Source organism: Eubalaena glacialis, chromosome 13 (genome assembly GCF_028564815.1).
Source record: "Eubalaena glacialis isolate mEubGla1 chromosome 13, mEubGla1.1.hap2.+ XY, whole genome shotgun sequence".
Taxonomy (NCBI): domain Eukaryota; kingdom Metazoa; phylum Chordata; class Mammalia; order Artiodactyla; family Balaenidae; genus Eubalaena; species Eubalaena glacialis.
In genome coordinates, this window is record NC_083728.1 from 4,365,505 (window position 1) to 4,509,683 (window position 144,179).

The 144,179-nt window shown below is 44.7% G+C and overlaps 1 protein-coding gene across 1 annotated transcript; it reads right to left on the reverse strand.

Moving 5' to 3' along the window:
- Nucleotides 1-29,295: 29,295 nt before the first annotated feature.
- On the reverse strand, nt 29,296-110,398 carry ZNF831 (zinc finger protein 831). Its single transcript, XM_061209661.1, has 6 exons — nt 106,805-110,398; nt 105,439-105,578; nt 79,653-79,804; nt 53,186-53,200; nt 30,881-31,035; nt 29,296-30,141 (listed from the first exon to the last, which is right to left on the reverse strand). Exons 1-6 carry the CDS (start codon nt 110,396-110,398, stop codon nt 29,296-29,298), a joined length of 4,902 nt encoding a protein of 1,633 aa, XP_061065644.1.
- Between the last annotated feature and the right edge of the window lie 33,781 nt (nt 110,399-144,179).

Sequence of the window (144,179 nt, forward strand, 5' to 3'; positions counted from 1 at the left end):
AGGAGTCAAGACGTGCTCTGGTACCCGGGGTTTATGTTAAAGAGAAGCCAACCCAGCCCCTCCTCTGGAGGAGAAGGCGGGAATCCCCTGGGCTTGGGGACCTGTGTGCCTGTCTCCATCCAGAACTGACTTGCCAAGGGCACCATCTTGGGAGCAGAGGCTGGGAACATGCAAGGTGGCATCAATAGGACCCCATGGCAATGCCACCAGACCTTATGAGGGTTGCTCCAGGCACCAGCTGCCCCTCAATTTCCCAGGTCCAGTTGCTCAGAAGCAAAGCAGATGTGCAAAGACCAGCAAGGGTGGAATCAAGCCTCTTAAAAGGACACTTGTCATTGGACTCAGGGCCCACCCTAATCCAGAATGATCTCATCTCTTAATTATATCTGCAAAGACCCTTCTTCCAAATTAGATCACCCTCACAGTTTCCCTGGGGACATGTCTTTTGGGGAGCATTACCAGTCAACCCACTACATTCTGGCCTCTGGCTCCCCAAAGTCATGTCCATCTGACGTGCAAAACATATTCACCCCAACCCCAATTCCCCACAAATCTCAACCCATTACAGCATCAACTCTAGTCCCAAATCTCATCTAAATATCAACAACTCAAAAGTCCAGCATCTCATCATCTAAATCAGCATGGATGAGACATGGGTTACGATCCAGCCCAGGGTAAAATTATTTTCCACCTGCTTACTTGTGCACTAGGAAACAAGTTATCTGCTTCCAGAATACAATGGTGGGACAGGTATAGGACAGACACTGCCATTCCGAAAAGGAGGAACTGCGGGAAATAAAGGGGTCACTGGTCCCAAGCAAGTTAGAAATCCAGCAGGGCAACTTCCATTAGGTTTCCAGGCCTGAGAATAATTCTCTGTGGTTCTTGGCTCCACCCTCTGTGGCTCTTGGCCCTCTAGCAGCAGGTAAGGAATAGACTTTTGATTTCAAGGACTGAAGCACGGAGCCCAGTTAGGAGGCTTGTACAGACCAAACAGGAGATGATGATGGCTTAATCTGAGATCATGGTGGTGGCAGTAAAGAATCATGGTCAAATCAGATTCAGAAAATATTCTGGAGGCAGAGCCAACTGGATTTTGTGATATTGAATTTGGGAAGCAAGCGAAGAGTGATGGAAAGGACTCAAAATGCCCTCGAGGATTTTGGCCTGAAACTTAGGAAGAGAGAATGGATGCAGACGTGTTTTGGAATGCGTGGAATTCCGAGTGAAGAGAATTTTTCATACCGTTTCAGGAACTGAAACTAAGAGGTGGGCAGCCCCTATACCCCAAGATTAGAGGGTCACACCCCAAAGTCCTTTCCCTTAGCACTCAACTAGTTTCTTTCTTTTATTCCAACCCTCATCTCTACTTCAAACTCAAAGCACATTTCCTATAGAAGAGTTTTTGTGGGTGAGAAAGAGAAAAGAGTTATCTTGGAGGCCGACTCTGTAACCCAGAGTACTAGGAGGGCCTCCCTCCAGCCCTGGGACCTCCTACCCACCCCTCTGTCACTTAAGAACAGCCAGGAGATGCTAGGATCTACAATATTTTAATTCTTGCTTTCATTTTCCCCCCAAGTATTCCTTATTAGAATTGATCTTGGGGGCTTCCTATAGCTGAAACTTAATAAAAGAAACTAAAAACAATGCTTGCCACTTGCTGGGCACCTGCTGGGTGCTGCATATTGACACACAATATGTATAATACACAGCAGCAAGGAAGGTCATTTTATCCCTGTTTTACAGGTGAGGAAACTGAGGAGCAGAAAGGCTCAGAGACTCAACTACAGTCTGAAGATTTGAATTTGGGAGTTGTCAGCAGATGGATTGCATGTAAAGCTTTCAGGATAAGCTCACCTTGGAAATAAATGTGGATCAAGAAGACATCTGGAGATTGAGACCTGGGGAGATCCAAAGTTTAGAGCTGGAAGATCCAGAAAAGAGGACAGAGAAGAGAATCTAGCTGTGATTCAACCCAACTGGGCCACTTCTCCCCACTGATAAGGGCGGGAGGGTACAGATCCAGACATCCGTGGTCACTCCCATATTCCCCATACCATTTACCCACCAGCTCATCTGTTTACTCACCAAAACTTCTTGAGACGCGAGCAATGGGCAGGGTATTGCCGAGATGCTCACTGGCTGGAGGTGAAGGCTTGTGGTACAAAATCATTAGAATTCTGCATAAGTTACCTATGAAATGCCTGCGGGTGGGGGTCAAGTTTCAAGTTGGGATCAATGTAGACCCACCCACCAGGTCACTTAGGTCAATATGTGCACCTGACTACATTGATCCAGACAATCTCCCAAATAAAAAAGAAAGCCACCAGGCAACTCAAAGAAACAAAATAATGAGAAAATCTGTTTAACTGGTGTTAAGCATTTTATAATCTAGTGGAACTACTATATAGGAACCAGGATCACACAGATGCTGTTAGAACATGGCAAATTCAAATAATGCATAAATACAGTAAAAGTTATGAATGCAAGCACAGAAGAAAACCCTTGCATATATATGCAAATGATTTTCAACAAGGGTGGCAAGGTCATTCAATGAGGAAGAGACAGTCTTTTCAACATATGGTACCAGGAAAATTGGAAATCCACATAGAAAAAAATAAAGTTGGGGGGGCTTCCCTGGTGGCGCAGTGGTTGAGAATCTGCCTGCCGATGCAGGGGACACGGGTTCGAGCCCTGTCTGGGAAGATCCCACATGCCGCGGAGCAACTAGGCCCGTGAGCCACAATTACTGAGCCTGCACGTCTGGAGCCTGTGCTCTGCAACAAGAGAGGCCGCGACAGTGAGAGGCTCGCGCACCGCGATGAAGAGTGGCCCCCACTTGCCACAACTAGAGAAAGCCCTCGCACAGAAACGAAGACCCAACACAGCCATAAATAAATAAATAAATAAATAAATAAATAAACCCAAAGTTTAAAAAAATAAATAAATAAATAAAGTTGGACCCTTACCTAACACCATATACAAAAATTAACTCAAAACTGTTCAAGGACCTAAACCTAAGAGCTAAAACTATAAAACGCTTAGAAGAAAGCTAGGGGAAAAAATTCATTACTTTGGATTTGGCAGTGATTTCTTGGATATGACGCCAAAGGCACAAGGAACAAAAAGAAGAAACATACTGTTCTCCACAGTGGCTGCACCAATTTCCATTCCCACCAGCAGTGCACGAGGGCTCCCTTTTCTCCACACCCTCACCAGCGCTTGTTGTTTCCTGTTGTTTTGGATAATTGCCATTCTGACGGGTGTGAGGTGCTTTCTCACTGTGGTTTTGACTTGCATTTCAAAGCCAAAAATTAGAACTACCATATGATCCAGCAATTCTACTTCTGGGTATTTATTCAAAGAAAACAAAAACACTAATTTAAAAAGGTACACGCAGCCCTGTGTTCATTGCAGCATTATTTACAATAGCCAAGATATGGAAGCAACCTAAGTGTCTATCCATAGATGAATGGATAAAAAGATGTGGTATATATATATACACAATGGAATATTATTCAGACATAAAAAATGAAACCTTACCATTGGTGACAACATCGATGGGTCTGGATGGGATTATGCTAAATGGAATAAGTCAGAGAACAAACAAATACAGTATGATTTCACTTACATGTGAAATCAAAAAAACAAAACAAAGGAACAAACAAAACAAAACAGAAGAAGACTCATAATACAGAGGAGGAACTGGTGGTTGCCAGAGGGGAGGGGGAGGAGGGATGGACAAAAAAGGTGAAGGGGATTAAGAGGTACAAACTCCCAGCTATAAAATAAATGAGCCATGGGGATGTAATGGACACATAAGGAATATAGTCAATAATATTGTAACAACTTGGTATGGTGATAGATGGTCTCACTGCAGTGATCATTTCATAATGTATAAAAATATTGAATCACCATGTTGTGTACCTGAAACTAATATAATATTGTATGTTAATTATAACTCAATAAAAAACCCAAATAATTTGGATTTCATCAAAATTAAAAACATTCGTGCATCAAAGGACACTATCAACAGAGTAAAAAGGCAACACGCAGAGTGGGAGAAAATATTTGCAAAGCACATATCTGATAAGGAATTAATACGTAAAATATGTAGAGAATACTAAAACTCAACCACAAAGAAACAGATTCAAAAGTGGCAAAGGACTTGAATAGACATTTCTCCAAAAAAAAAAAAGTACAAACGATTAATAAGCACATGAAAAGAAGCTCAGCATCACTCATCATTAGAGAAATGCAAATCAAAACCACAATGAGATATCAATTCACACCCAATAAGATGGCTACTATTAAAAACAGAAACTAAGAACTGAGAGCAGGGACACAAACAGATATTTGTACACCCATGTTTATAGCAGTGTTTATAGCAGTTTAGTCACAATAGCCAAAAAGTGGAAGCAACCCAAATGCCCACTGATGGTGGAATGGATAAATAAGATGCGGTACATACTGTCTACAGTGGCATATTATTCAGCCTGAAAAAAGAGGGAAACTCTGACACGTGCTACAACAGGGATGAATCTTGAAAACATTTTGCTAAGTGAAATAAGCCAGTCACGAAAGGAAAATAGTGCCAGATTCTATTTATATGAAGAACGGAGAGGAGTCATATTCCTAGAGACAGAAAGTAGAGTGGTGGGTGCCTGGGGCTGGGGACGCTGAAGGGAGTGGGGAGGAAAGGGGAGTTAGTATTTAATGGGCGCAGAGTTTCAGTTTTGCAAGATGAAAAAAGTTCCAATGGTGTATGACCCAGCAATCCCACTCCTGGGCATGTATCCCGAGAAAACTCTAATTTGAAAAGTTACCTGCACCCCTATGTCTGTAGCGGCACTATTTACAGTAGCCAAGACGTGGAAGTAACCTAAACGTTCATTGACAGAGGAATGGTTAAGAAGGTGTGGTATATACACACAATGAAATATTAGCCATAAAAAAGAATGAAATAATGCCTTTTGCAGCAACATGGATTATCATAGAGATGATCATACTAAGTGAAGTAAATCAGACAAAGACAAATATTACATGCTATCACTTATATGTGAAATCTAAAAAATGATACAAATGAACTTATTTACAAAACAGAAACAGACTCACAGACATAGAAAACAAACTTATGTTTACCGAAGGGCAAAGCGGGAGGGGGGGGGGGGAGGGATACATTAGGAGCTTGGTATTAACTGATACATGCTACTATATATAAAATAAATAAATAACAAGGGCCTACTGTATAGCACAGGGACCTATCTTCACTATCTTGTAATAACCTGTAATGGAAAATAATCTGAAAAAGAATCTGAAAAGAATCTAAAACGGAATCACTTTGTTATACACTAGAAACTAACACAACATTGTAAACCAATTATACTTTGATTAAAAAAAAATGGTCCAATGGTGGTGGTGATGGCTGAACGACAATGTGAATTTTACTTAATGCCACAGAACTGTACACTAAAATATAATTAAAATGGTAAATCTTATGTTATCTATATTTTACACCATTAAAAAATAAATTAAAAAGGGGGGGAATCCTCTCCCCGCCGCCCCAAAAGTTACTGATGACAACAGTGGCCAAGTAAGTTGTTTTTTTTCAGAGCCCTGCAGTCCAAGGACAGAGGGTGACTCTTTGAAAGAGTAATTAGGGCAAATCATTTCTCTCTCCTCCCAGCTCCTCTGCAAAGCATAACTGGTCTGCAGTGACCTGCTCTGCATCTTTCTCCCACCGTCTCTTGAAAGGGGAGGTGAAGCCCCCGGGCAGGGGACCCTGAAATACGATCCTTGTCTTATGGCCGCTGTAATGCTGCCCTGCGACCGGCACCAAGCGAGGCACTTGGAATGGGGTGGGTCCACACTGCTGGACGGATGTCTGGGCTTCTCTGTAGTTTTTCCAAAGGCAGTTTTAGGAAGCGGGGAGGCGGGGGTTTGAAAGATAATGCAAGTTTCAAGTGAAAGAGATGTTCCGAATCTCTCATTTTAAAAAAGTGTCAGGAGAAAGGCCAGGGAAGAAAGGTTACATGGAAATGAAGGAGGGGGGCGCAAATGCCAGGGGGGCTTTGATTTTTTATTTAAATCCAGTGCTGATCGCTAGCTTCTGCTTTCCATGAATGATAAGCAGAGACTGTCCAGATGCGGCTGCGGCCTGGGGCGATCAAACCACACCATGTTGCTATAGAATATGTTTCTCTGGGTGGAACGTTCCAACAGGGGCTGATTTCCTGGGAGGAATGATCTCTTTACCCCCAGGTGAGAAAATACTGGTCTTGCATACCCTGCCCTTCGAAGCCAGAAAAGCATCTCGGCTAATGTGTGACTGATTCCCTTGGTAGGTGTCACCTTCTTTGCTTTGGGGTCACTTGAATTATAATTTTTGAACTTGCCTGGCCTTTGGACAGACACAAGCTCTCTTTGAGCAGTTTTTCTCTCTGGAGGGAAATTTTAATTTTAAATACCAATAGCTATACAAATGAAAGCTTCCGTGCCAGCTTGGGCTTTGTTTGGAAGAGAAACGTTATTTTATGACATCTTGGAAAATATTTCAAATGAATGGATTCCTTTGATGTTCAGACATATTAAAGAGTAAATCACTCCACGAAGTTGCCAGGGACAGGAAACAAGATTACTTCCTATGTGCATGGCTTTTTTGTTTGCCTTAAATACTTATTCTGTAACAGTCCTTTAGATTTCCTTGAAAAATCAGTTTTTAAATGTATGTTGACATGGGTTCATCCAGGCAGGACCTCTGGATCATCCATCGATTTGATCAAATCCGTGTAAAAATCTGACATATTGGTCCATGGGTCTTGCTGGAGTTTTTTGTTTGTTTTTGTTTTCCTGCATTGGCTACTTAAAGTACTTTTAATTCACCCTTTTCATGTGTCATTGAGGAATATACGATTGTTTCCTTGGATTGCCGGACGTATTCTCTTGAACACAGTTCTGCCTCCTTCTGCAAAGTTTGTGTGTTTGGGATGGGAAAGAGGTGGGGAAAGTCTCTGGAAAGTTGTGTCAGGGGAATTGAAAAAAAAAAAAAATTCCGGGCAAAGCAGGGGTAATGAAATTAAAGGCTAACGTGCAAAAGAGTGCAGTCAGCTCTAAGACTCTCAGATTTGGTTTTTGCCATGGGTGCATTTCCCCACAGAGTCAGAAATACCGGCACATTTTCTGGGAAACAGAGAAGCATTGCGGGGAAAGATTGGGCGAGGGGTAGTGATGCTTTTGACTTCTGAGTAGGTTGTGTAGCCGTGGTGCCTTTGTTCTGTCTCACAGTAGATTATGAATAAGATTTCATGGTTAGAAGTAGCCTTAGACAGCTGGGGAAGCAAGGCAGGGGCCTCAGGAGAAAATCCTTACATCAACCAAAACGGAGGCCAGATGTTGTCTAAATAAGCTTTGAGAAATAAAAATTTGGCAAAAAGCAGAGCCCAATTCTGTGGTGTAATGAATGTTCAAAGCTGTCCAGATTCAACAGAGGAGATGGCTGTGTGCAAAGGGGAATCTTCCCGACGTCAAAAGCCAGTGAAAAAACTGAGGGGCTGCAGGGCCAGCCTACAAGGTCCCATCCCCGAAGGCTAAAACGCATGGAAGCTTCACCTGGCAAGGCCGGTTCTGGGACTTTTCACACCTGCAAACTGAAGCAAAGGGAAGCCTGCATTCTAGTGACGGAATCCAATTAATTACACGATCCGTTCTAAACCTTCAGCTGCAGAATTGTGGCAGAAAGCACATTTGTCATCTCAAGAGGACTTCGCTGTTCTAAATAAATAAGTGCAATTAGGATGATAAGCAAACTTCTACTTATTTGAAACCCCTTTATTATTAAGAGAGAGAAAGATAGAGACAGGGTGCAAATGCGAGCAGTGTTCGGTAAGAAATTAAATGACTCCAAAACAGACCAGGGGGTGAAGGGTGACTGGCAGCCTCTGATGAATGAAATCCATTTCTCTCCCAGAAGCTTCTGGAATATAAATGGCTTGGATCAGCATTGGCATCTGAAGATGGCAAACCTCTTCTAAACCAGAAGGAACACAAGAAATAAGATCTTGACCCTTCTTTCATTTCAATTCACCTTCTCTCATTTTATGTTAGTTTCTTTTTTGGTGTTCTCATCCAATCCATGTGGTACTTTTTATAGAAGATGTCCAATACATTCTTCAACATGGGGTATTGCAGGTTTGTTTACATCAGTGGGTCTCAACTGGGGGTGATATGCCTGCCCCCCAGGGGACACTGGGCAGTGTCTGAAGACAGTTTTGATTGTCACTGCTTGGGGGAGCGATGTTGGTTACTGGCATCTGGTGGAGGGAGGCCAGGGGTGCTGCGAAACCTCCTGCAGTGCACAGAACAGCCCCTACAAGGAAGCATCTGGCCCCAAGTGTCTATGTGCCAAGGCTGGGAACCCTGGTTGACAGGAGTGTGCATTTTAAAGCCTTCAGTCATTCAGACAGGAATGCTTACTAAGCATCCCTTTGCAGACCGGGCTCCGTGTTTAGAAACCAGGGAGGACTCTTTAGATGACAAAACCCAAAACCCAACTCAAATCAGCCCAGGCAGAAGAGGGAACCCAGTGACTCTAGTAACTAAAATCTACGGCTGGAACATTTGGGTTGAGAACCCCTGGTACCCTCACACCAGCTCTGCTCACACGGACTAACATCTGCAAACAAAAATTCAGGTATGAAAAAAAAATCCAAGTATGCGTTCATTTTATGTGCTCTGTCCTACTGAGACCATCTGCCTGACCGGGCAGAACTTCTGTTTCTTGTCAATGGAGGATGGGAGAAAGAAAAAGAAAAAAAGGCTGGAGCCCTTTGATTTTCTATTGTCTTCTAACTCTAGGACTGGATGCTATTCCTCTGGGGTTCGAAACTTTCCCTGGAAAATCATGGTGAAAATAAGTGCAGTTCATACACGGCATAAATTTAAAACTCCTAGAGCTCAAGCACGTACATTGTGCAATGTAACTCCACTTGGAAATGTTCCCTGCAGCCTTGCCCATCAGTGCTCTGGTGTAAGGGAATCTGTTGAGCTTTGGAGCATTTATAAGTCCTAAGTCCATTTATAAGCCCATGGTGCTAAGCTAGCATCTTCCCCTTGCCCTCAAAAATAAAAAATAATTAGTTTCCCCTAGTATCCATTTTTCACCCATGATCCTATATGTGCTGTGAGCTCTTTACTGATTAGGAAAATGTGATTTAAATGTTCCGATAATTGCAAAAAGCAGAAGCACATCCCTTTCGTACCCATCACTGCTGCTTCTCCAGTCAAAAAAATTAAAGCTCACTTGAGTTCAATTGGACATTCATTGTAATTAAAGAATCCCCCAAAAGCAGTGCTGGGAACGTCTTAGATGCTCCTGTTAAAACCATAGTTTGCTGAATTGAAACAAGTTCCCAAACTTTATCCTCCAAGATTTTCAACAAGAACAAGACAATGGCTTTTGAGTGTTAGGGAGCTATACTAACCATGTTGTGTCTTGGTTGAAAACTTGTTATTTAAAAATTGCCTATCTTATAAGAGATGGAGATTTCCCCTCATTCTGGCCACTCAGAGGCAGCAAAACCTCCACAGCAGCATTTTTTATATTTGATGGTATCACCAGGCTGGTGAGAAAAAGGGACTGGAAAGACAGATGAGACCATCTCACTCAGCCTTTTATTTATGTATTTATTATTTTTATTTATTTATTATTATTTTTTGACCACATCAAACGGCTTGTGGGATCTTAGTTCTCCAACCAGGGATTAAACCTGGGCCCATGGCAGTGAAAGCCCATGTCTTAACCACTGGACCACCAGGGAATTCCCAAACTTTTATTTAGAAATCTTACATTTGTACTGCACTTTTTCTTTTCAAGTACTTTTTACATGTTTTGTACCTTTTGAGTCTCATCATATTCTAAAACTGAGCTTTTTGAGGACTGGGATTTTTTTTGTCTCTGTATCTACATGTACCCAAAGGCTAATCAACTTAAACTAGAGAGAAAGGCCACTCCACAATGACTGCCCCCATTTTTGCATACAAGGAAATCAACAATGGCCATTTTGGAGGGGTGCTTCCAAGGTAGTGTGAGAAATCAATGCAAGAGACGCTGCGGGTGTTCCTCTCGGCCACTGGGTTCCACTGAGAGCTATTTCAAAAGAATCCCCTCCTTTCTAGTGGCTCGCTGTCTCCACTGCAGGCTGAGCTGTGGCTCTGTAAACCTCTGTTCCTTTGTCTGCTGGGCTGTTCATCTCTGGCCAGAAATTGCTGTGTTGGTTCATGTTCCTGTTTCCCACACATCCCAGTTGCCAGCAGCTACAGCCCTGACTCTGAAGCAGCCGAAAAAAAGCATCATGAACAAAGCATTATGGATTGGAAGTGGAGGTGGTTGTCTACACCTGGGACTGGAGGGTCCTAGAGGGTAGGAATGGGGGCTGATTCGTGTTTGTCTGAAATAGACACACAAACTGACAAAGCGAAAATCCTCAACAATCACTTGCTCAATTGTTAATCCATTTGTCTAATCATCGCGGACCTGCTAGGGGCCAGGAGCTCTTCCAAGTGTCTTATAAGCATGATATCACTGAATCCTCAAAATGACCCTCCATGATCAAGCTGGAGGATGGCATGAACTCCTGACATGACGTGATGAGAAGGGCACTTCACCTTTGTGGTCCCCTCCCCAAATGGAGGGACATGCCACAAAACACCTGACCAGTCTTCCTCCAAACCGTCAAGGTCATCACAGCCCAGAGGAGCCTAAGGAGATGTGATAACCAAATGCAATGTGGTGTCCTGGATGGGGTCTTAGACCTGCAAAGCGACATTAGGAGAAAACTAATGAAATTTGAATAAACTGCGGAGTTTAGTTCATAGTAATATACCCATGTCGGCACTGTCATTGTCATGTACCACAGAAATGCAAGATGTGAAAAATAAGGGACACTGGGTAAAGGTTTATGGGGACTCTGTACTGCCTTTGCAATTTTTCTGTAAATCTGAAACTATTTTAAAATTTTAAAAATTTGTTTAAATTTGAAAACTTGCTAAAAAATAGAACCCTTTAAGGTAGGCATTATTAATTGGCCCCAATGTGATGGTGAGGGGACCATCCAGGGGAGTCAAAACTCATTGTCTCCTAACCTGCTTATCATTCTAGCAATTTCTCTGACCCTGCTCTAAGGCTCCTGTTTACACCACGGTAAGCCTCCCAGGGCTCCTGAGAATTAAATGTGAGCACAGATCTCCAAGGGATCATTTCTCTGCTTGGAAGCTTGAGTCACCCAAGTCGCTCTAAGGGGCAGGCAGTGAGTGAGCCGACAAGGTCTGGGAGCTCGGGGCTCCCCCAATGATGGAATCAGTCGAGCCCTCCCAGGGACAACATGGCCAGGTTGATTTAGAGGGATGTTCAGAGACCTTCCCAGAACCCCTGGAAGTCTTGGATGTCTGAGGAGCTTGGAAAATGGTTCCAATTCCGTGGGGCTTGGGTGGCAGGAAATCATCCAGAGTAACCTCTCACACCATCGAGACACCAAACTTTCTGCCTCTCTGCAAGGTTCAAGACCCACAGCTGCTTCCAATCAGGGGAAGCAAACTTTCCTTCCGGAGCATCTCACTCTACCCGTTCCCACTGCTGGCTCTTCAAAGCACAGTTTCCTTGCCCCGCTGCAAGGAAGAAAACCCACACTCTTTCACCACCTGGGACCCGGGTTCCTTCCTCCTTCTCTCTTCACCACTTTATTGCTTTTCTGAGTCCTCAGCAGCCTCCAGCCTTATCCACTGGCATTTCTTAGAAGGTCCCCTTGCTTTTGCTGTTTGCCTCATCCCAGTGAATTTCCCTCAATGACATTCAGGTCTATAACCTTCCAATGCTGCAAAAATATGCCATGGACCGCACTGGACCCGGTGGATTCTGTTTTCCCAGCAACCAGGCTCCCATTCTCCCGTGACAGCTTGGGCAGTGCTGCATCCTAGCCGGCCAGCTCCCTACCCCTAGGTTCAGATGGGAGAGGCCCCCCCCTCCCTCGTCCAGGCCTGGTTTAGTCGCAGTGAATGAAGGGCTCAGGGAAGGGGGATACGAACCAAGCAGATTTGCCTGGGATTTTGTCACCAGCAAATGTGAATCCCGAGTGCTCTTCGACGCCAAGGAAAGTCCCCTGTGGTATGCCCCAGGGGGCTTCCATTGGCCAATGAATGATATGACCATGCTACTCATGACACCACCATCCTCTGAGAAAGCCAACCTCAACAGCTGTGTGACACCTATTCCTGTGTATTCCACTATTTTCCTCTAGGCTCTGCTACAACACATTATTGCTTCTTGCTTATTTTTATAAAAATGTGGGCATCTGATAAATACTCTTAGACTCAACTCGGTGGCCCTTCCCTATGACACTTACCAATCGACTCATTCTTTTGAACTCTGCAGCATATGCATTGAACAGATGTACTATGGTTTACTGAACTTTTTACTTGTGGGTGGGCATTTATGCTGATTCTCCTAAAAAATGTCTTGGGGCACCTGTCAACGTGTTTTTGTAGGATAAAGGTATAGAAGTAGACATGTTATTTGAAAGTGAAAATGGGCAATGACCACACCATGGCTGGACCTCAAGGGCTCCGCCATCACCCACCTTGACCCTGGCTCTCTGTGGCCACCACTCGATGGTGCCTTGAGGCTTGTTCTGTGAAAACTGAGGAGAGGGCTCATGGGGAGTGAGAACCTTCTGTGTGTGTGTCGGGCTCTGAGCGTTTAGAACTTTATGTGCTTTTAACCCTGTGAAGCAGGAACAATTACTACCCCCACTTTACAGATGAGAAAACTGAAGCTCAGGGAAAGTCAGTAATTTGCCCCAAATCATAGAACTGATGCATGAACAAAATAGGAATTTAGCTCCAATCTTGCCTGACTCCGGAGCCTGTGCTCGGCACCTCCCCTCCCCCTCCCGGTGGCTGCTGGTGGGTGGATAGATGGATGTATGGGTGGGTGATGGATGGATTACTTCCACAATAATTGATTAGAAATCAGAGCAATTGGTGTGGGATTAGATGCGAAGTTCTCTTCATCTGGTTTGAATTATTACGAAATCAAGATTATGCTGCTATTTTTCAGGCTACATCCTGGAGGACAGTGATTATTTTCTTTTATTCATTTATTTTCTTTTTCTATCAGCTTTAGCTGCTAAATCCTCCTCAGAATAACCTTCTGGATCTTCCCAAAATTGCACAGGAAGAGGAGGCTTTGCTGTGTTCTAAGCCTTCGGCTTCACAGGGTAGGTCAGATGGCCTCACGGGCAGACGGGCACTTCCAAGGTCTTTGTCTTTGGGGCTATTTTGTCCACAGACTTCTGGCTTCTCAGGGAAAACACGTTTCTAGATGTGGAGAAAAGGGAAGCTTCGTGCACTGTGGGGGAATGTAAATTGGTGCAGCCACTATGGAGAACAATATGGAGGTTTCTCAAAAAAATAAAAATAGAGCTACCATGTGACCCAGCGATCCCACTCCTGGGTAGATATCCAAGAAAAACAAAAACACTAATTCAAAAAGATCCATGCACCCCAATGTTCATAGCAGCATTATTTATGATTGCCAAGATATAGAAGCAACCTGAGTGTCCATCAACATACGAATGGATAAAGGAGATGCGGTGTATACACACACACACACACACACACACACACACACACTGGAATATTACTCAGGGGACTCCCCACAAAGAGACTGGGTGTCCCCGTGCTGGGCACCCACTGCCCCCTCACTGCTTTGACAGAGCTGGGGAAGGGAGAGAGGAGAGGAACACGTCTCTGAGGCCAGTCTTGCCAGCCAGACGAAAGGCACTTGGGAAACATTAAGCTCCAAGCCAGCAGCAGCCAGAAGTAAAACTGCAGAGATGAAGGAAAGGACCATAGTGGGCACAACGTGTGTGATATTATCAGGGATTTCTCAACCCTGATTGTTGGTAGGGTGACCAACCACCCCCGTTTGCCCAAGACTCAGGGGAATCCTGGGATGTTGGGTTTTCAGCCCTAAAACTGGGAAAGTCCCAGGCAAACTGGGACAAGTTGGTCACGGTGGCAAACATCTCTATCCTGTTAGGGATAAAAAAACAGACAGAGCTCATGAAGGCTCAGACTGGACCACTCCCCAAAGCTGGGCCCGTGGCCCTTGATTCTCAAAGGCACATTCTGAAAAAGTTTGATGGAGTTTGGAAATGCAATAAAAAATGCTAAATATTAATGACCTTTCCCCCCAGGCGCTTCTGATTAAATCTAGAGTGTTTATCCCTGATGTGGGGCTTGATGGTGATGAAGTCAAATCCCCTTGCTGTCCTGCAGTTCTACCCAGGGCAAAACTCTATTCCATGCAGCTATCAAAGCTAAACCCACAGAGTATATGGCAGGGCCTTGGAAATTGTAAAGCATTATGCAAATGTAAGTAAGATATTATTATCATCCTGGTTTGTGAAGGTCCCTTGTGGTACTGGTGACTTTTTATATGACAGAGATCTATGCTTTTTCTGTGCTGAATTAATAATTCACTTATGCTAATAAAACAAAGAAATCCAGTTGCCAGTGTCTCAAATACAATCTCATTTCCTCCCATGAATTCTAATGTGGCTGGTTTTTTTCCTCTTCTTTTTTTCTTTGGAACTGGCAAATGAGAACAGGTGAGTTGCAAAGTCTTGGCATATTTTGAGCCAAAAATGGTCCACGGATTTTTTTTAAGTGTGAGACATATTCCTCTGCTTTTGCTTGGCCTCAGAGTGTACCACCCACCCTCCCTCCAAGCTGCAAGTCGTTTGAATCAACTACCCACATTTTTGGTCAAAGCATGAGAGACCTGTGCTGATGGGACATTTTCACTGCTCTCCCTTAAATGTGTGTGTCTTGTTTGTTCTCCACAAATGTATATGGTGGGTTGGCCCCATCACAGCCTAAGCCAAGGGGGGCAGAGCTGCTCTGATGGCCGGGGGGTTTCTAAAGCTTTTAGGGTGTTCAGACAGACAGACTCTCCTCTGTGAGTGACCTCTAGTCCCTGGAGATGTTCTAGAATGCGAATTCAGTGATTAAGGAATGTTCAGATTCTTAAGGACTGTTTTCCAAAGCCTTGAATCTCGATTCTAATGGGCTGTCTTAGTCCCTCTCTCCCTCCATCCATTTCTCTGAGCACCAAGATGAACTGGCCCTTGGAGGATGGGGTGGGATCATTTCTATAACAGAAGGATGTCACACTACTTCCTGGCTGTCCCACCTGCTCTCATTTACCAAGAGCTTCCTGGGTCTGAGCTATTCTGGGTTCTCTGAATGAGAAAGGGTAGGGAGGAACACAGACCCTAGGGGCAGACAGCTGGGTTTAAATGCCAGCTCTGCTGCTCTTAACTGTGTGGCCTCAGGCAAGTTTCTTAACCTTTTGGTGCCTCAATTTCCTCATCTGTAAAATGGGAATGAAAATAGTACTTACCTGGAGGGTTATAGTGAAGATCAAAGGACTGGCCACAGTGGTGCTGTGGTGAGACCTGGGGTCCCTTTCAAGGGGTTTGACACCATTTTCACAGAAATACTCAGGTGTTATTGGCCTTTTATATTCAGATTCTCTTAGGAGCACATGGTGGAATTTTCCAGAGACCACATGGAGTGTGGTACTGCAACAGACATTGAAAGAGATGTGCAAAAATGGCCAACAATGCCCCTCTTTTCACTAAATGCTTGGTTTGGAAAATGTTGCTGTTTTCTATATAAAGATATGTAATGGGTTTATTATTACTACTTTAAAATGAATTAATACATAATTTTAAATGTTTTTCATGTTGATTCATAGAATGATAAATATTGATCACCATTTTGTAATAGAGATTTTGTTATCATTTTGTAATCATTTCAGGTTCCCAGTCATTTTTAGGGTGTCGTCAAGTTCTGAGACCAGAGCTGCTGGCTAAGAGATGAAAGGTCCTCATTTAATGCAAGAAACCCAAGAGCTGGTTCTCTCTGTCCCTATTTTATGGAAGGAAAAACTGAGGCACAGAGGAGACTCAAACCAGACAGAATCAGAGCAGAGGCAGACTCAAGCCCAGGTTTGTCTGGGTCCAAAGCATTGAACACATGCTCCTATAAGCCTTTGTTTTATCTAGTGACTCGTGAACAGTGACTCTGAAGATTTTAGGCACTCTGGCTTGTTGACGGCTTGTTGAATGAACGAATAACTGAATGAGCATTCCTGCTCACACTATATAATTGAACACATCTTACTCTGAGCCTTCCTGTGAGCAGAAACAGGTCTGTCTTGGTCTCGGAATCTCGGATATCCAGCACCAGCTGGACCCACAGTGGCTACTCATATGCAAATCGGCCATCCTTGGTGATTTTGAGGGGTCTCTTCTCCATGAAAGCAAAAGACTTTCTTTGTTCAAGGAAACCATCCTCCTTTCTTATAATCAACCCTATCACAAAAATGTTGTCTTTTGTTTGAATACCGGAGGAAAACTCTGGAAGCTTAACCGAAGAGGATCTTTCAAACTTGGATGGTAAAGAATGCATATTAATTCGGAAAAGCCTTCCCCAGCTGACCTTCATCTTATCTCGACATTTCGTGAACCCCTGAAAGATCATTTAAATACAGACGCAATCTGCCTTTTGTCTCTCTGACTTTCAGGGTAGAAAATGGCTGAATGCACTAATGGCTGAGGTAGTTCGTATTCAAGGCAGATCTGAAGTCTATTCAGGCCAGGGCTATGGCAAAGGGCTTTGTAGGAAGGAAGAGCGTGTGTGCTTCCACAGAGAGCTGACCAGGTGGGGCCCTTACGGACTGGGGCTTTTCACCCTCACCGTGCCCACCCCCGATGCTCTGTAATTCCACCATTTTATGGGGTGGTGTAGTTCTGCTCAAGTGCGTCCAGAGATGGGTTGCGACTCCCCAGCCACACGAATTCTTCCCTCTGGTACACCAGGTGTCATTTGAAATTCATACGTATGTAACTGGAAGCTACATTTCCTCCCGGTGTGCAAGAGACCACCAAGCAGTGGCCACAGGGCTGATTAATAATATAGCTGCTCCTAGGTTTAGGGTAGAAATCAATTAGATCTCCACCTTTAAGTTCCCTGCTGCTCCAAAGCGTATTATTTCATTCAATCTGTCAGTAGTTTCCAACAATCTGCTTATAAAATCAAAGTACAATCCTTAGGATTTTTTTCCTCCATCCCTCCTCCTATAAGCTCTTTCTCCCTCAGATGAAATTGTGATGAAATCTGCACAATGAGGTTCTGAGCTCTCAGCGTACGGCGGCGCCCTTGCACGGTCCCACACCTGCGGGCCTTTCCGGGCAGAGAACCATTACTTCTCCAGCTCTGTTAATGTTTTGTGGCAAACGTGTCCCCCAGGAGGGGACTGCAGCTTTGCTTCCTTTGCCACTTGTGAAAATTGAGTTGTCACAGCGCGGGGAGTCGATGATCATTTCTAATCCGCCCCCTGGTGGGAAGCATTTAGCTTTGGGTCAGTTGCACGGGCCAAGGCAGGTACCAGGACAGCGGGGGCAACAAGTCCATCTTTGTCACCCAGGCGCTTCCTGTAGCTGTGAAGCCACCGGTGGTTTAAAATGTTAAATGTTCTTCCTTCTCAACAGTTTCCTTAATTAAAGACCAATATGCACCTTCTGTTCCCAGGCTCCCAGCCCTGAAGGGTTATCTTCTGACACTTTGAAGACAGCACATTTTGAAGTGCTTTTTCCCGATGCCTTCCTGGTCGGATGTGGACCATTTTTATAAGCATCAAATAAAAGACGACTCATCTACAATGACCCAGGAATTGTTTTTTTAATTGGCTGATCTCTACGGGGTGAGAGCTCAGTTACTGACTGAAAAGGTTAAGCTTTTCAAACTTTAAATCTATGTGAAATAAGAACGGAGATAGCCGAACAAAATAAAGCAGCCCCGGCGGGTGCGGTGCTCTGAGTGAATCCTGGGTAAGACCACACATTAGTAGAGGCTGCTCTTCCTCAAGCCAAAAATAGGCTTGTTTTTCAAATGCTTCCCCACCATTCTCTCTCGATGAAGAGGGAATGAGAGGGAGAGAGAAGAAGGAAGACTCCAAATGTGAGTCTAAGACTCTGGAATTTTATCAGATCCCAATTCATCTCAATTCTGTTCCTCCGTAGTCAGAAGAGAAATGTCTTACTTCGTGAGTCTCATAAGACACAACCCCGGACAGCAGACATTTGGACTCTGCTGGTTGTTACAGTGACTTATTTTCCTTCATCTTTTCATCCAGGTGACTGTGAAAACTGCAAGGCAATTCAAGCCATCTACTTCTTCATTAGAGGGTTTATGGATGGCAGTTCTCAAATCTTGTGGTCAACTGACCCTTTAAGTATTTCGTTTTAAAGCTTAGATTATTCCGTTGAGATGAGTTGCTGTGAAAATTACCATGGTCAGGGTGAGCCAGATGCTGAGACAAAACCCTAAACGGCTCCATGTGGAATTCTGTGCAGCTCTGTGCAGCTCCCTCTTGAGGCCGTTTGGAAGATGCTATTTGCATCTTAGGTACCTCCCATTCTCAGGAACAGCATCAACTTTGCCGACAGGAGTGTGCGTTTACATTTTAAGCCGATTTCCAGCTTTCTAGTCCCAGAGGAATCTCCTTCCTAGATCCCCAAGCATGGTGTGGATTTTTTGGTCATAGCCTTTAGGATAAAAGCATACTCCTTAACTCCGCCCATAAAATCCCCCAGGTCTGGCCCTTGCCCCCTGCAGTCTCACTGTCTGCTCCCATCCCACATGTCAGGGCCACACCACCGTCATTTCGGTTCCTGCCACTCAAAGCTCCCTCCACCTGAAACATCAATTTTCCTCTCATCCTAAGTCAGCATTCAGGCTCAAGGTACCCCGAGTCTGTCAGTTCCCCCAATTCTTTTCTCTTTTCTCACCTGGTATGGTCCCTTTTTATCATTTGACAAATTTTAAGTAAATAACGTGTAATATTTTGTTTAATGACAGCTGCTCTACCAGGCTATGCCTGACAGATGGCAGGTGTTGAATAAATATTTGTTGGATGCATGGAAGGAAGGAAGGAAGGAAGGGAGGGAGGGAGGGAGGATGGATGTGCCCGCAGTGGAACCTCACTGTAGTGGATACTGTGAAGTGCCACCAGAACCTCTTTAGCAAAGGATTGTTGCCCCAGGTGCCGGAAGTGCCGTCAGCAGGCACTGTTGGTCCCTCTGGCGACTGCCTCAGCTGCAGAGATCTGCCTCCCCAAGGTCATACCCCTTCTCCAGAGCATCCCATGGGTTGGCCAAGGCTGTCATGGTCTGTATTAGAGTTCAGCTTCTCCCTCTGCCCAACCTGCTTCTCTATTCTCCTTTGCACAGCTGTGGACCTCAAGGGCATCCCCTGATAGACCCCGGCACTGAACACTGTTTCAGAGTCTGCTTCCAGGAGAAGCCAACCTGAGACTCGTAAATCTCTCCTTGCAAATGGATGTCCCCTAAGCCTAGATGGACCAAGCCCTAAAACTCAGGTTCCCATGGGGGGCGAGGGGACAAAGTGAGATTCCCAGCCGCATCTCTAAAGTTGAACCATAACGGTTTTGGAAAAACCTTAGAAGAATGGCCTTTCTCAAACTGTCGGAATCCAGCAATGAGGCATCTAGAAGTTCTTGACTGAAAGTAATTTTAAAAGTAGAAAAAGTCACAGAAAGTGTAGCCTGGTGCCTGGCAACATACTAATACCCAATAAATGTTTGTTGAAACAATGAAAGCTTCTTTTTTTTCCTCTTGTTCTCTGTTTCTCCCCTAAGAATTTAAAACCAGAAAAAGATAATAAGACTAACACATTCAGTCCCATGTAGTTATTTTCTCCAAATCACTTGTTTTTAGCACAAAAGGGATAACTACTTATGATGTATTTTTCCATTATTTTCTTTGTGCAGGAGGTTTTTAAATTAATTTATTCTCTCTCTGCATCAGGTTGTCTTATAATTGAAGATGAGAAGTGTTTGTCTTCCAAAGGCTTTTTGGTGATGTCTTTTTTGCTGTTAACATCTTCTTTGTCTACGCTTGTGATCCCTGCCAAATTTATTGTACTCAAGTACATAAATTAGGGGACCACATAGGCACCACTCACATCTATTTATGTCCAGATGTCTTAGGAGAGAAGTTTTCTTTTTGCAAAACCAACAGAATCACACCTAGATTAACTAGAACATTTGGGGAATGGGTTAGTCTAGATAATTTAATTTTCTGGATGATTTCCAGTTAACCAGAACTCCATTGATATTTCCCAACCCTGATGCAGAAAACCTTTATAAAACGTATTGTTCTACTTGACACTCTTAGCAAGGACCGCGGACATAATGGAAGATTTCAGAGGCAGGATCTGGTCATGTCATGGCAAGCATGTTGGACTTTGGGACTTTGGTATCAGTCACAGCCTTGCCTCTGACTCAAGCCAGGACCAAATCCTCTGGTTGTCAGTTTCCTCTACAAAGAAGAAGGTTCAAAGCAACCTTTCAGATTTGGTGCACCCCAACCAAATCTGAAAACTCCCCGGTTCCCAGCAGCAGTATTCATGTTCTTTCATTCCATTTGGCTGTAGAGGTCAATGGAGTAGTATGGGACTTTGGGTTGCATTTACCCTCACAGTAAAAGCTGATCTTTTGATCTGTCTTTACTGAATGTCTAGTTGATATTCACACATCTGTTCACATTGACTTAACTTCCCATGTCCTGGTTCTTTCTCCTCAAGGTGGAGTGAAGAGTGAAAAAAAAAATTAAGTTAATTGAACCATAACCCATAGATGGTCTACTGTGTGTAGACTCAAGACACAAGTCCTAACGCAACTTGGAAAGTTCCAGATGTGAGGCTACGGAAAGCATACTGGACTGGGATACGGAGCCCGGACTCTGCTGCTGGTCCTGCCAAGGCAAGTCTTTCTCCCCGTTCTAATTTTGTCATCAGTCTGAGGACAGGGCTGTTCTAGGGTCGCTAATAGACTGTGACCTCACCTTCTTAGACCAGAGTTCCTAAACCTCAGCACTATTGGCAGTGAGACTGGATACTTCTTGATGGGGACCGTCCTGTGCCTCGTAGGATGTTGAGCAGCACCCCTGGCCTCCACCTCAGATGCCAGTGGCACCCCTCACCCAAGCTGTGAAATCAAAACTTCCTTTGGTCAACACTTCTCCAAAGAAGACATACAGATGGCCAACAGGCACATGAAAATATGCTCCACATTGCTAATTATTAGAGAAATGCAAATCAAAACTACAATGAAGTACCACCTCACACTGGTCAGAATGGCCATCATTGAAAAGTCTACAAATAATGCTGGAGAGGGTGTGGAGAAAAGGGAAACGTCCTACACTGTTGGTGGGAATGTATAATAAATTGGTGCTGCCACTATGGAAAACAGTTTGGAGGTTCCTTAAAAAACTAAAAATAGAGCTACCATATGATCCAGCAATCCCACTCCTAGGCATACAACTGGACAAATCTATAATTTGAAAAGATACATGCATCCCAATGTTCATAGCAGCACTAGTCACAATAGCCAAGATATGGAAAACACCTAAATGTCCATTGACAGAATGGATAAAGAAGATGTGGTATACATATACACAATGGAATATTACTCAGCCATAAAAAAGAATGAAACAATGCCATTTGCAGCAACATTGAATGGACCTAGACATTATCACACTAAGTGAAGTAAGTCAGAAAAAGAAAGACAAATACCATATGATATCACTTATATGTGGAATCTAAAATATGACACAAATGAACTTATCTAAGAAACAGAAACAGACTCACAGGCATAGAGAACAGACTTGTGGTAGGTGGGGAAGGAATGGATTGGGAGTTTGGGATTAGCAGACGCAAACTATTTTATATAGGATAGGTAAACAGCAAGGTCCTACTGTATTGCACAGGGGACTATATTCAATATCCCATAATAAACCGTAATGGAAAAGAGTATGAAAAAGAATGTATATGTGTATAACTGAATTATTTTGCTGTACAACAGAAATTAACATAACATTGTAAATCAACTACAGCTCAATAAAATCAATTTTTAAAAATAAAACATTAAAAATTTTTTTTAAAAATGGCTTTGGTCATTGTCTTATGTCTTCAGGGAGGTAAAATTGCTCCCTTTTGAGAACCTCTGACTTTAAGGATGCTTTCTTAACCTTTCCTGAGAAAAAGAATCCAGACTTGAGCACATCAAGTCATCAAATATTTGATGGTTTCTCTCGAGAAAATTAGCTGCAAAATAGTGCCCACCTGGGTTTCTTTGCTACCGTGGGATCCAACAGGCATTCATTCTCTAAGTGCTAAGGTATGTGGAATTCAGCACATTAGCACAGGTAGCCCCAAATTACCATGCTTACTGATGCTAACTGAAGCTTTCAGGAGAGTAAGAGCAATTATAAGTACAAGACTAGTGACACGTCATCCTGCAACATTCTCTGCTTCATGTGTGAAGAATTGAGGTGGTGGCATGAAACAGAAAAGGAGATAGATCTTAATGTGTAGGATGGTTTCTCTTCTACTGAGGACAACAAAAGAAAAATGTTTATTTGCATTAAACATTTTGAATTAGGGTAAGATAAACTTTCTAACATTGCCTTTGCTTTCTTAGCCATTGGCAACGTCTGGTAACACGTTGCTTACATATTTGTTTGCCTGGTTGGTTCATGAATTGGCATTCTCTCCCCCAAATAAAAGCTCCACAGATCCTATATGCCTTTTCCACTCCTATATTCTCCTGTGCCTGCTATGTACTTAAGCACTCAATAAACATTGGTCGAATGAACGGGACGGAATAGGTAATGCAAAAGTGTCGCTTAATTCTGAAGTTGGTGGACAGGCACTTCTCTCGATGCCTTTGTTCATCTCTGATAAGGAGGCAGGTCTCCATCAGAAAAGGGGTGGGCCAAATTACTCATCTTAGAATCTTTCTTTCCTCTCCCTGCCTGGTGAGCTATTTCCATTCATTTACTTAGCAAGTGTGCATTAATACCTGCTCTGACCCAGGCACTATTCCGAGATGAAGACACCATGGGCCCTGCCTCCAAGGAAGTCTCTTTGGGGCCGTTTATGTGGCCATTTCCTACCTCATTGGGCCCACTCCACCCAATTCTTTATTTTAACAAGAAGAGGACTTTCGGAGTAGGGTGTGGCTTACGTGAGTGTGTGTCTGTGTGTGTGCGTGTGTGCGGATGCACGTGTGCCCGCATGCGCACAGGGTGGGGTTCTTTAGACCAAATACAAGCCTAGATTTCTGGCCTCTCATTTACAATGGAGTCAAGGGGCTCTGTCTGAATTTCTGCTGAATTCTGCCGAATTCTACTCTGTTTCACACAACATACACATAGAAGACAAACTAGATTGCCACTGAGGCCAGAGACAGGGCTGGGTCCCGTGCCCAGATGCTGCACATACAAAACCACCAATTCCCTATAGGAATCCATCCATGCCTGCATTTATCCAGAAAACAATTCCCCTACTTCTGGGTAGAAATCGCCTGGATGCTCAGTTGTAAAGGGTGTTGAGTTTGCCCCCGGCAGAAGCTGAGGGAGGCTGAAAGCAGACGTCTGTCACAGCTGGAGACAAACGTCCTAGATGTCACCAAGCAATTCCTTCTGCGTTTGCAGCCCAGAGATCAACAGGCTGTCCCCAAGCAGGAGACTGGAGAATTGTTCTCCGTGGCTGTTAGTACAGCCAAATCCATTTGCTTCCAATTCAAGGGTATGGAAGCGGGTGTTTCATCAGAACTGCTGGGAGTACTGGTGGTTCAGCATGAATCCCTAACTACGCTTTCCTGTATATCATTCTGTACTCATTAACCCACCAACCAACCAATAAAATACCAAAAAAGAAAATATATATATTGACATTATATGATTGTTCCTTTGAGACTAAAAGAAGTGAGAATCCTTTGACTTGGAATGCTAATTAATCAGCTGTAAAGTTTGACTGAAGACACTTATCTGATAAACCTACAATGCAACTTGCTGTCACCAGTTCTGTTGGACTGGAGAGAGAGCTGAGCTTAACAAAAACTGGAGTAACTCAAGAACTAACAACACATGTACCTTTTAGATTAGCTCCATGCTTCCCCCGAGTGTGGGGTGTGTGCCGGGTAGTACAAAGATGATATTTAACTGGTACATGGATGACCAATCTTAATACTTTTATTTTAATGCATATCAGAAGATACACACAACTACCAAATTAAGGCTGAGATTTCACAGATATTATTACTTAGGAAAAGAATAGCTTCTTTAAGACAGAGATGATTTAAATAAAAGTATTAAGTAAATAATGTACCCACATGTGGACACATATGACAAAAAGCAGTAAGATGGTTCTCAAATGATGGAAATTTGGAAATAATGGATTAATTTATCACTATTAGAGTTTGAAAAGTTAGCAAAAAAGCTATGAAGATCCATCATTTGGTATATCTGTTCTTCCCATGTTTCCATTCCCACTTTTTCTCCCAATGCATTGTGTCTTCATTGACTTCACGTGGCTTCAGGAGGTATAGACATAGAAGAATATTGTGTTGGTATGTAAAATAAGTCTACTTATTCTTGCCAAGAGTACATGATTTATCTTCATAAGGAGGCACTGTTTTGAATTACAGATGTTTTTTTCTCTGTTAATGAATAATATTAATTATCTAAGCAACATCAATTCTAAGGGGAAAACTTTGGGATTATTGCACTGTGGATAGTGCCCTCATGTGGCTTCAAATTTTAGCTACATTTAGGAATTTAAAAACACATTTCTAAGTTATGAACCATAAAATATGGCAGACAATGACAGAAGAGACACATGGGAAAAGAAAACAGCACAAGAAAATGTGATAATTTGCCATTACCTAATTCTTTCGTTGAGTGGAATGGGATACCAATATGGCAGCCAGGACGCTTGGTCAACTATTTAGGAATAATCAGACATCCAATTTATATAGGATATTTTTTGTGGTAGTTTTGGTTAAAATGTGAACAAATCACACAAGGCATTTTCATTTTCAGTTTTATTTTTATCAAAACAAAATAATTTAACCATATAAAGAAGGAAATACATTTAAACAAACAACCAAGAAGCCAATAGCTTCTTGATTCTGAACAATCAATAGAGTAGTAAGTTCTGAAGAGTTGACTGCATATATAAGGTATTGAGTCATCCTCTAGGGCTCCAACTGACTGAGGCTGACTATTTTCCCTGGCTTCTCTTCTTCCAGTGGTGAAGTAATATTCTCAATGTTCTATACTTCAGATTGAATTATATGTATTCCCACATGAGAGCAAAGCATGGGTGCAAAGGATTGTACTAGGTACAAATCTAGCACTGGATTTTTTGGGTCCTGACACCTATGTTTAATGAGTATCTGAAAGAGAAGGGCAAAAAATTGTGCTTATATATTGAGAAATGTAGTGTTTCAAAAGCCAAAGAGTCTCCCTCACAAGAATTGTGGGAATCACAACTGAAGTGAGAAGAAATACACAAGCCCTGTTTGCTGTGGTTGTAGAAATATGATCACCATAGGGCCAGGCAGACCATTTTCTCCTCACCATATTGAATTATGTCTGGGGATTTGAGCAGTGGTACATCCCGATAATGATGAGTTTCCATAACTATAAAAATCTGCTGCACCAGGCAAATTTTGCGCAAAATGCAAATTTCCATGCTTGGGGAAAAATGAATAATGTGATCATTCTAAGTAATGAATGTAAAAGCAAGGAAATACGTTTTGGCATGAGGCTGCAAATCGTTCACCTGTCATGCTAAGAACTGTGGCCACGATGCGTTTTTACTCTTCCCATCTGAGCTTTAGAGGAGGGATTTTAGGAAAGGGAAGTTTAACTTGCCCTCAGGTACCCATCATGCTATTGACAGGGTTTTGATTCGAATCCAGAAGCACCAATCCCCTGTCTTGTTTTATCTCTTGACAAATGAACCATAGGTTCTTCTGGATTGTGAAGTAAAGGGTATTAGCTTCGTCCAGAATCTCAAAGGTCATATGCAACAGGAGGCATGAGTTGTCTCCATCACGCTTTACAACAAGGAGGATTCAGGTTGTCCATCAAAAAGCACATGACGTTAAGAGCCACTTAACAGTATAGGTTGCCAAGGGGGAACCTGAAAGCTCTTTTCTCTATGCATCTTCAACAAGTGAGATCCCGCCATGTGTAGGTACAGCTGGAGAGAGAAACTTGGCAGTGCCTTGAGCATCATGGTTAGTGGCATTTTATACCTTGCTCTGAGAGAAAAGGAAAGAATTCAAAGTGCCCTTTATCTTAGTCGGTGCCAGCATCCCAGGAGTTATTCTCTGTGGGAGAAGCTGAGACACCATTGGTTAAGACCCTTACCTGAAGGTACAATGAAATTAGCAGTACTGGGGAGAAAGGGGAATCCCTGATCTTTCAACTCTAGTTTGCCCTGTTCTAAAATAAATTTGTTTTCCCTTAACGATTACACAGAACACACTTGTAGAGTCACTGCAGCAATGATCAATCCATATTACTGAAGTTTTATTTTCAATAACCCAAACTGGGTTCTAGGTCACTGATATCAGGTCTAGGTTCTGATATTATCTTTAAAATGTACCCCTATAGTTGCAGTCCACTTTAAGAAAAACCCTAGGAAAGTTAAGATTTATAAAATCAGAGATTGTTTGTTGCTTTATAAAAGAGTTTTTCATTAAAAAAAAATATTTACCTCCGGATGATTTTCAATAGCCAAGTCCCCTCGGGTCATTCAAAATACATTAAAAAAATTTTTTAAACCCACTGAAATATAGCTTTTCACAAATTCACGTTGATATAAAGTAAGGTACACTTGTAAAACATTGCCACCAACTAGCTAAATGACCAGCTGAGACAGGAAATTTTGGTAACCTGTTCACTCTTGTATGAGAGACACAGGGAGTTAGAGATGGACTCAATGTTCCGCCATGTTTGATGGAGGTTGGGATGTGGCAGCCAGCATCCGTGGCTCGTAGAAGGAACAAGCTTCCACCTGACCTGACTATCCTGAGGTCAGTGCTACTGGGAGCAGTGACTTACTGACCTCAGTCCAGTGGTCCAGCCAACAGCTCAGCAGCCGTTCAGGAGAGAAGCATCCGGATGACCAGTACCTCCCAACACAAAGTAACCAATCCAGCCCACAGACATGTTGTCTTCCACTCACACAGTAGTGTTCTGTTTTGCTTCTAATTTTTGCATTATGAGCCACCATTTAGAAATGGGTTGATTGCACCCCCAAATCTAGAGCTCTGGACAAAAAAAAAAAAATTAGAAGGAGCTTCCCTGAACTCACATTCTTCAAAAAAATAATTGGCTTTAGTTCCCCACAGCCCCCTCCCAAACTCCTTGAGTGCAGGACCCTTCCCCATGGGCACCACCTCCGAGCCACTCTCACGAGGATCGGGGCCTGAAGTCACATTCAACACATCTTGTCTTACTCTCTTCTTCCCAGTCGGAGAAACAGGTGCCGAGAGGGCGTGAGTCTTCACCAGGATTCCCCAGCCAGCTCAGGACAAGGTCACTTTCTCTCCCTCCAGGATTCAGACCATTTTCCTAGACCTCTCTCTCATTATAGTGGCACGGACAATCCGACGGGTAGATAATTACATCTACTTTTGTTTGGTTTAGAAAGTACACGAAGTGAATGCTTAGCATCCTTTTACCTCCCTTCTTACGTTTTTCTTGGCTGGGCTTGAAATCACTTGGCTATGTATGAGTGCATCTGAAATGACCACAGACATATGCTAAGTCACCCGGGGCAGCTGGTCCCACCTTGAAGTTTCTAGAGTTACCCTAAAATTGGAAAATTCACTTGAAGATACATGAAATCGGACCATCCTTCGTCACAGGCAAGGACGTATTAAAGCATCTTCGTTCGTGTGAGATGTTCTGCATTGCTGCCCCGCCTCTGAACTACAAGATGTCATATGAACATCCTTACATCAAAGTGAAGCCAAAAGAGCTCGGCTATAAATTTCAAATTGTACAAAACCATACCAAAAGCAAGTATAAAATTTTATTGGAATGCAGCAGTGTAAATCTCTTGAAGTTTTTCCTCTCCCATTTAAGGAGGAGGAGAAGAGTGCAGTAAATCGGAGGCTTTGCTCACTGCGTTGTCTGACGCAGATCACCTATTTTCTTCTGCACAGGGGCGCACGGGCTTGGAACACTGGCGAATTTTCTCTGTGCTGTTCTGACTTGCACAATACAGAGGCTGATTTAATTTGACAGCAAAGTAACACCAAGCCCCCAAAATAAAATTACTGAGATGTAAAACAGCGTCAAAACTCCAATTAGTTTTGTATCCTTGAAGCTTCTGGAGGAAATCTAAAAGGCTCCCATCACGATAAGCAGGCATCAATTTAAGCTGTAGAGATTACTAAAATGTAACCCTCTAATTGAAATTGCTCAGAGCACAATATGACAGAAAGAATCAGAGGAAAATAAGTGAATTTTTCCCCCTCAAAAATGACTCATTACAGAGACTGTTCTATTAACTTTTAACACAACGTTCCTTTTGCAAGAGCTGGAAAAACCAAGGGTTTCAGAGGTCTCCACAGAAAAGGCACCGGGCACAAGAGCTGTACATGCCTGTGTCACTGAATCATACATAAGCATTGACCATTTGTGCAACACTGAAAGATACTTAGTATTTCACCAGATCATGGGCATTTTGAAGTATATTTACAACTTCCATTAAGGAGGCAAATTATTGGGACCAAACTTCAGTTTTTGAATGAATCTGGATTTTGTCTCCAGAATAAACAGAAGTATCTCGATGCCCAATTCACACCCCATCTCTTTTGCAAGCTACCCCAGTTTTCCCAAGTATGCTCACTCCCTTTGAAGCCAACCCCCAGCTCACTAACGGAGGAAACCTGTCCCCTTGACTCTGGGGGGTTCACATTTGTTCGGAAGCAAGTCGATCGTGGCTCTCTGGGTCAATGCCATTTTCCCAGATGAGGCAGCGAAGGACCAACGCAGAGGATACAGCTGGGAGTCAAGCCACAGTCATTGTGTAGGTCAAGACTTCTTAGACCTTGCTTCACTGCCACCTTTGTCCAGCCTGGTGCCTTGTGAGCTGGGCCTCTTGGGAAGGGTGAGGCTGAGTTTGGGTTTCAGAGTTGGTTGGGGAGATCTTAGAAAGACCCCCAAATGGTTTTCCTCTCTGTAGGGGCTTCATGAATAGAGTTCAGTTCTCCTGCCCGCTTGATGGCATTTACCGTGAAGCATCATCCGTCTTTGACCGTGGACACATCTTTCTCTGGAAGTTTCAGATTTCTATCACCAACCGATCTTCATCATCGCTGCTGGTGTCGCTGAACTCCACACGAGTTTGCTTTCTCATTCCTTCCAAACTCCTCTTCCTGAGGGTTTTCGAAGGGGCTGCAGGGATCTCTGTGGGTTGCCCTGGGCTAGACGGAACCACACCATCCTTTAGAGCGATGAATCCAGATCCTTGACATCTCCCACTGTCATTTCCTACAGGAGGGCAGGGGACCAGCACTTCCCCACACCCGTATTGCCCCCCGGAAGGGAAAAATGTCTTGTGTTTCCCTTCCTCTTGGTGTGAACTAGCTGAACCTGGTCCTGAAGCTGGTATTTCAAGATGAGTTTTTCCAGTGGACCCCAGTGGAACTGAACCTGAAAGTCTCTGCCCAGATGAAGGTTTCCCTGGCAAGAGTGATGGGGACACACCCTCTGCTATCGTTTTTCTGTCGGGGGAGCTTTGCGTCAGAGTCTCCCTTGCACCCTGGCTGGGGTCTTGCGGTTCCACACTGTGAATTCCCAGGGTTGTGTGACCTGCTCTCTCCCCCAGAGAAGGACAAAAGGCAGCCGCAGAGGTAGCAAGGTCATGGCAGAGAGAGGTTCCTTTGGACTCAAAGGAAGAAGGGTCTTGAGCATCTGAGAAAATGCGTGGTGTGGGGTCTGTTGAGACTTGGTCCTGGGGGGGCGGCAGGTGAGTCTCAAGCAATCCCACATCCAGACCTTTGCCACGGGCTGGAAGTCTGTCATGAGCCACTGCCACCAAGGAGTCGGATGGCAGAGATAATCCTGACCTCACAGCTGTACTCTGAGGACGACCATCCCCATGCTCACCGGCAGATGGAGAAATCTCCTGCAGCAACGTGCAAAGGAAGATAAATGGAGGGAAAAAAGGTTAATTGGTACCAAAAAACTTGTGGTCAGAAACGTGGTCCTCAACGGGAACAAGGTCTGGAGGTCTTAATGATTCTTTACAGAGCCTGAACTTCGATACGATGTTCTCATCAGTTTTCATTAATAACTAATTGATGCATTAACTCCAGTAAAGTTCCGTGTTGACACACAATAAGCTACTGAGACAGCTCTGTATTTGTATCTGGCCTTGTGAAAACCCAGCCACTCAATTATCCAACCAGTTCTGAGCATCCGATTTTAAATCATCGCTGCTCCTGCAGCGGGTGTGCTACTTTATGGTACCGTGCATTTGAGTTTTTCCAGATTAGCGGTTTTCCAAGGTGTGGTCTGGACTAGCATTTTCATGTTTCTCAACCCAAGGCCCCCCCAGTCTGCCTGGCGTTGATGCCGCATTGCAGTGACCTCTGCAGGGTGATAGGCATCTCTATTCGGGTATGAAATAATAAGGGACTTGGGATTTTTTAATCAACTGTGAGATCATCCCAACAGTTCACAGCCCAAGTCACCGGCTGACTCAGCGCAAAGTTTGGAGGCGTCTGTCTGCCTCACGGGGTTTCTGTGCCAGGAAACCTCTAGGTGGCCCAAGCGAGTTTTGCCACACTGGACACTAACAAGAGAAAAGAGGCATAAATCTAGAAAAGAGATAGGTAGAGACCGCTCAGAAGCACAATTCCCACCTTCGAGGCTGATCTGTCTGTCTCCCTGACAGTTCTTGAACTTGGGTGAGGACAGGAGCTTCCCGAGCTGTGTCTGCTGCCCTCCTTCTCCTCCTCCTCCTTCTCTCCGTTCCCAACACAAAGAGATGACTCTGAGGCAGCGCAAGGTGGTTCCCCTGACAGATTTAGACCTAAAAAGGGGGGAGGCACATGGATATACACCTGCAATTATAAAGTCAGCCAACAGTCATTTCCTAGGAGTTGATCTGTGTCTTCACGACCAGCTCCGACCTCATAACCTCATCTCACACGGTGTATCTGGGAAATGGATTTACCGTGAAACAGTTCACATGGTCAAATAAAACGTCTCCACTTCTGATAAGGAAAGAAATGGCAAAACCAATTCCCAAGGCAGAAAAATCCCTTGATTACAGATATTTTAAAAGATATTTCATGTGGATCTTTTTTTCATCAAAGTCATCTTCCTGGCCACATTGGTTAATTTTGGGTCGGTTTGAAATCTCTGGCCATTCAACTGAGGGTCGAGAGTAGAAATTTTCCTATCACGTAGGATGCCTTAGTCTCCATCAGAGCGCCGACAGCAGGAGGGAGGTTGGTTTTTGTGTTGCTGTTGTCCTGTGGTGGTGTTTGTGATGTGTGGGGGGAGAGGGGTGACAAAGACATGGCCATGACAACAACCCCAAAACAGCGTCTCCCTTTCAGGGGAACAGCTGCCCTTCCCTCGTCCTTCATCCTTACTCTCTCCTCCATTTTGTCATATTGGCCTGGGATACAAGTCAGAAGGACCACAGAGTTTCAGCAAGTAGATCCCATCATGAGAGGAGATGAGAAAAACATTCTAGAAGAGCTGTGTCACCAGAGAAAAGCATTCAACCCACTTTTACATCTGCTTTTAGTTTGATTAACGCTACACACGCACAGTGTTTTTAAAAGTCAAGTATTTCCGTGTATTAAGAGAAACAGCCACACCTGCCCACCCACTCATCTTTTCCCACTTTGTGTTCCTTTTGTATTTGTCTCCTTCTCTCCTAAGAACAAGCGTGTAGCACCCCTTCTGGATTCCCTGTTTCCGGTTTGGAGGCTAGCCTATGACGTCATGAGGGGAGAGGAGGGTTTAGGACGAGCTCCCCCATCCACAACCCTTATCACCCGTACACGTGGGCACACCCCCTCCCCCCTCCTCTCTACAGTCGTATGACTATGATGTCATAATTTTGTTTAGCATATCCAGTGTTTACATCACCACGTTCAGGAACACGGTCTTCACCACCAAGCCACGTAGTGTGCTGTGATGACATTGCCTTTCTTGCCAGCACTGTTTTCCCTGGAGTTAATCATTATTTTGTCTTTTTCTTTTGCTGACTTTTTTGTATGGACTTATTCCTAAAATCATCCTCCCACCTCCTTCCCAGTGGTCTTTTATTTCATTTATTAGGTTCCATCTCATTTCCTTGGAAATCTCTCTCTCACAACTTTCTGACCTGCTCCCATGGACCACTGCTCCCTTGGCCCGATGGGGGCTGAGCCCGTGTGTCACCCCCATCCTGGCAATTTTCTTCACCTCCTCGGTTCCTGGACACCCACGCTTCTTTTTCCTGGGTTTACTCTCTTTGCATTCTTTCTTAATGCAAAACTTCCAGCAGCTTCATGAGAAAGGGTGAAATAAAATTGTTTAGACTTTAATTGGCTACTTGCCTGGGTATAGCTGTCTGAATTAAAATTCATTTTCCTTCAGAATTGAAGATGTGGTTCCACTGAGCTCTAGCTTTTGAGAAGTCTGGAGCCAACATGATTTATGGTTCCCGATACTTTGGAGGAAACCTTTTTGTTTCTCTCTCTCTGGAAACTCCTAAACTCTTTTTATGCCAGTGTTACTATGGTCCTGGGTCTATTTCCATTCATTGTCTGGACACTCAGTGGGCCCTTTCAACCTGAACCACATCTTTCCATTTTAGAAAAATATGTTATTTCTTTGATATATTTTTTTCCTTATGTTTTGTCTTTTCTCTTTTTCTAGAACTGCTCTTCCTAGGTTATTGGACACCTTGATCTAATCCTCTATTTTTCTTATCTTTTCTCTCCTATTTTCTAATTCTTTGTCTTTTTCATTTGGGGGAATTCCTTCAACTTTTTATTTCAACTCAGAGGTGTCTGTGTCTGCTATCATGTCTTTAATTTCCAAGAGCCTACTCATTATTATTATTAATTATTATTATTCCTTCTTTATAGCATCCTGTTACTATTTCATGGCTCCAACATCTTCCCTTCTGTCTCAGGCAAGATTAATAATGATCTGTTGTCATTGTTATTGCTGAAGTTTGCCTCTTCCTATATTGTCTCTCTTTCTTCCAAGTTCCTTTATTTCTGTATGTTTTTCTCTCTCTCTTTCCTACTAAAGGCTTCCCTGAGATACCCGGCAATCTTAACTACCTGCTCATGTTTAGGAAATAGGCACTGAAAAACTGGTTAGAAACACTTTACAAACATAAAATGTCAATCGTGGACCTCCCTGCAGGTTTATCTGGTTGCCCTGTTGATGTGGGAAGACCTGAAGTAATCCCCGTTAGGTCTTCCACACAGGCCGGTCGGCTTCTGCCCAAGGAGTTCTCCGATCTCCTGCCTGGAAAGTGTAAGGCAGGTGCCAGCATCCTGCAGTCAGAATTGGGATTGAGGGGGGGGGCCTCAATGTGCAGTGCCAACCTTTGGTTAAACCCTCTGTTTTCAGTACAGCCCCCTTGCTCCCCAGCATTTTGTAGAGTCTCCAGAGACTAAGCCCAGAGTATTATTTGGGGGTGAGAGCGAGGGACGTGACCAGGCTCTGAGAAGCAGGGGTGGGGTGCAGATCTGGGGGGGGGTTTGAATGCTGCTGATTCTTTCAACCAACGCTCTTGTTTTCAGCCCCACCTGGTGCCATGGATTTCTGAATGTCTAGGGCTTGACCACTGTTAAACAAGGATTAAGTTCACTTGGGTCTGCTAATCAGTGACCACTTAGCCTCTGCATTCCAGCCTCTACAACTGTGGCGCCATTTCTTCTCCGGTCATCTTGTCCCCTTGGGCCTGGGCATTCCAAACACATTCCTTCACTAATGTCTGGGAGGAAAGTGAAGGAAGTGTATGTGCTCTGTCCTCCACCATGAACCCAAAAGAACAGACCTACTTCTTATACCCCCAAGGGTAGGTCACTAGATGATCGAGCACGCTAATCTTGGGCAAATCAACTTTAAAAATCCATCAACGCGACAATTTGGGAAAGGAAGCAATGATTTTTACTTTAATACAAACAACCTTCACTTGAGCACCACGTTACTGAGATCACCTAAAGGTGCAGCACCGGGGTCTTTGGTGTTTCATTCATCCGCTCAACAGACATGTCCTGGGCTCCTTCAAGGAACCGGGTACCATGTTCAACCCTGAGGAATCGGAGGACAAGACCAAGGTGCCCTGGCCCTCAGGAGCCTCTGTTCCGACGGGGAAGAGAAACAGAGACAAGTAAGATAATTGAGGTTGTGATGGGGGTCACGAAGGAAATAAACAGGATGGGGGTACCCCAGAGAGGAATGATACACAGGAGGCTATGACAAAGATGCAATAAACAGGAGAAGGTAGAGTAATAATGAAAGTGATGATAAACAGGGAATATTATAGAGAGCAACAGTCCCTGAAGGGCAGATCACAGAGAGTAACTGGCTTGCTAGTTGAGGAAGGCATCTCTGAGAAGGTGACACCTGAAATGAGACCTTCAGGATAAGAAAGAACCAGCCCTCTAAGGCCATTCCAGACAAAGGAGGAACAGAGGCAGGGGCCCTGCGGTGGGATGGAGCTGGGAGGATTAAGGAATCAGTGGAAGGCCGTGGTGGAAAGATGGTGGGGAGCAGGGGGCAAAATGAAGCTGAGGGAGCCACCAAGGGCTCAGATCTTGTAGGGTGCAGGCAGCCCTGGGAAGGGGTCTAGATTTTATTCTTCATTCATTGTGAAGAAACCAGTGTTTCCAGCAAGAGGTCTACATCTCCTAAAGAGGCACTTGGCTACTATATGGAGACTGAAGAAGGAGAGAGGGGAATAGGATGGGAAAACCAGTTACAAAGTTCCCAAAGTAGTCTAGGGGGCCAGGTGGAGATGACTTGGCTAGGGCAGTGGAAATAGAAATGGAGAAAATGGATGGATTTGAGATCCATTTGCATTCTCACCTATGAAAAATCACCCAAAGACCACAATGATGAAAAACGTTTCTAGAGCCCCAGAGTTTACCAAGCCCAAGCGCCTCGCTCTAAGTGGATTAAGCTGTGCTCCCACAGTGACAAAACCACCAGGCAATTCATTCAATTCAATGAAGAAGTAAAACCAATTAGTACAGAGAAAATAATCAGATTGGCCAAGCATCTTCTCAGCAGGTCGTTTGGGTTTTTAAGCTTAACAAAAAGGCCATGCGCGCCTTTGACCAATAACTTCTGACTCATCCGAGAAAGCAAGGGAAGAAAATACATTGATTTAATTTGCTTGTGACCTAACAGTCTACAGAGAAAAGTGCGTTATCTTTAATCATTGTGAAAAATGCCCAAATAATGTCACAGAAGTGTGTTAAACGAATTGCGATTCTTGAAGAAGGAAAGCATCCTTGCTATTAGATGAATGGCCCTTTTCAAAAAGTCAGTAGGGCTCCAGTCAAGTGTTAAAGCACAGAACGGCATCCTCTTTACGTTTCGGCATCACTCTGTGAATCACCTTGTACATCTTCAGAAATTATAGATTCCACCGTCCTATCGCAACCTTTGCGAATTCGACCGCTCTTACGCAATTACCAGAATCTTACTACAGAAACCACCTCTCATCACAGGTCTGTGTGCTGTTCTGCCCCCACCCCGATTAAAGGCTGCGTTTTTAATAATTTCCCTCAGAAATATTTGCCAAACCACGTGGAGAGAGGAAGAGACTGCTTAGTATTGCAGCAAATTTAAATTTAGCCATCTTGAAAAGGCGATAGGAAACTGTAAAATAATTAGAAGGAAAATGGAGTGAAGAAACAACACGATGAAACTTACAGCTTAACTGGTGACATCTTTAATGTCAAGCCTCCTGCAGGCTGTCTCATTGCGAGGTCTTGTTAAAATGTTAATAGACATATTACTCAAATATCATTAACTGAAAATGTAAGTAATTTGATGCCTTTTCATCAGTTGCCCCAATATACCCCAAACCTCCATGAATTTGGAGTCCAAAGATGCTGAATTATAAGGAAGGGGTAAAAATGAGTCTATCACGTTGGCCTCATTAAGTAAGCTATAAGCATCAACATGATCCCAGGGGTAATCTCCCAGACTACTAATTTATCTGAGATGAAATTGTTTACAAGCATCCCTGCCATCGAAGGATGCAAAATGTGCTAGCAATTAAAATTTGCAATTACTTAAGGAAAGCGGGGCAGGACTCTAAGAGGAATCACTATGTGGGCAGTTATTTGCTCATATTCCAAATACTAGTTGAGCCCCTTTGAGTCCATATTTTTTGAGCCCATTTATGAGCCCATATGATTAAGCCTAAATATTTATTGAGCACTGACCACAGTCAACGCTCTGTGCCAGGAACTGTGCTGAACACAGGCAATTTATTCAGTGACGGAGGCAGATACCCTCATGGAAATGACAGTCTAATGGGGGGAGAAATTCAGCCAGCAAATAATTACACCCAAAAAAAAAAAAATCACTTACAAATAACAAATGCTGGAGGGGGTGTGGAGAAAAGGGAACCCTCCTACACTGTTAGTGGGAATGTAAATTGGTGCAGCCACTATGGAGAACAATATGGAGGTTCCTCAGAAAACTAAAAATAGAGCTACCATGTGACCCAGCAATCCCACTCCTGGGCATATATCCAGACAAAACTCTAATTCAGAAAGATACGTGCACCCCTATGTTCACAGCAGCACTATTCACAATAGCCAAGGCATGGAAACAACCTAAATGTCCATCAACAGACGAATGGATAAAAATGATGTGGTACACATGCACAATGGAATACTACTCAGCCATAAAAAAGAATGAAATAATGCCTTTTGCAGCAATATGGATGGACCTAGAGACTATCATACTAAGTGAAGTAAGTCAGACAAAGACAAACATCATATATCACTTATATGTGGAATCTAAAATATGACAAATGAACTTGTCTACAAAACAGAAACAGACTCACAGACATAGAGGACAGACTTGTGGTTGCCAAAGGGAAGGGAGGGTTGGAGGAGGGATGAACTGGGAGTTTGGGGTTAGCAGATGCAAACTATTATATATAGGATGGATAAACAACAAGGTCCTACTGTATCACATGGGGAACTATATTCAATATCCTGTAATAAACCATAATGGAAAAGAATATGAAAAAAATAAAAGTCCAATCGGAAAAAAAATCACCAAGCATATGTAGCAAATGCTAGGAAGGAAAAAGCAGAGGGTGCAATGAGATGGTACAATGGGGCCCTGACCCCACCTGTACCCATGGAAATGAGTAAAACCATGCATACTGTAAAACCGTTCCCACATGCCACCTGTTTGGGGCTGGTTTTCTCTCTACTGAGTCTGAATCATTCATTTGAGTAATTATTCAACCAATATTTTTTAAGGCTCTGTGGCACACCAGATATCGGACTAAAATTTTTTGCAAGTAAATTCATTTGTTTCTGCAATCCTATTGCAATTTTTGTTTATAAGGCCTCTGAAGAAGAAAAAAAATACGGCTGAAAATGATGGAGGGAAGAAGCTTTATTCTTCTCAGGCAGGGGCTGGGGACATTCATTCCAATCAGAAAACATTTAGAAGTGGGCGGACTGTAGGAGGTGGGGAGCAGCCACCCACTTGAGTCCCACGGGCAGAGAGGGACTTGAGAGAGAGCCTGGAAAATATATTTATCGAGTACAGCCTCGGGTGTTTCTGTGCTACCCTAATGCAGTCTTCGGAAAGTTCGCCTCTAAGTAATCACAAATGAATCTTTTATTTCAGAAACCACTTTCCTTCGTGGTTCTCATCTCTTTTCTATTCCTTTGATGAAAGGCAATCAGGACAAGAACTCTTCCCGCACAGAAATTCTTCACCTAAACTATGTTTAGTGCAAAGTGGTGTTTAAAATCTTGCTTTAAGTTAAAAGTTGTATCCCGTCCAGACAGCAAGAGAGTGACTTTAAAACACAGAGTGAAAATAGGATGACGAAATCACGTCAGGAAAAGACATGATCAAAGAAATGCCATTTGAAACGTTAAATGCCAAGACAGAACGCAGCAGCCCATCTAGTCTATGTATCGTTGTTTTAAAAGTTTCCTATGGCTAAATGAAAATTGTCTATGAGGGTCCCTTCCTGGGTACCTAATTGATACACTCACAAAAGCTTCTCATCTTGCCCCGAGATTTACACCTTGGAAGGAAGGAGAAATTACTCTGTTTCAGCAATTCCGGAGCTCTGTGACTTAACTAATAGCTTTAGGGAAAGAATTAATACTTCTCTATTAATTCTAATGAGAAAAGATGTAGGAAAGTCATTTGCTCCTGTCAGAGAAGGAGAGAGAAGGCAAAGGGGGAGAAAAGCCCCAGAGAGACCCCCTCCCCAGCCTTCCTGATTCTTCCTGATGCTCAGGAACATTTTGAGGAGAACTCTTGTGAGAACAGAAGGGGAGAAGGGTAATCACCCGAGGCCCTAAATCACAAAAAGAAACCACTGCAGAAAACCCGAGGGAACAAAGGCAATGTCTCCCTTTCTTCCAGGGACTTATTCAAGCCTCTTCATCCAGTATTTAGAAATTGTACCTTTTACGTGTGTGTAATTAGGTAAAGCTTTTACTTGAGAAACCACCTGGAATCACGGCCGTGTCTACACTTCTGTTCCGGAGATGAAAGGAAAGTGTTTTGATCACTTTCTCCACTCAGATATTTTCTCCCAATTCGGTGAATGGGGCTGGTTTGAAATATTTCCGTGACTTTAAAGCTTGGTTGTGTACAGAATTCAACAATATTCCTTCAGAAAGCGAGACAGAGGCCTACAGGATAGAGAGAAATAATGAAAGTGGCTCAGGAACACTCTTGGAAAAGTTGATCTCAACATCTACCGAAGAAAATGGGATTTGTGGGTCTGTTTGAGCCAGTGGTTTTCAGCCGGAGGTGATGTCCGGGGACTTTCCTGGACGTGCGGTACACAGGATGGACCCAGCTGTGAAGGTCAATAAGGCCACGGCTGGGAAACCCTGGTTGAAACCAAGAATCACAAACTCAAAAGCTACAGGGCCAGACCAATAACAGAAACAAGGGCTTCCGCCTGGGATGAGGGCTGTGGATGGAGAGGGAGGACAGGTCCAGCCTCCAAGGGCAAGGCTGCCCCTCAGCTCCCACCCACCAAGACCACCGAGGACCAAGCATCCAGTTTGCCAGAACTATCCATTTTCCAAGAGAAACCAGAAATCTGAGTTCCATGATTCCAGTTTAAACACTGATAATGAATTAATTTTCAAACAACAGCGCCGTGCTAACCAACGTATCCGTGGCCTGAGTGCTGCCAAGAGAGGCCAGCGTGAGACCCTTCGTCCGTGAAGAGGTTCAAGGGCGCCCACGATGAAGGCAAGGCTTTAGTCTCCGCGCAGCCTCTGCTCTTTTGCAGAAGCAGAGTTTCTTTTCAAAAATACTGTTAAAAAGATATTTATGGGAGAGTAACCCTGTTTTTGAAAAGTAATTTAGTAGTATCTTATAAAATGAAATTTATAATTATATAACGCGCATTGATCCAGCAACTGCTCTTTGCGAAATGGGGCAAGAATATTTACTGCAGCAATAGCTGTGGTAGGAAAACCAATAGAACCAACAGGAACATCCATCAATACAGGAAGAGTTGAATAAATAAATTATGGTACAGCTATACTGTGGGATTTTGTGCCATTATTAAAATGATCTATCTATCAATCTGTAATATATGCCTAGAGTTATATACAAGATATATTAAGAAGAAAAGAGTTGTAGATGACTATGTATGGTATGATCTATCTGTGTAAACAACAAAATAAAGTGTCCATCATGTACGTGATGGCACACCAGCCCAACTCTGGCAACCTCGGGGGGCCATGAGGCTGGGGATTGTCAAGCTTTCCTTGCATATGTCAATGTTGCTTTTTTTGTTGCAACAAGTATGGGATTGCTTTATTCGTTTGAAGGAAAAATCAGAGGCAAATAATGACATTGGCTCTAAAATTCAGACCGAAAGTCATGAAGAAAAGCCCCAGAGTGTGCAAGGCAAGTCATTTCAATCAGAACACACATCTGACAGAGGGAGATGGACCCTCACACCCTCATAACAAGAGTTCAGTTTCTCAGGCAGAGAAAAGGTTGAGAGACTCAAAAGGAAAAGAAAAATATATTTTCCCATCTCTAACCAAATCTGAAGTATTTCTGTTCTAGCCTCATTTTTTGTGTGAAATTTTGCCTCTTCCGAGTAATCATTTTCCAATCTCTTTTTTCCAGAAACCACTTTTCTCTACAATTTAAATTTCTCTTATCTTTCTCTGATGAAAGGCAATCAGTTTGAGAACACTTCACTTACCGTTTTCTCCAAAAAAATATATTTAGTGGGAAAGTATGCTTAAAATCTTTTGATAAGTTGAAACTTGAATCATCCTCAGACAATAAGAGAATGCCTTAAAATAAAGAGAGGACACATTGTGGGGAAGAGAGAAAATGAAATGAAGAACAAAAAAAAAAAAAAAAAAGAAAGAAAGAAAGAAAAAAGAAAAACCCAGCTAATATTATTTGAATTATTTAGTGCCAAAATTGAATCAAGAGAACCTACTTTAAGGGATCATTACTTTCAAACTTTCTTAACTCTAAATGAAAATTGTAACAGAAAAAAAGTTCAGGCTTTGGAATATAATTGATGTGTTTAGGCAATTGCCTCATCATTTCTTAAGATTTACACCCTGAGAAGGAGGTGTTATCCCTGTTTCAGCAATTCTGTAAGCAATATTACTTAACTAATGGCTTTAGGAAAAGAATATCTCCCCATTAAATCTGACAGGAAAAATAATGGTACGGAGCCATTAGCTCTAGTCAGAGGCGGAGAGGGAGCTGGTGGGTGAGGGAACCCTGGAGTTCAGGCTGCCATTTTGTTTCTCTGAGGAAAACGTCTGGCGGTGATGTGTGACAAAGAGAGCAGGGCACAAGTGACATGCAGTAAACCTCCCCAGCCCCACCTCTCCCAGTTCACTCAACTAACAGAAGTTGAAAGGGTGAAAAAAAAAAAAAAACACAACAATTCACAGCTACTTAATTTCAGAGAATTACATCACCATCCTCCCATAATATTGAACTATTCTACCTTTTCAACAGGATTAGGTAAACCTTTTATCTCAGGAAGTACCTGTCAGAGAAGTTCTCTTTACCTTTCTATTTTTTCAATGAAAGACAGCTGCTTTGATAACGTCTGCCTCAGAGGAATTTTTCCTAAACTATGTTAATGAAAAAAAAATCCAGTTGAAATATTTCAGTCCCTTAAAAGCTTAGGTATGGACAGAAAATTCAGAAGAAGAGATTCCGGTGAGAAAGAAAGTAAATGAGACCAGGAGAAAGCATAGAAGTGTCTCCTTCACCCTGGAATTAAATATGGGTTTATTGTTAATGATTTAAGAAGCTCAATTTTGCCTCGCTGAGGTAGTACACACGTAGCTGAAGAGAAGAAAATTAGGACATAATTATATAAGGATTGGTATTGTGGTAAATGCCACAAAGGAGATGGGTTATGAATCATACCACAAGGACATCTAATCTGGCTTGAGAGGAAATGACCAGCCTGAGGAATCATGAAAATGTCACCTCACAAAACCGTCCAAGGATTGCACTGAATCTGCAGATTGCCTTGGGTAGTATAGTCATTTTAACAATATTACTTCTTCCGATCCAAGAACACAGTGTATCTTTCCATCTGTTTGTGTTGTCTTCAATTTCTTTCTTCAGTGTCTCATAGTGTTCGGAGTACAGGTCTTTTTGCCTCCTTAGGTAGGTTTATTCCTAGGTATTTTATTCTTTCTGATGAGATGGTAAATGGGATTGTTTCCTTAATTTCTCTTTCTGATCTTTTGTTGTTAGTGTCTAGAACTGCAGCAGGTTTCTCTGAATTACTTTTGTATCCTGCAACTTTACCGAATCCATTGATGAGCTCTAGTAGTTTTCTGGTAGCATCTTCAGGATTTTCTACGTATAGTATCCGGTCATCTGCAAACAGTGACAGTTTTACTTCTTTTCCAATTTGGATTCCTTTTATTTTTTTTCTCCTCTGATTGCTGTGGCTAGGACTTCCAAAACTATGTTGTATACAAGTAGCAAGAGTGGACATCCTCGTCTTGTTCCTGATCTTAGAGGAAATGTTTTTAGCTTTTCACCATTGAGTATGTTGTTAGCTGTGGGTTTGTCATGTGTGACACCTTTATTTTGTTGAGGTGGGTTCCCTCTATGCCCACTTTCTGGAGAGGAATAGTATGAAACCTCAACTGGGTTCTTCAGAGAGAACATAGTTGAAGGACCCACCAGAGGGACAGAAAAACACATTTATCGAAATCTCACTACGTGCCAGAGTATTTCTTTCTCCTAATGCAATTTTCTAAGTAATCATATGTTTTATTTCAGAAACTACTCTTAGTGGTACTTACTTCTCTTCTTTGATGAAAGGCAATCAGTTTAAGATTTCTCTCTCAGAGATTTTTTTTTTCCCCTGAAAGATGTTGAGTGGAAAGCCATGTTTAAAATCAATCCTGAAGTTAAAAGTTTGTTCCCAGACCATAAGCATGTACCTAAAATTTAGAGAGCCACTCTGGGTATGAGGTGAAGGGGAAAAAATACAATTACTGAAAATACCATTTGGAATCTATAATGCCCAGATCGAAATCAAGAGTATCTACCCTTTGAATTATGGTTTTCAATGTTTCTCATTACTAAATGAGTCTGTAAAAGATGGTCCATTTCTCGAAATATGATTGAGATATTTGAGAGAGCTCATTTGTCCTCGAGATTTGCATCCTTAAAAAGAAGAAATTGATCCATTTCAATGGTAATAGCTGGGAAGAAAGAGCTTCCCTTTTCTCCTTCACTAATCCTGATAAGGGGGAAAAATGGACTAATTTCCAACTAGAAACAAAGACAAGAAAGAAAATATTGGCGTTGGCCTCCTCCATTTTGGTTTTCCAATCGCCTTAGGGAAGAAAACATTCTAAGTTCAGTCTCTGTGAAAAGATAAATGTTCGGGGAGAATCTAGCTCTTCCCTCAAACCTAAACTGCAGTAAAACTGAATTAGACAAGAAAACCAGGAAACAGAATGAGAGAACACTTTTCTGGTTTTGTAACATGTTTAGGTACTCCATCTCACATGGTACTTGGGCATTTCTTTTCTTTCTTCAGAGCACCTGCCATTATAGTTCTACCTTTTCTGAGGAAAGGCAAGTGTTTGGAAAGCTGAAAACTTTCTCCCACTCAGATATTTCTCCTAAACAACATTAGTGAAGGAGTCAGGGTAAAATATTTCAATAATGTGAAATCCTGTATGCGCACAGAATTCGACAGCATTTCTTAAATACTACTGAGGGGCAAAGGGGACTGGGAGAAAGGGAAAAGAATAAAAGCAGCTCAAAAGGCTCTTTGAAAACTTTTCAGACCAAAATTTACTCAGGAATGTATGCTTTCAGCCTGATTTTCTAAGTGGGGTTTTTCTTAATCATGAAAGAAACTCTACTGGGTGGACTCTGCCATAACTGAAGGACTTTCAACTTGGCTTCAGCTTTCCTCAAGATTTCCACCCAAAAGAAAGAGTACTTCTGCGACTGCAATTCCGTAGCAATGCGACTCAATGAGTGTGTTTTGAGCAAAAGCCTCTATGTGGTTTCTATGGATGCTGGCAGAAAATAAAGGGGGACAGTCATGAGTTCTTTCAGCCGAAGTAGGAAATAAAATACCAAGGGTTGACTCTGCCCTGAGATGAAGAGGCTTGACTCGGAAGTGCATGTGACAAAGGGGAAAAGAGTAATAGCAGGAAGAGATGGACCCAATTCTTTCAGAATCCTATGAAGTCACTCTTTTGTCCTCCCACCAGCTTTAGAATTTCTACCTTTTATGATGGGAAACTTGAATTCAGGACTTTTTTTTTTTTAACTTCAGAAACTCTCCTAGACTCAGGGTCACACCCTTTATCTCCCCCTACGTTTAATCAGTCTGCTTAAAACACACTGGAAATGTAAAAGCTCAGTTACACAACCAAAAGCTTTCCTGGAAATTACAGGTAGGACTCCCAACGCAACATTAAGGAAAAAGAGAGGCTAAAAAAGAAAGAATACCGTCCCAGAAATAAATGTTAACCCTACCAAACTCATTAAGAAATTTGATTTCTAGATTTTTTTTTTTTTTTTTTAAGAACAGCGATTGACATATTAGGACCGTTGAGAAAGTCAACGCTTTGAGGCATTTAAGAAATCTTTACATCTTTCCTTGAAGATTTCTACCCCATCACCCATAAAGGGAATCTGTTTTGCAAGTCAAAAGCACTTTAGGAAGGAAGACCCAGATCTGACAGAAAAAGTATAAATAATGCCACGCATCCAGAAAATTCCACCTGGGGAAGGAGTAGGGAATGGAGTGGAAGATGAGACTTGAGGTAGATATACAATTCTGCACAAATGATATGCAGAGGCGAAGGAGGTTGTGGGAAAAACAGAATTTAAAATATGCAAATTTTGGGACTTCCCTGGTGGTCCAGTGGTTAAGAATCTGCCTTCCAATGCAGGGGACGCTGGTTCAATCCCTGGTCTGGGAACTAAGATCCCACATGCCACGCGGGGGCTACTGAGCCCGCATGCCACAACTGGAGAGAAGCCCGCCTGCCACAACTAAGACCCGACGCAGCCAAAACTAAATAAATACTAAAAAAAAAGGAAAAAATTAAAAATATATATATATATGCAAATCTTGCTCCAGGGAGAGAAGACAGTCTTTACAAACTCCTGCTTTTGAGCAGTTTCTGGAATCCTCGCTGGGGGTGGTCCTGGGCAGGGTCGGGCTGGGGGCACCACTGCACCTGACCACACAGCTGGCCCCTGGTAATTTTCTTGAATCAAAGACAGCTGGGTTGATAAGACGACCCCGCCCCCCAACCGCTCCGAAATTTTCTCCTCATAGAAGTCCCAGGGTCTGTTTAAAATGCCTGGAGAGATCAGCTCTGTGCTTTGTGACCACCTAGAGGGGTGGGATAGGGAGGGCGGGAGGGAGGGAGATGCAAGAGGGAAGAGATATGGGAACATATGTATATGTATAACTGATTCACTTTGTTATCAAGCAGAAACTAACACACCATTGTAAAGCAATTATACTCCAATAAAGATGTTAAAAAATAAATAAATAAAAAATTAAAAAATTAAAAAAAAATAAAAGAATAAAATAAAATGCCTGGAGAAAGAAAGGATGACTCAATCACGTATGTAAAACTAAGGTCCAATAAAAGGAGGTTAAAGAAGGGAAAAAAAAAAAACAATCTGGAAACGTCAGCAGTTGTCATTGAAAATTTATTCAGGAAATCTTCTTGGCTTCTGTTTAAAAATATGTTATTACTAAATTCAAATCAGAAAAAGAATACACGGCTTAAATTATCATGGAGTAAACTAACATAATGGTTTTGAAATAAAGTAGTTTACACCGTTTCTGTGAAAGCTGAGAGAAAAATAATGAGAAAATAGTATGAACATCTATCAAAGAATGAGGGCTAGAAGCACCGAAGAGGGGGTTCTGGTAGGCTTTCTCAGTCAGACCTCTCATGAAAATCTAAAAAGAAGAAAAGTCAGTGTGGGGAGAGCATTAGAAAGATGGGAAATGGGCTTGAACCCCAGAGGATGCTGGTACCCAGAGAGACAGGATGACGGCAGCCTGCCAGGGAGGAAAGTCATAAAGATGCTCACAGAAGCTTTCTGCTCCTTCAAGGAGTTTTCAACTTCTCTATGCAAAAGCAACCTTCAACACTTCCATCTTGAGAAATAATTAGTCTATTTTATCTCAAATATTTCTCTCGGACAGAGGAAAACAAGCCTGCCCATTTCCCTTGCAGAATACCCTCCAATCCTGTATATTTGCCGTGAGTGTCTGCCAAGCATACTTCATTATTATGAAAGTTCTCTCAGGGAAAGAAATCCCTACTGAGCCTCTAATAAATACAAGGGGGGAGGGCGAGAGGAGATGAAATAGCAAGAGGGAGATGATAAAATTTAAAATAGGTTTTAGTGTAGAAATGTACCCTGCCTAGAAGGTCACCCCTGATTACAGCTTCTGAGTGTGTTTTCTGAGCCAGAATGGGGCAGCTTTGATGCTGTCTCCCGCACATATTTCAAAGAGAAGAGAAAATTAACCCCTTTCTTTCCAGGGTTTGGCTTGGCAAAGAAAGAAAGTGAAGGTGGCCTTTCATCACTGGTGGAGTGACAGGACTTGGAGGGTGCACGCCTCCCTCACCGACCTCGCTTGGGGTCTGGGTGTCTGGCTGAGCGGCCTCAGGCCACAGAAGGAAATGCCTTATCCAAGGGAAGCAACCCAGAAAGCAAAGACGGGCAGAGGGAGACACAAAGGGAAGTGGAGAGAGAGAGAGAGATCAAAATAGACTGATTACAGGCAAAATTGGGGGGTCCGGGTGCCCAGGTGACTGGACCACCCTCCCACCCCTCTTAAGAGGCAACCGGTTAAGAGCTGGAACAACTGACAGCCCAGGAGTCAACCCAGCTGCAAGAAGAGCCCCACGCCACGCAGACGGGGAAGAGATGGCAGAGCACCCCCAGATTGACCGGATAATGCAGACGTGAAATCAGACACGAAAGAACATCCAGGTCCATTTTCAAGCACATGGAGTCTCCCCAGGATGGGCTGGGCCGGAAAGGGTGGTCTGAGGGCCTTAGGGAAAGGCGGCCGGATGAAACGTGGATGCCCAGTTAAATTTGAATGTCAGGTCAACAATGAATCATTTTTAGCATAATGTGTCTTATTGCCATGTTTGGGGGCATACTTAGGCTAACATATATATGCGTATATATTATATACACATATATGCGCGTGTGTGTATATATATGTACATATTTACTGTTCGCGTGAAATTCGGCTTTAACTGGGTGCCTGCATTTGCACCAGCTAACTCTGTCCCCCGGCATGAGGTGTGGGGAAGGGGAGCTGGCTGGGGGCTGGCTGGGCTCAGAATCGTCTGCCAGGGCAGCCACTGCCTCCAAGCAGGCTCCAGGCATTGCACGCCGCCATCAACCCAGGGACGGATTGACTCAGGACGAGCCATTATTATCAATAAAGTCGCCTCTGTGAGGAGGCGCCTCGCAAAGGTTTTGAGTGGGGACTTGGCCCCAACAGCCCTTGGTGACGAAATGACTTATGTGGGTTCCAAAAACCCTGGGGAGACGAGCCCACCAGCAAAAGACAAAGCAAGCCCACCAGCAAAAGACAAAAGACAAGCCCACCAGCAAAAGACAAAAGACGAGCCCACCAGCAAAAGACAAAGAGAGGAGCGGCATTCTGTGGCCCTTCTACTGTGGTTAAGAAATGTTTAACACCACCACGAAGCAACAACCTTCAGAAATTACCAGTCTCTACAATCTCAGAGCTGTTTCTCCCATCCCCATGGATCCAAGGACCCCAGGCTATCTACGATCGTCCCCTAACCCAGCCCCACCAGGAGAGGCCACCAAGGAGAACTTACTGTTACGAAGGGTTTTTCTGGGTGAGGAAGCTTGGCGAGTCTCTGATAAACACAAGAGGGGAAGGACGGGGCGGCGGAAATGGCACGGTGGAGATAATCACATTCAACAGAGGCGCCACGTGGAAACGCTTTCTGGAGGTCGGAGCCCAACGGCCGCATTCCAATAACTGCAGGTCTGGACACATTTTCTAGAGGAGAGTTTCGTTAGGCTCATAACTTCTCCCGCTACAGTTGTTTTTGTTTTGTTTTGGTTTGGTTTGGGGTTGCACCGCACGGCTTGTGGGATCTTAGTTCCCCGACCAGGGATCGAACCCGGGCCCCCGGCAGTGGAAACACGGAGTCCTAACCACTGGACCGCCAGGGAAGTCCCCTCCCACTAGAATGTTTAAGCGGGGGCAGGGGAGAGAAAAAGAGTAAAACTCCTTTGCTTCCCCATTTAAGCTAGGAGGGGAAAAGAGTGCAGACTTTGGCTTTTATAGTGAAACTTGTCAATGGTGTGTACTTCACAGAAGGGCAAGGGTTGACTTTGTCATTCACCTGAGGGCAAAGGGCTCGTAAGAAAATGGTACCCATCCGAAGGAGAGGACTCAGCCCACAAGACAGGGTTCCCTCAAGGGACAAACCAAGCCACCCAGGAAGACACTGTGTGTTCATCTCCGCCTCTTCACCTGGCAGAGGGGAGAGAAGAAAACAAGTGGACGAATGGCAGGTCTGGTCCAAGTGGCCAGTCAGCCAGCGGGGCAAACACACACACTTCCTTTTGTGTCCGATGGAAGCAGGAAAGATCCAGGCACGTCATGACAGTACCTTGAGTTTGGAGGGCTCTCAGACAGGCCCAGATGGAGGAATGAATTTAAAAGGACTTCAGACGGACCCAGGAGGCCACAACACATAGACAGAAGGGAAAGCATTGACGGACGGTCAGGCTGTGAAAAATCAGAATCCCACATACTTCCTGTCAGTTCAAGACATTTTTAACCTCACTATGCAAAATCAGCCTTCGAAAAGTCTATTTTAAAAAAAATTTTTAGTCTGTTTAGCTCAGAAACATTTCTCCCCCGTAGATGAGGACTCAAGGCGATCCACTTTTTCCCACTGAAATCGCCCTCCCCTGCTACCTTGCCCTCGCTGGCAGAGAATCGGATGCGTGCTCCATTATCACGAAGGTCCTCCGAGGGGAAGGAGGCTATGCCCACCTGCTCATAAATTCAGGGAGAGGAGATGGGAATCAATGAAAGAGTACAGGGTAAATAATAAAATTCGAAATAGGTTTCAGTGTGGAAATGTACCCGATGGTTCTTTCTTTTTTTTTATATAGGTAACATCTCTCCTCTGATGATAGGTTCTGGGTCTATTTTCTCAGCGAGGATTTTCATGCACTTCCTATCAAATATTTTCAAGGAAAATAAAAGTAATTTACTTTTCCAATAATGTTTTGGTTCGGGTAGAGACGACGGTGAACTTGGTCACCAGTAGCGGCTCTGGGTTATCTTTGTTCTAGAAATAATAATTACCTCCTGCATCACAGGAGACGAGATTGGGCGAGTGGGGAGAGTCTTCAGGGCAGAGTTTGCAACCGAAGGAAGCCAGTGGTAGAACAGGGACGCAGAGGCAGTCCTGGACACTGCCAGTGGAGAGAAGCAGAATTCCTGTGGGTAAAATGTCTAATGGTGGGAGGAGGTGTGGGATCACTTGACAATGGAGAACCTGAGAGACCTCAGCCAGGTGATCAAGGTCAACATCAGCAATGATAAGCCATGGTGATGGTTTATCCTTGATAGGATGTTATGAGAAGGCCACTGCACCTCTGGAGTCTTTCTCCCCAGACCCATCCCCCTAGTCTAACCTCGAGAAGACCATTAGACAAACCCCAGTGGAGGGACATTCTCCACAACAACTGAGCAGGACTCCTCCCAAACGTCAAGGGCATCAAAAACAAGAAAAGTTGGAGACGCTGTCAGAGACAAGAGGCACCTAAAAACCTCCTGGAAGTCCACACTTTCTCCCTTACTCTTTAGATCTTGGGCACATGATGCATCTCTTCTTCTGAGATGTATCATGAGAGCATTTTTCCTTCACTGATGGGTCTTGAAGTAAACATATATATATATATATATATATATATATTTTTTTTTTTCAGTTCTCCCATTTCAAACCACTTTCTCTGATACTACCCAGGGTATTGGGCTGTCAGGACAAACTACCTAATTTGCAGGGCCGAGTGAACATGAAAATGTGGGGTCTTTATTCAAAATGATTAAGAATTTCAACTCATACAATGACCAAGATATGGAAGCATCAATAGGTGAATGGATAAAGGGCCCATCAATAGACAAAAGGATAAAGATGTGGTATATACATGCAATGGAATATTACTCAGCCATAAAAAAGAATGAAATCTTGCCATTTGCAACAATATGGATGGACCTAGAGGGTGTTGTGCTTAGTGAAATAAGTCAGACAGATAAAGACAAATACTGTATGATTTCACTTATATGTGGAATCTAAAAGCCAAAACAAACAAACAAACATAACCAAACAGAAACAGAGTCATAGGTACAGAGAACAGATAGGGGTGAGGAGAGGAAGAAATAGGTGAGGGAGATTAAGAGGTTCAAACTTCCAGCTACAAAATAAATGAGTCACTGTAGGAAATGTACAGTGTAGAGAATACAGTCAATAATTATGTGATACCTTTGTATGGTGACAGATGGTAACTAAACTTATCATGGAGAACATTTTGAAATGTATAGAAATATCGAATCGCTATGTTATATAACAGGAACTAACATAGTGTTGTAGGTCAATTATACTTCAAAAATAAACTCATAGAAAAAGAGGTTAGATTTGCGGTTACCAGAGGCGGGGGCAGGGGAGGGGGAATTGGATGAAGGCGGTCAAAAGGTACAGACTTCCAGTTGTAAGATAAAAAAGTGCTAGGGATGTAACATACAACAGGATAAATATAATGAGCACTGCTCTATGTTATATATGGAAGCTGTTAAGAGAGTGAACCCTAAGACCTCCCATCACAAGAGAAAAAATTTTTTTAATTTCTTAAATTTTGTATCTGTATGAGAGGGGGGATGTTCGCTAAACTTATCATGATAATCATTTCATGGTGTATGTAGGTCAGATCATGATGCTGTATATCTTAGACTGATACAGTGCTGTGTGTCAATTGTATCTCAATACAACTGGAAGGAAAGAAAGAATTTCAAGTCATCCCAGCCGACCAAGCTTGGGGCCTTCTGAGTTTGGCCCTGTGTGCTGCACGGGGCACAGGCACACCAGGATTTCTGTCAGAAGGTGTTTATTTCTTCTGATGAAACCAATCTTAACATCAGCCATGACAAGAAGCAACAGAACAATTCTTCAAGGACAGAACAAGCTGAAGAATGGAGCGAGGCGAGGCTGTGTCTGAAGATGAGGAGCACACCTCTGTGCTCTGTTACTCCCCAAAGGACCCCGAGACCCCCAGACCCCTGGCTGACCTTTCTTCTCCGGGAGGAACCCAAAGCCCATGGTGGCAAAAGCTGCTTGCGGCCAGAGGCAGGGAAAGCAGTGAGAATGAGAGGCTCATCTGGGTTTTTTTCTCTTTCATTCTTTTTCAGAGGATGGGGAGGGGGCGGAGATTGTCGGACACAGACACAGACACAGACACACGGATTCACACACACACACACACACACACACACACGGATTAACTCATCAACGCTGGACACATGGTAAAGGTAGTTGTCGGTTTTGAGCCTCAGGACAATTAGAAAGGCCTGGAGAGAATCCTTCAAGGTCTCTCCCCAGTTCCTGCCATGTGTTTGGGATAAAGCAGACGTGGGCTTTAGGTCTGATAAAGAAAACTTTCATCTGACCACAGCCCCCGTGTTTATGGAGGTTGAGGAACTTTGGATGGGGAAGAGGCACGGGTACTCTTCTTCCTCTGAAGTTATCGCTTTGAAACCCTTGGCTTTGGTAGAATTTAAGTTCTTGGTTATTTCCTGATGAGACTGGGGTCTCCTCTTTGTTTGCTTTGGAGTTTTGTGTTTCGGCCGTCCTATGGTCTAGGGTGGAAACAGGCGCAACTGAGTTTCCCTTGATTCTGGTGAGACCACCTGTGCCCTTGCTATGCAAGTTTTCCCCCCACCGCACCCAGAGGGGCTCAAAGGTAGATGTTAGGGGGAGACCATTGGCCAAAACGGCGGCCTTGCGAGGCACAAAGCCAGTCGTTTCGGGGGGGCGATGGTTACTGAGCCGGCCAGGAGTTGTAAAGAAATGCTCACCTCCATGCACAGATCACTCCCTTCTGTGCCTCGGTGTCCTCATCTGTGCAATGGGAGGAAACTAGCGCTTCCTGCCAGGGTGCTTGAAAGAGTTATATGGGTTTATACCACGAGCACCACTCTCAGGACCTGGGATAAATGCTCCTGTGGTAACGGCGGGGCTGCTATTCCTGCTGGCATGGCCTGTGTCATCATCGCTGTGTGTTGTTGTCTTAGTCATTAATTTGTGGTTTGTGGCCCGTCTCCTTCCACCTGGAACGTCAGCCCCATGAGTGAGGGGACATGGCCTGTCTTTATGGTCCCCGTTTTTCCAGCACCTAAAGGTCTATGAGTGAACAGCACATATTAGGTGCTCGATAAATACCTGTGAAATGAGCTTAGGGAGTGAAACTAAATCGGTCTGACTCCAAAATTTGGGCCAGATGCTGCTTTTCCTCTTGATTTCTCAAAATGGCAAATATGCCCCCTGAACAGAGATTTGTTTCCCCTTTGATGTGACGGTAGGTGCACAACCTCCAGGGGAGGTTCGTCAAGGGTTAATAAGTGTCCAGCATCTCAGCAACTCGGGTAGGGGCCCCAGGGCAGAGGCGGACCCCAGGGAGCATTCCCAGTTGGTCAGGCTTTACAGAAAAGCTCCTTTTCTGATGAATTCGCAGCAGTTCTTCCTTCCCACCCCCACGAGTGAAATCAATAATGATTTGACTCTGCTCCACTATTCCCACTGATTATAATCATATTTAAAAACCCTGATCATTTTTTTAAACTCCATTTAATGTCAATTTGCATTCATCAAGGATTTTTTTTTTTTTTCTTTAAAGGGGTAGTTCTCTTCAAAGGCTCAGTTTGAATTTTGAAGGTAACAGGCTCTATGTCTGAAGGTAATCTGAAGAAGAAGATTAAAGGTGACCACAATTTTCGGCCCTGTTTTCCCCGTGAAGGGAAGCAGAGCCTCAAAATTTACAAGCCAGCTCACGTTTCCGTGCTCCGTTCAGCTTCCATCCTCTCCGTTTCACTGAAATTAATTTTCTTTTAGGGGATGTATAGGTATAACCATGAGTTCTCCCTGGCTGATCAGTCAGGGGTACTGGGAAGAAACAGTAGCATATGTACGAATAATGGGACCCCCCTCAGGCAGCTATGACAGTCTCACACCTTGTTCTGTGTAAATAATAGCAAGGTGTTTTTACTACTGTTATTACCGTAGCTCACCATATAATTTGAGATTCCTTCAGTGGGCGATGGAGGAAAAGCAGCAAGGACTGAACGGAAGTGACAAGATGAAACCAGCCACCATCGGGTGCAGGACCTGGAATGGTGGGGACAAAGGAGGCAACCTGGTTCCTTGTTTGACAATTGGGGGGGGCGGGGGGAGCATGCCAAAGGGGTTAAAAGCAGAAGCACGTGAAAGAACTTAAGGAAGAAATGCACATCCCCGAGCTTGTCGACGTGAACAAGGGTGTTTAGTAACAAGATTCTTGAAGTGGTATCACTTGCTTTCTGCAGATAAACAAAAACATGTTTTTCTCTAACTAGAATTTCAAAGTTCTGTCTGTAATTTTTTTTTAACTCGTGATGGGGAGTAGGAAAAGGAATAAGATGTTACTACTGCCCAGAGAGACTCATGATCAAGGCACAGAGGGGAAATCTTAGCATGTACATAGTACCTGGAAAACGGCATTACTGGCATGAATATTAACTGAATTTAAAGTTTGGACTTTCACCCCGTCTATATCTCTAGCCCTCGTGGCAGAGCACGGGAGTTGCCTCCCTATTCTCTAATTCTTTTTCTTAGTAATGAGAACCCACTTTCTGGATGGGGTGTGTTGCCACTCTGCTAAAAACTACATTTCCCAGTTTTTCTTGCAGCCAAGTATGACCAGGTAACTAGGTTTGGGCCAAAGAGATGTGAGAGGGTGTGATATACACAATTTCCAAGGCATGCCCTTAAAGGGAGGGCTGGTCCCCTCTCATTCCTCTTTTCTCCTTTCTATTAGCTGGAGTGCAGATGTGATGGCAGGAGCTGAAGCAGCCACCCTAGACCAAAAAGCAGGAAACTTATGGTGAGGAGAGCAGAGCAACAAGACAGGAGGAAACTGGGTTCCTACCACACCATCGAACCACCATCCTAAATTGTTCTACTTACACCCAATTGTTATTTGTGAGAGAAATAAAATTTTACAAGTATCTTTTAAAATTCACTGTTATTTTCAGTCTTCACTAGAGAAGCCAAAGCTTTATCATACTAAATACCACACTGATGAGAAATATTTTGCAGTAAGAGTCTAAGAAACTTTAGACTATTACCTAAACTTTGCTTATCCCCATACAACCTTGATGAATTTGGCTTGTCTGCTGAAGCCTTCACCATTTTGTCATATCTACAAATTATCTGGACCAGGGATCAGCAAACTACAGCCTGAAGACCAAACCTGGCCCTCCACCTATTTTTATAAATAAAGTTTTATTGGAACACAGCCATGCCCATTCATTTACATATTGTCAGTGGCGGTTTTCTTCCTACAACGTCAGAGTTGAGTCATCGCAATAGAGACTGTATGGTTGGCAAAGTAAAAAATTTACTATCTGGCCTTTTACAGAGAGACTATTAATTACATAAAAATGTTTAACTCCCTTTTTTCACTTAAATAAGATTTTTTTTTTAATTAATTAATTAATTTTTAGCTGCATTGGGTCTTCCTTGCTGCGTGCGGGCTTTCTCTAGTTTGCGGTGAGCGGGGGCTACTCTTCGTTGCAGTGTGCAGGCTTCTCATTGCAGTGGCTTCTCTTGTGGAGCACGGGCTCTAGGTGCACGGGTTTCAGTAGTTGTGGTGCATGGGCTCAGTAGTTGTAGCTCGCGAGCTCTAGAGCACAGGCTCAGTAGTTGTGGCACACGGGCTTAGTTGCTCAACATTATTTTTTAAGTAAACTTTCTAAGACTGCTTCAGATGGAAATGCTAGTATCATTTGCTGAGGCTGACATTGGGAGTCACCTACCCCCTATGACTCTCCCCTTCTTTCTCATCAATAGAACCCCAAAGATGTTTAGTGCTCCTCTAGAACACTCTTTCCCGGACTCCCTACAGCCAGGCGTGGCCTTGTGACCCAGTGCTAGACAATGAGATGTAAGTAGGGATTGTTGGAAACCCTCCAGACAGCTTTTTTTTTTTTTTTTTGCATATTCTTAACCGTTAAGTTGTTCCTTCTATATTTACCTGCCTTTGGGGAAATTAAATTATATTATATTATCATGTAGTAGATACAGATGGTATTTAGCAATCTTTTTTTTTTCAGTTATACCTATGTATATTCTTTTTCAGTTTCTTTTCTGTTACAGGTTATTATAAGATATTGAGTGTAGTTCCCTGTGCTATACAGTAGGTCCTTGTTGTTTATCTGTTCTATATATAGTAGTGTGTATCTGTTAATCCCAACCTCCTGATTAATCTCTCCCACCCACCCACCCCCCCACAATCCCCTTTGGTAACCGTAAGTTTATTTTCTATGTCTGTGAATCTGTTTCTGTTTTGTAAATAAGTTCATTTGTATCGTTTTTTTAGAGTCCACATATAAGTGATATCATATGGTATTTGTCTTTCTCAGTCTGACCTACTTCACTTAATATGATAATCTTTAGGTCCATCCATGTCGCTGCAAATGGCACTATTTTGTTCTTTTTTATGGCTGAGTAATATTCCATTGCATGTATGTACCACATCTTCTTTATCCATTCATCTGTTGATGGACACTTAGGTTGCTTCCATGTCTCGGCTATTGTAAATAGTGCTGCTATGAACACTGGGGTGCAGGTATCTTTTCAAATTAGAGTTTTCTTGGGATATATGCCCAGGAGTGGGATTTCAGGATCACATGGCAACTCCAGACAGCTTTTTAAAGGCACACCCCCTTTGGATCTTAGGCCTTTTCCCTGCCTGAAATGCAATCGTGACGCCTGGAGGGGCTGCAGTGATGATCCTGTGCACAGGATGAAGGCACAGGGTGGGGAGGGCAGGGCAGGAAAATGGAGGGACCCTTCACTGCTGGGCTCCCTGCCCAGCTGCACTAGCCCAGAGCACGTATCCCTAGCCTACCCATTACGTGAAAAGATGAACCACCTTTTTTTAAGGGCTGGTAAATGTGTTCTAAATTGCAACCACATGCACTAAATAGAAGGCAGGGTTGACTGATTACAAGAACAAAAAAACAAACAAAAACAGCTTCCATTCTTCACCACTCCCTGTATCCACACCCTTTGCAATGTGATTTTTAATGTCCCCCATCAGGAGGTGGAGTCAATTTCCCCCCCTTGAATCTGGGCTGGTCTGTGACTCTCCTTGGCCAGTAGAATGCATCAGGGTGATGTCATGCCAATTCCATACCTAGGTCTCAAGAGGTCTGTGAGAATCTGCCCTCTCTCTGAAACCCTGGGAGGTTGGAAGACATATGCTTCATGCAACCCCACTCTCCCTGCTGACAGTCAACCAACGTCCAGGATGTGAGTGGAAGACCATCCTAGACCAGCCAGTCTCAGCCGTTTCCCCACTGACCCCACAGACGCATGACCAAACCCAGCAAGACTGCCAAACCTGAATGCCCTGCTAACCCAAAGACTCACGGGCAAGAATAAAGATTCATGAACCACTGAGTTTGGGGGTGTTTTGTTACATGGCAGTAGCTAACTTATATCACAGGTCAACCTATGTTTGACATAAGTTAGCTAGTGCTATACAGTAAATATATGTATCATTACCTTTGATACAAGATATATGTATATATTTATCATGACTAATATGTATATTTTGGGATGATTAAAATTCTTTCAGAATATTTGTTTATAAACCATAGACGTAAATGTACTTCATTTGGGGCTTCCACTGATAATTAGTGAGATTGGGAATGAGAAGCATAGCATTTCATAACCTGGGTCTGGAGGCAGATTGCCTAGATTTTCCGCACTTGCTTCTCGTGTAACCTCCTCATTTCCTGGCTTTAAAATGAGTATAGGGGAATTCCCTGGCGGTCCAGTGGTTAAGACTCCACGCTTCCACTGCAGGGGGGGGGCACGGGTTTGATCCCTGGCCAGGGAACTAAGATCCTGCATGCCGCACGGCACGGCCAAAAAAAAAAAAAAAAAGAGAGAGTATAATTTTAGCACTTGTATTTCCGTCAAGAAGTTCACAGGGGATGATGAAAGGGCTCAGAAGAGTGACTCGCCCATGGTGTCCACCCATCGATATTTGCTAAGATTATTCCTCTTGTGAATCTTATTAGATAATACAAGACATTGCAAACAAATTATAATACGGCAATGAACAGAACTGAAGTTTGAGAATAAAGATGTTTATAATAAAGGAATTTGAAATGAATGACGTTTTAAAATAATGCATGGGCTTCAAAACCAAACTTACCAAAGGGGAAACGTTGGGTGTGCGGGGGCTAAGTCAGGAGTTTGGGATTAACGTACACACAGTACTGTACATAAACTAGGTAACCAACAAGGACCTACTGTAGAGCACAGAGAGCTCTACTCAGTACTCTGTAATAACTTATAGGGAAACGAATCCGAAAAAGAATGGATATATGTATGCGTATAACTGAATCACTTAGCTGTACACTTGAAACTAACATGACATTGTAAATCAACTATACTCTAGTATAAAATAAAATTTAAATTAAAAAAATAAATGCGTAATGCTAAAGCAGAAAACAATAAAATAAAATAATGCATGGGGAAACATAGCTACTCCCAAATATCCCCATATGATTGGATCATCATTTAGATATTAGGTCTTTTTCTACCTCTGTTTGTACTAAGACAGCAAAGAAAGCATCCCTTCTCCATGTCCTCCCAAATTTCACTTTGCTTTCAAGATGTCACATCTGAGTCAAGCAAGACCAGCTGGTCCCATTTCAGTTCCTTTGATGATCACTCAGAGGATATGATATGCCCAAGTGTAAGAGAGGTCCCCCCCCTCAATTTATCCCTCAGAAAAGGAGTTGCTTTATTAATCAAATCCCTACAAAGTCTCCGATTTTTCAGGGAGCTCTCTCCGTGACGTCATTGTAAATGACAAAATACTATTTAGGAAGACACATTAGCCTGAAACAATGCCAGTCAGTGCTGGTTTGGGTCTACATAGATACCGTCTGAAAAAATTGGTTTCAAAAAGTGATGGGAGGGGGGACCTTGCATATATATTTAGTCATTTTTCCTGGGTGCTTGGGACACAATTATAAGCTTTGGGTGTTATCGTAAACAAGTCCCTTGTAGGCTGCTTTAAAAAGCGAAACAGGATGTGTTTATTTGGTGGAAATTGGGAACAGGCACCTAGCTGAGAAATGAAAGCGGCCGTCCTTATATTATGTAAATGGGTGCTCATGGCCGTGGATAAATTTCTACGATGGCCTTGCACTCGGATTCTAAAAGTACTAAATCTCAAAGAGCTGGGATGAAAGTGAAGATGCTGTGCTCGGAAATCTCTATTAGGTGACTCAAACCAGGGGCTCTAGCGATGACAAAAGCCATCTCAAAGATGCATGCTACAAGTGCAGCTAGAATGGCTTCGTGAAATGTGAGTAGAAAACACGATGTCGCTACACCGATATTTTATGTAATGTGTGATTTAAAGGGCTATGTGCAACCAGTTGAATACATTAAATACTGTAAGTAGAAGTTTGCCTACTTCATCTCCGTCTTGATGTTGTATTTCAGGTTGGTCCAGAAACTCCTTCGGATCTTTGTGTTGAGAAAACAGGGGACAGCCTTATACTGGGGAGTAAGTGGTGAATAGCTGTGATTCTCGATTCATAAATAACAGGTATCTCGGGCTCTTGTGTAACTGTCTTATTGAGGGGGCCCACCTGAGAGAAACTTGAGATGAGTGAGAGAAGCCAGACAAGTTAGATAACAAGGATTTTTGGAGATGCCCACAGGGAGCTCTGGAGTGTGAATTGTATCACAAAACTCATCCCACCCAGAGGCCAAAGGGCTGAGTGGTCCTATCCCTCCATCAATCAGTCAGGGGCTGTGGACCAACCCCAGGGTCTGTGTGTATGTTGGGGGCAAAGTAATTCCCATCAGCCAAGGGCCAATCCTTTGGAGAAGGGTACAGATAAGAGAGGGCAGCAGTGAGGACATGGAGATGGGTGGGCGCCTGGCCTGAAAAGGGATCTGGGCAGGGCACCAGTGGTACTGACGACAACTGTCACCTTGTAGCGCACGGCACGCAGAGTGCAGCTGCCCTGCTGTTTGTTCTCCTCTACCTAGGACGCAAGAGGGGGTTGTTCTCTGATTTCAGCAGCCTTTCCTCCACCTTCTGGGAACATCTCTTCTCAATATGAGGTGGCTGGTTTATAATCAATCACCACCCCTCCCATCTCCAGGAGTGGGCATATTCCACTCATCTGGACAAACAGAAGGTTCAGGGCTAGGCATGCGACCCAAACCTCGCTAAGTCAGAGTCAATGCTGGACTTCAATTAGAACACTCCCTACCGCAATTGCTAAGTGGGTAGGATGTACGCTGGGGCCTCTGGGGACCACCACGTGCCTGGGAATGAAAGCCACCCAGAAGAAGGCTAACTCAGATAGGAAGAGGGATAAACCTCTAACCCTAACTCTGGTGATACTGTTTGAGTCCCTGGGCTTTTTGTTTCATGAGGAATCATGTGCTTAAATCTTTCTGAGTTGGATTTCGGTCCCATGCTGCCAAGAATTATAACCCATGACAAACTGTTCTCCTGACTCTTAACAGACGTTGCTTACTTTCCTTCTGTCCCAGAGAAGGAGGTGGGTGTGTGCCATGGATACCCGAGGATCCCCAGCCCCTTCCTAACCACGTTGAATGTGGGATTAAGGATTTACCTAATGTCACCTAGTGACAGACTTAAAATTTGAGCCCTGATTGTCTGCTCCCAGCCCCTGGAAAACCATCCAGTGTGGGCACACACCATGAGTCCGGTGAAAGGAGCCAGTCTCTTCTATTAAGAGTCCCTTCCAAAGGACAGTGATTAATCTAGTTTCCCATTCTTCTAAGCAAAATAATAGAGAAATCATCTTCTCCCTTATCTAACTACACAGATGACGGCTTCGTGACTCCTCAAATTTATTGAGTGGCAAAACTGGAAGCAAAGAAATATGTCCTCTGTCCTCAGAAGCACTGAAAGCCTCAAGCTGTCAGAACCAATGCAGGTCTTACTAAACGAGCTGCAGATAATCCAAGGAGAGATGAGGGAAGGTAAACAAAAGCAAACACAATCAAAAAGAACCTCTTCCTCTTCAAGGAAACTTCCAGACTAAACCAGGCTAAGTGGATTTTCTTAGCTTTGATGCAGCATGACTTAAAAGTCACTAAAAATGTTCCCCATTTCTTAATTTAAAAAACAATATGTATGCATTGAATCGATAATGAAATGTTACTTAAATTAATCCAAATTAATTGGAATTAAACACAACAGAACATAGAATTTAAAAGGTAAAGCAGATAGAGATTAACAAGTGAAAAATGAAGAGCCTTCCCCCTCCACTTAGCAACATGCAGTATTTTGCTCTGCAGAATGAAAAGGGAAAGAAGAAAAAAAACGAAACCAAAAAAAACCCGTACAGACCCAGGAAGCAGTTTTAAAAGGAAAATAATTGCTTTCATACTAAAACATACAAAACCAATTTCTTTTGAACCACTAATGTGTGGATTTTTAAAAATCAATAACATATTCTATTTACTCCATCTGAACAAAGATAAATGGGAATTCGTGCCTCTGGCTCTCGGTACTCTCTAATGCTTTTTGGAATCACTGTGCCATGTAATTTCTGTTGTTGTTTTCTCTATGACACTTGGAGAAGCTTTAAACTCTCAACATTTTTGGAGACAATGGGAGCTCAGTGAAATGGGCTTGATTTGCCCTTCAAGGAACAATGTCACAGCACAGTAGATGTTCAGTAAGTGGCCTCTGAGTGCACGGAGGGCCGAGTGAAGGAAGCCACCTCGCCCAGGGCTGGGCCATGTGCAAAAGAGCAGCCAGAGCGATCAAAGCAGTAAGAGTAGATGGGCAGTGAGTCACGTGCTCAGGCATCAGGGCAGAAGGACATGCCAATCAGGAGGGGACACGGCAGAGGCGAGGCCCCCCCCATGCTCTCCTCTCCTGGTGCAGGAACTCATGAGAAGCCAGCCTGGCAGAGGATGTCACCAAATCAAAGACAGAAGCCAAGATGTGCCTTGAAACACCAAGGTTGAAAGGCACCTGGGCTGGTGAAAAGCACACAGTTGCCAGGAGGGGCAAGCGGGGTCTCCAGGGACAAGGAGGGGAAGTCTCCCCTCCCCACTCCTCCGTGGTTGCCCACATGCCAGCACATTTCCATCATGGCTTCCTGGTGGGCATGGACTCAAAGTGGGTCCCCTCCCACGTTCTCAGGGGAGGGATGGGGGAGAGGAAAAGGGGTCATTTCCCCAAAATCCATTCACCCCAAAAGAACTGTGACCCCACTGGCTTCAGCATTTGGCTCAAGTGTCCCGGATGTGCAGGTGGTAGGTGACAGGGAGGGGTGGCAGCCAGCTCCCTCCTCCCTCCTCCCTCCCCTCCCATGCCTCCCGGCAGCCTGCCAAGTAAAGGTCTCAAAGTACCTGACTCTACTGGGGCTCAGACCACTGTGTTTGTATGTGTTTGTTTTTTAATGTGAATTCATTCCCATCATGTACAAATTGGGAGATTTAACTTAATGGAAAAGGCTGGGTCTCTGGCTCCTCTCTAGAGATAGATTAATAATCAGGAGCTGGCATGCTCACTGTAAAATATGATGCTAAGCCCTATTTTAAATGATATATATAAGTGATATGTCAACAGCCCAACAAAACGGATACTGTTATTTATCGTCTCCACGGCACAGATGGGGAAACTGAGGTGCCGGGCAGCTGAGACGCCTCGGGAGGACGCAGGACCGCAGCTCCCCTCCGAGCCCGCCCTCTTGATGCTGACCCACTGGTGCCCCTGCTAGGCAGGCTGCCGCAGGCTCTCTCCTTTCCCGCATCCCTAGTTTAGAACATTTGCTTTTTAATATTTTTAACGTGTGCGTCTTAAAAACATGGCCAGTTCTGAAGGAGAACCGGTGTGTTTCCAAGTTGGGGAGGAAAGAAACATCTCACATACTCGGCACGGAAAGATCGAAAAGTCCTGTTTGGTGTGCAAAGAGCCGGGAGCCTGCGTTTGCAGCAGAATCCTGGATCCTGCATCACATCCCTTGGGACAGGGAGCCCCGAAAAGGTCCGGCAGCCCACACTCCCGCCCCGTTGAGTCCTTTATTTTACCCCCATCTTATCATCCTTCTCTTTTCTTCCTCTCTCCCTCCCTCCTTTCTCGGCTAGGGCTTCTGCCTCTTCTCTTAGTTTTTTATTCTTGCACATCTGGGTGGCATTTACATGAGAGCAATGAAACGACCGAAAAAAAGCCAGGGTCGCCTGTGTGCTGAGACAGTGGCAAGAGTCACTTCTTCAGCGGGGGTCCAACCTCTTTCAAACAGCACTGGGGCTCTTGGATCAAAACTGTCCTCTCGCATCCTTGGGCTGTAGTCACCTGAATTCCAAAGAACAGAAAATAAATTCGTGCCAAGGGGTCCCCTGGTATTCAGAGCAGGTCTCCCCGAGAGCACAGCTTCCCCTGCACTTGAATCGAGGTCCGGTCCAGGCCGGACGCACAACTGGGCGAGATCAGGCCCCCCCCCCCCCGCAGAGAGGGACCCCAAAGCTGGGGTTTCAGCCGGGCTCGCGGGCGGGAGGGAGCCGCGCTGCCTGCTCCTCGCAGGCCGGCGCTAGGGGGCGCCCTTGAAGCTTGGAAGACGATTTCCCATCAAATAAAAAGTCGTGCTTTTTTTTTTTTTTTTTTTTTTTCCTGGGTAATAAATTCCCAGGGCTTCTTTTTTAACCCCCACCAGAGGTTAGAATAGTTTCATTAAAAAAGTTTTGGTAAATTCATGGGCAACTTTTGAGGTTATATGAGGTTGTTGTCAAAAAAAAAAAAAAAGAGAAAGAAAGAGAAAAACAGCCTCTCTGCTCATGCAAGACTCAGCATCACGGGGTGTGAGGGCGCACAGGAGGGGGTCTTCGGGCTTCTGTGTTTTTCCAGAAGGGTCCACTCAGAGATTGGGGTTCTCTAGGGTCCCTGATGCCAATCAGTGGGGGGGCAGGGCCCCCCCCCCGGGAGCTGAGCCCGAGCTCATCCTGCACCGGCTCCGATGCCGCAGAGCTGCCCGCGGCCCCGCTGCCCATCAAAGGCTGCCTTTGCCGCCTTCTCGATTTTTCCATCGCTCCCACCCGCAGTCCCGGGTGAGTGCTGGTCACGGCTTTTGCACTCATTTCTTCCTGGCAGGTAGTCAGGAACAAAGCCAAAAAGTTCCAGCACCTGAGTAGGGGTTAAAAAGAATAAGAACTTTATCGGATTGATAAGAAAAGAGACAAGAGGGGGCAGAAGAGAAACAGCGCGGTTAAGGGAGGGGGCGTCGCACATTAACTATGATTCAGAGACTCAAATGCACTGAGTTCATTTTTCAATCTGCCTTTAGCGAAGGGAAAGAATCAGGAAATTATAGAAAATTGAGAAACAAACAACTCCGAGAGTGCTTTGCACCCGGGGGTGCTTAATGAACACTTAATAATTTCAAACGCGAGTACTTAGAAAAATGGCTTTATGTCCATTCCCGGCATGCCAGGTGCCTCGTAGCAAAAAGGGAGAGCTGAAAATGACTGAAAATGATCACTAATGTCTGTGTGGAGGGGGGCACGAAAATTACTTTTTCTGGTCTCTGGAAGTTAGAGAAGTAAACAAGCCAAAATTTAAAGAGTTTTAGCAAAGGAAAAACCTTGGAATGGAACTTTCATTCTTTTCCTTCATGTCTGAACTTGGGCAAGACTTCTAATTAGGATGGAGAATGGCCACGACATGCCCCTCCTGACCCCATGGGGCCATATTGAAAACTAGATGAAGAAAAACATTTGGAGGAAACTCTCCAAATGCTCAAGCAGGAAGCAATGCTTGTTGGACCAGATTCCTCAGTGCTCCCTGCCAGCATCCAACGCTGGGGTGAAGGCCACCGTGAATGCATTTATTCAGAGGAAGACAGCGTCCCTAAGAAGAGCTCGTCGTTGCCAGGGAGGTGTGAGATGGGATGGGGCGGGAGCAGAGGATTATTCAAATCCCTCTGTCTCCTCTACCTTTGGGGCCAGTCTCACCCCGGCAGGGAGAGCACCATCTGTATCCAAGTGCATAAATTCATGTGCCCCCAAGTATCGGCTCAATACCACATAGCTCCCTATCTGAAATTCACTGTTCCTTGATTCATCGCTTTGACTTGCAGATGTCTTTCCCAGACCTGGGTGGAAATACAGCCCATGGTCCCCCACTGTCAGCCAGGATAACCAGCACACCTACAAAGTCCTTTATAGGTGACACAGCATCTTTCCAACTCACCATCTCATTCATGTAGCTTGGGTGTCTCAACAGTCCTCTGGACAGATGAGTGGGATATTTCTAGACTGCCCTCATAGGCTTCTCAAGGGCCAGGTTAGTGAGTCAGCATAGGTGAATGTCTCTGACACCTGTGGACTCAGAAATGGCCCCATTTTACAGATGAGGATCTGAGGGAAAGAGAAGGGATGACCTTGGCCGAGGAAGTGGTAAGAGGAGAAGTCAGGACTCAAATGAATTCTTCTGACTCCAAAAACAAAGTTTCTTCCCCTGCACTACTCTTGGCCTAAGGGAGGCTGAGAGAGAGGGAGAGGGAAGAAGTATTTGGCTTTTCAAGGTCTACTGTAGGAGGAAGCTGGGTGAGATGAAGTATCTGGCCTGAGAAGGTCCCTGTCAAAATACAAACAATAAAAACAGAACTGTGTTCTCAAATTCTAGCTAGAGGTTGAAACCCAACCTTTGTCTGTTCAAAGGGAGATTAGTAAAGACTTTTAGTTAGGCAGGTGTTAAAGACATATTAGCATCAAAACAAGACTTCCTTTGTGATGTAAGCAAGAGGCTTAACAGGGAATTGAGAACGACCTTCTCCGCGTAGTTGCGTAGTTGGTCTATATAACAGTATTTCCCCTCTAGGCTCACTATTGGTGACACCATTCTGCCTCACCTTGCCACTAATCCCTTAGTTAGAATTAACCCTAAAGGCCACCTGTCTCCAAAACCAAAGCAGCCTTGCCCCTCCTGAAGATCAGGTCACAAGTGGAGGTGGAAAGACCCAACAAGGTGAGCCCGGAACCCTTCCTGATTTTGTCCCCCATCTGTAGGTCTGTTGAAATCATCACTTCTCATCTTGCCTCATCCTCTGATTCCATTTGTCTACCAGCCTTCGACATAGAAAATTCTAGAACAAGACTCCTTTTGTGGGTTCTGCTGAGAAGGGGCTCTCCCAACTCAAAGGTGAGGACAGTTTCCAGAAAGTCCTTCCAAAGCAGAGCAGTCTCCATTTCAGGTTTGGGATTGAAGGTATGTGCCTCTTTTGTTTTTAAAATTTTTTAACATAATACACATTTATCTTTCCAATATCCAGATTTCAACCTCTTTAAATGACTCTACGGCCCTGGCCTCCCACCTCCCCAGTGGAACCGGCCATGAGTGCACTGGCCACTTTTGCCCTCCCACCTTCTGGTGGCGCAGAAATCAGAATTCAGATCGTGTCGCCCCGTTTCTTTAGGAATCTGTTAGCGATTGCCAAGGGAAACACTTAGCATTTTAGGTAAATAAGTAAATAGTAGTTAAGTGCTGTGCACCTCCACTTCCAGCAGTTTAGTGTGGATGGCAAAAATCCTTTATGATCCAAGGAGGAGAAAAGGAATGATAAAGAGTGACAGGCTGCGGGTCTCCGTAGGGGGCCGCACTCCTCCTGCAGTGGGTGCCCCGATGGAGGGGCCTTGGGGATGGGCGTCGGAAGCACGGCCCCCTCCTGTTTTGTTCCTGTTTATGCTAGCCCACTCTCCCTTCCCCGCTCCAGCCGGTCTTGTCAGGATCCCTCATTTGGAAGCTTAATCATATCAGCAAGCTTACCGCATTGCATGTGTAATGACTTGTTTACCAGTCTGTGCCGGCTCCCTCTGCCAGACTGGGCTCTCCCTAAGGACAGGTTAGTGTCGTGTTCTTGTCTGCCTCTCTTCCTGCTCCCACACACCGCCTGGCACAGAGAGGGCCCCGCTAATTGCATAGGAACTCTCATCTATTTCACAAAGGTGTCTCGGTCCACCAACTGGTCCCCAAGCTTCTTGAGGAGAGGACTCATGGCATCTTGTGCTTCTCCCCTCTCAAGGGGCATGACTGCTCACACACAGATGCTGAATTCCATTAAACCATGAGTAAGAGGCGGTTTGGACATCTGGGCCCCGACTCTTTTGGGAAACTGTCTCTCCTCTACTCTTAAGGGCTGTAGCGGAGGTGGCCCCAACCCGTCCCTCCATACAAGGACAGGGGCATGACCCAGACCTGGCCACTCAAATCCCCAGTGACTGGTTCAGGAGAGACACCTACCCCCAACCAGGCCATCCGGACTCAGTTTGGGGACTTGGGTTACGGAAAGGAGTCAAGCATGTTCGGGCAGGGCAGGTACTAGAGGAGCCAGTGATGCTGACCTAGAAGAGCAGCCAAGAGATGCAGAGAAACTGAGGCCGGTGACATCATTGGTACCTCTGGATCCAGCCATGCCTGAAGCCCCCTTCTCTGTTCCATGAGATGATGAATGTTTCTGTCTAGGTCAATTTAAATTGAGTCTCTTTTCCCCACACCCCAAAGAGTCCTTTCTGATACAGGCATGCAGAGTTGAAATTTCCACCTCTGGTATAGCAACTTTTCAGAGCAAGATAAGCAAGGTGTCTGTTTGGGGATAATCACAGCTTGCGAAGAGAAACATTGCTATCATATTGGCAGCCACGGCTCCACAAGCCTTCTCATTTTATTCCGGGAGCCTGGACTGTGGCCCCAAATCCCACACTAAACCAGAAGGGGCTGAGAACTTCATTGCTCTGGCTTCTGTTTATAATGAGGAATGAAGACAACGCTCAGCCTTTGACTAAAGTCTCACATATTACTGTTTGCTCTGTCGAGCTCCCGGGCGGCCTGAGCTTTCTGGGAGGTAGCTGAGTAACACTCAGGGCTGGGCAGCCTGCAAATCAATTAATCTCTTCTGCAAATTGCTCACCGGGTCTAATGAATTGGCTCGGCACAGAGGAAGTCCTGTGTGGCCTTGTGTCCTTTGCAGTGACGGACCTCTCTCGGAGCAGACCAAGACTTCGTGCCTCGGCCGAGGAACAAATCTATTAATATTTGGAGAGAACATCAAATTGTACCCAGTGGACTTAAAGTTTGGTCAAGAGAAACTCACTTCTCTGTGATTTAAAAACAAAATAGTCTACTCATCCCTCCATGTTTTTTTCCACTGGATAATGCCAGCCTTCCTCATGGTCTGTCTGGGCAATGGACCCCCCAGTGGGATGCAAGGCACGGGTGGAAAGGCCCTCCTGGCCATGGGCATTCGAGGTAGCATCTTTTACCCACCTTGCAGATTTTTTTAAGTTTGATAAGATCAATGAAAGAAGTACTCTGACATGCTATTTATGGGAATGTGAAATAGAAAGCAACTTGGAAATATCTATTAAAAATGTGCAATGTAACAAAACTACAATGTGATATCACCTCACACCGGTCACAATGGCCATCATCAAAAAGTCTACAAGTAATAAATGCTGGAGAGCGTGTGGAGAAAAGGGAACCCTCCTACACTGTTGGTGGGAATGTAAATTGGTGTAGTCACTATGGAAAACACTATGTAGGTTCCTCATAAAACTAGAAATAGAGAGCTGCCATATGATCCTGCAATCCCATTCCTGGGCATATATCTGGAGAAAACTCTAATTTGAAGAGATACATGCACCCCAATGTTCACTGCAGCACTATTTACAATAGCCAAGACATGGAAGCAACCTAAATGTCCTTTGACAGATGAATGGATAAAGAAGATGTGGTGTATATTACAATGGAATATTACTCAGCCCTAAAAAAAGAATGAAATAATGCCATTGGCAGCAACATGGATGGACCTAGAGATTATCATATTAAGTGAAGTAAGATTAAGACAAATATCATATGACATCATTTATATGTGGAATCTAAAAAAAATGATACAGATGAACTTATTTACAAAACAGAAACAGACTCACAGACATAGAAAACAAACTTATGGTTACCAGAGGGGAAAGAGGGTGGGGGAGGGATAAATTAGGAGTTTGGGATTAACATATACATACTACTATATATAAAATAGATCATCAACAAGGACCTACTGTATAGCACAGGGAACTCTACTCGATACTCTGTAATAACCTATATGGGAAAAGAATCTGAAAAAGAATAGATGTATGTACATGTATAACTGAATCACTTTGCTGTACACCAGAAACTAACACAACATTGTAAATCAACTATACTCCGATATAAAATAAAATTTTTTTAAATGTGCAATATAAGAAAGACCCAGTGATTCTTCCTCTTGGGTCTTCCCTAGAGAAACCCCCTGATTGGGTCAGGGAGTCATGGACAGTGGTCCAAAGAGCACGATGCCATAGTGAAGTACTGGCAATGATGAACTGTCCATTATTGGGAGAATGACTACCTAAAATTACAGTAGCCCCACCCCGAGAGACTCTGTCCCTACCTACACTGTTGAGATAGGTCTGTATGTACTAACAGTGTGGGAAGACCACAAAATGTTGTTGAGTTAACCAAAAGCAAGTTGCACAATGAGATGGGCAGTGTGGTACCACTCATGTTAAACACAGACATACACACACATACGCACACGTGCACGGAAATAACGATCTGGCAGATGCCCTCTTAATTCCAAACTGTAGTTTTATCTGAGAGGGGCGTTGGGAATGGGGGTGGTGGTCAAAGTGAACATGAGCCTTATTACCATATTTTAATGTGTTAAAAGAAGCATGATTCATGATTACACGCATAACTAAAAACTAATAATTAACTTTTCTATTCCTCTAGGTGGAGCATCCCTTTTTTCCAAGTTCTTTTTCAATGCAAACCTGCCCAACCTGTTTCAGGAACTTTCTCATCAGTCTCCTAGGTATCCACTCTACCTACCCCAAGCTTCTCTCCACCCTGCACCTACATTGGATGGTCTTCCCTCTGCCCTCCTCTCCTGCATCCAAATCCATCAATGGCTCCCCACTGTTCTCAGGAGAAGGATGAGCCCACACCAAGGTCTCAGATGTGCCTGGTCCCTCCCGCCTCCTCTCTCTGCACCCTGGGCATTTCCCACCATCCCTCCTTCAGCCACAGAAGGCTCTGGGTCAGCATCTCAGACTCTTACAAATGCAGAGTTTGAACCTGCCTAGGAGACCTCTGACACCCCTAAGCTCTCACCCCCATGAGGCAGAAAAGGTTCGGTCTTCAAGCAGGGTCTTTGCAGAATGTTGGTCCATGGCCTCTACAGCCAACTCTGTTGAATGTAGAGTTTAAATTGATACAGGTGAAGGCCTTACAAGAGTTGAGGAAATCCCAGATAAGACAGTAGAAGCCAGGGGGATCTAACTGACAGAGAAAAGCGGATATGACAGCACAAGAAAGTCCCAGGGAGGGGCTCAGACCCCCAGTGGGCGGAGAGTCACAAGCTTAGTGTTAAATAAAATGGAATCACCCAGTGAGAAAGCTATTCTCCCTACATCCCTCTGATTAGGGAAAGAAGAACGTCTCAGCTGGGTGCTAATATATCTCTAACACCTCCCTAACGCTTCCAAATCTCTTTTTAAGCAAAGGGAGTGTACCTAGGGCTCTTGGTCTTCTGCCCACAATAGTCTAGCTAGAATTTATTTACCAAGAAAATATTGTTCATAGCATTTTCTTTCTGTAAAGTTCTCTTAATGGCATGTGATATTGGCTTTCCATTTTTGGTGTCAATAAACAGTTTCTTTTGAAAATAAATGTATTTATGGTTTTTGTCAGTGAGCTTAAATGGATCACATAAGCGACTAATTGCACAGGTGACATGCAGATGTGACATTTCTGACTGTAGGAAACACCATGGACCCCCAGATTCATCATCTGGGTGGCCCTGGGCAAGCCATTGGATGCCTCTCTGAGTCTCAGTTTCTCCCTCTGCAAAATGAGAATGAGTCACTCATCGCAAGTCTGTTGGGGGGATTAGATGTGGGTGCAGCTCCTAAGCTGAAAGTGCCCTCTGAGTTTAGTTATTGGGAGATTTTCTAAAATCTCACTTTTAAATGTAGCCCCGAATCACACGGTGTTTACTGCCAGAAGCCACGCCAGCTGCAGGAAATTGCAAACCCAGAAACTCGGTGGAGTTCTTATCGTTCAATAAAGCATCTCCCTCAATCAATATGACTTCAGATGTGTCATCTGGGCACAGGGCCACGCTGGGCTCCTCTTCAGTGTTCCAATTTTAGTCCGTGTACCGGCAGAAGCAGCACGGCTTCCAATGTGCCCGGCAAAAGCCCGAATAATTAACCTCAACTACATCAGCGTTCTCCATTCAGTTCCACAAAATGCGTTTCTAAGGAAATATATGAGTGCTCTTTATATCACGGAATGTTTTAATGTATCCCAGCATCGGAGTAAATAGAACAGGTCTCAGTTAATGGAGCAGGTCCTTTTAACACAAAGGATTTCAATAATAAAAAAAATAAAAGTTGATATGTCATCGGCTGGAGAGAAAGAAATGTGCACATAAACACAGAAACAGGGCAAACCTAATTATGAGATTCTTTTTTTGCAGCCCAGGGTCAATAACTGTGATATTAGGAAAGGGGTAATAGGGCTGGCTGCTGATGGGTTTTAAGCTCCCAGAGATTAGAATGTCCCACTTGAAATGCAAACAGAGTTGAATGATGTTGCGCTATCCCCACCGTGCCCCACGTTCTGAAAAGAAAAGTATTCCATTTCAGAGCGGTGACCCCATCAGGAGAGATGCATCAGGAATTGTATAACCACAACAAAAGAGAATCAGTAGTGGCTTTCGCTCAGGTGGTGTCACCCACTTTGTATGGACGTGTGGGTTTTTCAATTGCTTTTCCTAATGGAAAAATAACACTCAAATGCGAGAACACCAATGCGCACGCGCGCACACAACACGCACTTGCAAAGCTGCCCTTCCTAAGTCCCTAAGACCCTAACTTGGTAAGTAAACAGCGGAGAGATCGTTTTCATAACAAGCTTAGTGGTGAACTTCCCCTTAAGCTACAAAAGATGGTCTTTCTCTGACCGTCAATTACACGACGTAATTGCCGAGTGGAGAACGGCCCCCCAATTCTTAAACTGGCACCAGGAAGACAGGTGCTCAGGTAAGATGAGAAACCGCCCCAGCAGGGTCCCATCACACATTTAACTTAAACCCTGACTTCTGAAACTCACTACCTCCTACACAGATCCAACATCTCAGTTAATCCCCCGGCAACAAGCCAGTCCAGTAAGACGTCATCACAGTTTCAGACACTTCATGCTGAAACCAAATGGCATACACCACACGGCCAAGCGGGGACCTCTGAGAATTCCTCACCAGAAATTGCTGTTTGTTGTCAAAGCAGCCCGGATGGACGGACTGCCTTTTTTCTTTCCTTCCTTTCCCTCAATGGTCCTCAAACATGTTACGCCTGAGAATTTCTGCTCAGAGTGGTAGACACCGTTCATACTCTAATGATGGATTTGTAGAATTTTCAAAGATAATTTTGACTACTGCTGGCTTTGGAAACACATCCCCCACACAAGATTTGGTCCCCCTGTGGTATAAGAGAGGACCCCAGGTTAAAAGACATCAGAGCGAACACCTGCCAGCTCAAAGCCCCCATCTTTGTCTCGCCAGAGCTCTCACCTGTAAAGCGGAGGTGGCATTAGATGATCCTTACGGGTGAAGATGGCAATTCCACAAATTTGAATCTAGCAAGGGGGTAGGGGGAGCTGGAACTTTTTTTAGATAAGGAAGTTTCTTTTATGAGGAAAAGAACGATGAAGTTTGCTTTTATGCTGCTTAGCCCACCGCCATCCAAACTCGACACCCACTGGATTCTTCCATTGTTGACACAGCCCCAAAACACCATCAGGAACAAAACCTCCAGACTGCATGCCCCTTCCTTCATTCTTAAAGATTTGGGGGCTGGTTTTGAATGTCCTTTCAACTGAAGGTGAGCTTAAAGGAAGCTTAAAATAAGGAGACTCACTTCTGCTGTTCAGTTGGTCATTCAACAAACACTACGGATCTGCTAGTCACCTTGCGCAAAGGAGAAGATGACTTATCAGCTGGGCAAACAGGGTCCTTATTAGCTGAGATCATTGCCACGGAGGAAAGACCACGAAAAATGAATTCATTCACAATGGGGACCAAAATTTTACAGTAAACAGTGGAAAATTAAGGACTTGGAGAATTTATCTTGAAAAACCATGAAACCTAATGTTGTGAAAATAAGCAGATGAACCCACAAAAATGAAAGTAAAACAAACTTCCAGTTTGTGGGTTATAATGACAAGCTATGAGCTAATTGTTAACATCAACAAAGGTTAATCGAATGTTGATGGGGGCAGAGTACATTTTTACACCAAACTATAGGGTAGAACAATGGGCTATTCTTCACTTTTACATTTACTTTCAGAGCAAGGTCATCCAGAAAGACTTTTTCCCATCCAAAAAATATTCTAGACTTTCCTCAATTTCTCTAAGGGCTTCTCTTAAGTCTTTGATGTTCCCGTCACTCTCTGGAATTAGCCTCACCAGTTTTCTCTTATTCATTTGTTACCTGATTCTGCCAATGGGAATGAATCAACCCAATGGTCACTCCCATCAATCTCATTAAATTCGATGTCTTGAGCATGATTTGGGGTTTCACTTGGCAATCAGTTTACATGACATTGTGAAAGTCAATCTGAAGGGCAGGGATGGAAAGTAATGGTAAGGAGAGATGGAGAGAGACAAAGAGAAGTGTTTGAATGGGGTCTAAATGTATCAGCAGTCAGTTTAGTAGGGACTGTTCTCATCCTGTGACAGTCACTGCCTCCCCAGCCGACCTCCGACTGGGAGGTGAATCCCGTGAAGAATGTCTGGATTATGAGGACTGTCCTCAAGGGGAGGTTTGCTCTCCTGGGGATATTCAACCACTCGATATCTAAGAACCATTTTTTACCAATCCCTTCAGTGAGGCAGCTCAAGTGTCTGAGATTAAATCCACCTAACTCCACACCTCAGCCCTGATCTGGAAGTGACCCTGGGTGAGGAAGGATGTTCTTTGAAATAGGAACAACCCTGCAGTTCTTAGTCACATTCAGCCTGGGACGTCTGGTAAGTCAACGATGCTTGATGTCTCCAAAGAAACTTCCAGATCCCTCTACACCTTTGCTGGGAACTTGGATGGGATGGACCACTGAATTTAGGTTTTAAAAAAGTTCACTCAACATCACTAATCATTAGAGAAATACAGATCAAAACTACAATGAGATATCACCTCACACTAGTCAGAATGGCCATCAGCAAAAAGTCTACAATTAATAAATGCTGGAGAGGGTGTGGAGAAAAGGGAACCCTCCTACACTGTTGGTGGGAATGTAAACTGGTACAGCCACTACGGAGAACAGTATGGAGGTTCCTTAAAAAACTAAAAATAGAGCTACCATTTGATCCTGCAATCCTACTCCTGGGCATACATCCGGAGAAAACCATGGTTCGAAAGGATACATACACCCCAGTGTTCACTGCTGCACTATTTACAATAGCCGAGACATGGAAGCAACCTAAATATCCATTGACAGATGAATGGATAAAGAAGATGTGGTGTATATATACAATGGAATACTATTTTTTTACTCAGCCATAAAAAAAATAATGAAATAATGTCATTTGCAGCAACATGAGACCTAGACATTATCATACTAAGTGAAGTAAGTCAAAAAGAGAAAGACAAATACCATATGATATCACTTATATGTGGAATCTAAAATATGACACAAATGAACTTATCTACAAAACAGAAACAGACTCACACACATAGAGAACAGACTTGTGGTTGCCAAGGGGGAGAGTGGGTAGAGGAGGGATGGATTAAGAGTTTGGGATTAGGGCTTCCCTGGTGGCGCAGTGGTTGAGAATCTGCCTGCCAAGGCAGGGGACACGGGTTCGAGCCCTGGTCTGGGAAGATCCCACATGCCGCGGAGCAACTAGGCCCGTGAGCCACAACTACTGAGCCTGCGCGTCTGGAGCCTGTGCTCCGCAACAAGAGAGGCCGCGATAGTGAGAGGCCCGCGCACCGCGATGAAGAGTGGCCCCCGCTCGCCGCAACTAGAGAAAGCCCTCGCACAGAAACGAAGACCCAACACAGCCAAAAATAAATAAATAAATAGAATTAAAAAAAAAAAAACCTGTGAGTGTTTGACATGCCGCTTAGGTTGCCCATGCGCTGTCCACCCTTAGTAAAGGGGGATCACATTGGGGTTTCCAGGGGACTTTAAAAAAAAAAAAGAGTTTGGGATTAGCAGATGCAAACTATTATATATAGGATGGATAAACAACAAGGTCCTACTGTATAGCACAGGGAACTATATTCAATATCCTGGGATAAGCCATAATGGAAAAGAATATGAAAAAGAATATATGTATATATATAAAGAATATATATATGTATAACTGAGTCACTTTGCTGTACAGCAGTAATTAACACAACATTGTAATTCAAGCACACTTCAATAAAAAATTTTTTTTAATAAAATAAATAAAAGGCATGGGACATTCATAACAAACAAACAAACAAAAGAATAAAATAATGCCATTTGCAGCAACATGGATGGACCTGGAGATTATCATACTAAGTGAAGTAGGTCAGACAAAGAAAGGCAAGTATCATATGATATCGCTTATATGCGGAACCTAAAAAAATACAATGAACTTATTTACAAAACAGAAACAGACTCACAGACATAGAAAACAAACTTATGGTTACCAAATGGGAAAGGTGGGTGGGGAGGGATAAATTGGGAGTTTGGTACTGACATACACACACTACTATATTTAAAACAGGTAATCAACAGGGACCTACTGTACAGCACAGGGAACTCTGCTCAATATTCTGTAATAACCTAAATGGGAAAAGAATTTGAAAAAGAATAGATATATATATATGTAAAACTGAATCACTTTGCTGTACACCTGATACTCACACAACATTGTAAATCAGCTATAGTCCAGTATAAAATAAAATTTTTAAAAAAGAAAAAAATTAAATTCGGTGGTGTTGGAAAGTCAAAAAAATAAAAATAAAAAAAATGAAAAAGTTCAGTTCTAAGGAGAGTCTCAAAGATCCCAATCACCATAAAATCTTATAAATTAGGTCTCCATCCTCCATAACTCCTCTGGCCTTCTGCGTGCAGATGACTTCACTACCAAGCCATCTGTTAATTCGAATGATTAGTACCAAGCTATTGGACTAGTTGAAAGGAGAGGGAAATTCAGCATCCTTTTAAAAGATATTTTTTTAAAAATCCTCTCTCTCATCTTCGTAAATTATTGACAGGAAGTTTCTCCAAAAATAAAGAGGAGAAAGAATCCGTTACAATATCTTATTTCAGTCCCTGGACACAAGTATTCCTGTCTACTTATTTGAAAATGTTTTGCTGATTCTAAATGGCCTTCAAGGATCAGGACCAAAGGTTTTCCCTACCTTCGAATTGGGAAATTGCCCTGCAAAGGTTATTCTCAATTTCTTTCTTGGGTTTCATCAAGTTCCCCCAAGTTACAACCCCTCGGGTCACCTGAAACAAATCACCCTATCATTGTCCTGCTGTGGAAACCAGGTCTTCCCCCCACAAAAATATACACGTTTGCATGCACTCACAAGTATACTCATGTGCACACACACACACACACACACACACACACACACACGGTGAGGTCAGCTCCCTCACTGAGCAGCCAGCTCTGATCTCTCCAACCAGGACCTGCCAGGTCAAAGGAGACAAGAAATTTGTTTGTAAATGGTGGGCGACCAAGGCCCATCTTTAGGTTCCTTTGAAGTTACAGCACTCTGTCTTCAAACACCCAACACTCTGAGTGCCTGTCACTCTGCTGTGAAACGTTGGCTTTGGGAGATGGTGGCAATAAACTTCCCAAGCTCCTTTGATTTCCAGGTGGTATTTATTTTCATGCAGTCTACCACCTACCCCCAACCCGGTGGTGTCCATAACAGCCCGTCCACCCCGGGCTTGCTGGTTTACCCAACCCGCCATCCCTGTTCCCTCTCTGACACTTCAATAAGGAATGGGGGTGAGGCGGTGATTAATATTCCCCGGGCCAATGCTTAGACCACACCCCACAGGCTCACACCTGCCCTGAGAGGACATTGTGGCGGGAGGGAGCCCTTTGAAAATGGGCACCAGTGACCCAGACCTCTGACTCAACTGGCTGTTCCAATAACAAACATGAAAGTGCAGACATTTGTCACCACCCTGGGCTGTTGCTGCAACATTATTACCTACATGGGGGGAGGGGCGCTAGGTTCCCAGGGGGATTTGCAGTACATTTGGCCTCTCAATCTTAGCTCCACATTTAGATTTCGTTTCTGATTTTTTTTCTGTTTGGGGCTGGTTTTATCCCCCATTCACTGGAGCCCGCAGTTTGCTCTTAGGATTTTGGTAGGAAAGGCTGATGTTGAGATCAGAAGTGTACAGGAGTGGGATTCTCCCAACGCGGAGGGAGCAGGGCCATTCCCTAAGGCCGAGAGAAGCTTGTAAAGGAAAGACGGTGTGGAGAGGACCATGAAAGATCAGAGGCTTTCCAGCTGGCCTCTCTGCTGGCACTGGGGCCCCCAGGGGCACCATGAGCACACGGGCACACATGTAAATTAGGAAGAGGCAACCACTTCCACTGGAGGATGTGTGGAAAGCTGTCCCCCACCCCCTTGGGAGAAGGAGGAAGGAGCTCCTTGCTTTGGGCTGACAGTCCCCCAGTCAGAGCAACTGGCTGGACCAACCAGTGGTGGCTGGATTTCAGCCCCTATGGGCACCATCCACACAGCCACACTCAGAGGCCCTACCCGCTCCCTATCCAGCCGGCCACAGGCCTTCTTCCCAAAGAGAAGCGAATAGGGCCCCTGACCCAACACACCCGTCTCACGATCGAAGCTGTCTGTGGTCACTTGGACAAGACTCCCCACAAGTGTGAACACATCCTGCTGGGTGGTGGGCTGGGTGATCCCGTTTTAATGAATACATACTGATTTAGGCTTATAATAGAACTTTCCTGCCCAAACTGTTTGCACACCCTAAGAGCACAGATGATGGGCATTATTGTAAATTGAGTGTTCATGGGTGCTGCTGCCTTTTTCACTTAGAAACACATTTTAAGGTCCCTTCTGTCGGTTCCCAGATAGGGAGAAAGTTGTTGAAGTGGTTAGTGGTTGAATCATGCCTCCCCCTCCAAGTCCTAAGCCACAGAACCTGTGAGTGTGACCTTACTTGGAAAAAGGTATTTGCACATGAAATGAAGAATCTCAAAATAAGATCATCCTGGATTTAGGGCGAGCCCTAAATTCAACGGCAAGTGTCCTTATAAGAGAAAGACAGAGGGAGATTTGACCCACAGAAACACAGGGGAGAAGCCCTGTGAAGATGAAGGCAGAGATTGGAGTGATGCGGCCACAAGCCAAGGATGCCTGGAGTTCCCAGGGAAGCTGAGAGGCAGGGAAGGATCCTCCCCTAGAGGCTTTGGAGAGACAGCGAGACTCCTGGCCTCCAGAACTGGGAGAGAATACACCTTGAACCAAGGTGTTTTACACCTTGGACCAAGTTTGTGGCAATTTCTTCGGCTGCCATAGGCAATTTTCTCCCCCAGTCCAGAAAGCCTCTGTTCTATTCTCCCTACACCTGAATTTCCAGAAGAAGCCGTCTCTCTCCCGAGAAAACTCCCTCTTTGGGCTCTTCCTCCAGCCCTGATCTTGTCCTCCGCTAAACAACAGGCACACTGGTTACCACGCGCTCCACACTCGCTCGGCACTCAGCATACGCCAGATCATAACGCACGTGTGCTTATGCTCAGGAGATAATTACGATCAACATTTATCACCTGCTTTGGAGTCTGCAAATTCCCTGCCGCACATGAGCTCGCTCCGTCCTCACACTGAGCCATTGGGTGGGCAAGACCTCCATCAACGGCCTCGCTGTACAGACAGAAGATTCCCAGGAGGGAGCTCACTGACCCGCCAGTGTCATTCCCCACGTGATTTGAGCAAAGGATGGACAGCAAGCCTGTCTGTCTGTCTTCACCCTGAACCACGTTTATCCAGAGCAGGGATTGTCATCTTTTCCCTTTCAGTTTCTAGCATGGAGCTTAGCAATGGAAACATGGAAGCTGATGTGAGTTTCCAGGAGCAGCTTGATTCAGCTCTATTTATGGTGCTGGGAAGAGAGCTGGTGGGAAAGTACTGCCTTTAGGGAGAACTGACAGAGTTCTGGTGGGTTCTGGTGGGTTCTGCTGTGGAGGCGGTATCGCCCATGAACACCCCAATGGGCAGTTTCATTGGCTGTATCTATTTGACCGGGAGGAAAGCAGTGGAGTTCAAGGTGAGGAGCCACAGAAAATGAAGAAAGGGCAAAGCCGGGTGCCCCGATTGCATTTTTGTCTGCACCCACTCAGCCTCTCCCCACGAGGTCTTAACCCTTGACGTTCCATAAAAAGACAGTGCTTTTCCTTCCACAACTGGCCATCCAGTTGAGCAAATACCTACCTTGATTTAAACTCTCACTGAGAAAAAGACTAATCCTCGTCCTTGCCTGCCTACCAGAGAGGACGTTGGGGTTGGAGATGGGGGGTCGAGGGGCAGCATGGAAGCGCCATCTGCCCGCAGGGGGCGCTGGAGCCACACAGAGTTGGACGAGGAGCCGCCCCAGCCAGCTGTCTCCAGGGACCAAAACCGCAGCCAACAAGCAGAGCCCAGGGTCAGCCCTTGAGCCAAACAGACAGCAATCAGCCACAAAAGGATGGTAATTCAGTCACCACTGGCCAGATGGTACCGGCCACCTTCTCAAATATGGTCTCCATCTTCCCCAGTCAACACATTGCCAGCAAGGCTAAGGCTGGGCTCATGACTGCCAGGCGGAGGGGAGGAAGGGAGGGAAATTGTGGTCCAGAGAAGTTACGCGATTTGCCCTCGTTGCCCAGTGATTGCACCTTAAAATAGCTCTTTTCCAGGAAGCAGCCTCCATTAGTTCATCCTTTGTTTGTTTCCGAGAATGATGAAGAGGGCCCCTCTTACTACCTCCCGTGGAAGCGTGTTCCCTGCAGCTCTCACATCATAACTCCTCCTTATTCTTCTATCTCACATTCATTCGAAAGCCCATCCACTGACCCATTTTAGCCTCACAATGGCCCTGTGGAAAGAATCCAGTGAACTTCCTCTTTAATGATGGGGAAAAGTAGAGGCACCCAGAGTTCCGATTCAGGTTTTCCAGGTCCTGGAGGGAATCTGTACTTGGACAGGGCTGGACACCCGTGGCCAGTACTTGAGGATGTTTGTTGTCTTCTCAATATTGGATTCTCAATATCCTCACCCAGGACCCTCTCCCCTCGTTTAGGGTCTCGACTGTCCCACAGAGGTGACACTTTTGTCATCACCCCACATGCATCCGTCTCCCTGCTGGACTTCAGGCTCCGGACAGCAAGGATGGCTGCTCTGCTCGTTTCACATCCCAGCAGCCTGGTGCCCGGTTTGGATCCACCCCCAAGGAGAGCCTTACCTGCCGTTTCTGAAGAAGCCTGCCCGCAGGTCCTGCGTGGGGCCGGCCCCTCGGATGGGGGTGAGCGGCCGTCTTTTCTCAGCACCCAGTGTGGCTTCCTCAGTCTACTGGCTCTCAGCTGGAAACGGTTTTGCAAGAAATTCCCTTTGTACCTGGGGGACGAGAAGCACACGTGCAGTGATCAGCCTTGAGAGTGTGTCCGGGAGCTCATAGGCACGAAAATCCAAGACAGGATGCTCAGAGGATAAAATCCAGGTCCGTGTGGGAAGCCTGGGAGAACACAGGGACGTGAGGTCCAGGCAGCTCATCAGCTGTCAGCAACCCCTTTTCCCTCCAATCCTTATTCCCCCGCCAGGACGTGGGGATGACAACAGGACGCAACTCAGGCGGCCGTTGTAGGGATGAAATGAGATAGCGCCTAGAAAATGCTTCCCACACCACTTAGCACACAACAAGCACTTAATAAAGGTCAGTTGCTGTAATTAAATACTGAATTATATGGTCTTGACTACTTACTAAACAGGCTGTCCAGTAGAACTTTCCACAGTGATGGGCGTCTTCTATAACCTGCATGGACCAATACGGTAGCCACTAACCACAGGCAGCTCTAGAGTGAGTGAAATGTAGTTCATGTGTCCGAGAAACTGAGCTTTACATTCAACTTCATTTTAATGAGTTTAAAGAGCCACTGGTGGCTAGTGGCTACCGTTATTGGACAGGTCAGGCCCAAAGCATCTCCTCTGAAAAAACGGGCATCACACATGCTCCCCCTAGAGAAGCTCTTCCAGATCATCTGGTCTATGTAAAATAGATAGCTAGTGGGAAGCAGCCGCATAGCACAGGGAGACCAGCTTGGTACTTTGTGACCACCTAGAGAGGTGGGATAGGGAGGGTGGGAGGGAGACGCAAGAGGGAGGGGATATAGGGATATATGTATATGTATAGCTGATTCACTTTGTTATACAGCAGAAACTAACACATCATTGTAAAGCAATTATACTCCAATAAAGATGTTAATAAATAAATAAAAGGAGAAATAAACATTCAAAAATAATAATAATAATAATCTCTAAAACAGAGCCTTCACATCCCAGGGGGAGGGCACGACAAGGGCGGAGAAAGAAAATAGTGAGCTTCTCAACATCACTAACTATTAGAGAAATGCTAATCAAAGCTACAGTGAGGTACCACCTCACACCATCAGAATGCCATCATTAAAAAGTCTACAGGGGCTTCCCTGGTGGCGCAGTGGTTGAGAATCTGCCTGCCAATGCAGGGGACACAGGTTCAAGCCCTGGTCTGGGAAGATCCCACATGCCGTGGAGCAACTAGGCCCGTGAGCCACAATTACTGAGCCTGCGCGTCTGGAGCCTGTGCTCCGCAACAAGAGAGGCCGCGATAGTGAGAGGCCCGCGCACCGTGATGAAGAGTGGCCCCCACTTGCCACAACTAGAGAAAGCCCTTGCAAAAAAAAAAAAAAAAAAAAAGTCTACAAATAACAAATGCTGGAGAGGGCGTGGAGAAATGGGAACCCTCCTACACTGTTGATGGAAATGTATATTGGTACAGCCACTGTGGAAAACAGTATGGAGGTTCCTCTAAAAACTAAGAATAGAGTTATCATATGATCCAGCAAGCCCACTCCTGGGCATATATCCAGACAAAACTATAATTCAAAAAGATACATGCGGAGAGGGGCAAGATGGCGGAAGAGTAAGACGCGGAGATCACCCTCCTTCCCACAGATACAGTAGAAATACATCTACACGTGGAACTGCTCCTACAGAACACCCACTGAACGCTGGCAGAAGACGTCAGACCTCCCAAAAGGCAAGAAAATCCCCACGTACTTGGGTAGGGCAAAAGAAAAAAGAAATAACAGAGACAAAAGAATAGGGACGGGACCTGCACCAGTGGGAGGGAGCCGTGAAGGAGGAAAGGTTTCCACACACTAGGAAGCCCCTTCGTGGGCAGAGACTGCGGGTAGCAGAGGGGGAAGCTTCGGAGCCACGGAGGAGAGCGCAGCCACAGGGGTGCGGAGGGCAGAGCGGAGAGATTCCCGCACAGAGGCTCGGCGCCGAGCAGCACTCACCAGCCCGAGAGGCTTGTCTGCTCAGCTGCCGGGGCGGGCGGGGGCTGGGAGCTGAGGCGCGGGCTTCGGTGCTAGCCGGGAGGGAGTCCGGGAAAAAGACTGCAGCTGCCGAAGAGGCAAGAGACTTTTTCTTGCCTCTTTGTTTCGCAGCGCTCGAGGAGAGGGGATTCAGAGCGCCGCCTAGACGGGCGCGAGCCGCGGCGATCAGCGCGGACCCCAAAGACGGGCATGAGACGCTAAGGCTGCTGCTGCCGCCACCAAGAAGCCTGTGGGCGAGCACAGGTCACTCTCCACACCGCCCCTCCCGGGAGCCAGCGCAGCCCGCCACGGCCAGGCTCCCGTGATCCGGGGACAACTTCCCCGGGAGAGCGCACGGCGCGCCTCGGGCTGCTGCCACGTCACGACGCCTCTGCCGCCGCAGGCTCGCCCCGCCTCCTCCGTACCGCTCCCTCCCCCCGGCCTGAGTGAGCCAGAGCCCCCGAATCAGCGGCTCCTTTAACCCCGTCCTGTCTGGGCGGGGAACAGACGCCCTCAGGCGACCTACACGCAGAGGCGGGACGGAATCCAAAGCTGAACCCCGGGAGCTGTGCGAACAAAGAAGAGAAAGGGAAATCTCTCCCAGCGGCCTCAGAAGCAGCGGATTAAAACTCCACAAACAACTTGATGTGCCTGCATCTGCTGAATACCTGAATAGACAACGAATCATCCCAAATTTAGGAGGTGGACTTTGGGAGCAGGATATATTAACTTTTCCCCTTTTTCTTTTTTTGTGAGTGTATATGTGTATGCATCTGGGTGAGATTTTGTCTGTATAGCTTTGCTCTCACCGTTAGTCCTAGGGTTAGGTCCGTCCGTTTTGTTTTGTTTTGTTTACTTAAAAAAATTTTTTTCCCTAATACATGTTTTCTTAATAATTTTTTCCTGATTTTCTATTTTTAAAAAATTTTTAAAAAATTTTTAATAAGTTTTTTCATATTTTTATTTTTAAAAATTAAAAATTTTTTTTCTTAATAAATTTTTTTCTTAATAATTTTTTTCTTATTTTTTATTATAAAAATTAATAAATCTATTTTTAAAAATTAAAAAAATTTTTTCTTAATAAATTTATTCTTAATAATTTTTTTCTTATTTTTTATTATAATAGCTTTATTTTATTTTATTTTATCCTCTTTCTTTCTTTCTATTTTTTTCTCCCTTTTATTCTGAGCCGTGTGGATGAAAAGCTCTTGGTGCTCCAGCCAGGCATCAGGGCTGTGCCTCTGAGGTGGGAGAGCCAACCCCAGGACACTGGTCCACAAGAGACCTCCCAGCTCCACATAATACCAAACGGCAAAAATCTCTCAGAGATCTCCATCTCAACATCAAGACCCAGCTTCACTCAACGACCAGCAAGCTACATTGCTGGACACCCTATGCCAAACAACTAGCAAGACAGGAACACAGCCCCATCCATTAACAGAGAGGCTGCCTAAAATCATAATAAGGCCACAGACACCCCAAAACACACCACCAGACGTGGACGTGCCCACCAGAAAGACAAGATCCAGCCTCATCCACCAGAACACAGGCACTAGTTCCCTCCACCAGGAAACCTACACAACCCACTGAACCAACCTTAGCCACTGGGGACAGATACCAAAAACAACGGGAACTACGAACCTGCAGCCTGTGAAAAGGAGACCCCAAACACAGTAAGATAAGCAAAATGAGAAAACAGAAAAACACACAGCAGATGAAGGAGCAGGGTCAAAACACACCAGACCTAACAAATGAAGAGGAAATAGGTAGTCTACCTGAAAAAGAATTCAGAATAATGATAGTAAGGATGATCCAAAATCTTGGAAATAGAATAGACAAAATGCAAGAAACATTTAACAAGGACGTAGAAGAACTAAAGAGGAACCAAGCAACGATGAAAAACACAATAAATGAAATTAAAAATACTCTAGATGGGATCAATAGCAGAATAACTGAGGCAGAAGAACGGATAAGTGACCTGGAAGATAAAATGGTGGAAATAACTACTGCAGAGCAGAATAAAGAAAAAAGAATGAAAAGAACTGAGGACAGTCTCAGAGACCTCTGGGACAACATTAAACGCACCAACATTCGAATTATAGGGGTCCCAGAAGAAGAAGAGAAAAAGAAAGGGACTGAGAAAATATTTGAAGAGATTATAGTTGAAAACTTCCCTAATATGGGAAAGGAAATAGTTAATCAAGTCCTGGAAGCACAGAGAGTCCCATACAGGATAAATCCAAGGAGAAACACGCCAAGACACATATTAATCAAACTATCAAAAATTAAATATAAAGAAAACATATTAAAAGCAGCAAGGGAAAAACAACAAATAACACACAAGGGCATCCCCATAAGGTTAACAGCTGATCTTTCAGCAGAAACTCTGCAAGCCAGAAGGGAGTGGCAGGATATACTTAAAGTGATGAAGGAGAAAAACCTACAACCAAGATTACTCTACCCAGCAAGGATCTCATTCAGATTTGATGGAGAAAGTAAAACCTTTACAGACAAGCGAAAGCTGAGAGAGCTCAGCACCACCAAACCAGCTTTACAACAAATGCTAAAGGAACTTCTCTAGGCAAGAAACACAAGAGAAGGAAAACACCTACAATAACAAACCCAAAACATTTAAGAAAATGGGAATAGGAACATACATATTGATAATTACCTTAAATGTAAATGGATTAAATGCTCCCACCAAAAGACACAGACTGGCTGAATGGATACAAAAACAAGACCCATATATATGCTGTCTACAAGAGACCCACTTCAGACCTAGAGACACATACAGACTGAAAGTGAGGGGATGGAAAAAGATATTCCATGCAAATGGAAATCAAAAGAAAGCTGGAGTAGCAATTCTCATATCAGACAAAATAGACTTTAAAATAAAGACTGTTACAAGAGACAAAGAAGGACACTATATAATGATCAAGGGATCGATCCAAGAGGTATAACAATTGTAAATATTTATGCACCCAACATAGGAGCACCTCAATACATAAGGCAAATACTAACAGCCATAAAAGGGGAAATCGACAGTAACACAATCATAGTAGGGGACTTTAACACCCCACTTTCACCAATGGACAGATCATCCAAAATGAAAATAAATAAGGAAACACAAGCTTTAAATGATACATTAAACAAGATGGACTTAATTGATATTTATAGGACATTCCATCCAAAAACAACAGAATACACATTTTTCTCAAGTGCTCATGGAACATTCTCCAGGATAGATCATATCCTGGGTCACAAATCAAGCCTTGGTAAATTTTAAAAAATTGAAATCGTATCAAGTATCTTTTCTGACCACAACACTATGAGACTAGATATCAATTACAGGAAAAGATCTGTAAAAAATACAAACACATGGAGGCTACACAATACACTACTTAATAACGAAGTGATCACTGAAGAAATCAAAGGGGAAATCAAAAAATACCTAGAAACAAATGACAATGGAGACACGACGACCCAAAACCTATGGGATGCAGCAAAAGCAGTTCTAAGAGGGAAGTTTATAGCAATACAAGCCTACATCAAGAAACAGGAAACATCTCGAATAAACAACCTAACCTTGCACCTAAAGCAATTAGAGAAAGAAGAACAAAAAAACCCCAAAGCTAGCAGAAGGAAAGAAATCATAAAGATCAGATCAGAAATAAATGAAAAAGAAATGAAGGAAACAATAGCAAAAATCAATGAAACTAAAAGCTGGTTCTTTGAGAAGATAAACAAAATTGATAAACCATTAGCCAGACTCATCAAGAGAAAAAGGGAGAAGACTCAAATCAATAGAATTAGAAATGAAAAAGGAGAAGTAACCACTGACACTGCAGAAATACAAACGATCATGAGAGATTACTACAAGCAACTCTATGCCAATAAAATGGACAACCTGGAAGAAACGGACAGATTCTTAGAAATGCACAACCTGCCGAGACTGAACCAGGAAGAAATAGAAAATATGAACAGACCAATCACAAGCACTGAAATTGAAACTGTGATTAAAAATCTTCCAACACACAAAAGCCCAGGACCAGATGGCTTCACAGGCGAATTCTATCAAACATTTAGAGAAGAGCTAACACCTATCCTTCTCAAACTCTTCCAAAATATTGCAGAGGGAGGAACACTCCCCAACTCATTCTACGAGGCCACCATCACCCTGATACCAAAACCAGACAAAGATGTCACAAAGAAAGAAAACTACAGGCCAATATCACTGATGAACATAGATGCAAAAATCCTCAACAAAATACTAGCAAACAGAATCCAACAGCACATTAAAAAGATTATACACCGTGATCAAGTGGGGTTTATCCCAGGAATGCAAGGATTCTTCAATATACGCAAATCAATCAACGTGATACATCATATTAACAAATTGAAGGAGAAAAACCATATGATCATCTCAATAGATGCAGAGAAAGCTTTCGACAAAATTCAACACCCATTTATGATAAAAGCCCTGCAGAAAGTAGGCATAGAGGGAACTTTCCTCAACATTATAAAGGCCATATATGACAAACCCACAGCCAACATTATCCTCAATGGTGAAAAAATGAAACCATTTCCACTAAGATCAGGAACAAGACAAGGTTGCCCACTCTCACCACTATATTATTCAACTCACTATATTATTCAACATAGTTTTGGAAGTGTTAGCCACAGCAATCATAGAAGAAAAAGAAATAAAAGGAATCCAAATCGGAAAAGAAGAAGTAAAGCTGTCACTGTTTGCAGATGACATGATACCATACATAGAGAATCCTAAAGATGCTACCAGAAAACTACTAGAGCTAATCAATGAATTTGGTAAAGTAGCAGGATACAAAATTAATGCACAGAAATCTCTTGCATTCCTATATACTAATGATGAAAAATCTGAAAGTGAAATTAAGAAAACACTCCCGTTTACCATTGCAACAAAAAGAATAAAATATCTAGGAATAAACCTACCTAAGGAGAAAAAAGACCTGTATGCAGAAAATTATAGAACACTGATGAAAGAAATTAAAGATGATACAAATAGATGGAGAGATATACCATGTTCTTGGATTGGAAGAATCAACATTGTGAAAATGACTCTGCTACCCAAAGCAATCTACAAATTCAGTGCAATCCCTATCAAACTACCACTGGCATTTTTCACAGAACTAGAACAAAAAATTTCACAATTTGTATGGAAACACAAAAGACCCCAAATAGCCAAAGCAATCTTGAGAACGAAAAATGGAGCTGGAGGAATCAGGCTCCCTGACTTCAGACTATATTACAAAGCTACAGTAATCAAGACAGTTTGGTACTGGCACGAAAACAGAAATATAGATCAATGGAACAGGATAGAAAGCCCAGAGATAAGCCCACGCACATATGGTCACCTTATCTTTGATAAAAGAGGCAAGCATATACAGTGGAGAAAAGACAGCCTCTTCAATAAGTGGTGCTGGGAAAATTGGACAGGTACATGTAAAAGTATGAAATTAGAACACTCCCTGACACCATACACAAAAATAAACTCAAAATGGATTAAAGACCTAAGTGTAAGGCCAGACACTATCAAACTCTTAGAGGAAAACATAGGCAGAACACTCTATGACATACATCACAGCAAGATCCTTTTTGACCCAGCTCCTAGAGAAAGGGAAATAAAAACACAAATAAACAAATGGGACCTAATGAAACTTAAAAGCTTTTGCACAGCAAAGGAAACCATAAACAAGACCAAAAGACAACCCTCAGAATGGGAGAAAATATTTGCAAATGAAGCAACTGACAAAGGATTAATCTCCAAGATTTACAAGCAGCTCATGCAGCTCAATAACAAAAAAACAAACAACCCAATCCAAAAATGGGCAGAAGACCTAAATAGACATTTCTCCAAAGAAGATATACAGATTGCCAACAGACACATGAAAGAATGCTCAACATCATTAATCATTAGAGAAATGCAAATCAAAACTACAATGAGGTATCATCTCACACCGGTCAGAATGGCCATCATCAAAAAATCTAGAAACAATAAATGCTGGAGAGGGTGTGGAGAAAAGGGAACACTCTTGCACTGTTGGTGGGAATGTAAATTGATACAGCCACTATGGAGAACAGTATGGAGGTTCCTTAAAAAACTAAAAATAGAACTACCATACGACCCAGCAATCCCACTACTGGGCATATACCCTGAGAAAACCATAATTCAGAAAGAGTCATGTACCAAAATATTCATTGCAGCTCTGTTTACAATAGCCAGGACCTGGAAGCAACCTAGGTGTCCATCATCGGATGAATGGATAAAGAAGATGTGGCACATATATACAATGGAATATTACTCAGCCATAAAAAGAAATGAAATGGAGGTATTTGTAATGAGGTGGATGGAGTTAGAGTCTGTCATACAGAGTGAAGTAAGTCAGAAAGAGAAAAAGAAATACAGTATGCTAACACATATATATGGAATCTAAGGGGAAAAAAAGGTCATGAAGAACCTAGTGGCAAGATGGGAATAAAGACACAGACCTACTAGAGAATGGACTTGAGGATATGGGGAGGGGGAGGGGTGAGATGTGACAGGGTGAGAGAGTGTCATGGACATATATACACTACCAAATGTAAAATAGATAGCTAGTGGGAAGCAGCCGCATAGCACAGGGAGATCAGCTCGGTGCTTTGTGACCACCTAGAGGGGTGGGATGGGGAGGGTGGGAGGGAGGGAGATGCAAGAGGGAAGAGATATGGGAACATATGTATATGTATAACTGATTCACTTTGTTATAAAGCAGAAAGTAACACACCATTGTAAAGCAATTATACTTCAATAAAGATGTTAAAAAAAAAAAAAAGATACATGCACCCCTATGTTCATAGCAGCATTATTCACAATAGCCAAGACATGGAAACAACCTAAATGTCCATTGATAGATGAATGGATAAAGAAGAAGTGGTACATATATACAATGGACTACTACTCAGCCATAAAAAAATAATGAAATAATGTCATTTGCAGCAACATGAGACCTAGACATTATCATACTAAATGAAGTAAGTCAGAAAGAGAAAGACAAATACCGTACGATACCACTTACATGTGGAATCTAAAATATGACACAAATGAACTTATGTACAAAACAGAAACGGGCTCACATACATAGAGAACAGATGTGTGGTTGCCAAGCGGGGGGGGGGGGGGGGCGTGGCGGAGAGAAATGGATTGGGAGTTTGGGATTAGCCTATGCAAACTATTATATATAGAATAGATAAATAGCAAGGTCCTACTGTATAGCACAGGGAACTATATTCAATATCCTGGGATAAACCATAATGGAAAAGAATGTATATATATATACATATATACATGTATAACTGAATCACTCTGCCATACAGCAGAAATTAACACAACACTGTAAATCAACTATACTTCAATAAAATAAATTTTAAAAAAATACTGAGCTTCTATCTACAGTTATTTTTATCTAGACTTTCTTATATCTCTTGTTGCAGGCCCTTTATAATGTACACAATACATTAGGGGAGTAGAACAGATGTATAACTGGTAAATGAACAGTTGTGCATTTCTTAGGGTGCAGGCTAAAAATTTTTTACCAATAAGAATGTGCAGCCAAAAGCAGACCAGCAAGCTGGTCTAGCCCCCCACTTGGCAGGTGAAAGAGCTGAGAGGCAGAACGCCTGCAATATGCCCTAAGACCGGAAGCCCTGTAGCCAGGTGGGAGCTAAACTCTTGACTCGAGTCCCTGTACCGTTTTGACCATTATCGGTGGTCAGCTCTTTGAAAAGATCGTTGCACCGCTTCTAGCTGCCTGGTTGAGCCACAGGGACTCCCTTCCCTTTGCCAGCCTCAGTTTACAAGAATTCTGTTCCCTCGATGAGGTTCTTTAGAGCCACCTGGCTGGGGAGGAAGGTGAGGCAACCTGCTTGGCCATTTTCCTTTCTCATTTGTCTGAGTTGCCGCCAACATCCAGCCGCAGTCCCCTAATAATCAGGGCTGCTTGCAGAATTTAAGTAAGATCTGCAGAACTCCGTATCCTCTTGGGCGCTCATTTTCATAGCAGCAACAAGGAAAAAGTGACTTTTTCTTCATCTTTTTCATGTTTGGGAGAGGCTCCACTTACAGGCACTGTGGCCTCCCGGGCCTTGGGCAGGAGCTGTCACTCCCCAGTGGTGCCTTCCTGGTTCTTTGAAGCAGCCCACCCCTGCTTGTCAAGACCCCAGGGTCCTGAAAGAGCTATCTGAGCCCAGGTGGAGAGCAACAGCGCTGCCGGTCTGCTAATCACAACCCCCTGAACCAGCCGGGGCTCCTGCTGGGCCGGGGGAGAGTGATTTCCAAGTACAGAGACAAAGGCAGGAAGGAAGGTGGGAGGTGTGGGAGCATTCTTCCCTGTGTGCCGTGGGTCACCTTTGCCCCCAGTCAGTGGGTGACTGCCACAAGCTAGCAGGTGTTAAGAATGGCACAGTTTGAACTGCAGGGAGGTTTGCTTTTGGAAAACGGACAAAAGCGAGGAACTGCGCTCAATGAAAAGAACTAGGAGACTGCTGAGAGAGCTCCAGCCTCTGGATTCAGATCTCATTAAGGCGGAATTTGGACCCTTTTGGCCTTGGGGGGAGCCCAAGTGGATCTTGGCATTGTCTTCAAAGCAATTTTTGTTTAGTCATGGGCAGGGTCTACTTTTTTCCCTCGTGTGTTCTCCAGAACATTCTGTGTGCAGCCCCTCCTAGAGCAGCATCACCCTGGGAATGGACAGCCAGGGTGGGGCAGGTCCTGCAAGCTCGCCATCACCCATCCTGCAAGGCCCCTCGCAGTTCAGCAGATGCCATTCGTGCCTGTCTCCACCGCCTTCACCGGGCTGCTTGTCTGTGGCCGGCTGCTGGGACGCACACTCACCACCTTCTCAAAAGGGCTGCCCTAGGCCAGCGGGAGCCAGCTTGCCTGGAAGGCCTGGGAGAGTGTGCACACCCCCCATGAAGGGCCCTTAGCCGTTGACTGACTGTCACAGGGTGTGAGAGCCCGGTCCCTTTGCCTCTGAGCAGGACCATCTCTGGGACGCACTTCACACTCCAGAGCTCCCTGTGGGGTCAGGCACGACTGGACACCCAAGCCTACATCTTTGCTGAGTTCTTCCCTCACCCTTGTCTGCTTCCGTCATCCCTTACAAGTCTCCTGAGAGCCCTCCCTGCGTAAATCTCTTGTACAAGAATCCCCGTCTCAGGCTCTGCTTCTAGGGAGCCCAACCTCAGATGCAAGATCAGAGTGTCGCCCCTGCTTCTCTTCTTCTCACTCCCATCCGCCTATTTCCCCCAGAGGCACTCGGGCAGGTTTGCCAAACCTCCTTAAATATGCATGTATGCTTATAAATATGTAGTGTCGTTTTTGTGCGTGACATTGTACCACAGAGCCATTCTTATTCTCACTTTATTTTTACTCAAGGCTATGTTTTGAAGATCAGTCTAGATTTTTGTATTCATGTCTAATTTTCTGCTTTTAGCTGTCTTGTATGGTGCTTTACATTTTGTTTTAATAAGCTGCTATTTAAGGGCCAGACTTTAAATCCAACTCATACTTGACACACCCTCTGCTCTCTTGGTCTCTCTCTGTAGATCTTCCTGTAAGAGCAGACATTATCAGCACTTACATAAGAACAGCACAATATCTTTGTTTATAGACCTCATGGAAGACCGATCAGAAAAAAGCTTTCTTACCCCAGGTCAGCTCCAGCCGGGGCACTGATGACTGGTGGACCAAGGTCAAGAGCGCAGGGGACACCAGCTTTGACTGGAGTCCAGTGGGAAGCTCACAAAAGGAGGCAGGGTGAGGTTTGTCATGTATCTTGATGCCGGTTGACAGCCATTGACTGCCCTGCCTACTCCAATCCCGCCCTGACCCCCATGCCCACTGTCCCTTTTATCAGCCAAGTCTTGGAAGGTAGATCCAAGGAGGCAGACTTGCAGGTTTGCGTGGCCTGCCTGACACATGCTCATCCTGGGGAAGGAATATGTGGTCTGTCATATTATCCCACTCACTTTCCTCTCTTGATCCCACAGGGAGTAACAAAGCAAAGAGAAGTGGAGTGGAGGCATGGCAGACCCTCAGCATGCCACCAAACCAGACTTGGGACTGGGGTCAAAGCTCTGGTGCCGTGGAGCACGTCACAGAGGGTCTCAGCCATGAGGAGTGGCAGCCACCTCGTCCCTAGGTCTACGTCTCCATCTCACTTCAGGGTTACCTCATTGAATAAGTAAAAAGTGAGCAGACACACGCTTCAGACATATGAACATCTGCTTTATAAGGAAAAACACCATCAATTAAGAGATTTCCATCCTCTGTGTGTTCTCCTCTGCTCTCCCCTTCTGTGATGAATCCACATTTTAGGGTTTACAAAGCACCCTTCACCCATATAACCTCCAATCTCCTCCTCACTCATCCCAATTCACTTGGGGCTTCACAATTCATTGTTCATTTGTCAGGAGCTCCCTAGAACAAGTCTCTGAGCGTTTCATGCTTCGTACAGCACTGTACACAGTTACAAATTAATCAATAAAATCCAATTCCATGGTCCAGTGCCTGCTCTGGGCACGGCCGAGACATTTTTTCTGAATGCTCTGAATCTCTACGCCTCTAGTTAATGTCAGAGCAATTAGGTGTCCAAGTATGAATTTTCTACATTTTCCCATTTCCACTCTGAAAATGGACCCTGCCTTTTCTAATCCCTCTCCTTTAACTCATGTGCTTTCATTAATGACAACACCCATTTTCATTACAGTGTGGTGTTTGGAGTTGGCAACAAAGAGTCGAATGATACAGAATGGAGGGCCCTGAAATAAACTTCAGATACAAACGGGAAGTTAAAATACAGCAAATAAGTGAAAAAAGGGGATTGGGCCAGGGGTCTATAAGCTTTTTATACAAAGGTCCAGATAATAAATATTTTAGACTTTACAAGCCACATACAATCTCTGCCACACATTTTTCATATACATATATATACACATATGTGTGTATATATATGTATTGGGTTGGCCAAAAAGTTCGTTCGGGTTTTTGGTACCATCTTACAGACAAACCTGAACGAACTTTTTGGCCAACCCAGTATACATATACACATTCTTTTTAAAATGTAAAAATCATGCCTACCTCACATACAGGTATACAGGACGTACACAGGGCATACAGAAACAAGCCAAGAGCCAAACTTGACCCAAGGTCCACTGTTTTCTATATAAACAAAAATAAAAATAAATCCTTCTTTACATTAATATATAGAGAGAAAGAACATAAGAGACTATCTTTTTGTATTTGTGACATTGGGAGCTTGAGATAAGGAAAAATTTCTTAGACAAGAACAAAAAATAATAATCGTAAAGGAAAAGGTAACTCCATCTGACTACATCAAAATATGCAATTTCTTGATGATCAAAGAAGCATAAGCAAGGTTAAAAAATAAGAAGTCCATTTCTAACAGTACAGTGAACTAGTTACTTTGATTGACTACCCCCATATTTACCCTTATACTGAAACCAACGAAAAATGTAGATTAAATATAAAAATGTTTACAATTTATATTTAAACACACTGGTGTTCTGATTAAAAGGTAAGATATAGTTAAAAGTTAAAAACCAAGTGGAAAAAAGTGAGAGCGATTTCATTTTGAGGGCATTTGCCAAACCAGGTGAGCTTGCCCTTTTGTTTTCATGATCCTGCTCTTCCATTTCCATTGTCTGGTGGGGTTCAGGGTGCATGATTCAAACCCAGAATCAACCCTATGTGAGTCAGGTGGAAGACCCAACCTCTACTCCTGCAGAAAACTGAGACCTCAGAGGCTATATCCTCAATATATGGGTTAATTAGGGATAATACATCCTACCCCCACCACCTGCCCAGAGAATATATATATTTTTTAATTCCAATCTTATCACTGAGTGGAGGGGGCAAAAGTCTCTCCTGTTAATTTCATAACAATAAGACAGTCTTCTCATGGGTTTGCAATCTGAATTCACACTACCCTGTGACATGGAGAAACCTACAACCAAGAATCTTATTTAAATTAGTGCTCATTGGGTGTCCCCAGGCACCTAGCAGAAGCAAAACAAATCATTACTGGAGAAACCCACCACAAAGTTCCAAAAATCTCAGCTCACCATCAAAAATCCAAAAACAAACAAGGAAACAAGTTACCATAAGTGAGAGCTCATATATAAAACAGAGTCAGACATGCCAAGACTTCCTGTGTTGGCATTATCAGATGCAAAATATTTACTGTGTCCTTTTAAGAGATTGAAAATAAGAGTACAGTTTACATAAATAGAAAAAACAATCCTAAAATACATATGGAACCACAGGAGACTCCAAATAACTGAAGCAATCTTGAGCAAGAAGAACAAAGCAGGAGGCATCACACTTCCTGGGTTTTTTAAATATATCACAAAGCTACAGTAATAGAAATGGTATGGTACTGGCATAAAAACAGATGTATTAACAAATGGAACAGAATAAAGAGACCAGAAATAAACCTGCACATTTAATGTAAACTGATCTTCTATGGGGGTGGGAGGGAGAGGACAAGAATATACAATGGGGAAAAGATAGTTTCTTCAATAAATGGTGTTGGGAAAACTGGATATCCACATGCAAAACAGTGAAATTAGACCCTTGTCTTACACCATACACAAAAAATCAACTCCAAATGGATTAAAGACCTAAACATAAGACCTGAAACTAAAACTCTTGGAAGGAAACATAGAGAAAACCTGCTTGTACTGGCGTTGATAATGATTTCTTGGATATGATGCCAAAAGCACAGGCCACAAAAGCAACAATAAACATGTGGGACAACATCAAACCAAAAAGCCTCTGCACAGCAAAGGAAACAATCAACAGAATGAAATGGTAACCTAGGGAATGGTAGAAAATATTTGCAAACCATATATCTGATAGGGAACCAATATCCAAAATACATAAGGAACTCACACAACTGAATAGCAAAACAAATAGGAAAAAAACCCAAGAACTCAATTATTAAATGGGCAAAGGACATGAATAGATATTTCTCAAAAGAACACATACGAATGGCCAACAGGTATATGAAAAGGTGCTCAACATCAGGGAAATACAAATCAGACCTATAGTGAGATATCACCTCACACCTCTTAGAATGGCTATCATCAAAGAGGCAAAAGGTAAGTGTTGGTGAGGATGTGGAGAATAGGGAACCCTTGTACATTGTTGGTAGGAATGTAAATTTATGCAGCCATTATGGAAAGCAGTATGAAAGTGCCTCAAAACCTTAAAAATAGAAGTCTTCTATGACCCAGCAATCCCACTTCTGGGTAAATACCCAAACAAATTGAAATCAGGATCTTGAAGAGATAACTGCACACCTATGTTCATTGCAGCATTATTTACAATAGCCAAGATATGGAAACAACCCAAACGTCCATCGATGACTAGATAAAGAAAATGTGGTGTATACATAAAATGGGATATTACTCATCTTAAAAAGGAAAGAAATATTGCCATTTGCTACAACAGGGATGAACTGGAAAATATTATGCTAAATGAAATAAGCCAGATACAGAACAAATACTACATGATCCCACTTAAATCAGGAACCTAACATAGTCAATGTCATCAAAACAGAGAGTAGAATAGTGGTTACCAGGGATGGAGGGAGGGAGAATCAAGAAGGTGTTGATCTAAGGGTACAAAGTTTCACTTCCACAAAATGAATAAATACTAGATATCTACTGCACGCCACAGTGCATATAGTTAATGATACTGTATTATATACTTAAAAATTTAAGAAGGTAAATTTTATGTCAAATATTCTTATCAAAAAACAAAAGAGGGGCTTCCCTGGTGGCGCAGTGGTTGAGAATCTGCCTGCCAATGCAGGGGACACGGGTTCGAGCCCTGGTCTGGGAAGATCCCACATGCCGTGGAGCGACTAGGCCCGTGAGCCACAACTACTGAGCCTGCGCGTCTGGAGCCTGTGCTCCGCAACAAGAGAGGCCGCGATAGTGAGAGGCCCGCGCACCGCGATGAAGAGTGGCCCCCACTTGCCGCAACTAGAGAAAGCCCTCGCACAGAAACGAAGACCCAACACAGCCATAAATAAATAAATAAATAAATAAAATTAAAAAAAAAAAAAAAGATACAATGAAGTTAGATGCTTGCACCTAATGGCAGAATCACCATTCATTCAACAGAAAAAAAAAAAAAAAAAAAACAAAAGAGAGGAAGGGAAGAAACTTCTAGAGATGATGGATAAGTTTAGGAAAGTGTAGGATACTGAATGTGGTGATGGCTTCATGGGTGTACACGTACCTTCAAACTTGTCAAGATGTATATATTAAATACATACAGCTTTTATGTTTGTCAATCATACCTCAATTTAAAAAAAGAAGAGTAAAGAGCAAGAGACTATAAAAATGACCAGGCAGATTTGAAAAATAATTAAATGGAACTTTAAAAAAAATTAAACATAACATTGTCAGGAATTAAATTTAAAACTCGACAGACATGTAAAAGCAGGGGACCAATTAAGAGGCCATTGTATTAGTCCAGGGACTTCTTCTGACCAAGATGGTATAGCAGTGACTAGATGTACCCTCCCAAATAAGAAAATGGACAAATGTCTAAAACAATGATTTTCAGGACATTAGACACCAAGCAATGAAAGCAGTGGTCCCTGAGAGAAGAGGAACAGATGAGGGGAACCTCACGATTGCCTTGGCTTCCTGGTGGGGAAACTTTCCAGGTCCAGCACCATTTGTTGAAAAGACTATACTTTTGCCATTGAATTTCCTTTGAACCTTAGTCAAAAATCAGTTGACCATGTATGTGTGGTCTATTTCTGTATTCTTTATTCTGTTTCATTGATCTATTTGTCAATTTTGATGTGAATACCACACTGCCTTGAGTATTTAAGTTTTAAAATAACCCTTCAAGTCAGGCAGTGTCATCAAGACAGCGTGGCATATGCATCAAAATAGACAAATAGATGAACAAATCATGCTGGAACAATTAGGTATCCACCTGCAACACTAAGAACTTTGATTTCTACATCACACCATATACAAAAATTTGATCCTAGGTCTGAATAGTAAACCTAAAATAATAAAGCTACAGAAGAAAACTTAAGAGAAAAATCTTTGTGGCTATGATTTAGGCCAAGATTTTTTAGTTATGACATCAAAAGCACAATCCAAAGAAAGAATGATAATTGGAATTCATCAAAATTTAAACTGTCCGCCCTTTAAAAGACACTGCTAAGAGAATTAAAAACAAAAAACAACAAAAAACAAGGCACAGACTGGAAGGAAATATTTACCACTTGCATATCGGAAAAAGGACCTATAGCCAGAATATATAAGTAACTCTCACAATTCAATAAGAAGAAAACAAATAACCCATTTTTAGTGGGCAAAAGATGCAAACAGATATTTCACCAAAAAAGATACATAAATGACAAATAAGCACATGAAAAGATAGTCAATATCATCATTTATTAGGGAAATGTAAATTCAAACTAATACAATACCATTAGACATCTATTAGAATGACAAAAATTAAAAAGAATGGCCATACTAAGTGTTGGCAAGGAGGTGGAGAAGCGGAAGCTCTCACACACTGCTCGTGGAAATGTAAAATGATACAACCACTTTGGAAAACAGCTTGGCAGCATCTTAAAAAATTAATTATGCTTCTACCATATATGATCCAGACATTCTACTCTTAGGTATTTACTCAAGAGAATTTAAAGCTTATACCCATACAAAGACTTGTATATGAATATTTATAGTAATTTTTATTTATAACAGCTCAAAACTGAAACAAGCCAAATGTCTACCAACAAGTGGTTGTATAAACAAATTGTGCCATATCCACACAATGTCTTACTACTTAGGAATGAAAAGGAACAAATTACTGATACATACAACAACACAGATGAGCCTCAAAATAATCATATGGAGTGAAAAAAAAGCCCAGCCAAAAAAAAAAAGGGTGGGGGAGGGAAGGTATATATTGTCTGCTTCCATTTTTATAAAATTCTAGAAAAAGTAAAATACTCTATAGTGACAGAAAGCACATCAGTGGTTACCTGGGGGTGGGAGGGTGGCAGGGTGGGCAGGAGGAAAGAATTACAAGGAGATACATGGAAACTTTGGGGATTGTGGATACGTTTGCTATCTTGATAGTGCTGTTGGTTTCACCAGTGTGAACACGTCAAAACTTATTAAATTGCACACTTTAAATATGCATAATATTAAAATTCAATATATGTCAATGGAGCTTTGAAAAAAACACTCAGTGGATTAAGAAAATTAGTAACATTTTAAAGATATATCTGAACAAAGTATCTAGATTATAGCAGGGACAGACAAAGTTGTTGAAAATAGAGGTTAAGAGACATGAAAGACAGATCTAAGATGCATTATTTCGATGTTCCAAAGAGGAGGGAGACTGGGATGGAGGCAACATCTGAAGAACGATGGCTGAGAATTTTCCGGGTAGACGTCAATCCAGAAATTATAGAAGCCCAATGGATTCCTAATGGAATAAATTAAAGTGACGTGTACCTGGATACATCAAAGTAAAAGTATGGAACACCAAAGAAGATCTTGAAAGTAGCCAGAGATAAGAGACCTTCAAAAGACAGATGAGTAGACTTATAGCTGACTTCTCACGACAAAATAGAAGCCAAGTGATGATGCAATAACAGCTTTGATGGACTGAGAGGAAATAACTGTCAACCTAAGACTGTATACCCAGAAAAAATATTTTTCAACAACAAGGATGAAATAAATGCACTTTCAGGCTAATAAAAACTGAGATTTTTCTTCTCTAAAGGAAATTCCAAAGAATATACTTCAGGCAGAAGAAAATAATCCCAGAAGGAAGATCTGACATGCCAAAAGGAATGAAGAGGCAAGATATCTGCAATTATGTGGGTAAATATAAATGAATGGGCTTAAAAAGTCAGATAATAGACCTGGAAAAATATCTGCAGTATATATAACAGGCAAAGAATATATGCAAATCTAGGATATATACACAATCCTACAAATTCTGGGTGGGCAAAACATGAAAAATCTGCTCCTAACAAACATTAGTAAGAATATGGGAGCAGGGCAAACTCTCACTGTTAGCTGGAGGAAACCTACAGTGACACAAGCACTCCGGAGAGTGATTTGGTAGTAACTTGTAAAGTTGAAAATGTGATTATCTTATAACCCAGTAATTCCATTTTAGGTATATTTCTTAGAAAACTTCTCACATTGTGTCTAAGGAGGCACATATAAGCATGTTCATTGCAAAGTTAGCACACACACACAAAAAACTGGAAATGATTTAAATGTCCATAAATAGGGGAATGGAAAATACAGTGTGTTATTTCCATGGGATAGAATACTCTACAGCAATTAAGATGAATGAATTTTATCTGTATGTATCAACATGGCTAGATCTTCAAAAACACAATATGGAGTTTAAAAATCAAACTGAAGGATGATAAATTCAGTGTGATATATATATATTTTTTCTTAATAGTGTGATATATATATATATTTTTTTTTTTTTTTTTAAAGACACCAAACAATATTAAATATTAGTGGATACATTGATTTGTAAGGTATGAACCCATGGATGGAAACAGTACCAAACCCATAAAACTACATAATTATATTTTTGTTTTATTTCTTTTATTTTACATAATATATATAATAAATAAAAGTAATATTTTATTTGTTTTATTTTTTTAAGGCTCAGAAGCAAATATGATAAAATGTTAACATCTGTTCATTCTGGATCATCACCCATGAATCTGTTATAGATTTTCTGAACTTTTCTGTACTTTTTATTTTCTTTTTCAAAAAAAAAGAAAAAGATGGGAATTCCCTGGTGGTCCAGTGGTTAGGACTCCATGCTCTCACTGCCGAGGGCCCAGGTTCAATCCCTGGTCAGGGAGCTAAGATCCCACAAGCTGCGCAGCACAGAAAAAAAAAAAAAAGAGAGAAAGACAGAAAAGAGAATGGATACTATGATACATGAATTTTACCACTCTCTGTGAGCTGAGGCCCACAGGGTAATCTCTGATACAGTATTTCATTTTCTGTAGAACGTAAAGACAACTGAAGTGAAAATGGGGACATGAATTTAAAAATGGGCTTCTTTCTTAAGGAGAGAACGCACGTGTTGATAGTTGATAGATAGGTAGATAGATGATAGATAGATAGATAAGGTAGATAGGTAAATGGACGGATGGATAGATAGAGATATGCATGCATACATACATATGTGAGTGGGTAGATGGATATATAAATGGATACACACATCATACAGGCAGTCATACACCCCTGGGTGGATGGATGGATGGATAGAGAGTGTGGTAAGCAGATTACACCCACCCCCACCCCCACTGCCCACAGAGGTGTCCACATCCTAATCCCCAGAACCTGTAAATATGTCACCTTCCATGGCTAGAGAGACTCTGCCGATGTGAGCAAGGGGAGAGGCCTCGCAAATGAAGACAGTATCCTGATTACCCAGGTGAGCCCAAGCTAACCACCTGCGTCCTTAAAAATGAAAGAAGAGGCAGAAGATTGGGTCAGAGAGAGGAGACTGAATAAGAAGGAAAAGTGGGAAAAGGACCCAACCCCTCCTTGCTGGTTCGGGATGTGGAGGAGGGGGGCCGTGGGCCAAGGAATGGAAGTTTGCCGACAACCCAAAGGAGCAAGAAACGGAGCCTGGAGCCTCCAGAAAGAAGTGTTGCCTGGGACACCTTGATTGTAGCCCAGAAAGACCCATATTGGATTTCTGACCTACAGAACTATAAAACAGGGAGCGTGTCTTGTTTAAAACAACATACTAAGTTGTAATCTGTTATAGCAGCAAATACAAAACTAAAGCTAGATAGACACACAGATAGATAATAGATGATGGATAGATGATAGATCCCTTACTTCATCAAACAGAAGTTTTTCTGTTTGATTACCTGCTAAGTAAACATATCTGAAACAAATCCTATGTTACTATTGACTTCTGTTATAAACTGGTCATAAGTTACTATGTGAAAAATGGATGGATTTTGAAATCCACAGTTGAAAACTTTTGAAGGGAAAAAATAAGCTCTATGTATGGCCTCCTGAGCAGTGAACTTGAAGCACCTTTTTTTTTTATAACATCTTTATTGGAGTATAATTGCTTTACAATGGTGTGTTAGTTTCTGCTGTATAGCAAAGCGAATCAGCTATACATATACATATATCCCCATATCTCCTCCCTCTTGCATCCTTTTTTTTGAAGCACTTTTAGACATCTCCTCTCATCATTTTCCAAGCATGGGTGCTCAGAATTGAACACTGACTCCATGTTTCTGAAGATGGACCAAATATGAAAGAGAAATGGAGAGGATGTTTCTCTGAGAAGCTCTATCATCTCATGCCACTCCACTGGCAGGAAAGTAATTAAATTTGAGACTTCATGTGGGTCAAACTGGCAGTCTCCTTTATCCAATCTTTGCAGGCCAATGCTATAGAACCAGTGGTCTAAGAAGAAATTTGCCTGTAAAGGGAACCCTTTCCTTATAAACCCAGCATCACGTTCCCTTATGGACACCTGTCCAAAGATGTGTCCCCCTCATTAAAAGGACAAGTCTTAGCAGCCACGTACAATGAGTGGGATGATGGAAGACATGGGGTCAGAAAACTCAGATTCTCATCCTAATTCCATTAATTGGGTGAACTTGGGGAAGCCATTTCGGGCAGACACACCCTAGGGTGACCCTATGAATCAAACCTTTGTGGAATCCCTTCCCCTTGAGTGTGGGTGGAACCTATAATTTGCTTCTAACCAATAAAATATGGCAAAGGTAAAGGTATTTTGCTGATGCAATGAAAGCTCCTAATCGACAGGTAAATGATCCTGGGTGGGCCTGACCTAATCAGGAGAGGCCTGTAGAAGAAGATCTAGAGGTCAGAGACTTGAGACAGCACAAACACATTCTCTCTCCACTGTTGGCTTTTAAGAAGCAAACTGCCATCAATTCCATGCCTCAAGAAAATGAATTCTACCAACAACCTATGAAGGGAATAAAACAAGATGATGGGATGGAGAAAAAAAAGGGGGAACCACTGAGGTACAGGGGACAGGTGAGTCTCCGCCACAATGCCAACATCTTTGCTGAGATGAGGGGGAGCCAGCCCCATGAGGAGCCAGAGGTGGTGTGTGCAGGTAGAGGTAAACAGATCAGCATGTGCAAAGGCCCTGAGGTTGGAATGACTCAAAGGAGGATCATGAGCCAATAAAGGCACGGATGATGAATGAATCATGGTCGACAAGTCAAAGTTTGGTGGATGTAAAGACTTCAACAGCATCATCCTCAGTGCACCCGGTTGGAGGCTCCAGGACAGAGCTGTCGAGCCTGGGTTCTGACGTCTCCTGTTTGCACGCCGGGGTCCCTCTGCCCTCTCACTTTTTCACCTGCAGCCTCTTGCTGAGAAGCTCACTGACTGGGAGGCAGAGTTTTGGCTCCCACAAAACCGGATGTTAAGATGAAGATTTGCAAACACGCATACCTATGAGGGCCAGGCAGACTACATGACTAAATGTAAGACACTAGGGAACAACCTACAGACTGTGAGAAAATATTTGCAAATGATGCAACCAACAAGAGATTAATCTTCAAAATATACAAACAGTTCATACAACTCAATACCAAAAAAACAAACAACCCAATCCAAAAAATGGGCAGAAGATCTAAATAGACACTTCTCCAAAGAAGACATACAGGTGGCCAAAAGGCAAATGAAACGATGCTCAACATCACTAATTATTAGAGAAATGCAAATCAAAGCTGCAGTGAGGTATCACCTCACACCGGTCAGAATAGCCGTCATCAAAAAAAAAAAATCTACAAATAATAAATGCTGGAGAGGGTGTGGAGAAAAGGGAACCCTCCTACACTGTTGATGGGAATATACACTGGTGCAGCCACTATGGAAAACAGTATGGAGTTTTCCCAAAAAAATAAAAATAGAGTTGCCATGTGATCCAGCAATCCCACTCCTGGGCATATATCCAGACAAAACCATAATTCGAAAAGATACCTGCACCCCAATGTTCACTGCAGCTCTATTCACAACAGCCAAAACATGGAAACAACCTAAACATCCATCAACAGATGAATGGATGAAGTTGTGGTACATAAATACAACAGAATACTGCTCAGCCATAAAAAAGAATGAAATAATGCCATTTGCAGCAACATGGATGGACCTAGAGATTATCATGCTAAGTGAAGTAAGTCAGACAGAGAAAGACAAATACCATATGATACCTCTTATAGGTGGAAACTAAAATATGACACAAATGAACTTATCTCAGAAACAGACTCACACACATAGAAAACAAACGTATGGTTACCAAAGGGGAAAGGGGGGTGGTGGGGGGAGGGATAAATTAGGAGTTTGGGATTAGTAGATACAAACTACCATATATAAAATAAACAACAAGGACCTACTGTAGAGCACAGGGAACCATACTCAATATTTTGTAGTAACCTATAAGGGAAAAGAAGCTGAAAAAGAATGTGTGTGTGTATAATGAATCTCTGTGCTGTACACCTGAAACTAACACAATATTGTTAATCAACTATATTTCAATTTTTTAAAAAAAACTAAAAAAAAAAAAAAATGGGAATAAAAGACACTAGGGAGAAGTGGGGAGTGAGGCAGGCTGCAGAGCACAGGCACTGCCCACAGGTGTAGCTGCGGCTCAGCCCCAGCCAGCTGCTGCCCTGCAAGAAGACAGGCCCAATATCTTCGGAGCTTCAGACATTTTAAGAGAAGCTGAAATCCAGGTTTATATGCGAAATCTCCTGATATTTATTATTTGGATACTAAGCGTCAAAACTTTCAACCATGTTGCAGGCCAAATAAGATTCTTACGTGGGCTGTGTTTGGCCCCTGGGCTGCTGATGGGTTTGCAAGGCATCCTGGAGAGACGTCCCCAGGCCTCTCGGAGGACCAGCCTGGGACCATCAGCCTTATTTGGGAATGTTTCCCCAATGGCCTCCACGTGTGGACACCTGGCACCTAGCAGGTGCACAATGAATGTCTGTTGAAACGGTCAAGTTCCAGTGTTGGGAAGGAGGGAACTGTAAATGAGGCACCCCACTTTTATCCCCCTCTCCACATCTCCCGGGACTCTGCCTGAGGCCTGGAGACTTCAGGCTTGCCAGCTGTCACTCAGATGTAGTGTAGTGCTTTGTGGGAGCAAAGCCACGTGCCAGTATCCCTGCGCTCCCGGGATGTGGCTTGGGTGATGTAAAGCATTGCTCTCCAAGCTAGCTCACTGGACCAGCATCCTCAGCATCACCGGGGAGCATGTTAGAGATACAGAATCTCAGGCCCCATCCCAGACCCACTGAATTTGACCCAGCATCACAAGAAACCTCCAGAAAAGCCTAGGTGACTCTCATGTCCATTACGGGCTGGGAGCCCTGGGGCAAGCTGCTGTTTGGCACATGGGCTCTGGAGTAAGGCTCGCTGGTTCAGATCCGGGTCCTTGGGGAAGTTGCCCGACTTCTCTGTGTGTCTCAGTTTCCTCGAGAGAAAAATGGGGAGTCATCGTGCTGTGCCTGGCACACAGCAAGCCCTCAGCGATGCCAGCTCTGGAAACATGGTCCTGGCAGACAAGTGAAAGGGGGTGCAGGGGCCTCAGAAGAGGGTATGTCATCTCTGGCCACTGAGAGTCTGAGCAGCCGTAGGCAAGCATTAGGAATTTGTGTGGCCTCTCGACAAATACCTATGTCTGGATCAGACACTGACAGTAGGAGAAGGCCAGGCATTCTAGGAAGGGGAGATTGCGGGTGCAGGAGAGCCTTGGGGATCTGGGTTCAGAGTGTCAAATAGAGAATAGGCGAGGGCTGGGACCATATGACATCACACTGAGAGGGAGGGGGGCGACCATGGGAAAATGGGACCGAAAAGCTTTGCGGGGCAGGGGGGGCAGGGTGTTGGAGGGAGGAGGGTACGCAGTGGGCAACCTGAAGGGTTTTGAGCAAAGGAGCGAGACAATCAGAACGACGTGATGAAAGAGGGGTTTTAAAATCCATCTGGCCCCCCCCATTTGCAGTCGGGAGGTTATGTATGTGCACAGATCACGGAGAAAAGTCTAGAAGGGCATAAACCTAAACGTGATTGTCTCCGAGCGGTGAGATCACTAGGATGTTTCATTGTCTTCTCCTCGCTCATCTGTATTTCCTAATTTTTCTGCAAAGGACATGTATCACTTGCATAATTAAAAAAGCAATAAAAGCTGTAAATAATTAACATGCTCTCTCTTCAGGACTGAAACTGGATGCATGTGTTTTCAGCTCAGTTATTTCGAATATTTGCTGGATGCCTGGCCTTAAAAAAGGCACCACTGAAAAACACACAGCCGGTAGACTGATGGAGAAACACACTGAGTCCTTTAACCATGAAACCCTAGACCCCCGTTCCTAAACAGGACTCTGTCTCTCTCTCTCCCGGGAACACAGAGATGCCTTTTGAATCCCTTGTGAAGTTTTCCTTGGGGGTTTATTGAAATCGCAGTTTGCAGTTCCTGACACTGTGGGCACACGGGGAAATGACAGAGGTGGCCACACATCCTACCTTTTGGAGCGGACGCTCAGTTGTTTCTGCTTGCTGCTCCCACGAGGCATCTTTGCCCTCCTACGAGACCATCCTCTCTTCCGTTCTGGCTCAGACATCCAGTCCTGGGATGGCATCCCTGGGGCTGTTGGGTCGGAGAGCTGAAAATACCAGGCACGCTGGCGTCATATTGCTCACAGCCCTCATGGTGGGAACAACACAGAAGGGTTCTCTCTCTGCAGACAGGATGCCTGTCTGGGGAAATCGGGCATCGAAATGCTGCATTGCCAAATGGTCTGCGCAATGCTGGGCGGAACCTTCTGGAATCCTGCCTGGGCTGGATCCACAGAAGAAAAAGCCCAGACCTTTGGTGATAACTGGAGGTCTAGGAAACACCGTGGCCGGCTCCTTTCCCTCCTCCAGGAACGCCCACGCCCAGTACCTGATGGCCTTGTGGAGGAAGGAGGCTAAGCTAGGCCTCGGATTCGCCCTCTCTCAGGCCCAGCACATTCTTTCTTAACCCCCCACTCTCGGGATGAAGGCAGTGTTACCACGAGCACAGCCTTCAAGCTCTGGGACACAGGCCCTGTTGTTCCACACGATTAAGTTACAACTGAGGCTGCAGGATCCTCTTCAGTCACCCTGGCCCAGGACATCCCAGAGCAGGACAACACCCTCAATTATACGATCCAGATGCACTGAGTCGCTCTCAAGATGGGACTATAGGGACTTCCCTGGCGGTCCAGAGGCTAAGACTCTGCGCTTCCAATGCAGGGGGTGCAGGTTTGATCCCTGGTCGGGAAATAGGATCCCACATGCCACGAGGCATGGCCCTCCCCCGCCCAAAAAAAGATGGGACTATAAATTTATTTAATCACCAGTGAGAACTCTCTAGAGCACCCAGCTCCTTTCCCGATTTGCCACTGCTCCCAGGAAACCCAGGGGTAAGCTGAATCTGATCATAGCAACTATTTTCTCTGGAGTCCCTGGTATGATAACTATCTCCTTTTAAGAGTTTTTGTCTGGAGTCTATCTCTCAAAAAGGGTTTCTGATTTATAAGCTCCCCTGACCAGCGTTTCATTTTTTACTGTTTGCCTGTGCTACCAGGAAGCTCAGCGTTAAGGTTTATGTCTAGTTATGAAAAATCTCACCCGGAGTCTTGGGTACAGTCATTCTGTCCTTTGAAACTTTTTTCATGATTTTCTTTCGTTTTATTTTACATGTTGCGCCTTTTTTTCTCTCCCTTGGGAGCAGGCTGAGAAGATGTTATAATGGACAGCAGATGCCACACAGGATGGCTTCATACTTTCTCTCCATCGCTACAAGTCCTGCCTGCCAAGCATCCTCCCTCAGCCCCCAGGGCCCCGGGACAAAGCTGGGTGTTACCTTCAATGTCTGCGTCTGCCCTCCTTCTCCAGGGCTTATCCTGGTCCGTCCTCCAGACACTGCTTTGCTCACCGGCTGGGCGTCAGGACCCTCACCCGGGAGGCTGCCGCCAGGGAAATGCAGCGCCAGGTGCACGGAAGCGTTCTTCTCTTTCTGCTCCATCGGCAGAGGGAGGCTGCGGCTCAGGCAACACCATGTGAGCCGGGGCTCAGCCCTCAGCGAGGGGAAAGGCCCCTGGGCCCTGCAGCTCCCGGGGGTCTCTGCGGGCGCACACAAGGCCAGCTCAGGCCAGCCCGGGGGCGGGAGGGCGGAGAGGAAGGAGCCGGGCTGGCGGGAGCAGCCGGCACTGAGCCCCGCTAGCGGCCCTAAAGGATGGCCCCGCGGGGCACCCTCGGGAGGCCCCCCCAGCTCCCCAGTGGATTCCCAGGGATGGAGGACGCCCCCAGAGGGCCTGGTCCGCGCCCAGGTGCTGCTGCTGCAGACTTGTTGGGTGTCATGGGTCCCACTCCTCCAAGAGTCACACGTTGGCGTGGGCGGGAAGGAGGCTGCCCCACTGGGGACCCCAGCTGCTGGGGTGCCAGTGTCCAAGCCTCCTTTCTCCTCTCCCTGCACCCCCTTTCTCCTGTCGCACGGCCTGGACCAGCTGGGGTCCTCCCCGAAGCTGTCTGCTCCACCAGGGGCCTGGCCTGAGGTTGGGCTGGGAAGCATGGGGGCCTCCAGCCCTGACTCCATAGAGGATGCCCGTTCCTCAGGTCCCCCTCTCCTGCAGAGAAGGCCCCGGCCTTGGTCCGGCTTCTGGGGGACGGGCGGCGGGCGACGGGTCTCTCCCTGGGGTAACCTGAGGAGGTACTGTGGGGGAAAGGCCACGTCCACTGGGCCAGCGAGGACACCGGGGGCCCGAGGCTGCGAGGCCAGCTGGGAGGGACACCCGGGGGCTGCAGCTGTAGCACGCGGCCGAGGCTCCGTGTCCCGAGGCCCTGCCCGCCTCAGGGCCCCAGCCCTGCCCCTCACTGTGCAGTCGCCGCCTCCAGGCAGCCCACCTGGCTTTTCCCCCGGGTCACTGTCCTGGTTCTGAGGGGGCGGGGAGGCAGCCTGCATGGGGCCCCCCGGGGTCTCTCTTTCTGCTCCCGGGGGCTCCTGGCAGCTTAACGCCTCCACCTTCAGCTTCTTCCTCTCCGAGGGGAGCTTGTCGTCTGTGGACTGGGGCTCCCCGGAGCTCCCGCCCGGCTGGCTCGGGACCATGTGGTCCTGCTGACAGGTCTCCTTGGCGTCCCCTCCGCCACCCCGGGTGCCGCCTTCCAGCTTGGGGTCCGGCAGACCCCGCCTGGGATCCTCTAGGTCACCTCTTTTGGGGGGACTGGGTGCTGGGAGCAGCTGACACCCCAGCTCCAGCCTCCCGTTTGGAGGAAGCAGAGGGCTCTTGCTGCCCAAGCAGAGGGGTCCTCTGCAGCTGAGGGCGGGGCGTGAGGCAGCCCTGTTCACACGGGGCTGGTCCCTGACTCCGGCTCTGGCCACTGTCTCCCTCTGCTTGGGGGGCTCAGTCACCAAGAGGCCCTCCCGGGCCGGTGGGCTTGCACAAGGCGCTGGCCTGGCCCCCGTGGCACTGTCCTCGGGGCCCGGGGGCCTCCTCCCGTCCTGGGAGGGGGCTGCATGCCCGCCACCCCCTGCGTCTTGCTGGAGAGGACGATCCAGCTCGACCCCACCGCCCGCTGTGGCCTCCCTAGCCTTCTTGCCTCCGCGGTGGCTGGCTTTCGTTTTCTGGTAGATGCTCTTGAACGTGTCCTTCCCGTACACCTGCCACTTCTCCTGGGTGAACCTCTTCAGCCTCCTCTGGCCGCGTTGCTTACCAGCTGCCTGGCCCTGGCCGGCCTGGCCCTCCCCCGCAGCCGGTCTCTTTCCCTCCGGGTCCTCCGCCGGGGCCGAGGCGTCTCCCGTCGGGGGACACGGCAGGTCCTCCACCGCAGCCTGTCTGACCAGGGCCCGGGGGTGACCGCCAGGGACATCGGCCAGTCGGGCGGGGGCAGGCCTGGGGCTCCGAGGCTTCTGCCTCCGGGACCAGGCGTCCCGGGGGTCCGGCGGCTCCGGCCACGTCCCCGTGCCCTCGACGAAGGGCAGCGAGTTGCTCCTGGTGACAGGCACACATTCGGTGCCGGTGGAGAGCTGCGTGGGGACCGAGTGGAAGAAGAGGGGCCGCGCCCTGTCCGGGGGCGCGCAGGTGGAGCGCGCGGCGCGGAGGGCGGCAGGCGTCCTCCTGGGCTCCGGCGGCCGCAGGTCGAAGTGGAAGGAGTCCTTGTAGGTGTAGGGCATGGGCAGGTCGATGCTGCCCTGCTTGGACAGGACCGTCTTGCGGGGCCGCACGTGGGCCAGCTGGGGGTCGTCCACCACGGCCTGGTTGTGAGAGATGAGCCTGGCGATGCGCTCCTCCAGCCGCCTCTTTTCCAGCTCCAGGCCGGCCGCCCGCTCCGCGCGCCCGGGCCCCGGGCCTCCCTCGCCCTCGGACTCGGCGCTGTGCTCGGACAGGCTGTGCAGGGGGCTGCCGGCGGCCGGGGGCTGCTCTGCGCTGTCCGAGCGAGACAGGTAGCCCGAGTCGGTGCTCTCGCACTTCCGCAGCCGACCCTCCGAGGGCTTGGCATCCCCGGGCTTCTCCGCCTGCTGCGGCTGCAGCACGGAGCCCTGCCTGCTGGCCGTCGGGGACCGCTGCTCCGGCAGCTTCCGCCTCGGCTGCGAGCTGGCCAGCGGGAGCCCGGGGGCAGAGTCTACAGGGGCCTCCCTGACATCGAACGTGGACCCTGGACAGGCCACAGCGTCCAACTTCAGGTCCAGGTTCTTGGCAACCGGGGACAGATGCGCCGTAGGCAGCAGGCAGTGCCCAGCGGCCTGGGCGCCCGGAGAAAGGGGTCTCTCTGATCGTGCCCCGTGGGCCCCGGAAGGCACTCCGGCCTTGTCCCCCTCCTCCGGGAGGCTGCTTCCCCCGCCGTCCGACTCCGAGGACAGCCTGGAGTTGTTGAGGTGTGTCTGGGTCCGTCTGTGCTTGTACAAGTTGCTCTGGGTCTTAAAGGCGATGCCGCAGGTGGCGCACGGGAAGGGCCTCTCCCCCGTGTGGGAGCGGATGTGCTTCTCCAAAACGCTGGGCTTCAGGCAGTCCCGGCCACAGTGCGGGCACAGGTACCTGCCGGCGTTGCGCACCTTGCCGGGGCTGCCCAGCATGGGCCCCAGGCCCGGTGACAGGATGGGCAGAGCACCCACGAAGTTCACGGTGAGCGCTGGGGCCGCTGGCTTCCCCACCTGGGTGGGACCGGGCCCTTCAGGCTGCAGCAGGGGGCTGAGAATGAAGGGCACGCTGCCCCCGTCCACGCTGCCTGACACGAGGGGGGCACGTGGCTGGAGGCCCCCCGGAGGCACCGTGTGGTACAGTGGGATGGGCAGGGCCTTCAGGAACAGGGTGGGGGCCAGGCCCTGCTCTGGGGGCAGGATGATGGGGCCCAGGGTCAGGTGAGGCGAGGCCTGCCCACCTGGGGCCCCTAGGGAGCCAGAAGCAGGAGCTGGCTGGTCCCTGGCAGGCAAGGCAGGGCAGGTGACTTCTGGCACCTCCATTCCACATCGTCTGGGTGGCCCAGGATGCCGGGCAACCTGTGAGCAACAACCAAACTTTACTATGGGTAACTCTCTGCTCTCATCATACAGTAAACTCTTCCCTACCCCCCATCAGGCATTTCATCACCTCCACCGAAGCCACAACAATCTCCCAAGAAAAATACCCTTATCCCCATGTAAGGAAAGGGGAAACTGAGGCTCAGAGAGTGGAAGTGACTTGTCACGCAGCTGATATGTGGCAAAGCAAGGTTCAGACCCAGGTCTGTCTCAATCCTATCTCATTTAATATGCCCAAAGGGAATTTTCTTTTTTTTTTTTTTACATCTTTATGGGAGTATAATTGCTTTACAATGTTGTGTTAGTTTCTGCTGTACAACAAAGTGAATCAGCTCTATGTTTACATATATCATCATATCCCCTCCCTCTTGAGCCTCCCTTCCACCCTCCCTATGCCACCCCTCTAGGTCGTCACAAAGCACTGAGCTTATCTCCCTGCGTTATGCAGCAGCTTCCCACTAGCTATCTATTTTACATTTGGTAGTGTATATATGTCAATGCCACTCTCTCACTTCTTCCCAGCTTCCCCTTCCCCCCACCACAGTGTCCTCAAGTCCATTCTCTACATCTGCGTCTTTATTGCTGCCCTGCCACTAGGTTCATCAGTACCGTTTTTTTTAGATTCCATATATATGTGTTAGCATACGATATTTGTTTTTCTTTCTGACTTACTTCACTCTGTATGACAGACTCTAGGTCCATCCACCTCACTACAAATAACTCAGCTTCGTTCCTTTTTATGGCTGAGTAATATTTCCAAGGGAATTCTGTTTTTTTGGGGAGGGGTTATCTTTTGTTTTTTTAACATCTTTATTGGAGTATAATTGCTTTACAATGGTGTGTTAGTTTCTGCTTTATAACAAAGTGAATCAACTATAGATATACATATATCCCCATATCCCCTCCCTCTTGTGTCTCCCTCCCACCCTCCCTATCCCACCCTCCCTATCCCACCCCTCTAGGTGGTCACAAAGCACCGAGCTGATCTCCCTGTGCTATGCGGCTGCTTCTCAAAGGGAATTCTTGATTCTTCCGCTGCACACAGGTACATGGCAGGCTTATCACCGTCATCCCTCGACACCCAGTGCAGTACCCTGTGCAGAGGAGACACTCAGACAATGTGCTGACTTCATGAAAAAGAAAAGTCGTGTAGCTCAGCAAGGTCCTCAAAGTCCACAGTGATTCCATGAGCTGGGACAAGTCCCTTTCCTCAGATGGGACTCAGTTTCCAGGTCTGTAAAATGGGCACCTCCCTAGGGCCCTTCCCACTCTGGAGTTCTGAGTCTCCGCTATTGGATGAGGACAATAAGGAAGAAAACTGACCTGAGGGGACACTTACTAGATTGACCAAATGAAAATACAAGATTCCTAGCTAAATTTGAATTTCAGGTAAACAATGCATACTTGTTTAGTATATGTATGCCGCAATTCTTACATGGGTCTTGCTGACACTAGAAAGTTATGCGTTATTTACCTGGAATCAAAATGTAACTGAGGGGACTTCCCTGGTGGCACAGTGGTTAAGAATCCGCCTGCCAATGCAGGGGACACAGGTTCAATCCCTGGTCCGGGAAGATCCCACATGCACAGAGCAACTAAGCCCATGCGCCACAACTACTGAGCCTGTGCTCTAGAGCCCACAAGCCATAACTACTGAGCCCACATGCCACAACTGCTGAGGCCCGCACACCTAGAGCCTGTGCTCCGCAAGAAAGGAAGCCACCATAATGAGAAACCCATGCAAAGCAATGAAAAGTAGCCCCCCAGTCGCTGCAACTAGAGAAAGCCCACATGCAGCAACGAAGACCCAATGCAGCCAAAAATTAATTAATTAATTAATTAATTTTTAAAAAATGTAACTGAGCATCCTGTATTTTATCTGGCCACCCCAGCAGGAAAAAAGCACTTCTTTAGCTTCAAGATCAGGCTTGGGTCTCTGCTCAAAGGTGGGGCTTCCAAAGCCCCTTCAAACCTGACAGAGACACAGTTGGTTCCCTCTCAGCCAGGGGGAACAGCTGGGCAAATGCTAGGCAAGGGAGCAAGAGAGACCCAGCCATGCTTTTCCAACTGTGGGAGGGAAAGCCAGATGCAATGAGAAAATGTAAACAGGCCCATGGCTGCAGAATTGGGGGCCTCCAGACCCTTCACCCTCAGGTACCCATCCCCTAGGAGCTCTATTGGTTGAGCTCCACTTCAACCAATCCCCAGCTTAGCTCCTCAAGAAAAACAAATCCAAATTCCAGCCTTAGCAGCAAGACTGTTCAAGCAGGGAAAGGTAGAAGTCATGGCAGCTCATACCAGCTCACACTGGCTCACAAGAGCTGACTGTTAACTTTTCAGAAATTTTGCAAGCTAGTTGTTAAATGTGGCCATAATTAAAAGTTAAATTATATAGACTTACAATTCAATAAATTATATTAAAAACAATGTTACTACAACTGGATATTCACATGCAAAGGAATGAAGTTGAATCCCTACCTCACACCACATACAAAAATTGACTCAAGATTGACCAAAAACCTAAATGTAAGAGCTAAAACTACAAAACTCTTAGAAGAAAACATCGGAGTAAATCTTCATGACCTCGGATTTGACATTGGATTCTTAGATATGACACCAAAAGCAAAAGCAATTAAAAGAAAAAGATAAATTGGATTTCTTCAAAATAAAAAAAAACTTTCATGCATCAAAGGACACTATCAAGAAAGTGAAAAGACAACTCACAAAATGGGAGAAAATATTTGCAAATTGTATACATGATAAATCCAGAATGTATAAAGAACACTTCTAACTCAATAACAAAAAGACAAACAACTCAATTAAAAAATGAGCAAAGGACTTGAATAGACATTTCTCCAAGGCAGATATACAAAGGCCAAAAACACATGTAAAGATGTTCAGTATTATTAGTCATTAGAAAATGTAAATCAAAACCACAGTATGACTTCATATCAACTAGCATATTAATAATAATAATAAACTGAAAATAACCAATGTTGGTAAGGATATGGAGAAATTTGAACACTTAAACACTGCTAGTGAGAATGTAAAATGATGCAGCCACTGTGGAAAACAGTTTGGCTGTTCCTGAAAAAGTTAAACACGGAACTACCACATGACCCAGAAATTCCGCATCTATGTATATACCCAAAAGAACTGAAAATAGGTATTCAAATAAAAACGTGTACATAAATGTTGATAACTGCACAATACAAAAGAGCCGAAAGGTGGAAACAACCCAGATGTCCATCAACTGATGAATGGATAAACAAACTGCAGTCTATCTGTACAATGAGATGTTATTTAGCCATAAAAAGCAATGACGTATTTATACAGGCTACATCATGGAGGAGCCTTGGAAACATGACGCTAAGTGAAAGAAGCCAGTCTCAAAAGGCCACACGGTATGATTCCTTTTACATGAAAAACCCAGAAGAGGAAAATTCATACACACAGAAAACAGATGATAGTGGTTGCCAGGGGTGGAGAGGGAGAGTGAGGCGTGAATGCCTAACTGGGTACCGAGCTTCCTTTATGAAAGGAAGTGATGAAAATGTTCTGGAACCACATGCAGTCAGTAGTTGCACAACATTATAATGTACTAAATGCCACAGAATTGTACACTTTAAAATAGTTAAAATGGTGACTTTCATGTTGTGTGAATTTTATCTCAGTAGTAGAAAAGGAACTAAATACACCAAGCTCATCACTTACTAATTATTTTATTACATCTTAGCATGATCAATGCTCTGGAGGTTACTCATGTGGATTGCGTCGGGATGGTGGAAATACTATGTAACGGGGTGGCACTCCACATCTCCACCTCTTGCCAATTTTAGGTTCAGTAACGTCACGTTCATAGCTTGCGATTGGCCGTGGTGGGAGTATTTACAGCACAGAAATTGGCAAATGCTACAGTCAGTCCTTTGTTTCTTTTTTATCCCAAGACCATCATTCCCATTCTCTGTTCCTCATAAACCTGTCTACATTAGAGATCTCACAGATTTGAGACCTTATAATTTTTTAAGGAAAGATTTAAAGACAGAAATCCCTGGAGATGGGTAGGAGCTATTAGAATTCCTAAGCACTGATGTGAATGGAAGACAAGGCTTCCCTCAAGCTGAGAAAGTTCGAGATGCTTCCCAGGGGAACCATCAGACCCGCCTTCCTGTCCCTGCTCACCAGGCTTGCTGGTGGACACCCCTGAGACCCAGTTCCCAGGTCACTTGGGCACAGCTCCTGGAAGGATCAGATGAAATAACGTGTGAGAAAACACCGAGGGTGGCGTCAGGCACGGAGGAAGTGCTTGGCTCAGTTGAGTTTCCAGTGATACGCCATAATATTTTGAACTATTAACTAGCGAATCCTCCCCACCCCACCTTCCCTCCTACCCCTTGTCTCTTCCCCATCAGTCAATGCAGCTGGCTTCCTTCAGTGCCTCCGGGAAGGGATGCCGTTCTCAGGTGCAATTCCCAAGAAAGAAGGTCATTATAAAGATTCTATTTGGGAGGTGATTTTAGGCAATGCTAGCTGGGGAGCGGGAAAGCTGGGGTGAACGACGCTCTAAAGAGTGTGTCATCAAGCCAGTCCCCACCGAGGGCAGCTGGAGCTTACTAAACTCGGCTGGGGACCAAGAGATCACATAGAACATGTTACCCCACAGGGGACTGAGGGAGCAATGGTGTGCTGGCATGTCCAGCTGGCCAAGGGGACACACCCGGCGGGCTCTGTGGCCCCAGAAAGTCTCATGCCCAGCAATGCTGCCTGCAGCTTGTTCCAAAATGGTAAAATGCAGAGGGGGATTGATGGGCAGGGCTTCCACTGAACTTGCTGTGGCAGAAACAGAGTAAAGACTTGTGAATTCCAAAGCCTAAACCCTAAGGGGAATCTGATGAAGACCAGCCAGTTTTCCCCATCCTCGGGTTGGGAGGAGGTGGGAGGGAAGAAAGTCGGAGGGAGGCGACGAGACCCTCCAGCTTCGGCTTCAGAGGGGACTTGGGTGGAGAGAAGACCTGGGACCCCCCCTTCCTCGGGGCACTCGGGAGAGGCCCCCCCCCCACCGGACAGAATAGCAATAACCCGAAGCCCGTGTCCAGGCGGGAGGGAGGGAGGAAGCCCCCAGGGTTCTGTGCCCAGAGCCGGTGCAGCTCAGGATGACTCCCAGAGCACCCAAGAGGGGGCTGAGAGTGACGGAGAAAATGGGTCAGACCAAGGGTAATGCTGCAGGAGGGGTGACTCAGCGTGGAGCTTGGGGAACTGGGGGCTGAGCACCACCTGTCCCCCGAAATAAGCCCATCCTCGGGGGAGAGAGAAAAGAAGCCCAGAACTGACTGCCTCGGGGTGGGAGGAGCGGGGGCTTCAAAATAGAAATTCCAGAAAAAGAGCGTTACGTTTCTGACACACCTGCCACGATGATGATTTTGCTCTCTCTGCAGCCTGTTCTGTGATCACAGCAGAATCGATGCCTTTTAGTAGCAGCTGATCGCTGACTGGGAGGCAGCAAGCCCGCCAGCACCTTCCTGGGGGATATGGCACTTTTCCTGGGAAAGCCTCGAAGGGCTGCCACTGATGATTCTCACTCTGAGCCAGGGAGGTGGCAAGCTGTCCCATCCGCATCGGGCAGGGGGGAAAGTGAGGGCGGGTGCACCAGGGAAGCCTCTGGGAGGACCACCTGCTCAGCGAGACACTGCCAAGCTCTGTCCCTGCGCCCCGTCGCCATCCCGAGGGTCCACCCTGCAGATAGCTCGTCGGACCCCTCGCTTCCTCCCTCTGCCATGCGTGGGCTCCCCACTCCCCGACACCCCCCCAAATCTATGTTCTTCTGAGAGAGTGTGCCACCCCATGGGGAGGGAAAGTGACGATTTCCAAAGCCCCCTTTCTTCAAAGCAACCCACGAGGGGGCCTGGGCAAAAAGAGAACGTGGGAATGCCACAGATAGCTTTTAAAAACTCATGTTTTTTGAGAATCTGCCTGCCGGTGCACGGGACACGAGTTCGAGCCCTGGTCCGGGAGGATCCCACATGCTGTGGAGCGGCTAAGCCCGTGAGCCACAGCTACTGAGCCTGTGTTCTAGGGCCCGCGAGCCACAGCTACTGAGGCCCACGCGCCTGGAGCCCATGCTCTGCAACGAGAGAGGCCACCGTGATGAGAAGCCCGCGCACCGCAACTAGAGAAAGCCCGTGCGCAGCAATGAGGACCCAATGCAGCCAAAAATAAATAGATAAATAAATTTTTAAAAAAAACAAAAAACAAAAAAACTCATGTTTTGGGCCCTGAGAGAGAAGACTATGGAGAATGGATTAAACGTATTCAGCAGATGGAACTTTGCAGAAAGAACGTGGGTGCTGAGACTGTTGTTCTAGTTGCAAGTTTCCCAAACTTCAGCATACCTGTCAACGGCCGTGCCGTTTGTGGAACCACTTGCTTGCTCCCCACCCCTGGGTACCTGGATTAGCATTACGTTAAAAGGGAACGATGTGCATAAGAATGTGAATGTACCTAGCGCCACTGAACTGCACTTCAAAACGGTTGAAATGATCAATTTTATGTTATGCATATTTTACAACTTTTAAAAATTAAAAAAGGGGGAGCTATATCATTACCCAATTATCCAAAAACTTATCTTCATACAAAAGCCTGCAAACCTGTTTATATCAGCTTTATTCATAATTGTTAAAACTTAGAAGCAACCAAGATGTCCTTCAGTAGGTGGGTGAATAAATAAACCATGGTGAACTTCCCTGGTGGTGCAGTGGTTGGGAATCCACCTGCCAGTGCAGGGGACACGGGTTCAAGACCTGGTCTGGGAAGATCCCACATGCTGCGGAGCAACTAAGCTCATGTGCCACAACTACTGAGCCTGTGTGCCACAACTACTGAGCCTGTGCACCACAACGAAGAGTAGCCCCTGCTCGCCGCAACTAAAGAAAGCCTGCGCTCAGCAACAAAGACCCAAAGCAGCCAAAAATAAATAAATGAATAAATAAATTTATAAAAAATTAAAAAAAAAAACCATGGTGCATCCAGACAGTGGAATACTATTCAGCATTAAAAAGAAATGACTTTTAATTAAAATTTAATTTTAATGACTTAAAAGACTTGGGCTATCAAGTCATGAAAAAACATGGAAGACACTTAAATGCATATTATTAAGTGAAAGAAGTCAATCTGAAAAGGCTGCAGACTGTATGATTCCAACTATATAACATTCTGGAAAAGACAAAACTACGGAAACAGTAAGATCAGTGGTTTCCAGGGCTCATCAATTATAACAAAAGTACCACACTAAGAAAAGGGAACCCTCCTACACTGTTGGTGGGAATGTAAATTGGTGCAACCACTATGGGAAACAGTGTGGAGTTTCCTTAAAAAACTAAAAATACAGTTACCATGTGATCCAGCAATCCCACTCCTGGGCATATATCCAGGAAAGACAAAAGCTCTAATTCGAAAAGATACATGCACCCCAATGTTCATAGCAGCATTATTTACAATAGCCAAGACATGGAAGCAACCTAAATGTCCACCAACAGATGAATGGGTAAGGAAGATGTGGCACATATATACAATGGAATATTACTCTGCCATAAAAAAGGAATGAAATAGTGCCATTTGCAGCAACATGGATGGACCTAGAGATTATCATATTAAGTGAAGTAAGTCAGAAAGAGAGAGACAAATGCCATATGATATCACTTACATGTGGAATCTAAAAAAGAATACAAATGAATCTATACACGAAACAAAAAGACTCACAGACACAGAAAACAAACTTACGGTTACCAAAGGGGAAAGGAGGTGGGGGAGGGATAAATTAGGAGTTTGGGATTAACAGATACAAACTACTATATACAGAATAGATTATCAACAAGGACCTACTGTAAAGCACAGGGAAATGTATTCAATATCTTGTAATAACCTATAATGGAAAATAAGATATGTATATATCTATGAATCACTTTTCTGTGCACCTAAAGCTAACACAATATTGTAAAACAATTATACTTCAATTTTAAAAAAAGTACCACACTAAATGTAAGATATTAATAACAGAGGAGACTGTATGAGGGGTGTAGGTAAGTGGTATATGGGAACTCTCTGTACTTTCCCCTCAGTTTTCTATAAACCTAAACCACTCTAAAAATTCTCTGTTAATCTTTAAAATTAAAAAAAATCAAAATGATTAATTTTTTTTTTAAAGACATACGTGAAAAGACGTTTATTCTCACCGTCCAAGAAGTGCAAAGTATATACCAAATGCCATGTTTTGCCTATCAGAGTTAAAAAAAAAAAAAAAACCCGACAAATAAATACTTGTAATAACTGGAGGGGGAAAGGGAGGAGGGCTATGTCATTACCAAAAAAAAGAAGATTCCTATTTTTTCTAAGAATGATGAAAATAAATGTATAATGATTAATCTTTTAAGCTGTGTATCTGTCATACGATCTAGCAGAGCTGAGCAGTGTGGTCCCATACTTTGGGGAAACATGCCTCTAATTTAAGAACTTGACCTGAGATACCTTCAGGCTAGACCCTCCAGACAGATCCCATCTTCCTCCCTCTGCCCCGTGTCCCCAGGGTGTAGCCTCCTGTCCTGTGGTGTCTACACCCGCAGGTCAGAGTGAGGAGGGAAGAGAGTCAGGCCAGGGCTGGTTCCAAGGCTGCTCTGTCCCTCTACTCAAGGCCACATTTTTGCCAGGCGACATCCCCCGGTCCCAGTTATGGTTCCCACCGTCCCCGGTCCCCTGGGTAACACCGCCGCACCCCCCCGCCAGCCCTCACCGCCCCCCCCCCCATTAAACTCGCCCCACTTGTGCATCCAACTCAAATGTGCATCAGGCCTGCCAGGCTGCAAAGTGAAATTACAACTTAAATTACATGCGTGGGTGAATTTTCCCGGAAAGCGAGAGCATCTCTGACTTCTGTCGGATTCTCAAGGGTCTGGAAGGGTCCCTGAGCGGGGGACTACCTAGTTCGGGGCATCACCTCTCTGAAAGCAGCTCCAGGACCTGACAGGCCCAAACACACTTTGGTCCCCACCACTACTTCACCCAAATTCGTTCCGCTTAATATGCTTGAACAAAGTGAGATAAGGGAACGGGCCAGAGTTTACAAACCAAAACACGCCGTGCAGAAGGCTTGTGCGAGTGAATGCAGAAGAGCATCCCGGGCGATGGCCTAATTTTCATACACAAATTACGTGATTTCCCTGTAGACGGTCGATAGGTTTCAGATGTTTGGAGGGAAGAGCCTGATGTCAGGGCGGCTTTGGTAAATGGGAGGCAGGGGAGACTCTGCCTCTGGTCCGCTGTCCCTGGGGCTGGGGACGCCTCGGTTGAAGAAGGAAACCCCCTCCAGGTTCACCTTCCAGTTTGACCACTTACCCCCGTGTGGCTTCTATAAGTTCTTTTAACTTCAGATTCTCATTTGTAAAATGGGGGTGAGGGGTGGGATCAAGGAGGATTAAATGGACACCATCTACAAGCAATTGTCACAGCATCGGAGCAAAATGGGGGCAGTCGGCTGAAAGGTATTCATATGCTTCTCTTTTTTCCTTTCCTAAGTTAATCAGCTTCACCTTGGTCAGCCCGAGGCAATTATCTGCCCAAAGAGAAACCGAAAATTTTTACAGGTTCAGAGCAGACGTGGCTGAGCCTCACATAGTGCCTACCACGTGCCATGTGTCACTGTGCCGAAGGCTCGACGTACACAAGTCATCTAACCTACACGGCGACCCCATCACATAGGCGCTCTTACTGTTCCAACGAGGGGAAGCAGGCTCTGAGAGCCGGAGAGATATGCTCAGGGTCAAGTGCTCGGGGAGGTATATCCCTTCCTAAAGAAGGAAGAGAGACACAAAGAACAAGGGAAGATTCAGCTGCCAACATGCAAAGTAGGACTTCTGGGCAGACCGGAATCTTGAGAGCAGATATTATTGTTGAGAGTGACAGGTTTCTCAAAATCACCTTCTCTCTTTGCTTAATGCTTCAGGGTCCAAGGCAAGACGTGCGTCGGGACTTCTCCTGCAGAACAGAGTAGATGCCCCCTCGTAACAGGGCCACAGCAGAGCTACAGGAGTAGCTGCTTAGAGGTGGAAGGAGGCTGTGATGTAAGGGAAGTGTAGTGGGTTGAATCGTGTCCCCCAGAAGCATAGGTCTATGTCCTAATCCCTACTCCCTGTGAATGTGACCTTATTTGCAGTTAGGGTCTTTGCAGAGGTCATTAAATTAAGGATCTCAAGAAGAGATCATACCAGATTTTGGGTGGGTTTTAAATCCAACGACCAGTGTCCTTATAAGAAGAGAGAGGACACGGACGTACAAGAGAGACGGCCATGCAAAGACCCATGTGACCATGGAGGCGGAGATTGGAGGGATGCAGCCACAAGCCAAGGAACGCCTGGAGCCACCAGAAGCTGGAAAATGCAGGAAGGATCCTTCCCTGGAGCCTTCAGAGGGAGCACTGCTCTGCCTACACTGTGATTTTGGACTTAGAGCCTCCAAAAATCTGAGAGAGTCCATTTCTGTTGTTTTAGCCTCCCAGTTTGTGGGACTTTGTTACAGCATCCACATGACACTAATAGAGGAAATGAAAGAAAATGCTGCTATTTTCATAGTCTTGAGAGATGATGAGGAGGGGACCTGCCAGAGGAGGAAGGCAAACAGGAAGGTCAGGTTTCAGCCAAGAAAGGAGAAGGTGTAAGTCAGGGCAACACCAGGGCTGTCCCCCAAATCCACCTTGAAGGACTGTAAGGAGATGGCCGGAGCAAGGCCAGGTCCTGCACAGAGAGACCCCCCTCGGGCTGAGCTGTCCTGAGCCCCGACAGGTCCTCCCGTGACCTGATGGGGTCTGGCTTGGAGCTCGCAGAGTGCTGGGAAGGGACACTTAGAAGGAGGAACAGCTCTGTAACGAGAGCCCCCGAGAGGACCAAGTGGACCGCCAGATGCCATCTTGAAGACATGAGGGTGGGGAGGGAGTGATCAGTTTGTTGCATGCTTCAGTAGTTCATTCCTTTTGTTGGTGAGTAGTATTCCCGAGTGTGTGTGTGTGTGTGTGTGTGTGTGTGTGTCTGTGCGCGCCGCAGTTTGTTTATTCACTTCCCTCCGTGCTGGGTGGTGTCTGATGAGGCCGCCTGGAGCACCAGCATGTTCACCACCACTCAACAGCAATGAGGCCACTCTTGTCCAGGGGTCAGTGGAAGCCACGTGGGGGGCAACAACCAGGCACCCTATTTCCCCCGGAGACACCAGTGATGGCCGAATGGGGACCAGAACCACCACCCCATGAAGCGGTAATGAGGAGCTCCCCCTTGGGGTCAGCAGAGACCGAGTGGGCAACCTGGACTTCCATCCACCGTCTTTCCCTGCTGAGCAGCATCAAAGGCAGCCAACGAAAACAGAAGGTTTAATCCATCCAGACTCATAACATAGTACCCAAAGTGCTCAAGTTTCAATCAAAACTCACTTGGGACTTCCCTGGCGGTCCAGTGGTTAAGACTCCGAGCTTCCACTGCAGGGGGCGTAGGTTCAATCCCTGGTCGGGGAACTAAGATCTTGCAGCATGGCCAAAAAAAAAAAAAACCAACTCACTTCTCATACCAGGAAGATGTCAAATTGAATGAAAAAAGATAATTCATAGATACCAACACCCAGATGCAAGAGATGTTGGGATTATCTGACCAAGATTTTAGAGCAGCCATCATAAAAATGTCTCCATGAATACTTACAAATATGCTTGAAACAAATAAAAATAGTCTCAGCCAAGAAATCAAAAGTAAAAGAACCACCAAATGGAAATTTTAGAAATGAAAAATACTATAACCAAAAATTTAAAAACTCAGTGGATGCACTCAACAGCAGAATGGAAGGGACAGGAAAAAGAACCCGTGAACTTGAAAATAGAACAATAGAAATTTCCCAGTCTGAACAACAGAGAGAAAATAGGCTGAAAAAAAATGAGCAGAGCCTCAGGGACCTGTGAGATTAACAAAAGGTACAACATTCACATCATCTGGGTCCTGGAAGGAGAGGAGAAAAAGGAGTGGGATAAAACAATACTCAACGAAATATGGCTGAGAACTTAAATCTGGCAAAAGACATAAACCCATGGAATCAGTACGCTAGTGAACCCCAAACAGGATAAACCCAAAGAAATCCTCACCAAAACACATCATAGTCAAACTTCTGAACTCTTAAGACAAAGAAAAAATTCTTCAAAGCAGTGAAAGAGAAAAGACACCCTTCCTATAGGAAAAACAAATCCTAATGCCAGCAGGTTTCCCATCCAAAACTTGGGACCAGAAAGAAGTAGCACAACATTTTTCAAGGGCTTAAAGAAAAGACCTGTCAACTGCAAATTCTATATCCAGCAAAAAGATTCTTCTTGAATGAAGGGGAAATCAAGACATCAAGGCATTCTCAAATTTAAAAAAAAAAAAAAAAACAGAGAAAATTTGTCACCAGCAGGAATGGCTAAAGGAAGTTCTCTACATAGAAAGGAAATAATAAAAGAAGGGGGAAATTCCCTGGCGGTCCAGTGGTTAGGACTCTACACTTTCACTGCCAAGGACACAGGTTCAATCCCTGGTCGGGGAACTAAGATCCCACAAGGCACGAGGCGCAGCCAAAAAATTTTTTAAAATAAAAAATAAAATAAGAAGTCATCATAAATTAATGGTGTAATCCATTGTAAAAAATAATAATAATAACAGAAGGCAACTTGGAACCTCAAGAAGGAAAAAGAATGATGGAAAGAGTAAAAATATAGGTAAATACAATACTTCCTTTTGAATTTTCTAAATGATGTTTGATGGTTAAAACAAAAACACTGTCTAATGTATTTAGAGAAATATTTAAGACAATTATAAGTGGGAGAAGCTAGGAGAGGTAGTTTTTACATTTCACTTCAGCTGCTGGTAAAGCAGTGACGCCAATAGACTAGGATGAGTTATGAATCTATAATGTAATACGTAAAACAACCACATAATTAATACGAGGATATCCAACAGAGCCTGCCCAGCCGCAGGCCACAGATGTGATCTCTCTGTAGCCATAGAGCCTCGGGTTGGAGAGGACATGGCTGCAGCTTTCTTGACAGTGAAACTAGGGCCCTGTGCAGCCAAGGCACATCCCGTCTGTGGCTGGGGGCCCACATGGACTGGTCGCTCCCTCTGCAAGCCCAACTTCCCTCCACGCAGCCCATGAGCTTGGAAGACTTCCGTCCCCACTGGCATCCAGACTCCCAATGCACGCCCACGTCCCCTGCTGTCCATTGCCTGCTTCCTACCCCCACTCCAGAGGGTTGCCCATTGTGTGCCCAGCGATTCCAGACCAGCTCCAGTCTGGCTAACCCAGCCACCCTCTCTGCTATTCGGTGACTAAACCACCGTTTCTCCAATGAAGTCTGAACCCCTTCTGAGTTTGCCCTTTCTTGGGCAGTCTCTCTCAATCCTAGGGACCATACAGAATGTTCTTATGTCTTATAGTTCCTCTTTTATCACAGTTAATCAGTCTTAACCTAAACTTCCCCAGTGTAACTGACCATGTGATTTCTATCTCCTGATTAGATACAAATACTACAGAATTAATAATGGGAGGGGTCCCAAGAGATAGATCGGTGAATGTGGGATCTGGGGATTGATTCAGCCATACCCTCTATTTGAGTGTGATGCTGAGATCCTTGCCAATGAGAAATGGGATGCTGGCCACCCATGATGTGCAGTGGCATTGCAATTAATCAAGCCATCACCCATGGTTTATTGTGATAAAGTGCCGATGGGAGCACGTGCCTTGGGAACACAAGCTGCATGGCAGTAATGATGGCAATCAGGGATGTGGTGTGAGAAGAATTTTTTTTTTTTTGAGGGCCCTTGAGCACTTAGAAAATGACAAACCCAGGTCCATTAACTCCCACCTCAAGTCATGATCTGAGAATCAGACAGCTTCCAGGACAGCCCTGAAAGAATTTCTTATTTCTTGTAGCCACAGGGCTGACACGGCTGAAAATCAAACACAAAATTTAATGGTGCAAGTTGCTGCATTTAAATGGCAGTTGAATTCATGGTCTCACCAAGTTTCTCAGGTGAAAATGAGGGCATTAATCGTGTAAGAATGAGATCCTGAAACTTGGAATAAGGACATCTGATTGGATCTGGAGAAACTGACAGCATTGACCTCCAAGTCATTCTGAGCTTCTCTGACCAGCAGTGGCTCAGCAGTGGCTTTTCCTCCAAGGTCCAGGAAAACCAGTCTTCCTCAGCTCAAAAACCCCGTGATACCCTCACTTGGGGTAGATGATTTGAAAGGGGTGCTCCCTCAGAACCTTCCACAAGCCCCCCACTTTTGCCGTTAGACCCGTAACTAGAGCCAAGTGTCAGCCTGATTCAGGGGACAGGTACAGGCTATGACTCAAGAGGGAATGGCTTATACACCAAAAGAGCTGTAGGTCCTCAATAAGATATATCACCAGGGAATGCATGTGCGGGAATGGCTTCTAAGGGCGTTATACCAGAAAGGGCAGAAAAGAACACCAGCAATCGGGCCACATCTATTGATAGGGGTGCTTATTATACAGTCTCAGTTCAATGTATTAGCTGAGCAATGGGATGTGGTTTTCACAGCTTACTTGGTTGGTTAACTGAAGCCTGGACCCAATAGTGACCTAGATTTAATGAGGTTAACACGCCAGCGCTTCTCTGGTCTGATGTGGAGGTGAGAATTCAAAGGCTCAGATAACTAGGAAGGCTGGCCTGGATGTACCACGTGCAACATTCAGACCCACCCACCAACACCTCAACTACAATTCTCAAGAAGACCCAGAAGGCCCTCTCCTCCCTAGGGCATTGAGAAATACTTTAGTGAGGGACACTCGCATCCCTGAAAACCTCTGTGGTGGCTCTTTTTTCAGGCCAAGTATGACTAAGGGATGCCAGCCTTGAGATGGGCCCCCTGATTTCTGTGGGAATCCTGGGAGAGCAGAGGCCAAGAGGCAACACTTAATTGTCAAAGGGAAAGTGGGCATATCGAGCACAGGGCAATAGGAAGGTGCCAGGAGTCAGAATTCTTTGGGTCGCAGAGATCTTTAGCAGTAGCTAATTGACCATGGTGTCCCTAGGGGTAAAATAAGAGGTCATCCCACTAGGATATGGCTTGCTCTACATAACAAGAAACTCTACGTGGCCACTAGTAACCCAACTTGAGTCACCAAAAAAAAAATCACAGCCCTTCATCCAGTTTTCAGACCTAAATCAGTTCACAGACCCAGAGGCCCCTGATTGAAGGGAAGCCCAGATCCCCTTGATAAAGGTCCCTGTACTATTGCCACAAAGACACACTGTCAATCTTCCTACAGCCTTCCCCAAAGGGACCTATGTGACTGTGATTTGGGAAAAAAAGTAAATACTCAAACCTTCCAGGGATTACTAGATACTCCAAGAGGTAAAGAACCCAGAGCAGCTGAGGTTCTGCCCTAAGGGCAAGGGAAGGAGAAAGTCATAGATATGAACTAGAACCTGTGTCCACTTCCAGAGGCAAGGACTGGGAGGGCTTTGTGTGCGATGCTATGCACGTTCCAGGAATGAGTCATTGACACGTACCAGTCATTCTCTACTTCCCTCTCCTTCTTCGTATGTTTAAACTTCTACATGAGTTATTGGGGGTTAATTTTACAACTTAGTCTTGAGAGAACAGAATAGTCGGTGAGTCACGGACTAGATTTGAGGGACCACTAATAGAGCCCGTGGTGGATACAATGACTGGGGCTTCTCATTGTGAAGAAGAGTGAGAACGTCTTCATTTGTAAGGAGGGATGTATCTAGCTGGGCGGAAACACACAGTTATTTTGTTGTTTTAAGGAAGTTCCAATGTGTATAAAAGGCTACATGCAGAAGCTGAGCAGCCAAAGGGATAGACTGTGTCAGTTATTAATTTATTGCCTCTCAGCTCCAAATGCACCCTTCAACATACGCTGTATAATAAACAGTGCAATTCAGTTAAGCTTTTCACCTTCAGAGTGGGCACAATGCTCAGTTTTCCCAATAGAGGATGCGGGAAGGACACTTTGGGAGGGAGAGGCTTCCTGCAATTTCCAGCAGAAGCCAGGGAGACGGTCAGTGGGATGGGTGTGAGGATGTATACTCCAGTCCTACCCCTACCAATGGCCCCAACATACTCCCTGTGCAACGTGGCGGCCTCAGCCTGGCGCTGCCCTGTCTGCCGCCCCCTCACACACAGAAACCAAAGGTCTTACCTAGACTTCACAGAGCCTGCCTGTGGTCCAGAGGGTCCACACGGCTGTGAAGCTCCTTCTGCAACCCCGTGCAGCCTGCACACAGCCCACCAGTAGCCAGGTGTCCACGGAGAACCACTCCACAACCCACCCATGCAGCCCGTGCATTCCAAAGGCCTTTGACCCCACTTCTGTCCAGAGTCCCAACGCACACACATGTCTCCTGTGGTCAATGACATGCCTCCTGACCTCCAGGCACTCCAGAATATTCTCTGTTGTTTGCCCAGCAATTCCAGACAACCTCCAGTCTGGCTAAACCAGCCAACTCTTCTGCTATCTGGTGGCCAAATCACAGCTTCTCCAATCAGGTCTGATTGCCTTCCAAGTCTGCCCTTCCTCTTAATCCTAGAATACCACGGAGAGTTCTCTTATGTCCTACAGTCACTCTTTAGAGTTAATAATCCTTATTTTAAATTTCTCTTGTTGAACCTACTACATAGCTTCCGATTCCTGATTGGACCCAGATTGCTACACCAACATAGCTCATATCTCATAAAACAAACCTCAGCAAATTTAAAGAATTGAAATCATACAGAGAGCGTTCTCTGACCATAATAGAATCAAACTGGAAAAAATCAATAACAGAAAAATAACAGAAAAATCTTCAAACACTTGGAAACTAAAGAGCAAACTACTAAATAACCCACAGGTCAAAGAAGAAGTGTCAAGGAGCCCAAAACTACAGAGAATGAATGAAAATGATAATGGAACATCTCAGAATTTGTGGGACACAGCTAAGGCTCTGCTGAGAGGGAATTTATAGCATTAAATGCTTGTTCTAGAAAAGACAGTCTCAAATCAATAATCCAAGCTCCTACCTCCATAACCTAGTAAAAGAAAAGCATAGTAAACCCAAAGTAAGCAGAAGGAAGGAAATAATAAAGAAAAGGAAAGAAATCAATTAAATTGGAACAGAAAAATAATAAAGTCAGTGAAAAAAAAAAGAGTGTTCTTTAATAATACCAATAAAATTGATCTTTATGCAACCTATTATATAGAGAATGGATAAACAAGGTCCTACTGTATAGCACAGGGAACTATATTCAACATCCTATAATAAACCATAATGGAAAAGAATATGAAAAAGAATATATATATATGTGTATAACTGAATCACTGCTGTACAGCAGAAATTAACAAAACGTTGTAAATCAAGTATACTTCAATAAAATAAATTTTTTAAAATAAATAAATAAAACTGATCTTTAGAATCTCTACAAAGACTTAGAAAGGAAAAAGGAGAGAAGACACAAATTACCAACATCAGGAATGAAACAGAATATCATGACCGACCCTGTAAGTATCAAAAGGACAGCACAGGGATACCATGAATAACTCTATCCATATACATTCGATAACTTAAATAAAATGGACCAACTTCTCAAAAAGCACAAATTAGCAAAATTCACCAGATACAAAACAGATCATTTGAATAGCAATGTAACTATTAAGCAGACAAAATTTGTAATTTTAAAACGCCCCAAAAAGCAGTCTTCAGGTCCTAATGGACCTGAAGAATTCTGCCTAGAGTTTAAAGAAAAATTAGCACCAGTTCTACAAAACTTCTTCCAGGAAACAGAAGAGGAGGGAGCATTTCCCCATTAATTTCATGAAACTAGGTATTACCGTAACACCAAAACCAGACAAAGACAGTCCAAGAAAACAAACAAACAAACAAAACTACAGAGCACTATCTCTTCATGAGTATAGATGCAAAATCCTTCACAAAATATCAGCAAATAGATTCTGCAATATAGAAAGAATTATACATCATGACCCAGGGCCCCAGGGCCGCAACAGTGTAATCCACCATATTTACAGGGCAAAGAAAAAAAATCACATGATTATATCAATTGCTGGAGAAAAAGCTCTTGATAAAAGTCAACACCCATTCATGATAAAATCTCTCAGAAAATAGAAATAGGGACTTGCCTGGTGGTCCAGTGGTAAAGAGTCTGCCTTACAATGCAGGGGACACGGGTTCAATCCCTGGTCAGGGAAGTTAGATCCCACACACCGCAGGGAAACTAAACCCACGTCACAACTACTGAGCTCATGCGCCTCAACTAGAGAGCCCGCGTGCCGCGAACTACAGAGCCCACGCGCTCTGGAGCCCGTGTGCCACAACTAGAGAGAGAAAACCCACATGCCACAACTAGAGAGAAGCCCGTGCGCCACAACGAAAGATCCCGCGTGCCACAACTAAGACCCAACACAGCCAAAATAAATAAATTAAATAAATAAATAATAAATTAATTTTTTTAAAAAAAGAAAAGAAAATAGAAATAGAGGGAAAGCTTCTCGACTTGATTAAGTGCATCTAAAAACGTTACCGTTAACGGCAGAAAACTGAATGCTTCCTCCCAAAGATCAGGAATGAGACAGAGATGCAACCCAGCCCTTTCATGTAACATAGATATGCAAATTCCAGCCAGTGCGACAAAGCAAGAAAGGCAATAAAGGACATACAGACAAGAGAGGAGGAAATAAAACTCTCCCTAATTGCAGATGACATGATTGTCTATGTAGAAAATCCCAAGGAAAAAAATTTTTTTTCTGGAACTAATAAGCAAGTTCAGCAAAGTCATGAGATACAAAAATCAATCCTACTTATATATACTAGCAATGAACAGTTGGAAACCCAAATTTTAAATGCAATACCATTTATAATCACTCAAGAAATTGAAATACTTAAGTGTAAAACTAACAAAACATACCCAGGACCTATTTACAAAACACTGATGAAAAACTCAAAGAAAATCTAAATAAATAAGAGATAGATTGTGTTCGTGGATTGGAAGACTGAACATAGTAAAGATGTCAGTTCTCCCCAAATCGATCTACAGGTTTAATTCAATTCCTATCAAAATCCCAGTAAGATTTTTTTGGTGGGCATAGACAAGATTATTCGAAAATTTATAGAGAAAGGAAAAGGAACTAGAATAAATCAGTTTTGAAAAAGCATAATAAAATGGGAGGCATCAGTCTAAATTTTCAATAAATTTGAAAACTTATTACAGAGCTACAGTAATGAAGACAGTGTCATATCAGCAGGGGAACAGACACATAGATCAATTGAACAGAACTGTTTTAAAAAACAGAAAAAGACTCACACAAATAGGCCCAACAGATTTTTAACAAAGGTTCAAAAGCAATTTGGTGGAGGGAGGGTAACCTTTTCAACAAATGGTGCTGGAGTAATTGACGTACATAGACAGAAAGAATAACCTCAACTAAACCTCACACCTTACTTATACAAACATTAACTCTAAATGTGAAGCAAGCTTAAATGGAAACTGTAAAACTATAAAGCTCTAGAAAAAAAAAAGGAGAAAATCTTCAGAATCCAGGGCACAGGAGAGAGTTCTCAGACTTGATGCCAAAAGCATGAGCCATAGGAGGAAAAATTTATAAATTGGACCCCATCAAAATTTAAAATATTTGCTCTACAAGAGCCCCTGCTTTGAAGAGGATGAAAACACCAGCTACAGACCAGGAGAAAATATTCGTAAACCATATATCTGACCAGGGACTTGGATCTAGAGTACGAAAACTTAAAATTAAAAAAAATTCAAACTGTACTCCAATATAAAATAAAAATTAAATTTAAAAACTTCAACAACAATCCAATCAGAAAATGAGCAAAAACATGAAGAGACACATCGCCAAAGATATACAGATGGAAACAAGCACATGAAAAGACGTTCAGCACCATTAGCCATCAGAGAAATGCAAATGAAAACCACAGCAAGCTGTCACTGCACACCCATCAGAATGGCGGAAATGAAAAATAGTGACAACACCACAAGCAGGCAAGGATGTGGAAATACGAGATGAATAGCTGGTGTGGATATGAAGTGGAAAGGCCATTCTGGAAAAGAGTTAGGCAGTTTCTTTTAAAAAAAAAAAAATTAAACATGCCACTACAATTCAACCCAGGAATTACACTCCTGGCCTTTTATTCCAGAGAAATGAAAACTTAGGTTCACACAGGAGCCTGTACACAAATGTTCATGGTAGCTTTATGTGTAATAGCTGAAAATTGGAATCAGCCCTGATGTCCTTCAACAGATAAATAGTTAAACCAGCTGTGGAACATCTGTATCACAGAATATACTCAGCAATCCAAAGGAGTGAGCTATTACATGGAACAATTTTGATGAATCTCCAGAGAATTATGCTGCATGAAAAAATCCAGTCCCAAAGGCCACACACTGTCATTTCATTTATATAACATTCTTCTTTTTTTCTATATTTTATTTTATTTTTTCCATTTTTTTATTGACATGTAGTTGATGTATAATCTTATATATAAATTACAGGTGTACAATACAGTGATTCACAATTTTTAAAGGTTATACTTCATTTAGTTATTATAAAATATTGGCTATATTCCCCGTGTTGTACAATATATCCTTGTAGCTTATTTTATACCTAATAGTTTGTACCTCTTAATCCCCTACCCCTATATTGCCCCTCCCCCTTCCCTCTCCCCACTGGTAACCACTAGTTTGTTCTCTGTATCTGTGAGTCTGCTTCTTTTTTGTTTTATTCACTAGTTTGTTGTATTTTTTAGATTCCACATATACATGATAGCATACACTATTTGTCTTTCTCTGTCTGACATTTCACTCAGCATAATGTCCTCCAAGCCCATCCATGTTGCTGCAAATGGCAAAATTTCATTATTTTTATGGCTGAGTAATATTCCATTGTATATATATGTACCACATCTTCTTTATCCATTCATCCAATGTCCAATGTCCATTGATGGACATTTAGGTTGCTTCCATGTCTTGGCAATTGTAAATAACGCTGCTATGAACATTGGGGTGTGTGGATCTTTTAGAATTAGTGTTTTTGTTTCTTTCAAATATATACCCAGGAGTAGAATGGCTGGGTCATATGGTAGTTCTATTTTTTCATTTATATAACATTCTTGAAATGACAAATTATGGAACTGGAGAACAGATGAAAGGTTACCAGGGGTTGAGAGGAAGAGAACAGGAGGGAAGTGGGTGTGGCCATGAGAGATCCCTGTGGTGATGGAAATGGTCTGTATCTCGACTGTATCAACATGCAGGTTGTGATTTGCAAGATGTTACCATGGGGGGGGATGGGTAAAAGGTACATGGGCTCTCTCTGGATTATTTCTTACAACTGCATGTGAATCTACAATTATCTCAAAACAAAAAAGTCTAATAAATAGTAAATAAATAAATAAAAAGAGACAGCACTGAAACAGGAAACAACCTTCACAGTGTGTGAGTCCATGTTATTTACTGCAGCATCTAGAGTTGACCTAAAACCACGTCCCTAGGCCTGGGCTGCCCTTGGAGAAACACTGACTCAACACACATCATTTTCCTTGGCTTTGTTTTCCTTGGGTCCACTCACTTGTCCTCAGGTACCCTTATATCAGAGGACATTTTACATCACCACCACATATGCAGAGGCTCCGCCATTGTATGAGTGCAGATAATCATAATGAAAATACAGCGATAGCAACGAAGACCCTCAAAGACCTCTCACTTGGTTGCAAGTCAAAGCAGGGAAAAGGCTGCCTACGGATGCCCCCAACGGACTCTGCAGAGATTCCTGAACGCAACCATTCACATCATCTACCATTCAACCATCCCTGCCGAGCCACACCCAGAAGGATGTAATACCCAGACCTCGGAGATGAGACCTGTCTTTGAACCTGTGCTCTGCTCCTTTCAAACTCTATGACTTTGTAAGTTATTTTCTAAAACAATGTAAAACATCATTTTTTTTTTTTGGCCACGCTGCGTGGCTTGCAGGATCTTGGTTCCCCAAACAGGGATTGAACCCCAGCCCACAGCAGTGAAAGCCCCGAGTCCTAACCACTGGTGCGCCAGGGAATTCTCAAACTCTATGACTTTGAATAAGTCACCTTGACTCTCCAAGCCGTGTTTTCCTTCTTTATTTATTTATTTTTAAAAAAATGTTTTAAACATCTTTATTGGAGTATAATTGCTTTACGATTGCGTGTTAGTTTCCGCTTTATAACAAAGTGAATCAGTTATACATACACATATGTTCCCATATCTCTGGGTGGGGCTCATGTCCACTTGTTCAAAGGACTAGACAACCAGTGAATGTATGGGTGGTAGGCATTCCACGTTGGGTTTTTCCCCCTTAATCACACACAGACCTCCCCACCTCCTTCCACTGTCTTGGTTCTCTGCGTACATGCTTGTGGTTTCTACCACGAGAAAGGCCTCTGGCTGATACCCGTTTGCCCCTCCTGGTGGCCTCATTTCCTCTCGGCAACTAGGCAGTGATTATTTAGGTTTTGGGAGGTTCCCCTCCCCCGACTTCCTGGTCAAAGTAAAACTGAGGAAGCAACCCTTCATCTCTTGGCTTCTCAAAACCTTCCCACAGCCCCCAAGCCTTCTGCAGAAGCTAAACACTTGCACTGATGAATATCAGTCTTGTGATCCTAAAAGCTTGCCCTTAGCTGGGGCAATAGAATTAGGGTAGTTAACAAGCACATTATTTTAAACCGGCCCTGACGTTTATTCTGCTTTTCCCAGTCAGCTGATGTTATCGTTTTTCTAAGTTGCATCCTGTCTCCCCTTGCATTCTGGCAGATAACATCTCTGCTTTCATTCTCACAGAAAGATTTGCTACGGGAACAGAGGAGAAAGCCACCTCTCAGAATATGGGCTCCAGGGCTTATCTGACAGACCCTCCAGCTCTTAGCTATTTTGGATGAAGGGAAGCCAAATATATGTATAAATACGTGGTCCAGGGTCCAGGGTCCCTTGTAAATCTCGTTGAAAAATGCTACCCTTGGGTGGTTGATCAGTAGAACTGCTAAAAATAGTGTCGCTATCAAATACCTTGATATTTAGATTATACTGTATGTTTTATTTTTCTAACCCTTGAGCTAATAGAACTGATGTTTCTAACCGATTCACACCTTCAGTTTAATTAGGTCCATCATTGGAAAAAAAAAAAAGAACTGCTTATAAAGCAACGAATTTCCTTATAGGTTGTTCTGTGTTCAGTAGAACACGGATTGTGGACTCAGTTTCTGACAGCCATTATGATTTGCAGTAAATATTCCGACAAAAATAACAGTGGTGATAGGCACACAAGACAATTACTGAACTGGGTCAGGCCCAGTTTTCCGTAGCATTTTCTTTTTAACTGCATGCTTGAAGATAAATATATCATTAAGAGCACAACGTAAAAAAGAGTGGGTTTTTTTTAACTAGGATCTCCTATAGACTTATCTTGTAGAATACGTTACATACCTTGATGAAGAGAGATGTACTTGCAGCCAGTCGTGCTCCGATTCAAACACGAGTGACCTGGCCTGAAACTGGGGAGACATCCATGGCCCCAGAAAAGACAAGCGGGCAGGCGCCCCAGAGCAGAGAGGCGCTGGCCCAGCCCTCCTCCCACTCTCTTTGCTGAGACGGCCGTCTCAGGCATCCTCTCCGGTCCCTACTCTGCAGGCAGCATCTCAGAGGACAGAGGCATCCTTCCTGCATCTTGGAAAATAAAATAAAAGAGGATGGCCTCCCATGGCTTGGCCTTTGAGTCAACGCCGGGTTTAACTGAGAAAAGCACCCTTTTGAACCACCTGGAGGAGATGCAAGCAGAGACGAAACTGGGGCTGGCTCAGAAATAGGAAGTCAATTCTTTTCTATACATCACTTAATGTCACAGTAGCAACGCTTAGAAAACAGGAAGAGAGAGACGCAGAGAGGGGGAAGAAAATAGAGCCTCAGCTGAGGCCTTTAGTAATTGTGACTATTGATCTAGCAACCCGTCCACCGAGCCTGCTGCTGGGAGATGAAGGTGTGGCACCCAGTGCATCAGAGATACGGTTGTTCTGTGGAGGCTGGTAAGAATTAGAGCCAGTTTGGTCATTTTCCTGGAGATGCGGTTGGAAGGAGCGTCAGCAGAGCCTCTCCACGTATTAACGCTGGAGGTTCCCGAGGGCCCAGATCGAGCATTTCCACTGCAGGTGATGACGGTGAGAAGCCTCACAAGGATCTCTGTGATGCCGCCTTTATTTAAAATGTCAATATTTTGTTCAATATGGAAGTGTTTGCATTAATTCTTATTTTCAAGATATTGCACGAAAATATTGTCTTGATGACTCCGTTTGGGGCGCCCCTAAATTCTGCATCCATGGTAAGTCCTCTGTCTCCCCACCCTAGTTCCTGCCCTGCTCTCTCTGACTTTGGAAGGAGCAAACACAGGAGGGATGGAGCGTGAAAAAGTACAATAAGTACAATCCATAAACATGTAAAAATACAATATATCAGAATTCAGTACATAAATAAAAATCATTATTCTCAGTGGTGGAGGTTGAGAGGCAAACTGAATCTCTAAGCCACATAGAAAACAAACTTATGGTTACCAAAGGGGAAAGGGTGGGGATGGATAAATTAGGAGTTTGGAATTAACAGATATACACCACTATATATAAAACAAACGACAAGGACCTACTGTATAGCACAGAGAACTATATTCAATATCTTGTAATAACCTATAATGGAAAAGAATTTGAAAAAGAATACATATATACAAACATAAATATAAAAAACTGAATCACTTAGCTGTATACCTGAAACTAATGCAACATTGTAAATCAACTATACTTCAATTTTAAAATACTGCAGCTACTTATTGTGGTGATCATTATACATGTGGCAATATATACAAATATTGAATCTTTGTAAAACTAATATAGTGTTATATGTGAATTACATCTCAATAAAAAAGATAATCTGAGCTCTTAAAAATAAATAAATAAAATAAAATAAAATACTGCAGCTATTGGTATTGTCAAAAAAAAAAAAAGGAATCTCTAAGCCAGAATATGAGAGAATGAAAAGAAATATGTTTGGGGGTGACGCAGGGCAGACCAGATGCAAAACTGGCCATGTAGACTGGTGGTGCGTTAACTTGTTTAGACCAGTTTCCTGTTGCTTTAAAATATGCCATTTTTTTTCACTGGGGAGAGGAATGCTTCCTTACCCCACTTTGCCATCAATAACATCCAGCTGGTCATGTATCTAAGCCTCCTGTTGAGCTAGATTGGGTCTGGGGAGGAATTTTATCTGGCTGAGCGAGCTGGTCTTTGGAAGAACCAAATCATGCGGATTCACATGGCTTCCACCCCCCATACACCCCGCATCAATGCTCAGGCACCTCCCTGGCTGTCTGAGCCACCAGGCGTGCAAGAGGTCACAGATCGCGTGCAGGTAAGAATGGGAAAGAGACAGACACAGAGCCAGGGGCAACGCCTCAACAGCGTCGCATGACCACACTTCCCATGTCCCTTCCCCTCCCCAGGGACCCTCTGACACCCCCCAGAACCCAGCACCGACACCAGCATCCACTCCAATTTATTTACCTACACCTCTCCCATTGCTAACTATCATAGAACCATGCCCGGCCATAACATATAAACAAAGCATCATGGGAGTCCGGGGGACGAGGGTCTGGGGAGACTTCCTGGAGGTAATAGGTGGGCTGGCTGTTGCAGGATGCATAAGAATTTGCTGGGCAGAAGCCCCAGCAAGAGGCAAGCTGGGGAGGCTTGAAAATGCACCAAGGTCAAAGGCGTGTGAGTGCTCCACTGTCCCTGAAAGGGAGAGAGAGGGCCACAGGGCAGCCATGGACCAGGGGATGGAGAGGAAGAGACCGGAAATAGGAACTGGTACCAACTAAAGGCCAAACTCTCGTGCTGAAGAGCTGGGCCTTCCCCTGGAGTAGGGTAAAACTCCCAGGAGCAGAGAGCTATGGAAAGGAATGCAGAAAGGGCTGAGCGGGGCCGGCCACCTCTCTCCAGGACCTGGGACAGACGTTTCGCCAGGCTTAACCAAGGAAGCCCTCAGGAATGAATCTGTCTCTATATCTGAAAAGGACTTTGATTTGCCTTTTTTGCTCCCAAGGTACAGTGTGAATGCACTTCATTAAGATAAATTAATGAGAAAGTTTTCCTGTACAAAAGCTACTTTAAAAAAAAAGGGGGCTTCCCTGGTGGCGCAGTGGTTAAGAATCCGCCTGCCGATGCAGGGCACACGAGTTCGAGCCCTGGTCCGGGAAGATCCCACATGCCGCGGAGCAACTAAGCCCGTGTGCCACAACTACTGAGCCTGCGCTCTAGGAGCCCGTGAGCCACAACTACTGAGCCCGCGTGCCACAACTACTGAAGCCTGTGCGCCTAGAGCCTGTGCTCCGCAACAAGAGAAGCCACCGCAACAAGAAGCCCGCGCACTGCAACGAAGAATAGCCCCTGCTCGCCACAACTAGAGAAAGCCCACGCGCAGCAATGAAGACCCAATGCAGCCAAAATAAATAAATAAATCCTTTGGAGTTAATTGAAAATAAATATATCAATGGATGATTATATAACAGAATGTGACATATCTATGCCATGGATATCATCAGGCAATAAAAAGAGAATGAAGTTCTGACACCTGCTAAGATGTGGATGGACCCCAGAACTGCTATGCTGAGTGACAGAAACCAGACACCAAAGACCACATATTGTCTGATTCCATGTATATAAAATGTCCAGAACAGGCAAATCTGTAGAGACAGACGGTAGATTTGTAGTTCTCTAGGGCTGGGGGTAGGGAGGGGAGTGACTGCTAATGGGTGCAGAGGTTGTTTGGAGGGTGGTGGAATGTTCTGGAATTCGATCATAGTGATGAGTGCACAACTTTGTGAATACACTAAAAATCACTAACTCATAGACTTTAGAAGGAAAACTTCATGGTATGTGAATTATATCTCAAGATAATAAATAATCACTCCCCTTCCAATTTTTCTAAGCACTGTCATATAAATCAAGTCTCCGGAGCGGGCAGCAGATAACCAACCCACTAAAGCATGTGACAAGAGTCAACAAAGACAGAAAAAAGGCATTTCCAAATGATTGTGAACTTGCCTTCTTGGGCCATTCCCCCCCCCCCCCCCCCCGCAAGGAAACAAACAAAAAAGGTATTTCACTCTCTTGTTAAGGGCAAGGCTCATTTGGCAAAATTGCAGTCTGTAATGACTGTTCTTTAAAGCAAGGCCCTTAGGTGCAGCTAAAAGAAAAGGCAGCAAAACCAGGACAGGGAGGACGGACCCTCCCTGAGGGTCCGAGGGAGACCAGGTGGGAAGAATAATGCACACAGGGGGCGATGCTGCATGGCCCTTGCACCCCTCGACACACATTCCTGTCCGGAAGCCCGGGCCAGGGGGAGCAGAATGACCCCCTGCCTTTGGGGTTCAGCTCCCAGAACCTTCCCCAGTCCCCAAATATGCAGTCACATGGCAGAAGGCCACGGGGGTGGGGCGGCTGCCCCTCGCCCCCTTCTTGTAACTCTGAGAGCAGCCACCTGGCTCACCCAGGACTCGGCACAAGGATGAATCTGTGCAGGAAATCTGGGGCCCGGCGACCCGGCTCAGCCTCGCCAGCAAGCAGGGCACTAAGAAGTGCTTCTCGGGGCCTCGGGTGAGTCAGATCAGAAGTTCCTACAAGGCGAGTCTCTCCGGGCTGGTCCCCAGGCGCGGGCTCTCGCCCCACATCCTGCTGCCTGCCCTTCTCTCCCTGACCTCCAGGGGCCTCTGCAAAGCCTTGAACTGGGCCTAGAACAGCATCAGAATCCCCAAAGCTGTGTTAAATGAATGGAAATGAACAGATGTGTTTGTTTGTTTGTTGTTTGTTTGTTTGTTTCAACTCTTGTACATCCAGTGGGACAATTTGTGAAGAAGGGAGAGCACGAAAGACCAATCAGAACAGACAATCACCCTTCTCCTCTGGACTCTCCCGAGACGGACCCTCACAGCACATCTCTTGTCCTTCTCAGGTGACCTGTCCCATGGGTCTTAAGTGATTGTCTGGGCGTTCCTCTGTGTCCTCTGCCACCCTGCACAATGTCAGCCCAAGGTCAATACCTGCTGAGTGACAAGCCTGATCAAATTTCTCTGGCCTTGAGCCAAACCCAGATCTTGCACGGAGGGACTTAGAGACCTACCAGGCAGATGGGATCTGCCCGGCTTGGAAAACTGCAAAGGCTCCAAGCTCATCAAATGCGAAGTGTGTCACGGTGGGCTTCACGCGGGGAGGCAGTGGGACTCGGCCTGCTCTTGGGAACGCACACTCGGATTTTCATTTAAGCCCCTTCCCTCTTTGCGTTCAGTTCCCCTTAACGTCCTCACTGTCAAAAGAGGTTTGTAATCACAATCCGCGTGTAATGAGAAATGAGGTTGACCTGTAGAGTCCCTGTAGAAAGGAGCACTCCATGGGCGTGTGACAATATCCCTACAGCTGTTGTTCTCGTTTCTGTGCAGATAGAAAAGTGCCCCCCACCCCCAGGTGTAATCGCACGAGTGGCCCATGCAATTATCTGCCTGCACGTCCTCAGGGCCACTTCAACCATGTTTTTATTTCAAACATGATGCATCCAGCCGGATTTTGATTATCCATGATAATGGGGGGTCAAGGTTCAGCTGAATAATTGAAATGGAAACTTTATTCCCACCAAGACTCTCCCTCACCTCCACCTCCGCCTCCTGCCTTCCTCCAGTTGAGGAGGGAGACGCCGTTGGATCGTGGAAGGGGTGCCGGGGTGGGAGTCTCCCGCTGGGCCAGTCCTCCTGCCGGAACTCTGCCACCAGCTTTCTGGGGGACCGGGCACAATGCCCCCCCCTTTCAGCGGGGTGGTGAAGAGAAGGAGCTGGACCACCACGTGCCTGAAGCTGCATCCCCAAGCTGCACATCATCTTCATTTATATTTCTATTTCTTCAAATCGACCTGCTTTTCCTCATTTAATTGGTTGCAAGCTGTAATCATAGTTGATGTGGTCATGACATACTTTTGTAATATCCGTTAAAATAACTACCTGGGTCATCACTTTTTTAAAAGATATATCAGAAGATACCCCTTGACCCTCACTTGGCTCCTAGAAGAGAAACCCAGCATTCGGGGAAAGACTGGAAATCCAAATAACATCTGGAATTCAGTTACAGTCACGCATCAACCTCCACCTTCTCCATCATGACACAAGCCCCGTGTTGTATGTAAGATGCTCACAATGGGGGCAAAGGGACATGAGAACTCCCTGTGCTAATTTTGCAACTTTCCTGTAAACCGAAAATGATACCAAGATTAAAAGTTTATTTAAAAAAATTTTAATGGTCCCACCTAAAGTTACAGAAGTTAAAAAATTTTTTTTTAAAAACAGTACCCCCAGGGTCTGCATACCAATCTTGGGAAATGTCGGGTGAGACTGTGTGCCAGCCCTTCAGACTCTTCTGACAATAGGGATGGGCTGGGTTTGGGTTGGTGTCTCGGGTCCAAACCCGCTCTGGGGAGGGCTGAGTGAGGAAGCACAAAGATGCCCCTTGCCATGACCTGTGGCTCAGTGGGCAGGAAGCAGAAGTTTACCAAGATGATGTCCTTCTGACTCTCAAGACAGTTTCCCCCAAACTGTCCTCATTCCCTCTCCCTGGGCAACAAAGTCTATTGGGATAAATGCCACCCCCCACCCTTTCCGGAACAGCTCCCATCTCGCTGATGGAGATGGCTCCATCAAGCTGGCTCCGGGCTCGCACTGGGCTGTGACTGTGCTGCATCCTGGGAAAGGTTCAAAGCCTCCCAGGGCCCATTACACGCGATGTTCCTGATGTTCTCCCGCCGTAATTGCCGCACAGTTCATTTCCCCAGACCATCGCCCTGACTGTGCTCTCGCAGAGCCACGGAGAATGAAAGTGACTGGGTGACAGACAAAAAGCCAGGGGAAGGTGGGCCCTTTTGTTTCCCTACAAGTTGTACCCCTTTTAGGAAGACGTGCTGTGGCTCTTGAGCACTTGGCTTATCAGATTTTAATCATCGAGTGTAAAAATGAAATCATTTCAGCACCTGAAGTGATTTTTGTTGGCATCACCCACTGTTTCTGTAGATTAATTTTTTTAGACTAGAAAGAAAAAGACTTACGTTTCAGCTATAGCAAGAAAAACTGGTTCCTCCTTCCACACACTCTCAAAAGTTTCTTATGTAAGGAGTTTGTTTTCTTGTTTTTTTTTAAGGGGAAGGGTTCACTGGTCCAGATGAGGAACAAAATGGCGGGGCTGAGACCCCACTCCACCCCACCCCTTGGGAGACTGGTCAATCAGGGTCTCTTGGATGTATTTACAAAAACAATATGTTTAAACATTTCAATAAACAGATTAAAACACAGATTTGTATATTAGCCTCTGCCAGCTGCTTCTCCAAGCCAAGAATCCTTTTGTCCTCGTGAAACCAAATGATGACTGCTCCTCGAATCCAAGTCCTGACCTGAGAGACCCCAGAGATTTGGTTCTCTCTTCTTCTTGGTGGCTTCTGATCTCAGGTTCTGGCTTTCTTTCCCCCTGTCCCATCCTCTGGGTGCGTCCTTAGTGTAAGTTCCCCCAAATCCTTTTTGGAAGGAAGCAGAGCTCAAATGGTAAGCCACCCAGTTTCCTTCCAAAGCCAGAGTTCAGAATCCCACCAGCGCCCGGAGGGAAGAGCTAGCCTGACCTCAATACGGCTCTCCCTGCAGCACAGGGGCCACCATCCCCAGCTCCCTGCAGGACTTATTTTTAGTGCTAGGGACTTCAGGGTCATTGGTGGAGTACCAGGGATACACACACTTCATCCATACATTCTCTAGGGTCACCATCGCTTCATACCCTCCCAGAGAGGTTTTCCAGCACATCTCTTGAAGGCAGATGCTAAAGATGAAGTTTCCTAGTGTAGGAAAATTTACCCCTTTAATTAAGGCCCCCAACCCATCTCTTCCCATTCCCAAAGGGATGAGATGGGATTTAGAGCTCCTGGGATTTAGAGCTAAAGGTCCATCAGGGATCATCTAGCCCAGGAATGTCAAGTTCAGAGGCACCTGTCCTCTCCCCTTCTGACGCCCATGGCTGCTTTGTCACAGCACTCTTCACCCCAGAGCTGGGCAGCAGATGTCTCTTCACCTGGACCTCCAAGAAATCATTCCCAGTGAGATTCAGCCCCTGACCTAAAGCCATTCAGCCCCTGACCTTAAAACCCCCTCGTTTTAAAGATCATAGAGGTGGGACCAGAACCCACCTCTCACCAGAGCCCATGCCATTACCCACAACACCGATCTCTGGCTGCCACTGTGTTTGTCATGGTGTTAAATGCACATACATGCAAATGTGGGCATCTGTGCAGGTGCGTGCAGACAAAAACCTTGATGCCTGCGTGCGTCCAGCCTGGCCTGTTTTCCTATCCATGAGAAGCTGTGCTTTGTCCAGTCTGTCCCTTCACTTCTCACTGCTTGAGAACGTTCTGTCTCCTCTAGACTGCTCTTCATCTTTTCTGTGATACATGATCAAGATGATTGAGGAGAAAATAAGGACCAAAACCAAACAGGCAGATACCAATCAAAAAAGCAATGAAGAAGAAAACAGACCCCCTCCCAGGTGTCAGGGAAATTGTATTCAACAGTTACCCACACGTTCACCAAATATTTCTTGAATACCAATCAGGTTCCAAATTCTGTTCTAGGTCAAAGGATCGGGGGAGAATAAGACAGATAAGGTCCTTGCCCTCGTGGGGCTGACATTTTGGAGCGAGAGACAATCATGAGTAAGAATGCGCATAAATGAGTGAGGTCGTTTCAGATAGAGATAAGTGTGATGAAGAAAGAAAAATGGAGTGGTATTGCCCGTGATGAGGAGACTTGAAATATAAGGAAGATTCAGCCATGGGGAAATCTGAGAACAAGCCGTTCCAGACAGAGGGAGAGTGACGTGAAAAGGCCCAGGGGTGAGTACTCACTTGGCAAGTTAAAAGCATCGGAAGGCTAATGGGTGTGCAGAACAACAGCAAAGAGAACAAGAGCAAACTTCTAGGCGATGAGGCCAGAGTTCATGCAGAGAACAAGTGATGTAGAGCTTTTGAGGCCACAGGAGAAACTTTATTCTAAGCAGCCTAAGACATGGCGCAGAGATCGGGAAAGCAATTGAGAGAAATAGGGTCAGGACAGAGGAAGGGACTTTTCACAGAGTTTGGAGAAGAGGGACATTGGACAGGGGAATGTGGATGAAAAAAGAAAGAAGAAATGTTATACGTTTGCTGTGAATCATGAATCCCCTCCCCAAATCCAAGCAAAGAACCTTGCTGTTTGCTTATCAAATAAATCACTCGCTGTTTACTGCACTGAATCTGGTGCTCATAAAGCCACTATGAGACTGGGCTCATGTTTCCCTGTTCCAAAAGAGTTATATATTTGTTCTGCGGGTTTGACCCATGTGTGTGACTGGGTGCATGTTTCCTATCCTTGAAGCGGGAAAAAATGACCCAACGTCTCTAAGTATTGCATCCTCTGTGAGGCGTGACCCGACTTGTCCCGGCATCTGGGGGGACTTCTCCACTCTCAGGGTCCCACAGCAGTTCGCACATTCGTCCTCGTGCACTTCGGACAGTGTATTGTAATGATTGGTTTACCCATCAGATTCTGTCACTCGATGCACTCCTTGAAGTTGTAGACAAATTTTAACTTTCTTAGCCCAGCTCCAGGTAGATACTTGGCAAGCAACCGTGAGACAAATCTTCTCAGCTGTGTTGGGAAAGCAAGGTTGAAAGGGTTCCCTGCAGCACGAAGCAGCACAGGAATAATTCCCTCTCCGAGGCTGGGCTGGCCAAAGCGACAACCTACCGCGCCTTGTCTCTCCAGAGCTTAGCATGGCAGGGATGCCCGACCTCTGACTTGCCCTTCCTCCGGTGTGCCAGGTGCGGGTGGTGCTTAGGACTGTCAAACGTGTTTGTCCAGCCTCCCAGTCAGGTCTCGGCAGCCGGGAGCCCCAGGCTTCCCTGGGCAGCGTCCCGCACAATTAAGCACTTCACCTAGTGGGCCTCGGAGCGAGAGCTCTCAGTGAAGCCATGCGTTCCTCCTGCTCTGTGGGAAGCCCAGCCGTGAAGATGCACCCGGCCCAGGGAGGGGGCCCAAACAGAAATCAGACCCTGACCTTCTCAAAAGTCAAGCGGTGAGGCTCAGGCATGCCTAATGTCGTGTTGACCCCTTCCTGTTCTCGTGGGGTCCAGTTGTGCACTGTTTGGCCCCGAGGGGAAGCACTCAGACAGTGTGGGCTTGGAGCCAGTGCACGTGTTCCCTGGAGGAGGAGCGTGGGGCAGGGAGCCAAGCAGGGACAAACTCAGGAACAGGGTCCGCAGGAGCCACTCAGCTTGCTGGGCTGGGGATGGTGGTGACAGCCGAGCGGGATCTGGATTGAACTGTCCGCCCACCAACGGCTCAAATCCAGTGACCTACCTTCACCCCCAGGCCCCTCGCAAACACCACGCTCCTCTCCGTGACCGGAGGGCTGGTTTTCAAACACAGAATTCCATCCACGCACGCCCACTCTGGCTTCAAAGCCATGAAGTGACCTCCGCTGCCTGCGTG

Excerpts from the sequence above, each read along its gene's own strand:
- ZNF831 (XM_061209661.1), bottom strand. The coding sequence starts at position 110,398 with ATGGAGGTGCCAGAAGTCACCTGCCCTGCCTTGCCTGCCAGGGACCAG. Across the intron at positions 105,579-106,804 it reads GGCAGACGCAGACATTGAAG|CTCTCCGACCCAACAGCCCC; the intron begins GTAACACCCAGC and ends TGGTATTTTCAG. Across the intron at positions 79,805-105,438 it reads CTGAGCGTCCGCTCCAAAAG|GTACAAAGGGAATTTCTTGC; the intron begins GTAGGATGTGTG and ends CTCGTCCCCCAG.